General features: G+C 33.0%; 10 protein-coding genes, 2 non-coding genes and 1 pseudogene across 16 annotated transcripts; 6 read left to right on the forward strand and 7 right to left on the reverse strand.

The window, feature by feature from the left end:
• The first annotated feature begins 3,711 nt into the window (after positions 1-3,711).
• Positions 3,712-14,787, forward strand: LOC110660918 (metal tolerance protein 2). The gene is made up of 12 exons (XM_021819380.2): positions 3,712-4,293; positions 4,397-4,466; positions 5,328-5,425; positions 5,567-5,727; positions 6,316-6,431; positions 7,052-7,148; positions 7,595-7,679; positions 12,314-12,376; positions 12,505-12,610; positions 13,357-13,493; positions 14,145-14,236; positions 14,323-14,787. Exons 1-12 carry the CDS (start codon positions 3,940-3,942, stop codon positions 14,444-14,446), a joined length of 1,503 nt encoding a protein of 500 aa, XP_021675072.2. The 5' UTR covers positions 3,712-3,939; the 3' UTR covers positions 14,447-14,787.
• Positions 14,788-16,033: 1,246 nt separating this feature from the next.
• Positions 16,034-16,108, reverse strand: LOC131178245 (small nucleolar RNA Z155). The gene has a single exon (XR_009147379.1). It is a non-coding gene; the product is annotated as a small nucleolar RNA Z155 (small nucleolar RNA).
• Positions 16,109-16,209: 101 nt separating this feature from the next.
• On the reverse strand, positions 16,210-16,301 carry LOC131178241 (small nucleolar RNA R41). Its single transcript, XR_009147374.1, has one exon. It is a non-coding gene; the product is annotated as a small nucleolar RNA R41 (small nucleolar RNA).
• A 2,913-nt stretch (positions 16,302-19,214) lies between these two features.
• LOC110660920 (zinc finger protein GAI-ASSOCIATED FACTOR 1) lies at positions 19,215-22,434 on the reverse strand. Its single transcript, XM_021819382.2, has 3 exons — positions 21,956-22,434; positions 21,057-21,453; positions 19,215-20,526 (listed from the first exon to the last, which is right to left on the reverse strand). Exons 1-3 carry the CDS (start codon positions 22,170-22,172, stop codon positions 19,413-19,415), a joined length of 1,728 nt encoding a protein of 575 aa, XP_021675074.1. The 5' UTR covers positions 22,173-22,434; the 3' UTR covers positions 19,215-19,412.
• Positions 22,435-26,680: 4,246 nt separating this feature from the next.
• On the reverse strand, positions 26,681-34,547 carry LOC110660921 (uncharacterized). Of its 5 annotated transcripts, none has more exons than XM_021819385.2 (4): positions 34,411-34,547; positions 34,198-34,243; positions 31,952-32,779; positions 26,681-28,993 (listed from the first exon to the last, which is right to left on the reverse strand). In XM_021819385.2, the coding sequence occupies exons 2-4, from the start codon at positions 34,201-34,203 to the stop codon at positions 27,227-27,229; spliced, it is 2,601 nt and encodes an 866-aa protein (XP_021675077.2). In that variant the 5' UTR covers positions 34,204-34,243; positions 34,411-34,547; the 3' UTR covers positions 26,681-27,226. The 5 variants fall into 5 exon arrangements, with proteins under 5 accessions (XP_021675077.2, XP_057994805.1, XP_021675076.2 ...); XM_058138822.1 differs by having other exon boundaries at positions 34,198-34,301; XM_021819384.2 differs by having other exon boundaries at positions 34,198-34,304.
• A 9,173-nt stretch (positions 34,548-43,720) lies between these two features.
• On the forward strand, positions 43,721-44,539 carry LOC110660923 (nuclear transcription factor Y subunit B-4). Its single transcript, XM_021819388.2, has one exon. It carries the CDS (start codon positions 43,760-43,762, stop codon positions 44,276-44,278), a length of 519 nt encoding a protein of 172 aa, XP_021675080.2. The 5' UTR covers positions 43,721-43,759; the 3' UTR covers positions 44,279-44,539.
• A 1,898-nt stretch (positions 44,540-46,437) lies between these two features.
• On the reverse strand, positions 46,438-51,588 carry LOC110660922 (potassium transporter 5). Its single transcript, XM_021819387.2, has 8 exons — positions 51,186-51,588; positions 50,842-51,067; positions 49,472-49,720; positions 49,114-49,164; positions 48,309-48,569; positions 48,051-48,218; positions 47,699-47,953; positions 46,438-47,614 (listed from the first exon to the last, which is right to left on the reverse strand). Exons 1-8 carry the CDS (start codon positions 51,348-51,350, stop codon positions 46,674-46,676), a joined length of 2,316 nt encoding a protein of 771 aa, XP_021675079.2. The 5' UTR covers positions 51,351-51,588; the 3' UTR covers positions 46,438-46,673.
• A 16,970-nt stretch (positions 51,589-68,558) lies between these two features.
• Positions 68,559-72,827, reverse strand: LOC110660924 (wee1-like protein kinase). Its single transcript, XM_058138842.1, is given in 10 exon segments — positions 68,559-68,910; positions 68,978-69,331; positions 70,078-70,226; positions 70,327-70,367; positions 70,448-70,557; positions 70,647-70,747; positions 70,869-71,129; positions 71,318-71,384; positions 71,469-71,529; positions 72,170-72,827. Coding segments are annotated over 10 exon segments (1,533 nt in total). The 5' UTR covers positions 72,463-72,827; the 3' UTR covers positions 68,559-68,814.
• A 36,409-nt stretch (positions 72,828-109,236) lies between these two features.
• LOC110660872 (cytochrome P450 71A1-like) lies at positions 109,237-111,037 on the reverse strand. The gene is made up of 2 exons (XM_021819318.2): positions 109,981-111,037; positions 109,237-109,901 (listed from the first exon to the last, which is right to left on the reverse strand). Exons 1-2 carry the CDS (start codon positions 110,902-110,904, stop codon positions 109,293-109,295), a joined length of 1,533 nt encoding a protein of 510 aa, XP_021675010.2. The 5' UTR covers positions 110,905-111,037; the 3' UTR covers positions 109,237-109,292.
• Positions 111,038-113,552: 2,515 nt separating this feature from the next.
• LOC110660925 (autophagy-related protein 18a-like) lies at positions 113,553-117,934 on the forward strand. Its single transcript, XM_058138853.1, has 4 exons — positions 113,553-114,636; positions 116,467-116,674; positions 117,182-117,308; positions 117,580-117,934. The coding sequence occupies exons 1-4, from the start codon at positions 113,761-113,763 to the stop codon at positions 117,668-117,670; spliced, it is 1,302 nt and encodes a 433-aa protein (XP_057994836.1). The 5' UTR covers positions 113,553-113,760; the 3' UTR covers positions 117,671-117,934.
• A 2,244-nt stretch (positions 117,935-120,178) lies between these two features.
• LOC110660873 (glutathione S-transferase F13-like) lies at positions 120,179-121,235 on the forward strand. Its single transcript, XM_021819319.2, has 3 exons — positions 120,179-120,395; positions 120,499-120,547; positions 120,633-121,235. The coding sequence occupies exons 1-3, from the start codon at positions 120,231-120,233 to the stop codon at positions 121,088-121,090; spliced, it is 672 nt and encodes a 223-aa protein (XP_021675011.2). The 5' UTR covers positions 120,179-120,230; the 3' UTR covers positions 121,091-121,235.
• Positions 121,236-121,666: 431 nt separating this feature from the next.
• LOC110660884 (uncharacterized) lies at positions 121,667-124,469 on the forward strand (annotated as a pseudogene).
• Positions 124,470-127,062: 2,593 nt separating this feature from the next.
• Positions 127,063-128,186, forward strand: LOC110660926 (glutathione S-transferase). Its single transcript, XM_021819391.2, has 3 exons — positions 127,063-127,324; positions 127,428-127,476; positions 127,574-128,186. Exons 1-3 carry the CDS (start codon positions 127,172-127,174, stop codon positions 128,014-128,016), a joined length of 645 nt encoding a protein of 214 aa, XP_021675083.2. The 5' UTR covers positions 127,063-127,171; the 3' UTR covers positions 128,017-128,186.
• The last annotated feature ends 12,212 nt before the right edge of the window (positions 128,187-140,398 follow it).

Consider the following 140,398-nt stretch of genomic DNA (forward strand, 5'->3'; position numbering starts at 1 on the left):
TGGACCTTTCAACGTGGAGTTTTTGACCCACCCGACCTGTAAACAAAATATATCATCACTTGGGGAGCTCAGCTCACCCTCCACATACTCAAATCAACATAATGATAAATGGGAGCTCAGCTCCCTCATCCAGTCCATCAAACATGCATATAATAATTTTTTTTACAGGTCCACATAATAATTATATTACAGACCCGAATCATTTAAATATTTCTAACACATGCGGAAAATCTAGGAGTAAATAAAATTACACAAATATTGAATAACAACGTGCGAAGAAGAAAAGCAGGTTAACCACAATAAAATCCTCCTGCTTTGAAAAAATATTGAGCAGAGTGAGCGTTCGACTCAGAGAGTAAAATATCAATTTTAACCATAATCTCTATAACTATCTAAAACTAATGCACCCTGTAGAGTGAAATGCAACATCAATAACATTTTCACATCATAACATCAAAAAGGTAAATTTGGAGCACTCACGCACCCTGTAACATCAATCATAATATATGGGAGCTGATCCCCTATACAGCTCTCTTAAATCCAACCTGGTGCCAGCGAAGAACTCAGCTCGGACTTCCACTTAATAACCAAATCGGGGTCTCAGCGAAGAACTCAAGCCGTGTCTACCCCGAAGGACCGGGTCCCAGCGAAGATCTCAAGCCGTGTCTACCCGTCCTATCCATAGTCCACACCACATCACACGCACGCCAACGCACGCACACTGCTCCAAATTACCACAACAACATCCATGGCACGCTAACAGTTATGAATGCAACATAAATCGTGCCTAGAGTTTAACTACATAAATATATGCATATAAGTGATGCATGGGCATGCTTGAACATATAATAATATCGAAATTACAATTAAAATTAATATTTTACTCACAGACTTGACGATGGTCACCGGTAGTGAGGCGGAAGGAAGAAGGTCATCGGCTCACATGACAATTTTATTAAAATCATTTAATAAATTTGAATCAATAAAAACATATAAAAAGAACTATACGTGCTAAGTATTGCCGAAAATCCAGTGAGTCTCCCTATACCTAGGACCTACCCAATGCAAAGGGCTCAAAACACACTTCTATATTCACAATCCATATATCCACAACTCAATCACATCACACAGCCCTCTCCCGCCCATCAAATCAGTCATCCATCACAATATGTAAAATTTCAATTTAGTCCTTATAATTAATCATTTTTGCAAAAACTGCCCAAACAAGCTCTAAGAATTCTAAAACTTTGCCCCGCGGTCCTTAGCAATATTACTAGGCTATTTCAAAAAGAATCATAATTTTCTGAGCTACCACGAATATTTTATGGATTTTTAATCCTATTTAAGCACTAGAAAATTACGAAAAAGCAAGGTTCGGGTTTACTTTTGCCGATTCCGACTTCGGGGACGCGCTCGGGACGTCTGACAATGGGGGCCTAGCCAAAACCTCGGTGCAATTCGGAGACTTTTCGTGCAGATGCATGCCGGAATTTCGCAGACCCGGTCAATTGTCGAATTTCCGCGAATCGAGGATACCTACACGAAGCCCATAACACGGGGGTTAGTACATAAATTTTTCAGAATTTTCTAAGCTCATTAAATGGTCGGAAAAACACTGCGAAGTTCCGTGGGACCCACCGAAAAACGGTGTCGGAAAAATTTGAAATTTATGTCGCCGCGAAGCTCTCGACGAGTGGAGCGTGCTGGTACCCTTGGTTTTCTCGTGGGATTCACGGTTTTCGAGAAATCTAGCCCAAAAGTCGAAATGGGCTAAAAACTTCCCGAGCAAAAATTGGACAAACCGTTCGATGGATTTCGGCGTTCTTGGTGTCTATGGAAAGCTCTCGCCGAGTAGATGATTTTTGACACAAGACCCGGTCCAATTGGTGGCCGGATCGGCCGGATTTTGGCCGGGAAAGCCGAAACGCCGCGCGCGCGAGGGAGGGAGTTCGCGCGCGTTTCCATTGTTTGGGAGGCGGCTGGTACCGGGAGGGAGGCGGGAGGCGGCCGTCCGGGGTGGCGGGGAGGTGGGCGGCGGCAGAGGCAGGAGGAGAGAGAAAAGAGAGAGAGAAGGAAGAGAGGTCGACGCGCGCGGGGAAGGAAAGAAGAAAAAGGAAAAGGCCGGTTCGATTCGATCGGTCCGATCCGGTCCGGTTCGATTCGGTCGGTCTGATTCAAGATACAAAATTTTGAATTTTTACTCTGCCTCGGGACCGAAAACGAGGTCCATAAATTCCGAAAAAATTTCAGAAAACTCAGAAAAATACGTAGACTCCAAATATATTTTTAGTTTTGCCACGTGGTCTTTAAATTAATTTTTAAAAATCATCAAAGTTTATATTTCCGGAAAATCGAACTTGATTTTTAAAATCCGAAAAATCTCAAAAAAATTTCTAAAATTTAAATAAAATTAAAATACCAAAAATGCTCATAAATTTAAAATTTTTGGGGTGTTACATTATTTGTCTAGTTTCTCTAGGTTGTTGAACGACACCAAATTTTACTTCTAAATCACGTCGATTATTCATTCTTTTGATGTGTCGTTTGGGCATCGGAACATTCTTCCTTTTATGTCCTAAACTAAAAATATGGGATTTCAATTTGGGTATGCATGAACTTCAATGGAATTGGACTCCTCTAATCTGAGCTAGCTTTCGTATCACGGGCATATGGGATTTGATTACTGTCTTCTTTTTATTTTTCCTCCGCTGTATTCAAAGCGTTGTATTTGGAGTTTTGGCAGGTTCGTAGTGGGGTTGCTTTGTGGTCATTCAAAGCTGGGAATTCTTGATGCTGAATATGAGTTTTTTTATAGTAATATGTTTCTAGAGAATTGTGAATAGTCATTCTGGAGTTTATTGGTTACATTCTGTTTTGTATTTAATAACTTATTGTCCTTCTATGATAATGCTAATTTCTATAATATTCTTTAAAAAAAAGTATTTTTTTTAAGGAAATATATAAGAAAAATTATAAATTTTGTGCCTTAATATTTTAAAATAAGTAATAAAATGATATAATATGTTTTTTTTTTAATTTTAAAGTTTTATATTGTTTATGAGATTTAAGATATTTTCTAGAGCAGTTATCTTGGAAATGTTAATAAAATAATATTTAATAAAAATTTAATTTCATAATTTAAATTTATATTAAATATTTATCAACTTTATTTTTTTTATTAAAAAATTCATTTTAACTTAATTAATTCAGTTTTTAAGTAGTACTATATCAATATGATATCTGTTTTTTTTTTTTTTTAATAATCTACTGTCTATGTTTGTCTCAATGGCGGAGTTAAGATATTTGACTTGGGAGACTAAATAGCAACATTAAAGAATCACTAAATTAATATTTATAATAAATTTATTGCTGTATAATGTAACTAAATTTGCTTAAATTAAGATGTTAAAAATTAAAGAAAAATTTTAAATAAAATTATAATAAACAAATGAAGTCAAATAATTTAGTAACTAAAGTAATTCAATCATTATTTTAATAAGATATATTAATGTAAAAATAGTAAAATTTATTATTTTATTAAATTATTGTAATAGAGAGCTAATCTTGAAATTATGAGTGATTATAAATTTATAAAAATTTTGACTAATTATAGTGCTTAATGCGAAATATACTGAAATTGCTTTCACCTTTTAATAATGATCTAAACAACATGCCAAATTAGCCGTCTAGTTTTTCTCTAGGTTATTGAACGACACCGCATCATTTAACCAGTAAATCACGTCGATTATTCACCTTTTGATATGTGGTTTGTATGGGTGTCGGAGCACCCTTGGCCAACATCAAACTGCAAAAGCCATTAAGCCAAGATTGGAGCTCAGCAATTTACCTTGATTCTGCTGGACTCGTCCCCATTTCCAACTTTGAAACCTCAAATAGCTATTTGAAGGGTTCAACAACACAAGAACACAGCTAATAACAATGGGATTCAGATTCCTCTGCAAGTCCCATCTATTCTCCGCACTCTTTTCACGCCGTAAAACTCTCCACTCAACCCTTCTACTTCGATCTCTTGATTCTCACTTGCAGAACCCTTATAATACTTTTCCTGAATTTCCATTTTACAATGTCTCCAGAAGGTGGCATTTCGGCCATTCTCATGGTCACTCCGACAGCCAAAGCCACGGCCACCGAGCCTCCGGCGAGGAGGGTGAGAAAATATTCCGTTTGGGCCTCGCCGCTGATATTGGCTTGGCTGCTGGAAAAGCTTTGACAGGTTATTTATCAGGCAGTACTGCAATTATCGCCGACGCCGCCCATTCAGCCTCTGACGTGGTAATGACGCATAATCAGATTTGATTACTGTTTTCTTTTTATTTTTCCTAATTGTTTTCTTCCTTGATTTGTATTCAAAGCGTTGTATCTGGACTTTTGACAGGTTCTTAGCGGGGTTGCTTTGTGGTCATTCAAAGCTGGGAATGCTCCTAGAGACAAAGAACATCCATATGGTCACTTATAATTTGTACCTACAAGCTACTCCATGCATCTAAACATATGCATATATGCATGTAGCCTGTCTTTCACTGCAACAGCAACATATTTATCTTTTTTTGGGGTAAAATAAGGGTACTTTCTTATTGTTTGGGATGTTGATTTTTTGAAATCTGGTTCTAATATGATTCCCTCTTTGCATGAACCACTTAAGTTTTCAGAAGCTGAGAGTATACTTTAGTTTGTCCATTATAGTTATACAGTGAAGTTTACACGAAATAGAATGCCATCCAGTTTCCATATCCCATTTGTATGCTTAACATGGTGATTATAAGTTTAAGTTTGTCACAATGAATTACGTCTTTCTTATTAATAGCATTGTCCAGTTTGTTGGATTATTTAGCTAGTGTAATTTAAACTGTTATGGACAACATAATTTTCAAATATGGTAAAAGTGTTATTTAATTAGGTTTATCTCAGGTTGGGGCGTCAGAATAGGGATTTTTTTTTAAAAAAATTTTTTTTATAAAGTTTGAGATGCATAGGTTTCAATATCAACATATGCGGTCTTGGGTTCAAAATAGTTTCTATGTTGTCCTGTGTTAATGCACTAAAGATTCTTTTGGTTATTGAACAGAATGGTTGTTACATGGATTCTCAGATTCAGATGCCTTTTCTCTAAATTCATGCAGTTATTTTTATGCATTTCAAATGATAAATAAATATTTCATCTCCCCGTTCTTTCTATGGATAATGGATATGATATTGAGTATTAGTTTTTGTTTTTTTATTGTTAGTAATATGTTTCTAGAAGACTGTTAATAATCATTCCTCTTGTAGATTTTGTAATCCTTTTACTTACCTTTTTCTCTGCTCAGGTCATGGAAAGTTTGAGTCTCTAGGAGCCCTTGGAATTTCCTGCATGCTTTTGGCAACTGCTGGTGGTATTGCATGGCATGCTGTAGATCTTCTTCTTGTATGAATTTTTATCCCTCACATTTCTCCATTTCAATTGATATTATAATTTTTAATTGTGGTTTTCAAATTTGCTTTCCCTTATCTTGATAGTACTACGAGTTAAAGGGATTTTGAAATAATTTTCAATTATTATGTGCAGGGATTGTTGTTTGCATCTCCTGAAGCAGTAAACCATTCATTGACTTATGAACATGTGCATAGTCATAGTCATCGTCATGGTGGACATCATCAGGGAATTGACATGGATCATCCCATCCTTGCACTGAGCATGACCATTGTGTCAATTTCTATAAAAGAAGGGTAATAGTTATTTTGTTGAAGAAATCTTGGCTAATGCTACTGATTTTTGAAGCCTCCCCACCCTTTCTGAAGTTTATTGGTGGCATCTTGATTTATACTTAATAACTTATTGCCTTTCTATGATAATGCTAATTTGTTTATGTAGTTTGTCTTTCATAGATGCCTCTTAAAGTGTAACTTAGGTTAAAGGTTCATGTGAAATACTTAGCCTTGTTAGATAAATCCTTTTTGCTATTTCTTCCTTTTTGGACTTTTATTATTATGGAATGAACCCTAGAAGCCATTAGTCTTTCCGCATGAAATGGATATTTCCATTTTGCCTCTCTTGGCTTCTTTTTTTTTTTTTTTTTTCCCCCTTCACCTTTTCCGATTTCACTGTGTAGAACGATCATCCCTTTAATCTTGCCAACTGGAAAGATTTGGATCTATGAGCCATCCAGATCCTACCATTTCTTTGCAACCTATGCTGAAGGCCACTCCTTGCTGCAGATGACTAATCCAGTTCAGCTAGTTTTAATTAACATTATCTCCTGCTGATGACAATGTTCTTTTTCTTGTGATGTATATTTCATGTCACTTGACTTGCAGGCTTTACTGGATAACAAAACGAGCTGGGGAAAGGCAAGGGAGTGGACTTATGAAAGCGAATGCATGGCATCATCGTGCAGATGCCATTTCATCTGTTGTTGCACTTATTGGGGTTGGTAAGAAGCTTTTTTGCATGCATGAGCATCTCATTTTGTCTAAGTTGAACATGAAGCTAAGTTCACATGAGATCTTGTGATTAATTTTTAAGCTTTTTCTAAGGGTTATAGTTAGATTCAGTAAGCACTGCAAATTAAAGATTATTGTTTGGTGTTCTTTACTGTAAACTGGTAATTAGTTCAATTCCCCCTTCAATTTGATACCATATATTGTATTACTTCTGAAGGAAATCAGATTATTAAATTACTCTGATAATATTTGAATCCATTGATTAGATTCTTAATTTGTGCATGTGTCCATCGTCTGTCGTCAGGTTAAGTTTCCAGGGAGGAGTTCATTCATCAGTATTGATTAGAGTGTGCTCATTATTGAAGAAGATATGGTGTTGAAGTGAAACCAATTTATATTTATATTGCAAATCTTGAGCCAAACAGTGTCACTATGATGATTCATCTCGATTCCTTGTTAAAGCTGCCCATATTCTTTCCAGTTAATATTGATTTTTCAATTTAAGTGTTCTTAAATGATTTGATTTTTCGTTGAAGTGTTCTTAAATGATTTAAGGGTGTTCAATCTTGTGAATGCCATCTTACTATGAATCTGGTTATCATGACTTCAGGGGGCTCCATTCTTGGAGTTAAGTTTCTGGATCCTCTTGCTGGACTTGTTGTCTCTGGCATGATAGTAAAAGCTGGACTGGAAACTGGGTATCACAGGTATTGTGTCATTTCTTCTGTGTATATGTCCCAGTTCTATTTTGCTTCTTATGTGCCTCCAGTCAGACCTTCTTTTGAACCTATAATTATGTTTTCCATGAATATTTTAAATATGAATAACGTTCATATAGATTTGAATATAGCATCAGATTGATCTGTTTTATGTTGAGCCTTATTCATTGCATGTAGATGCTTGGTCTTATTAGCTGTATCTTTTGGGCATTATGTGGCTTAGGCTATGGAATTTTAGTTGCCATTAATTTTTGAAATTGAAGCAGATGATATGACTGCTGCAAGTGGCTGCCAAGAATTCTCTGGTTTTTGTCACTGTTCCATTTTAACTTGATTTAATCGTCTAATTGTTGTTATTGTTTTAATTAACATCAGATGAATAAGTTTCTGTGACATGAATCTCCTTGTTTGACTTCTTGTTATTGGCCAATTAGTGTCTTGGAATTGGTTGATGCTGCAATTCCAGCAGAACATTTGGATCCTATAAAGCAAACAATACTACAAGTTGAAGGTGTTAAGGTTAGTATCAGAACTTTGTCATGCAAATATTTCTTTGCAAAAACTTGTGGTTTAATAACAATTCTTCACCTGTTAACTCTCATTTAATTTCACATATAGGCTTTCCAGTTTGCTGACATAGTTAGATTGTACTGGAAACTCAATTCTAAGAAACAGCTACTGGGTATGGATTTCCCATGAAACATGAAAATGTCCATTCTTGCCTTTTAGGTTGACCAGGTAATGCAGAATGGGGAGATGAAGATCCTAAATTGCTAATACATTTTAGGAATTATATTCCATGTAAAATTGGGAAATTAGTGTTTCATTTATTTAAGAAGTCTATTACTATTATTGTTATATATAAGAATTATTTTATTTAGGAAGTTTAATTAGTTTAGTATTTCTAGTTAGATGTGAATTAGGGTTTCTTAATCCTAATTTGATTAGTATTGTAAGCTCTATAAATAGAGCTAATTTCTATAATTCAGTAGATTTTGACTATAACTCCGCCTAAGTAGTTTGCGCTTAGCCGGTCCCAAGCCCGGATAAAGGAGGAGGGTTGCGGTAGGTGACAACCAGCGTAAAAATTTCGTCACACCCTATGATATGGATTCAAATGATATAAACGTTGGGGCGTCCTCTACTAACGACGCGCTACGTGTAGTGATAAATATGCAAGGGTGTAGGGCGTTCACCAAGCGGCGTGCCATGGGTGTGGTGTTAAGTGAGCAAGGGTTCCCACATCATGGACGGGTGTGGGTAAAGAAGTTAGTCCATAGGACAGATAATAGAACAAATAGTGGAACAGAACACAAGATAGACATAGAAAATAATAGAAGATATCATAGAAGGAGACCAATTAGGAAGGAGCAGGATAGGAGGAGGATCAGGGTTGGTACTTGGAATGTTGGATCACTTACAGGAAAATTAATGGAGCTTGTGGATACCTTGGAAAGGAGAAGGGTGAATATTGCTTGCATTCAGGAGACTAAATGGGTAGGAGAGAAAAGTAAGGAAGTGGGTAATGGTATAAATTGTGGTTGGAAAGGAGAGAAACAAGAACTGAGTGGGTATAATCATAGACAGGACATTGAAATGTGAAAAGAGTAGGAGATAAAATTATACTAGTAAAGCTAGTACTAGAAGGAGAAACAATAAATATAGTTAGTGCTTATGCCCCACAAATAGGACTAGAGAGTAAACAAAGGTTTTGGGAAGATATGGATGATTTAATGCAAAGCATACCGAATGAAGAGAATGTTTTCATTGGTGGAGATTTGAATGGACATGTAGGAAGTGATAGGCAAGGTTATGAGAATGTTCATGGAGGTTTTGGTTTGAAATGAGGAGGGAAAAAGTATCATGGATTTTGCTATGGCATACAACCTAATACTAGCAAATACCTACTTTATAAAAAGAGAGTCACATTTAGTGACTTTCAAAAGTGGGCAACATAGAAGCCAAATCGACTTCCTCTTAACCAGAAGACAAATAGAGCTCTATGCAAGGATTGCAAGGTCATTCGGAGAGGCTTTAACAAGTCAACATAGGTTGGTGGTCTTGGATGTCAAGTTTAGGAACAATTCAAGTAAGGTCAGAAGAAATAGTATAGCTCGAACAAAGTGGTGGGAGTTCAAAGGAGAAAAGCAAGTGAAGTTCAAAAATGAGCTTCTTGAGTCCAAGTATGGAAGCTAGATATGGAGGCCAATGATATGTGGATACAGATGGCATCAAAGATTAGAGAAGTAGCTAGAAAAGTACTTGGGAGTCTAAGGACATGGACCACCCTCAAAAGAGAGATGGTGGTGGAATGAGGAAGTACAAAAGGCGGTGAATAGAAAAAGGGAATGGTATAAGAAAATACCTAAATGTGATAATAATGAGGCATATCAAAAGTACAAGATAGCAAAGAAAGAGGCAAAATTAGCCAAGCAAGAGCATGTGCCTTTGAAAAGTTATATGAGAAACTTGGAACTAAAGAAGGGGAGAAAGATATTTATAGATTAGCAAGGAGTAGAGAAAGGAAATGTCAAGATCTCAATCAAGTTAGGTGCATTAAGGATAAAGAAGGAACAGTGTTGGTGAAAGATGACGACAATAAAGAAAGATGGATAAATTATTATAATGATCTCTTTAAAAATAGTCAAAATGGAAAGAGCGTGAATATAGATTATAGAACAATAGAAAAGAATGTAAATTATACTAGAAGGAGTAGATCTTTAGCAGTAAAGGAAGCACTTAAGAGAATGTAAGTCGGTAAAGCTGTGGACCCGATGAAATACCAATTGAAGTGTGGAAGTATTTGGGAGATATGGGAGTGGCATGGTTAACTAAATTATTTAATAAGATTCTAAACTCAAAGAAAATGGATGAATGGAGGAAGAGTATTTTAGTACCTATTTTTAAAAATAAGGAGACATACTGAGTTGCTCAAACTATAGGGAATTAAACTCATGAGCCATACTATGAAGTTGTGGGAGAGAGTTGTGGAGCATCGACTACGTCATGATACTTCTATCTCTCTCAATCAATTTGGTTTCATGCGTCGTTCAACTATGGAAGCGATCTTTCTCATTAGAAGCTTGATGGAGAAATATAGAGATGGGAAGAAAGATCTACACATGGTTTTTATTGATTTGGAGAAGGCTTATGATAGTGTTCCAAGAGAGGTCTTATGGAATGCGTTAGAACAAAAGAGGGTATCTATTAGGTACATACAAGTATTGAAAGATATGTATGAAGGAGCAACTACTATTGTGGTGGGAGGGGACACAAGAGATTTTCCGATCTCAATTGGATTACACCAAGGATCAGCCATAAGCCCTTACCTTTTACATTAGTTTTAGATGAAAACATATACAATATATTATTCCTTGGTGCATGATGTTTGCGGATGATATTGTTATGATAGATGAGACACGAGAAGTAGTCAATAGGAATCAAGAACTTTGTAGAAGTACTCTAGATTCAAATTGATTTAAGTTAAGTAGAAAGCAGAATACATGCATTGCAAGTTCGGTGAAGGCCAAGCGGTGATAGGGAAGGAGTTAGTCTGAATGGAGTGGCACTGTCCCAAAGTAATCACTTTAAATATCTAGGCTCAGTCCTTCAAGTAGATGGGGGATGTGAGGAGGATGTTAGTCATAGGATTAAAGCCGGATGGTTGAAGTGGAGACGTGCCACGGGAGTTTTATGTGATCGTAAGATTCCCAATAAATTAAAAGGAAAATTTTACTATGCTATATGGTAGTGAGTGTTGGGCCTTTGAAAGAGTCGTATGCATCTAAGATAAGAGTTGCAGAGATGAGAATGTTAAGGTGGATGAGTAGTCATACTAGACTAAATAAAGTCCGTAATGAAAGTATTAGAGAAAAGGTAGGAGTGGTGCCAATTGAAGATAAGTTGAGAGAAGGGAGATTGAGGTGGTTTGGTCATGTGAAGCGTAGACATACGGAGGCTCCAGTTAGACAAGTAGAGCACATTAGGCTAGAGGATAGAAAGAAAAAAAAGGGTAGACCTAAATTGACTTGGAGGAGAGTAGTACAGCATGACTTAGAAGCATTACACATTTCTGAAGATTTAACCCAAAATCGTTCAGAGTAGAAAAAGCGAATCCATATAGCCGACCCCAAATTTTTGGGATAAAGGCTTAGTTGAGTTGAGTTGAGTTGAGTAGATTTTGACTATGATTATTAATTGAGAATGATATAATTTGAGAATTAGTTCTCTTTACAAGAATTGGTCCTTATTTTGTTCTTTATTCTTGTTTGTTCTACATTTTGGAACCGGAACCAGTTCAAACAGGACTGGAACCGGTCAAAACTGGATCGACCAAAACCAGCTTTGAATTGGACAGGAACCAGCCAGTTCGGTTCTAAACCAAACCAGATTTTACTCTTGGGGGCCAGTTCCGGGCCTGAACCGGCTAATTGGTTGATATGGCATTTTTGTTCAACATCCATAGTGAGTAGTTTTGTAGTAGTTCTTGTTCAAAAACATGGAACAGCAAGATATGATCCTAACTGCTAACAAAATAATAGCACAGTTCATTACACATAATTTTTTACTTGGTTATGGAGTCCATTTGAGAAGAGGCAGAGATGCATCCCAGTTTTCACTGGAGGAGTTTGTAGCACAATAACACTTTCTAGCCAGTGTATAAATGGGAATTTATTTCTGTGCCTTTCATCTATGGGTGTGAACATGAAATAATTCATAGCTTTTATCTGGGAATTTTTTCCAGCAAAAGAATTCATAGCACAATACTCTTTCAAGCCTGTATGGTTTTCTCCTCAAGTTTCATTCATGTGTGCAAGAATGCATGTTCACATGAAAGTACCGTCATTAGCCAATCATGGAAAATCAGTTAAAACTTTAATTCAGGTTAGTTGCAGCCTAAATTTCAAAGATGGTTGTAGAGTTTCACAAACGTAATCAATGGCAGATAGAGCAGCCACTCTACCCATTTTATTCCAGAAAAGCTGACAACTTAATGAAAATATTGAACTTTTTTTTTTTAACTTATTCTCATGTTTCTTCCCTTAAATGTATTGCCATTAATAAGGCCAGGTCTATTGGGGAATCATTGAGTGTTTGAGCAGGTCTTTACTACATAGTGTTCTTGCTAAAGAACCTTTTGGAATTGTTCACAGGGATGCCATCGCTTGAGAGGGAGGAGGGCTGGTTCAAATTTACACCTTGATGTACATATTGAGGTTGGTTTTCCTGATTATCAAGTCATTTGATGTTTGTGCAGCATAATTTCACACACGCATTTATGAGAATACTGGTTAGATACATGGTTTCACTTCTGGGTGACTTTTTCATGATTTCTGAATCACAGGTTGATCCTTTTTCTAGTGTTAGTGCTGCCCATGGAATTGGTGAAAAGGTCCGTCAGGAAATTCACAAGTCCTATCCTGAGATAGCTGAAGTTTTCATACACATAGGTATGGCACTTGTTTTCACCATCTTCTAAAATTGACGTAAGAGAAGCTGTAACATAATTAGTTTCCAAGGTTCCTTATTGAAGATCAAATTCATTATATTATATTCACCAATTGCAATGCATGGTTATTCATTATCTTTTGCTTAATCATTCCACTTAATAGACTTCAAGGAGCCGGTGATGGCCAATCAAAAAGATGTAGAAGACTTGATAGGAAAGGACTGAATGAAAATTGTCTAATCTGTAATGAGCAAAGGACCCAATTCCATATATGAATTTAGATGATCTTACATCGACTCTTTCATCTTACCCTGTAATTTCTTGTCTCCAGACTGACCTTGATAGATTGAGGTCAAACTCTAAGGTGGTACGGGCTCGAGATTAATAAAATATTAGTATTTTGTATATTATTTATTATATTGGGCCAGATCTGGCAAAGATTTAGACCTGAATAGTTAGGTTTGGCCAGTATTGCAGCTTAAATTGTCTGCTCAGCCTGGAGTTTGAACAGGCCTACTTCACATAGAAGGCTAACTTATCTTCCATCGGATTTTCAAGTTATGACTAATTCCACTAATTGTAATTCCCTTATCATTTTTATATCTGAATAAGCAAATTCTGGCTTGTCTTGCATTGAATTAACAGCTAGCTATCAATTTTTATCTTATTTGTGTTCATCCCTTCAATTATTACTGACACACCAGTGAGTAAATAGTTGTCTTTTTACTTTTTCCTATATGGATGCAGATCCTTCATTTTTACACTTCTCTCCCAATGTGATGGGCTGGCAAGATAATGTAGAAGGTGCTACGAATAACAGAAATGTTTCTTTGGAAGACAGAGACATTGGATTGATTGTTTCCAACTTATCAAGGTTCCCAGAGGTATTTCCTTTTTTGTTCTCTTCTTTTTACTTGCAAATTTGGCTTAAATTGTGCTCAAGTACGAAACATGTCACGAATGGCTGAATCTATTAGGGGCCAATATGCTATTACATTTTTTTTTTTTTTGGGGGGGGTGGGGGGGTGGGGGTAGAGAAGGAGAGATTTGGGTATGTTTAATTATATATAATATGAAAAAAAGAAATCTAGTTTCATCTCACCGTGATAAAGTTTGAATTTGGCTATAACCTAAACTGCTGGGTTATCCCAAAATGTTGTCTTTTTGGGTATGTTTAATTATATATAATATGAAATTAAGAATTCTAGTTTCATCTCACCGTGATAAAGTTTGAATTTGTCTATAACCTAAACTGCTGGATTATCCCAAAATGTTGTCTTTTGGCAGGAATTTTTGGTATATCAGGTTACTGGTATACTGATGAACAGATTAATAATTAGAGAACTGGGTTCTGCTTGATAATATGCTTCCACTTTATCATGTGGAAACTTACCATGCAATTGCAACAGGCTTGCATTGAAATGTTGAGCTGGATAGTATTAGTATTTAGTAATTACACCTTGAGTTGCGGTTTTCCAATATTATGTTAAGCCTTCTAATGTTTCTTATAAACAAAAGACTTTTCTGAATTTCAGAAAATGGAGGTTGAGCGCATTACACGCCACTTTTTGCAAGGCAAGATATTACTCGAAGTTGAGGTTTCCATGCCCCCTGACATATTGATACGGTATGTAATCCAACCACGGTGAATTTGCTCATGCTATGTTGTGTGTTGTTGTGCAGTGTTTGATATTGTTATGCTTCTCCTACCAGGGATGCGATAGAAGTAGCAGAAGCAGTTAAAAAGGAAATTTTGAGGGCAGCGTCAGATATCATTCAAGTGAGGATTCAGCTAAGATTGGGGCAGCCAATTTCCAAGTTTGCTGTGAAAATGTGAATAATGACTAAGCAATGTTGACGGTAGCTGCAACCCTAGTTCTAATATACTTGTAGCAGCCTATTTCCAAGTTTGCTGTGAAAATGTGAATAATGACTAAGCAATGTTGACGGCAGCTGCAACACTAGTTCTAATATACTTGTAGCAGCCATATATATACATATACACATTATGTATCCATCACTCTCCAACTCTCCCAGGAAGATGGGATGTAGAATAGTGGGTTATTTGCTGTTTTTTGTTTGAAAATTGCTACCCTTCTTGAATGATGCTGCCTTTCTTGTTTTCTTCAAGTTTTGGTATCTTCAATATTATAGATAAAATGAGTTATTTTATTTCAATTTTAATTGTTAAATAATAACAAATGGAATGAATTTGATATTTTTAATTTTTTTAATTTTTTATTAAATAATATACAGCTGAATAATTTTATGCTATGGAGTATATTGTTACTTGCATTTATTACAAAGTAAAATTACTTTGTTATAGAAAATGAGATGGTTTAATGGAATTTTACAAAATTTTTTATAAGTTGGTACTATTTTTTTACAAAATAGTTCATAATAAAAAACATATCAATTTAACAAAAAAGTAAAATTTATGAAAAAAAAAATACATATAAATTTCATTTTTTTATAACATCTTAAATTTAATTAAAATTTTAAATTTTAAATATGAATTATATGAAACGTGAGATTAATTAATACTTTTTAATATTATTAAAAATATTATATATTTTTTTATATGAGAATTTTTTTTCATTAAATTAATATTTTTTTTTGCAATTAATTATTTTATAAAAAAATTTTTTGATTTACAAATTAATTAGGAAGCGTAGTGCATCTTAACTCGGTGTAATTGCCATTCCAAAAAAAAAACTGCAACCCATTATTCTATATCCCATCTATCTGAGAGAGTTGGAGATGGATTCATTATGTATGTACTCTGGCGTTGCAACCATCCTTAACATTGCTTAGTCATTATTCACATTTCACAGCAAACTTGGAAATTGGTTTGCTGTCTGTCCCAATATTAATTGAATGTTCAGATGAATGATATCTGATGCTGCCCTCAAAATTTCCTTTTTTTTTTTTCGGCTGCTTCTGCTTCTTCTATGGCAAACTGGTAGGAAAAGCAGATGCATAAAAATTTCAAAGTCTGTAGTTCTAGATTACATCAACACACAAGTACACTAATTTTGCTGCTAACTTAACATTGCTTGGTCATTACTCACATTAAAACCAATAGAATATACATACAATTCAATAGTAATACTCCCTTTTATGTTCATTTCTGTTGGTAAAACTTATGAATTTATGATATAATGCAATTGGAATAAAATTTTAAATGCAAGAAAAAATTCTAAATTAATAAAATCATTTTAATTTTATTATTAGAAATAATTAAAAAAAAAAGAAAAAAAAAACTTTTTAGTCCTCATTCACCTTATCTTAAATAGATGTAAACGATGTTCAAGGAAGAATCCATTAAACGTAGTAAGATTTTAGCAAATTATCTAAAAAAAATTGAATAATAAACATATTTTATTTCCACATTCAACTTAAAAATAAAAATTTTATAAGAGCCAGATGATCAGATAATTGTAGTCTGATTTTTTTAGTCGACATTATATTTCCGACAAAGTTTATCGTCATATCATTGGCTCTCTTTCAAAAATCTCAACAAGTCAAAGAAAGATAAGTTTTAATTAAAAATATATATACACAGTGTATATATATAAAAATGGAACTAGGAGAAAGAGTTGAGGGCTCAGAAGGATCCATTGGTGATTTTCTAATCACAAGGGAATCGATTCCCTCATAAAATAGGTAGTTCTCAACATCACTGCCTTTATTTCTCATTCCCCATATCCAAAAATAAAAAAACCCTAATTTTCAGAGACGAAGAGGAGAGAAGAGTCGAGACTGAGATGAAACTGATCCGGTGATGTGAGGAGCTTGGATCGTTCATGCTTTAGCATAGCTATCGCTGCTACCAATCATATTTATATAGGCTTGGAATGAAGAGGCCAGGATGTTAGGGTTAGGGTTAGGAGGCGACTTTGTATTTCAAAATTACTAAAACACCCTCTTAACCGCTTGGGCTTCTTGGACTTGATCCAGGTTTATTATGGGCTTTAACAATGAATTATTGTTGGTGGTCCATTCTCAGCTTTTTATTGCCTCCGATTGACAAGGAAGATTACAAAGAAAAGAACCTGAAATCAAATTTTATTCAGTACAAAGGGAAATTAAGGATCAATTTTTAAAAAAAATAATAATAATTTTTAAAATATTATTGATCTCATATAAATTATCATAATAAAAACTTGAAAATTAATGAGAACATCTATGCCTATATTTAGTGTTTGAATAACCCTAAAATAGGTATTGAGGATCCCACTATTTAGGACTTGAAGAATTTTAATTTAATTAGAACGCTAATCTAATTTGGAATACACAGTCATGAAAAATGTTTAAAAGTTCTTATTTTTCATATTTTTTACTAAATTAGGTATCCTAAAATTTTTAGGAATATATTTTGCATCATTCCCTCTTGATTGAAAAGATCTCAACTCCATAGAGTTAACTTGCAAATAAGCATCCAAGAGATAATGATTTAAAGTTTCAAACTTCTCTTGTGTGATCCAAATAGTATCAGAATTAGGACGATCTTGCCACTTAACAAGAAATCTATGAAAACCACCTTGTTAGGAAGTAACAAACTCATTATCAAGCATAATGTCAATAATATCTCTATATTGAGGTAGTGATGGCGACTTTGACACAAGCTGACCTATAGAAATACTAGAAGGCAAAGTAAGAGGCTCAAAGGTGCCTCAATAAGGTGACAAGTCCTCTACATTGAAAATAGGATAAATATTTATATCTTTAAATAAGTCAAGAAAATATGCAAGTTTTTGCAAAATGAAGAAAGGGCAAATGGCTTGAGCATGAAGTTTCTTTAGAGAATTTCTAGAAAATCTTTTAGAGCAAATACGAACCATGACATAATCACCAGCATAAAATTCTTTATTCTTATGATGCATATTAGCAACAATTTTAATTTTCATTACTTAAAGCAATCTTTTGCCTAATCTCGACATGCAAATCATGAACATGTTGAGCAAAAGATTCATCAAGTTGTGAAATATGAATATCTGGTGGAAGAGGAGCAAAGTCGACTGGAGGATGGGAAAGAACAAAATTGATGTAAAACAAAAGGAAAAAAATAAAGAAGAAGAGAAATTAAGTACGAATCCTTGAAAAAGAGAATTGATTTTTAATAATTTTATTAATCTCAACAATAATCATAATCTAAAGCTGTTGAATAATATAAAATTAGCTCTACTTACAACCCTAATCAACTTAGGAATAGAGACCCCTAATCAACTCTAATTAGGAATACTAAATAAAAAAAATTAGGAAATAATATACCTAATAATAATAAAATTCTTAAATAATAAAAACGTTTTAAATTTTCTAATAATTAAAATTCCTAAATAAAATTATAATCATCCTATTTTACATTACCATTTCTTTGTAATAGAAAAAAAAAACCTTATCATAATATAAACAAAAGAAAGGAACCTTAACGGTATTTTCTTTTTAAGATGTTAGGGGTTTAAATGGTCTAAAAAAATTAATCAAAACTTAAGTGACTATTTAACCAATTTTCAAGGGCCTAAAAAGCTTTTTTTACCTTCTTTATTCTTTTAAAACTCACTATATTAGAAGAAAAGTGACATGTTAGTTTTTTTACCAATAAATTGACTATTATAGAAAGGAGTTTTATATGAATTAAATAAAGTTGTAAAAGTTTTATGTTCTAAATTAATTTTCAGATATTATCCTATTATAATACCTTAAATTCAAGTATCATAAGTGAAATTTATCCAATCTATAATATTTTATTTTATATATTATATGAGTGATTTTCAATGGCGAATGTATTTGAGAAAATGAGTTTTAAAATTCCTTTGTGTATATAAATGTTTATAGATGTTGACCCCTCATAAATTTAGTTATTGAACTCTCTAAAATAAGTCCAAATAAAAAAGCACGTTATGTATTCAAAAGTTTATATATTTTTAAAATTTCATTATAGTTTTTTCAATAATAAATTTTATCAAAATAAATGTACATGTAATAAATTGATAAATGACTAATTATTTATATAAAGATTTATGTGTTTGATAGCATTAATAATGATGTAATTTTTTTTTATAATTTTAAAGGCATTCAAATCTAATTATAAAGCATTAATATTATATTTTTAATTTTTATATGATATTTTATTATTTATTTCTTATATATTGATCGCCGAAAATATTTTTTATAGATCTGCCACAGATTCTGTTAAGGTAAAATCACAAATATTATAATTTTAAAGACAATTATAGTACCATTAGCTTGAAGTAAGATTAGAACTATATATTCCATTAGATAATAGAAGGCAAGTTTATCATGGAAGTTTTTGTTATATTCCAATTGGTAAATATAAATTTCTAGTTTCTTCTCCAAACACAAATGCATCTTCAAGAGCATGTTAATTTTGGTTTTGAGGGGGAAAGATGGAATGATTTGAGGGGAAAAAAACCAAGGGAAAAAAAAAAAAAAAAGATAATGAACCCTAAGTATGTTGCAAAGCAAACAGGCTTATTCAAGGATTAGGTAGAGCTGTTTGCCTATATGTCACTAGCCAGGCATATTTAAGGCCATATGGATTCCACCAATATGGGGCCTCTATTCAGCATTGGCTAAGCGGGTACGTAACCTTCCAAGCCCATTATATACCCTTCGTTTATCAAAATGTCAAGGCCGAATCCCACATATGGGCTCCTCCACAAGAGCAGGAAATCTGCCTCTGTTATGAGGTGATAGATATGGATACACAGGACAGGAGACGAATCCAAAAGCTGAACTGAAAAGGCATATAAGGCATATAAAAACACACACACAATGCATCAAACATCCCAAATGGGTTTCTCCATCGCTGATTCCCCAAGTGAGAGCTGTTGCTGAAAGTGATTCATCATTGGCATTCTCTGATGCTGGCTCATTGCTTCCATTTCCAGTCTCTGCTGCTGCTGTTGCTGATGATCATGCAAATTTCCTGTCCTTGAACCTCCAATCCCCATAAAATCACGAGTCATCCTGTCACCACCTTCACCACTACTCCCAGCGAACCTTGATGGTCCACTCGAGGTCCGCTCCATCCCTGATCTTCCATGTATCAAGCTAGAACTACCACTATCTTCTTGTTCCATGTTTTTCATGAACCCCGGGCTTTGTTCGGTGCCCATGAACATAGTACTGAACATTCCCATATCGTTCATGCCTGAACTACCTATAGTAGTTTCAAAAAATTGTGACATTTCTTGTGGGCATTTTTGCAAGGGCTGATTATTATTATTGAATCCTCCAGCGTTGATTCCCACCATGCTTGTTTGTTCAGGTTGTGATGGGAAGTGATCATATAAGGTGGTCCCATGCTGCTGAACCACACCATAAGATGGTGGTCTTATAGAAGAGAACTGGTCAGGACCTGCCATGCTACTTGCAAAGCTCTTCTGCATCATGGGAGAGTTGATACTGTTACTAGCAGTTGCACCCATTTGTGCTGCCTTTTGCAACAAGGCTGTTGCTGACATGTGAGCCGAGCCTGAAATTTGGCACCCATTTTTCCCATCTTGGAGATAATTGTACCCACTTGAACTATTGGAACTGAGCTGTAGGCTAGAAGAAGCAGAAGAAATGCTTCTTGGACTGCCAAAGAGAGTGCCCGAGCTGCTCGAAAACATGCCTCCTCCAGCTGCCATGTTCATGGACTTGAATGGCATAGGCACGAGCTCTTGAGGAAGGGATTTGAGAGAGTTCTTGGGATCAAAGCTGTTGAAATCTGATATCCCAACAGATGTGCTGTTGGCATTGGTGCTGGTTAAGGGCATCGAGGACATGATGTCAGGCATTTGGGTCTGCAAGTTGGATCCCATGTTAGACATTAGTCCTTGGTTAACTTTGTTGTTTTCTTCTGCTAATGCGTCACAAAAAGCTCTGTGGGTGATGAAGCTGTCTCTTCTGCATGATTGGTAAACAGGGGCGTCATAAAAGGATTAGGTGATATTAGGGATAAAAATATTGATAGAAAAGTATAAGATCTGCAATTCAGAGCGAGCAAGCCAGGGCACAGATTAATTTTCTAACTTGAATGTTCAAATTATAAAAGTTATATATGTCAAAAAGAAACGGAAAAGTGTATCAATTTGTCGGCCATTTCATAGCATAAGTTTAAAAATTAAATGTAGAAAGCGACAATAATTACAATTTTCTTTTTCTACAATTTCTTACTGATGCAACCTGTAATGCAGCAATAAATCATCTTTGTACCAGTTTCTGCAGCATGGAGCATTAATGGCTCTCTTGTTCGTACAGGTCGAATAATTTATACAATTTTCGCCACCCAAAAAAAAAAAAAAATAGTTGGCTCCTTGGGAAATAATCTATGTACAGAGTCATCGGTTCAATCTTCAAAACATAGACCTTTTTAATTCCCATGGATTAGACTATATTATATATGTTGAATTTCCATATATACATGAGAAAAATACCTGGAAAAGATGGTTCCACAATCACATTTGTATTCCCTTGTACCACAGGTCTTCTGATGAGCCTTCCAATCAGATTGAACTGCATATTTCTTAGAGCACTTGTCGCATTTCCATTTCTTCTCGCCATGTTTACGGCTAAAATGCTTCTTAATGCCTGTTAGATCTCCTAGTGCACGAGCTGGATTGTGGTGAACGCATGTTGGCTCAGGGCATATGTACACTCGTTTCTTCACTTCTGTAGTAGTTCTTTGCCTGAGCTTCCATGGAAGATTATGGCCTCTCCTATGCAATTGCAGGTTTTGGTCCCTCTGAAACCCTTTGTTGCATATCTCGCAGACAAACCGGTTCGTTGCCATAAGCGTTGTCGGTGATAAAGCAATAACTTCAGCATTAGGATCTGGCATCCGTATATACATACATACATACATCAAATTTAAACAAATATTAGAAAATTTCTTGAAATGGTATTTTTAATTGTAAAAGAAGCGACTGAAACAACAGACTGAAAATTATGATCCTTTCTAGGTAATGTTTTCCATATAAAGTAAAATCATGGCTGTATGGTAGAAGACAGTGGGAAAAAAGAGGAGACTGATAAAAAGTGGAGTCAAGCAAACAGTTCTTGGCAATTATTGTAATCTCAGTCCAATAATTGAAGCTTTCAATTCACATAATTAACAACTATTCCTTCCAAGAAAAAAAAATCAGCTTTTACTTGCACAGAAAGATGAAGCCAACTTAAAAATCCACCTTTCTTTACCCAAGAACCCTTTTTTGTATATCCTCTAAAATTTTATTGCTAATATGCTAAAAGAAATCAATTAAATATCCTTTCTTTGCTTCCAGCTAAGACCAAAACAAGAACCAATCAGTATCAGAAATGGGGTAATTGACTTTACCTGGAGTTCCTGGTAGATTTCTTTTCTTCTTGACCGGCTGTTGTTGCTGCTGCGAGGAAGAGCCATTGCTATTAGTAGCATCAGAATTGGAACCATGGAAATGATTTTGCAGCTGCAGATGTTGTTGCTGCTGCTGCTTTTCTTGAAGCTGCTGGACTTCTTCTTCTCCAGTATTACCTGAAGAGAAGCTCCCTCCATCACCTGTGATATTTGACATTTGAAAGTGAAAATAATGAGATAATTATAGCAAGTTAGTTTGTCTTTCTGTCCTTTTTCAAAACCTTTTGTTTCTTTCCAAGCCTTTTTCTTGTTGTTGGTGCTCTCTCACTAAAAGGGAGAACTTGTTTTTTGGTGAACATGAAATCAGGACTATGCTCTCACTAGAGGAGGACAAAACCCCTGGGAATTCTCCTTCATTTCTGGTAAGGAAATGGCTACCTATTCCTACTACAACACTAACTTTGGAACCTGGTTTCTTTGGCCTTACATACTTATATATAGTGTTCATTAGAGACCATTATTGGTAAATGTCACCAACTGTCAGGTTAATCATGTAATTGCACCTCCATTCTCCATCATCCAACAATATAAAAAATTCTAAATTAAACCAATCATTGTCAGGGATTTAAATCCATAATAGTTAATCTCCTGGATTATAATTGAACTTAATTGGGTTATTAAATATAATGATTTGCATTCTAAAATTAATTAGACTATAAAGAAGAAAATTCATAAATCAATAAAATATCATCACTTGAAAATTGACATTTAATATATATATATATATATATATATATATATATATATATATATATATAATTTTAATAATATATTCTTACCAGCAATCTTTTTCAAAGAAACCTTGGGTGACGAACTACGATCTTTTACCACGTAATATCCTTGGGAAATGAAGGTTCATTTCCAATGTAAACACATAGAATTGGAACTACTTAGACGATATGTTATATTTATTTATTTATTGCATAAAGAAGATTATTTTGTCATCGGATATAGCTCTGATAACTCTTACCTATGCCCAAATCCTTTTGTCTTATTAGAACCAAACGGTCGAAGGGAGCCAAGAAAGTCTGTTTCCATCTTTAAACAAAACATAAATCAATTAATGACATAAAAGAATATTAGGTACCTTTTAATACTAACGTTGATAGCTACAATTCATTATTAATTAAATACTTTTCTTTTCCCACAATTTTTCTACTGTCTTCATAAGAAAATCTACAATTTATCATTAAATAAATATTTTGCTTTTCCCACAATTTTTCTACTGTCTTCACAAGAAAATTTGCCTCTGCAATCTGCATTAATTAATTTTGGGTTACAGACTTACACTCATGCTATATATACATTTACCCTTTTGAATTCTTCATTTTGTTGGTGATTTTGGGATTATTTTCTTTTATAGAAGTAAAATAATATTTTTTTTGGGAAAATATATAACTTATTTTTGTATTGTTTATGTAAAACTGCAAACCAATTGAGAAAGATTTTCTAATATATTTTTAAAAGAAAATAATATTATTAGCTCATTATAGTTTTTATATATTCTTCCTGTAGATGTCTAGGAAGCATTAGGCACAAAAGCAAATATATATTGAGGGGCAAATGAAGTTGCATATGCACTTCCAATTAACTCTTATCATATGTGAATAAAATGGATTGACCAGTGACCAAACGGACAACCCAAAACTCAGGAAAGACAATCTCTAGTTAGATATGGACAATTTTCAAATCCACTTCACAATTATCAAAACCACCACATAACAGGGCTAAAAAAAAAAAAAAAAGAAGAAAAACCTATATATAAAACCCTACTAGCATGCAGTAGCAGCATAAAACAGATTCCACTCCCATCACAGCCAGCACCTTATATCAATATGGTAGACCAAAAATAAAGCCCAAAAATAAAGGCAGTTTAATTTCTTATGCTCTTTTTATTTGCTTTATTTACTTCTCTTTATTTCTCTCTTAGTATGGTGAGATTGAAGTTGATATACAAAGCTAGGTTAGCCAAATATATTACTGTTCAGGTAATTTTTCATTTAAGTAATCTTTAGACAAATAATAATTTAAAAAAAGGAGAGATTTATTACTTATTATAAAAGTTACCGGTGCCTCCATGAGCCCCTCAAGTTCCAGAAACAACAAGGAGACAGGAGCCAGAATATCAAACATAGGCTAAGATCTAAAAGTCTAGTCAAAATGATTGTGGAAGCATTGGATTGCAGGAGATGCTCCTTCTCCATGACAACTATCGATCGGTCTTGACAAATTAATTGCTTAGTTATCGTCGATGAAGCAATTCTCATCGATGTAATCAATGAAAGCCAACATCAACACAACAATGTACAGACACAAAATACTGCCAACTTTTATGGTGTGCAGCCTTTCTTTTACATATATATTTTTTCCCCTTGATTTTAGTTTGTGACAAAACCGAATATAATTAGGCTGGTTAATTAGTTGCAAATACATGATAATTAACGACTAAAGCAGGTCGCTAATTGACATAAGCAAGAACCCTATGGATAAAACCAATAGAAAGGACGGCCTTTTATATATTTTCCCAGTGAAAATGATGTTTAATAAAAGAAAAGCAGACAATAGAAGTTCTATTATTGAAGATATAGACTTTTTTTTTTTAAATAAAAAATAAAAATAAAGGAAACGTTATTTTAAAATTAATTTCAGTGTGCATCCTGTGTGAAACCTTGTCAATTTCATGTCAAATTGTTGTCCAGCATTATCATTTTCAATCATGACATTAGCGATTGCTCGCTCTATTTCTTACTGGTTAAAGAAGTATTGCATTTTCATATGGTTCCTCGGTGTTGGTAAACATCAATTCTATAACCATTAGAGATAGGGTGTTTAGATTTAGATTTATATATTTTTTAATTAATAAATTTTATTAATGACTATTAAGTATATTTATAAAAATTTGAATTTATATTAAGATTATCAATCTATATATATGCGATTAGCCATATACAAGAAAATAGCTCTTCCTCGGCAGCAACGGAGCTAAAATTTTTGGCCAATGGGCTCAAAAAATTTATTTTTTTATATTTATAAAATATATGATAAAAAATATATTTTCTTTTATTTATAAAATATTGAGTAAATATATATATTTTCATAAAACATAATTATTTTAAAATTTTAATTTAATAAACTTTGTACTGAGAATAAATGTATAACATTTAATTATATTATTCATTATAGTCTCGTGAAAAATTGATAAAAAATAGTTATATATTTAGTTTATATATTGTCTTCCATTATATATTAAAAACAGATATTAGTAATTACTGATTAATTAAAATATATAAATAATGTATTCATATTAAATATAATTTTTTTTACTGTAACTCATTATCCACTATAATTAAGCAATTATTAAATGTAATAACCTATTTCAAGCTATTTCTTATATTTTAAGTTAAATTTTTAGTATAGTGTCATATATTAAATTTTATATAGACTAGGAAACAAAAATTTCAACGGGGCATTAAATAAAATTCAATGGGAGGCATCAAGAAAAAAAATATATTTTTATAAAAAAATTAAAAAAACTTCAAAAATTTCAATGGGTAAATTACCCATTAATGAAGCCTTGGATCAGCCCCTGCCCTATGGGCTGTATATATATAAATCTCTAATAATCATATGCTCAGATATTTCTTATAATCTTAATCACTTCCAATGAGATAGAAATTTTTGTTGCTTAAAATTTAAAGCTTTTTCACAGTGCTTGAACCTACGAAGTTATTGTCCAAATATAAAACCACACAAGTCAAAAGCCATCTCCTTTTTCCTTTTCCACTCTATTTTTGCAAGTTTTTGCTTTACTTGTGGCTCACTGGTTTCAAATAAAAAAACAGGCCCACATAATTTTTTTTTAAAAAAACAACTCTTATAAAATCTATAAGATTTTTGGCCCAAATTACAGATTTTTATTTTACTATGGGCTAACACTAATAATATTAAATTAAAGATGATATTGATATCAAATGCTTTTATTAATGCCCTAATAATAGACTCCCATTAATATTTCTATTGAAAGATTAGAAAGTTGATTTAAAATTTTTTAAATATTATTTTGAATAGTATTGAAAAGAGGCAATGATTGTTGTTGCCATTGCCAATCTTGTGCCTGAATATGTGAAGTCTATTCACGCACGCTGCCTCCTTATATTTTATATAGGCTACCCCTTTATATAAGTTGCCCATATAGAAAGCTCTAAACTTTGATGAAAAAATCTGTTAAAGCTTTTTTTTTTTTACCAATTAGACTCTTAAATTGTTATTTTTGAATTCATTGATTTTAATTTAGTTCAAATCAACTCTTTTGGTGTTAAATATTTAAATATAAAATGAATAGGAATGACATGGAAAAAGGAGAAGCATTACATTATAAGAGATGGAAAAAAAAAAGGATTGATATATCAAAATATAATTTATTTCATTATAATTTTATGGTTTTTTTAAAGATTTTAATTTTGGGATTTTGGTATGTTAATGGGGCATGATATTTTGGATGAATTCTGAAGTATATGCTTTTTTTTTTTTTTTTTTTAATTTGGCTTCAACTAGATCTTAACTCTAATCTCACTGCCTTGAAGACAACTCATGTACTAAACTAAAGCTCAACGGTGCTAATATAGTTTTCATTAGGAAATGCAAAGTAATTAAAAAAGTGAAACATTTCAGCAGGTTCTCATCTTTCTTTATTTCCCTTCTCTAGTGTATGGGTTGCCCTAAGAGCAAAGAACAAAGAGCATATATCCATATGTCATAAACCATTATTTCATTTTAAGTTCTACAAATTTCAAAAGAGATATATATATATATATATACACACACACAACGTAATAATACGTATATTCACGTGTACATGATGAGGATCAACGAGCTAGCTCACAATTTTCTGCTTCTCCATCAAGGTTGGGGATGGGATAGATCAAGCAGAACCTCCCTTGCAAAGAAACTGCCATTTACATCAGTTACTTATAGATGTTAAGTAACATTTTTTTGGCAATGTATCCCTCTAAGCTTCATCTGACTTTTGTATCTTCATCAACTAGTGTAATATTTAACTTTCCATCAGCAATATTAATCAATAAGGCATTCCTGCTCTTTTCTAGTATGATTAGGGAAGCATTGGAAAATTTTTGACTAGGGACACAACATAGAGAAGACCTGGATTAGCAAAGTCCTTTCAAAAAAGGTCCTTTCTCCTATCATTAAAACTTATGACTTATTAACCATGTCTGTGTCACCCTGGAAACCATCCAAAAACTCTCCTGTTCTGGAGTCCGTGACCTCATTCATAGAACCTTTCTTCGAAATTGCTTCAAAGCCAATCCTTCCACAAACTCGCCTAGAAGGCCTTGATATCGAGTTACTTTCAGGCATGTCTGCACCTTTTCTCTTTTTCTTTGTGCTGAAAAATCCTAATTCTAAAGCTTCCAATGCCTTCGTGGTCAATGGACGGTTCCTAGTACTCTGCCTCCGGTTACTTGCTAAAGATTGTTGCCATGGATCAGCCCCATTGTCACAGAGTTTAAAAGGCTCAGGTTGCTGGCCTGTACCTGATAGAAGGGATGAACTGTCATTGTTTTGCTCCATGTCTGCCATGATAGGTTCTTCAGCCACAAAATCCGGTGATACATGAGGGATGTTCAAGTCAATCAACTTAGGAGATTGAGGTTTTTCTGGAGATGCTTCCCTAACTAGGCAATTCTCAACAACAATTCCTTCATTGCTCTCATCTGGACTGTCTTTAACCAAAGAACTGGCAGATGATGAAATTTGAGGTGGGCTCACCTGGAAAATCCTGTCCTCACATGCATCAGGCGAGTTGGACATGTAGTGGGTCTCATCTTTATTTAACTTCCTGTCTGCAAACATATTTTTAGTGCTCCAGTTCGACTGTCCACTGTCACAAGCAATAGTACCCTGCTGCCTTGTAATAGGAACCAAATATTTTGAGCAACCAGACTTTACTTTCCGCCTGAATTGATACTTCATAGTCTTCCTTTCCTCCTTTTTATTAATAAGACTTATTTCTATATTTTCATGATTTTCCTCAGCTGCAATACTGGGATCAGGGTTATTACTTGTGCCAATATTTAGAAGATTATTTGTACAATATGTTGAGTCGACACAAATTCTCATCTCAGTCGCATTCTCTGCTGGATTTGAGGTCTGAGTTTCTTCTGCTTCCTCTTGTGAGTCTTCAGAAGTGTCTTCTTCAGTTTCACTAGAAAGACTAGAGAAGGTAGACACACTAATAGTTTCAACAGGTAAACTTATGAGCTCTCTCACCTTAGGTTGTTCTACTCCATGAGCCAAACTGGTATCCACAACAGTAAATTTCTGTACATGCCTATTATAATTTGCAGTCGGAGGCTGGAGGTAAAAATGGCATTGCTTATTTGACACATCATCTTGGTCCTGTTTTAAGGGTGGATCCAATCCACATTCTTCCTTATGTTGGCTGCCTTTGGCTGCTTCAATTTCAAGCTCAAGTAGTCCTGGATCTGATGCAACTTTATTCAAGACATCACTAATGGAATCAAAATAGTGGTTACCTTTCTCAAGTCTTCTCCTTGAAAATTTTTTAACACCAGGAATGAGAAATACCAAAGAATGCTTAGAACCAGAAAAGCCATTATCCTTAGGCTGCTCAGAGTGCCATCCTCTTGCTAAAAGTCTGGGCCAAACAGCTTCCCAGAAGAGATCACTGGATCGGGCTTTACTTAACCTAAAATTTCCTGTCAGAAGCTTGATAATGTCTGCAGATGTAAGAGAGGAGCAGGCCTTGCCGGTTGGTATTTCAGGACGAACCAAAATTGTGTTATTGGACTTTATTGGCTCCATGGCAATGTCAGTGAGATCATGCTTCCCTTTGCCAATGCCTACTGCTTCTATAAGCACATTGATGCCAACTGCACCTTTTAGAGTGAAAATGTATTCTTCAAATGAAATCTTCCCCTCTGTAAATGTCCTAGATACCTGCAGCATAATTATCATTAGTAATGAAGAAAGGTAATAGCTCCTGTGCCAAGATGGTCTTTGAATTCAATAAAAGATTGGAATCAACTGTGTCTTTATTTTAAATAAAAGAAAAGAAGAAGAATAGGAAAGAATAAGAAGCAGCAGCCCAGAATCTTCAAGGCTCTGACACCATGTTATGTTTTTAAAAGAAAGAAAATAGGAAGAAAAAGAGGAAGAAAGGAGGAAAGTTAGAAAGAACGCAAAAGCTACATTTTCATTAACTTCACTCTTACACATTACATAATACATAGTCCATATTTATAATGGAAAGCACAAGATGTATTTCATAAATTAAGAAAGAATTCAAACCACCTTGAATTATTAGATTTTCTAAGAATTAAGGAGAAATCCCATCCCATAAATTAAGGAGGAATCTTATCACTTAAATTAAATTAAGGAAAATCTCATCAATTCTAATACTTATTAAGTTAAAAACTTAAGAGAGAGAGAGAGAGAGAGAAGAAAATGGGAAGGCAATGAGTGGTAAGACAAAGACTCTATAGTGGAGCAAAACTTGCAAATACTTGATCTGAACTATTAAATTCCACAGCTATGGAAAACCAATATCATTAAAAAATGAAAAATTAAATCTCAAGTAAAATTTTGATAGTGGGAAGAACCATCTGCAAGAACAAAGGTCCTTTTGTAGAACAAATTTTCAGCAGTTGATGTCTTGTTCTTGCGACTAGACTAATAAAAGATCTCCCCCCTCTTTTCAATTCCCATTCTTCCCACCTCCCACTCCACCAGCCTAGGTAGGTTATCTTCATTGACACTTGCATGCCTTTCAAATTCTGTTCAGAAAAGCATTGCATGCCTTTCTGCATTGTAGGATGCAATTCAAATCACCGGGAATACTGAATGGAATTTGGCTATATTTATGGAAATTAAGAAAGAATTCAATATTTATAATGGAAAGCACATTACATAATACATAGTCCATATTTATAATGGAAAGCACGAGATGTATTTCATAAATTAAGAAAGAATTCAAACCACCTTGAATTATTAGATTTTCTAAGAATTAAGGAGAAATCCCATCCCATAAATTAAGGAGGAATCTTATCACTTAAATTAAATTAAGGAAAATCTCATCAATTCTAATACTTATCAAGTTAAAAACTTAAGAGAGAGAAAGAGAGAGAGAGAAGAAAATGGGAAGGCAATAAGTGGTAAGACAAAGACTCTATAGTGGAGCAAAACTTGCAAATACTTGATCTGAACTATTAAATTCCACAGCTATGGAAAACCAATATCATTAAAAAATGAAAAATTACATCTCAAGTAAAATTTTGATAGTGGGAAGAACCAGCTGCAAGAACAAAGGTCCTTTTGTAGAACAAATTTCCAGCAGTTGATGTCTTGTTCTAGCGACCAGACTAATAAAAGATCCCCCCCCTTTTCAATTCCCATTCTTCCCACCTCCCACTCCACCAGCCTAGGTAGGTTATCTTCATTGACACTTGCATGCCTTTCAGATTCTGTTCAGAAAGGCATTACATGCCTTTCTGCATTGTAGGATGCAATTCAAATCACCGGGAATACTGAATGGAATTTGGCTATATTTATGGAAATGTTGCAAGCACCTTATCTGTTAGGTTTCCTGAAAATAAAGGAAAAGGAGAGGAATTTTCTAACAATTGGTTAAGTGTCTGTTGGCGATATAAGGTGGGCTGCCATTGCAGGTTTAAACCACTTTTAAATAAGAACCTACAATTTGATGTTCTTATCAAAACTAGCAGGTGAACAACAAGGAGAGGAAACTGCAACACCAAACAGAGCCTAAATATGCCCCATAAAGGACACTCCCACTAGTAACTGTACTGCTTTATAGGTCACATACATCAAAGATCAAGCTATATCTATGATGGACGTTTGGAAACCTATGTATATATATAAACAGCAAAGAGAAGTTAAGGATATAAGTAATAAACAAAGGTTAGGCAAATCAAAGTGGAAAAAATTCTTTTGTTTTTGCAACTTGAACATGGGGAAGAAAAACGAACTGAACAAATAAATGGAAAATGATGACAGAGGAAAAAAAATCCTAAAATAACATAACGGTCCAATAACCATCAAGTAAAATTCTGTTATTATTCCAAAGACAAAATAGAAGGGCCTTAGCTGATAGTTTGGATACAAAAGGGTGAGACTTCAGAGAAAAATTTTAAGATGGTTGACTAACATGCATCATAGGAAGGCAACCAGAAAATTTTCATTTATTGCATCCAAATAATCAAACAAGAAGGGAAGACCAATAAATGGGGGGATTAAATGAGTATCCAACAACAATAAAGTAACTCCACTTTCAAGTACGAACTCAGTGGGTTAAAAAAAAAAGTACGAACTCAATAAAACTCATCACAAGATTAAAAGAAAGCCTACAATAGGAAATGATATACAGCACAATAGGAAATGATATACAGTGTATATTTAGCAGTTATAATAGAGTGAGAAAAAGCAATTACAACATTGTGGCATGATCTTTAAGAAATAAACCTTCTATCATTGAACTACTCCCTCTATTTAATAGCACTATAATTCTATTAAGTGCTATAGCTAAAAATGTAACGTTTCTCATCCTAGTGATAGTTCTATCACAACTAGGTGCCTGTGAATAATGATTGGACATTCAAAACTTAATTGAGACAGATCATCATACATCATAAACAAGGGATTTTTCATCACATGCATAATAACATCAAGAAGAATATCATTCCCAAATAATATTTTCTGAAAATAGTGGTGCCTCTACAACTTCAGATGATAATGGGTCAATCAAAAAATTAACAGGGATGAGATACTAATTAAGATCAATTCTAATAAATTTGAAATGAAATTTAGTTTGTAAGATAATGACATATGGTTTAATGGGTGTTTGCTTATATAATTATAACATTAAGAATAAGAAGATACCTCGAGTAGCACACTCCGGCATTCCTGTGAAACATGGGAAAATAATCGTGATAATAGTTCCTGTTGCCTCCACCCAGTAAATATCTTTTGTCCATGGATGCTTCGTCTACTTCTTAGTCTATGGCACTCTGACCACCTGTGATATCCATCAGACCTGTAAAACTTTCCATAATAGAAAGACAATATATCACCCATCTCTTTACTATCAACAAACTTCTTTACAGCAACAAGATTCTTCCCAAATATGTATAGACCAAGAAGAAAACTATCACATTCAACATCTGTCCATGATTCACGCATTAAGCCAGGCAAAGGATAGAAACCTCTTTCTACCAGATCCATTTTAGTTTCAGATTGCAGCAGGACTGAGTCCACTTCCATCTTATCACTTCCAGCCACCTGTTGAATGTTTGAATGAACTCCTAAGTTTTTCCTAAAGCCAGATAGACTATCCAGTGGTTCAACTTTAACTTCTGGAAATTCATTGTTAGAAGTAATCTGGCTCCCCTCACTGTTTTCAAATTCTACAGTCCCATTAATGTTTTCAACTCCAGCATGTGACCACAAAAGGGGGATGGGTAACCCCAGTAGAAAAGACTTGTGAATATTGACCATGAAATCTGAATTTCTTGATGTATTTATAAACTGTACACGATCATATTCTGCAATTAGAAGAGGAATTTCTGCTTGATATTCATCTCCTATACAAGGAAGCACCTGTGGATCTCCAAAAATATCTCCCATTTCACAAGGAGATGGAGAAAATGGTTGCTCAGCATATTCATCCTGAGTATCTTCCATGTCACTATGCAGACAAACAGAATCAATCTGCCCATAATGTGGGAGAAATTGAACACAGTAATCAGAATATGCAAGAATCTTATATTTTAATCACAATTACAATTCATCAGCCCTTGTCAAGCTAAGATGCAAATAGCAGAAAGAAAAATTAATCTAATGCGTAATTGTACATTTTGTTTGATAGATCTGGAACTCAAAGATTAAAAAATAATCTTCAACAGAAATCTCTTGGCCTTCAGTTTGGAATGAAAAGGTGAGAGTAGTGTATTAATAACCAAGATATCATTTTAAAAGGCTAATCATTATTTATGATGTATACAGCTATCAATTTTAGTTCCTATAATTTTAGACTTCTATCTCCTAGCGTTTAAAGATGCCTTAATTAGAAAATCCATTCACTTAAGACACAAAATAGCTGGATGCTTAAGAATAAAGTACATATATTTTGAGTACATTTTAACCCTGCTTTATGGAAGTGAAAAGAAAGGAACTTTACAAACTCATTGCAATTATAAAATTGCCCCTTAAGGAAACTAGAAAAACGTCCTGCCCAGAGCTAATTACAATGGAACACTGCAGAATGAGAATTGCTGCCCTATAAGCATAAAGAACAATTGAATATTTTGGCAGAACAATAAGGTCATACAACAGTACTGATTTAATTGCAAGTATCAAAATCCAATTATTGCAACCCTAGCCCCAAAAAAATTAAAGTACATTAAATTAAATTAATTGTGAATTAAAAAAAAAAAAAAAAAAAAAAACTACGTACAGAGTCTACTATGCAAGGACCAAATTCCCTAACCATTATGGAAAACCCAAAAGCATGAAACAATTAATATATTCATCACAGAACAGGGGAAAAAAAGAAAGAATAAAAAATATTGAATGAATTCAACTAAGCAACCCCACTAAAATGCCAGTAGGATTTCTAAATGAACGTGCCCATTTGGTATAATTTTGATCTATAAGAACCATTCTTGTATTAAGATCCGAACAACTAATATTCGGTGTAGAACAGATGAAATGCACAAAGTAAACATCATAAGTTATGTAGATAAGCTTTCACATTCAATACTATGATCATACAGCGGGACATTCTTTGAAACATTTAGCACAGGAAGAACCCGACTGAGGTCCATGATCGAGCGCAAAACCAATTAAAAAGCTACCATACAAGTTCATTTACCGATTAAACATAATCAAAGTAAAAATAACACGAAATCAAAGAAACCCAATAGTTAAACGACTCTCAATACCCAAAACCAGGCTATCAGCATTCAAGTGAAACAAATGGACTGGCCATTGTTTAGTGAAAATTCTTATATAACCCCATTATATTCAAGCGCTAGAGAAATTAAGTAGCTGTTTAAGCAGAGAGAGATGTACATTAGTAAGTCATATCTACACAAATAAAGAGAACAAGACGAAAACATATAGCTAACCTCCATCGAAGAACTTGAACGTTAAAACCCACGAAGAAGAGATAACCTAGGCAAATGGGTTTTTGGGTTATGCAACAATTAACCTCGATTGTCAACTTCTTCTTCTTCTTCTTTAAAAATAATAAGAAAAAAGAAAACATGAAAGAAAGAAGACGTGTTTAAGCTGGGGGAAAAATGAAAGAATGAAGGTAAAGAAAAGATTTGTTTAGTTACCTTGAAGGAGAAAGCAGAGATGTCATGGACACGAAGGTTGAAGTGTTGAGGTGAGGCAAGGCAATACAGGAATATAGAGACCAAAAAGAAAATTCTTTCGCCTCTGTTTTTATGTTTCGCCTGAGAGAGAGAGAGAGAGAGAGAGAGAGAGGGGAGATTAACGCTTGCTCGGTTTGATTTCTGAAAGTAAAACCACGTGTTCGTAGGGTGGACTCTATAACTGATCCAAAATTACCGAAAGGTCCTTATTGCTTTTCATTCTCTTTTTCCTTCTCTTTTTCCTATTTTGGAATTTCAACCAGTGTGTGTATATATATTTATTAATTATTTTCAATATCAAATAAACAAATCTTTATTTTATCATTTTTTTTAAAATATTTATCTATTTTTATACTAATCAAATAGAAAGATATAAAAAGAAACATCAGCATTTTGAGGGAAAGAATGAATAAACATTAATTAAACATGTTTGCAAGCTGATAATAATAATTACTTTATATATTATTATGATTTTTAATCGCATTATTAGGTTGATAATTTTAATTAAATTAATTTTAATTATTTAAATATAAATTTAATAAGCTAATTATAAAATATTAGTAAAATTATTTTAATAAATATATAAATATATATATTATTAAATATGAAAATTATTAAATATTTAATAATAAATTCATTATATATATATATATATGTATGTATAAACTTAAATAAAATTTAACTAACATCAACATGTAATATTTTGTAAAATTCTCCATGCATATATTTAATAATATAAATACATTTTTTTTATATAAACTATATATATCTAGAGAGAAACTAAAATAATATTTTACTCTATTAAATAAAAAATATAATAACTAACTTTATAATAATTTTCTTAAAAATATATTATATAATATATATAGATTTAATTTAAAATTTTAATTAATAAATAATTATATATTTTTTACTTAATTTATTAAATAATATAAGAAAAATAAATCCGCAGAAAAGCACGGACTCAGGCATTTTTTTAGAAAAAAAAACAACGGGCTCAGGCTTTTTAGTTGAAATTATGATCTCAGATTATCAAACGCTTGAATTTATTTTTTTTCTTTGTAAATTTTCTATAGAAATTTTTTTTGGAAGGTGAAAAAAGGAAAGCAAAACAAACTCTTCATAGGTTGAAAAAAAAAAATAGAGGAATCGTTCGTTATTCATTGGTCATGCTGACGCACTTTTGGTTTCGGACAGAATCGTGACCTGGCGATTTGATTGGGCAAACATTAATAACCTATATTAGTCGTAGGTAGCGGTGGCCGAGGCCCGCAGAGATTCACGCATAAGATTCAATAGGAGTTGAAATTAGTTTTGTTGTTCCTTTTATTTTGTTTTAATTTTTAATTTAATTTTAAATTTGATTAAATTAATTTAATTTAATCATTTTTTTTTGTTGTTCTAAAAATTGATTTAGCCTGAAATTAAATTGTCTAATTTTAATTAAATTTAATATTAATTTAAATAATAAAATAATATATATTATTTAAATAATAAAATATTTATTAATTTTCAAATATTAATACATGTGAATATGACAAAAACATATTTTTTGTCTTTAAATGATACCTTTTTATAAGTAACTAAAACATTTTTTTTATATTTTAAATGATGCATTTTTTTATAAGAAATTAACATATTTTTATTTAAAAATATAATATTTTAAATAATTATAATATTTAAAAGATTTATCTTTTAAATTAAAATAATATGTCTTTCGATAATATCTATTAGTATCTATAAATATATAGCATGCTTCATGTTTTAAAGTATTTCTAAATGCTATTTTGATATTACTTCTCAAATTTTTCTATTATTTATTTTTTTTGCTGAGTTCTAATAATAGAAAAAATTAAGTAGTGCAAATTTAATGACTTATTAGACATTGTATATCAGGGATAGAATTTCTATTCAACATTTTGCACTTAAAAAAGAAATTACTATCCTAAAGATAATTTTCTGAAAATAACATGCCTATAAAAGTATTCCTTCAATTTATTTCTTTATATTTCTTTTATATTTTTATTTGTTATATTTCTTTTTAATTTTTTGTAACAATATTGTGGGATATTTTGACGAGTGTTAATAGTAGGGATGAGCATTCGGTTCAAACCGAACTAAATCAAATTAAATTATAAAAATTAAATTGCATATTTTAGAAATCGAATCGAATTGAAATGGATGAAAAATTAAATCGAATCGAATCGCTCTATTTTGATTTAATTCTGTTCAAACCGATCGATTTTAATTTTTTATTATTTTTTAATTTAGACTTAATTTTTAAATTATTTGATCTAATTTTTACTTTAATTTAAACCTGATAACCATTAATCAATAAAATTAAATAATTTATATATATAATTAAATATAATTTATAAATTTTTTATAAAAATAAATAAATTTAAAAATTGATTTGATTCAATTTGGATATATAAAATTATTATTTAATTTGATTTGATTTAATTAATTTTTTAAAATTAAATTGAGTAAATTAAATTTTAAAATTAAATTAATTAAATTAAATTAATTAATTAATTTAATTTAATTTTTAATTTAAAATCGAATCCTACTCACCTCGAGTGAGGAATGACAAAGAAATGTCAGATTAAGGATTAGAAGCTCTCATCCTCGCCTCATAGGATTCTGGGATCAACAAAAAGTGCTTTATTTTCAGAGAATCGCAAGTTTGCCCTGGAACTTTTTTTTTTTAATTTAATTTATTATTATATAATATAAATTTATTTATTAAAATAAAATATTTTAATAATATATTTATATTTTATTCTAAAATTATATACAGCACGTATAAATACATAAAATTTTTTATATTATTTATAAATATATTATCTCTTATTATTTGAATTAGTTTTAGAGTTTATATAAATTTAAAATTTTTAGTGTTACTTATATTTAATTTTCATTTATTAATTAAGTTTGTTGTTACAATTTAAATAAATTTTTATAAAAAAGAATTAATTAAAATTAAAAATTCATATTAAAAAATTGTTATAAATAATTAAAAAGTATTTATAATTTTTTTATTTTAATTTGATAAATAATTCTAAAACAATTGAAATTTGATTTATAAATTTATTTTATTTTATGTTTAAATTAGAGTATTTTATTTTATAATTATTTTTATTTTATTTCTGAATTTTGTTTTAAATTATTAATTATAACAGAAAATATAACAACAGATAAAATTAAAGGCTACTTTTTTAAGCTAATTAATAAAAATTATATTTTATTGAGTGAAATAACATTAGTACTTAAAATATCCAATTTAAAAAAAAAGTTAAAATTTCATTATTTTTCTAATAATTTTAAATTAAAATTAAAATTAAAATTTAATTCAAATTTTATTATTTAAATATTCCATATAAATATTTTTATTTCAATTTATAAAGTATGAATGGGGGCAAATGAATTTATAAAAGGATAAAAATATTTTTAATTTTTAAAATAATTGTTGATACTTAAAATAATATATAAGTTTTAATTTGTATACTACTTAACAATATAATATCTTTTTTATGTATGAAAATGTATTTAAAAAATAAATAATCATAATATTTATAAACTATATGATTTTTTTTTTTAAAGAAGCTAAATAATCTTAAATTTATTGAATTGCTACTTCCTAATATAAATTATTTTTTATTAAAGATTCATATTTAAAAGATTAATTAAAATATATTAAAATTAGTATTTGTAATTCTCTAAAAAAATGATCTATAACACAATATTAATCTATAAACTTATAGAAAATAATATTTTCATTAAAAATTTTTATAAATTCGGACTAATAAATATATTCTTAAACATATGTATAAATATTATTGTGACTATTATGATTATAAGGGTAATTTTTATGTTTTTGATTTTCTTAATTTTTAATGAGTAAAATAAATTTTTATCCTTTATTGCTACATAAACGAGAAGGGAGAAAGTAATTAGCATTAAGAAGCAGCTAAGAGCAGCTGAAATCATTGACTTGTGAGATAGAAGAGCAACTGGTCGAGGAGCGTGAGCATAGGAAATTTAGGTTGACAGGCAGAAAAGATCAAAGGAGGATTTAGATTGAAATTAATAACTAGACCATGTTGATGCATGTTAAAAAAAAAAAAAAAATCTTATCTGGGGTGCTCAGATGGGAGAATGGAGTCTGGTTAGCCATTTTGGGTTAAGTGTGAAAATGTAAAAAGGCTTGAATGCAATGTAGCTGATGGTGAAGGGATAGATTATTATTTATTGTCTTGTGACGTGGAATTAGGGATGTATCAACGTCTTGTTTTCTTGGGTCATTCAATGGTATTGAATGCATATTGGAGAAATAAATATCTTTATTCTTTTAGATAAAAATAAATAAATAAATATCTTTTTTTGAAAAAAAAAAACAAATATCTTTATTGAAATGTTAATATTATATTTAAATTTTTTTTAATACTTTGTATTATTTATTTTGAATATATTAATCCAGAAAAAAAATTAAATTCGCAAAAAGGCTCAGAACTCCAAAATAATTTTTATTACTTAAATTGATCAGATCCTTCATTTTTCATATTAACAAAAAAAAATATAAGAGAAAATAGATTGAATTAATTAGAAATTTATTAATAAAATAAATAAAAAGTAAAATTCGACATATTTAGAATAAAAACAAAATGCATTAAAAATGAAAGAGCATCCACCAAACAAGAGGCTGAGTCGCCCCAAGGACCTCTGCTATAGAAAGCCCAAATGCAAAATTAGATGAATCTGAAGCCCAAATATACCAATTGTTTAATCTGAGCCCACAATCCTCCAATTCATTATCTTATTGCCCAAGACTTCCATGAGTTAGTCCAAGAGACATAAATCTTTACGCTCAGAATACTCTCAGATTAATTTATAAGTATTAAAATTAATCTTTTTTTTCTTCGAGAAATATTAATGGTGCACTTTCCTATTTAATTTGACTGCATATATATTCAACTTGAAAGACTCAGGTTGAAGTACCCTACATATAATAATATTTAGAGGAGAAGCATCCAATAAAGAAAGTTAAAGTGGTTGACACATAGGGAATAAACAAACAATACAAAATCTAGTTAATGCTTAGAGAATTAAGCATACTTAAAAAGAAAAGGCCGGTTTAAGGAAAACATAAACAAAGTGATTCTTTTTCCCTTTTGAGTAGACTTTCTAGGATTGGTCCAAAGCCCACTCAAGCTTTAGATCCACAAAATCGTTTGATTATATCAGCTAAAGATGCCCACTACAGGAATAGGAGGGAGGAATCTCAACTAGGGTTGTAACGTGGCCTCTTGAAAAGCAAAATGCCTTGAAACTTTCTTTTTTTTCCAATTAAGGTCCTCTCATGACTTAAATAGCTAGCTTCCTTTCACTTTCAGGGATTAACTTCCTGCACCCACTTGCTAATTCAGCTACTTTAAGTAGAAAAAGGTTTTAAAGTGACCAATAATTAAGGGCTTTACCATTGTTTTTGTTCTGTTTTTCTTCAGCTGTGTGCCGAATGATGGAAGCAACCTCAATTTGTAATTGTTTACTAAACATGGACCACAAATCATGTTCTGTGAACAGTGGATTCACACTGGAAAGTACAGTTATTTGCATAAATTTTAGTTAATATTTAAGCAATGGAATATAGTTCAAGATATGTTAATCAATATAATTAATGACAATGGAATATATTCTTTAATAGCGTAAAAAATTCTCATAATATATGTATAATATAGCATATACCTGATTCTAAATTTCTGAGAGTATAAATGAGTTCAGAATTTTAACTTTTTTTTTCCTTGGTCATCGTCTGATTATTATTTTTTTAGTTATTTTTAATAGCTTAATGAAGACACAATAAATCGAGTAATAATTGATGAACTTCACAACAGAAGTAGTCATCTACCTTGTTCATTATAAAACTGAATAATTTCATAATAATAAGTATATGAGAAGATTTGAATTCGAGATTTTACACTTTTTAAATCTTAAAGATAAAGAAAAATTAAATTAATAAACTATACTTACATACTTCATTTTTCTTGTTGGTCAAATTATACCTTCAAATTTTAAGCTGAAGATAATTGGCAGGTTTAGTCTTCTGTTGAATGTTCAATGTTATGAGATCTAGACTAGCAAGTTACTATCAGTTTTTAATTATTAATCTACCTAACAGAAAATGTTGAAACATTGTTTATGAAATATGTTGTTACTGCGCAGTGCTCTAAACTTTTAACCCCCATTCATACTAACTACTTGTCGTTTACTGCCCATGTTTTATCATTGATAGGTCTTTAGAACTTTAATTTTGCAATGCTTATCAGCTACTATGATTAGGTTTATTTACAGTAATTAACCTATAATATTTGTTTATTCAAATAAAAATTTACTGTTTATGACTTTTAAATTTTTTTTTTCAAAAAGATGAGGCAAATTTCATGATAATTATTTAAATCGAATAGCATCAGTAATTTTTTTAAAAATAAAAATTATTGTATCTCAATGCAATAAAAATAATATTTAAAACATATTTATTTTAAAATAAATTATTTAAAAAAATTAATTAAATTTTTACACAATTATGCCTATACATATTTCTTTAGCTTTCAACTTTACTTTATAGATGATCTAATGAATTAAAAGATGGAATTGAGCATGAGTCATTTTCATAGTACATGTGGAATGCAGGGATATGGATTAACAAAGCATAGTGATCAAGATCATGACCTGTGAATGAATTTGCACCAAATGAATTAATAATAAAAAAAAAAAGAAAAAGTTTGCTTCATCCAAATCAGATGTCGATATCGATTAATCAGTAATCGCTACACGGCATCGTATCCCACCTCTAATTTGAATTTTGGGATGTAATTGTTAGAAGAAAGAATACAAGTAATGAAGGAAAGGATTGTGTATTTGTCTGTGTCTCATTTACAGAGATATTACATCTATTTATACATGAGAATATGAACTAATTTGGACAACAATAATAATTGCTATAATTATGCTACACAAATCTCCTATAATCAAATTATGTTACACAAATCTCCTATAATCATTTGATTCTTTGTAATTATGCTAACACCCTCAAACTCAAGGTGGTAACTTGAGTTTGCTTAAGAGATCCGCGGGAGGATGCGTTTTGGTGAATATATCGGGTTTGACAGAGGAGACAGAATCAAACATATGGTGCCATGAGCAACATGATGGCGTACAAAATGACAATCAATTTCGATGTGTTTGGTACGCTCATGAAATACATCATTATGAGAAATCGTATGGCACTTCTATTATCGCAATGAAGTATTGTGGCGTAAGAATGAGTGACACCCAAATCGATTAATAACCACCGTAACCAAAGTAATTCGGATGTAGCATCGGCAAGAGCACGATATTCAGATTTCGCGAGAACGCAACAACACTTGCTTTTTGCTACGCCAAGAGATAAGAGAATTACAGAAGAAACAATAGGATAATACTAGGGAGGAGGTAGCGGAAAAGTGCAAACCATGAAAAGAGTGCTTTTGATATAACGAAGGATTCAATCAAAAAAATGGTATAATAATAGGTATGAAAGAATGAACAGGTTGTAGAGAGAGAGACCCAAAAAACTAGAAATAAAACGATACCGTGTTAGAAGAAAGAATACAAGTAATGAAGGAAAGGATTGTGTATTTGTCTGTGTCTCATTTACAGAGATATTACATCTATTTATACATGAGAATATGAACTAATTTGGACAACAATAATAATTGCTATAATTATGCTACACAAATCTCCTATAATCATGCTGATTGCTGTAATTATGTTACACAAATCTCCTATAATCATGCTGATTGCTGTAATTATGCTAACAGTAATGATAATAATAAGCTTTTTGATACAATGATGCTGGTTTCCTGGAGGAGATATGGAGATCACCATCATAATCCCATCTTAAATAATAATAATAATAGTGAAAGTAGGTAATCCAACAATATTATATAGGGTTCCTAGCTAATTAAATTATAATTAATCCATTCTTTTTAGGTGTTAATTTTGGTTGTAAGTGCACGTTAAGAAACACACGTGCACCATTCATACACCACGAGTTCAATTCACCCAATTATTTAAACATTGCTTAATTCAAACTAATTGGAAGCATTATAGACTAAACACTGAATCTGGGAGGAGAGGGGACCATTTTTCTCTACAATTGACAAGTTTTAGTCCTTCTCTGTTGTTTAGGTTATGTTGCTCTCATGGACCCCTTAATGCTCATACTTTTTTATTTTAAACGAAAATGAGAAGACCTAACTCATGCCAACTAACGAAACCTGCCGGCCATTGTGATCCCCATCAAACGCTGACCAGGTCCATGCATATCAAGGGATGACAACACATAGAATATTCGTGAAAATTATTCTGTTCGAATTCGAATTTGATTACTATTATGAAAATTTAAATTTATTTTAAATTTGATTAAAATTTATTTTCAATTACTTAAATTAGTCTCAATCTGATTATTATTACCCAGAAAAAACTCGAACTTGTTTAATTTCATATATTTTAATTAATATTTTATATAAAAAATTATTTAGATTAATAATTTATATTTTAAAATTTTAATAATTTTATAAAATATTTAAATTTCATTTTATATAAAATAAAATATATAAAAATTTATAAATATTATTATAAAAATTATGAATTTTATATTTAATTAAGTATTTATATAAAAAAATTCTAGTAACGAATTTTCAATATGTAAAATTTGAACTCAACTCGAACCCATCATAGATATTATTTTTCAAATATGAATCAATTCTAAACCTGATTATATAATATCCAAATCTATCCTAATAGAATTTAATCAAATCAAACACCCGTAAAAACCTAACCCATTACCATCTCTATGCATGTCTCAACATTACATGACCATCTTCCACATACCTTATGATGATTTAGGCGTACAATTTTTTAAATTTAAAAATAAAAAGTTTTTGAGTTTCAAGCTCATGTCAGCCATTACATCATGGCTTTTTTTAAGTAAATCATTTTGCAAGAAAAAAAAATCAATTAAATTTTAATATAATTATATTTATTTCTATTTTTTTTAAATAATTTTTTTAAATTAAAAAAATTAAATTCTTTCATTTTAAACATAAAAATTGATAAAAAAAATAAATTATTAAATTAAATTTTTATAAAATTTTAAATTCTAAATAGAGATATGTGTGTTTAATAATATATAGAGTAAAATTTAGTTACATTTAAAAGAGACGTGTCTGTATTTAACAGGATATCTGTTCTTTCTCTTTATTGAGATATGGTGGATAACATAGGCAATAATTCAGAAAGAACATGCCGCAAGTACAATCTTGCAGGAGCTTGTAGTGGTTCAGGTGAAGATGGCATCATAAAGGAGCAAGATAGATTGCTTCCAATAGCTAATGTGGGGAGGATCATGAAGCAGATTCTGCCTCCGAATGCAAAAATCTCCAAGGAAGCTAAAGAAACTATGCAAGAATGTGTATCAGAGTTCATAAGCTTCGTCACTGGTGAAGCATCTGATAAATGTCACAAAGAGAAGCGCAAGACGGTAAACGGAGACGACATTTGTTGGGCTCTTGCTAGTCTAGGGTTTGATGACTATGCTGAGCCACTCAAGAGGTATTTGCATAAATACAGAGAGCAGGAAGGAGAGAGAGGTAGCCATGGAACAAGCAACAATGAAGAAAAAGACGATTTGTCGAATTATAGAGGTGATCAATCAAGGAAATCTACTGCTTCATTGAATTTTCCAGCGGTTGAAAGAAGTAACACTTCACTTTCCAGGCGATTTTGAACTCATCAGCCTATATATGGTAACACATAATCTATCTCCAGCCTTACATGCATGAAGATATTGATCTTGCAAGTGTGACTAATGTGAAGTGTTTTTGGGAGGGGGTTGAGGAGGGCTAGGGCATTTTATTTGTTTCAAATTGTTGTGGACTTAAAATCTCTCTGGTTTGTTTTTGATTGACTATTATCAGAGTAATGGTTGTGTGTATTATATTATATAGTTTAATCCTATTGCTATATATATGACTGGGAATTATTCATAGCCTTAATTTCACAGCTTTGCTTTGTTTTCCATTTTTTTCTTTAGAAGGATTAACTTGTTCTTGCTTCCCTTAATCATTTTGATTTTGTTTTAATCTGAATTCTAATTGATTTTGGTGGTGTTTATCGTGCTGTATTGAAAACTGTAATTAAGCATATTGAAAAACAAATTCTTGATTTATATTTGTATATGCCTAATTACATGCTCAAAATCACCATAAATTGGATTTTAGTATCGACTATGACTGTGATAATGCATTCACTTGCAAGTGAAAAGACCGAATTTTTAATGACCGCCATTAATTATTCATGATCATATTCTCCTGTCAATTTTTTTCCCGGTTATTACTTCTTGTGATATAATTTGAGTTAATGAAGTTCTAAAAAAAAAAAAACATTTTATTGATTTTACAACTCACAATCCATTTGCATTATAATATTCCTGTTTCAATTATTTTTTCTCGTTACTTTGGCCTTGTTTAGCAATAACTGTTAAAATAGTATTTAGGTCTTATTTAACAATAACTTTTAAAATAATATTTAATAATATAGTGTTCATACTCGTATTTAGAGTTTGAGAAAGTAATTTATGAAAAATTATTCCTCCTAACTTTTAGATGTTGAGAGATCATCTAGACTAAAGTAAACGAGATTATATAATTATTTTTATATTTAACAATTAATTTAATAACTGTTTTTATCGAACATTTTTACTTTAATAACTATATAAATAGCTGATAACTAATAACTAATAACTATTAAAATAACTAACGACTACTAAAATAGTTAATATTGTCGAACAGGCATTTGTGTTTTTTATTTAATTCATTTGCACTAATTATCTGTATTTAAAAATTTTAATCTTGCAACTACTTGAGTTGGAGTGGTTATTGTTGACATAGAATCTAAAAACATTGCTTTTAAAGACTTTTTTTTTTTTTTTTACTTTTTTTAATTTGAATTAATATGTGATAAATATATTTTTTTTAACTTTCTCTTTTATTTTGTCTTGTTCACTCTCTTTCATTCTCGTTTTCTTAAATTATCTTAATTAGGCAAAACCTTTGGTGGGAAACACAACAAATATATTGTGACTAAGTCACAACCTAACATGAGAACAGAGAAAAGGGAGAAGAAAAATAAAAGAAAGGAAAAGAAAGAAAGAAGAAGAAAGATTAAAAGAAAGAAAAAGAAAAAAAGAAGTATAAAGGGGATAAAGAAGAATAAAAGAGGAAAGTCGAGAGGGAGCAAAAGAAGAGAGAGAAAGACAGAGTAGGAAAGGGAATTCTCTTATTTTATTCAATTACTGTAACAATACTATGTATCTCATATTTATGTTCTCTTTATACAATTTCCCTCTCATTTTATGTTAAAACTAATTATTCAACTAATTAGCTTCCCTTTAACTAAGCACAGCTCACTCAACTGGCTCTATAACTCTCTCTTCTAATTAGTCACAGTATAATCCTTCCCTTTGAAATCATTCTTAAATGAATGTGGGATAGGGATATGAATAAAAGAAAGATCTTCTCTGCAAGCATCTTTAATGCCAAGTTTGAATATGCACTTGAATGCTAAGACTGAATTGGCACTAGGCTTTTTCTTGCATTCCAAGCGGAGGGGCATGAAAATGTTGAAATCCTACATTCATTATCTCCAAATTTCTCATTCCACCCACTATCATTATTACCCTCTCCATACATCTATGGGTATCAACAACCCTATCTCTGTTCCATATGTGAATATTTGAAAATTTTTTCATTCCTTACTTTTGCATATTGAAATTAGCTTTCACAAAGGAGAGAGAGAATTACCTCTTAATTATTAGAGCTCTATCATATTGCTTCCTATCTTCTATATATTTATTTGTATTAGTTATATAGCAAAGATATTTAGACATGAAGCAATGGTGACGATATTTATATAGATCCTTGATTGACGTAATTGACTTACACTTGAGCTTGCATATACAATGGTACTACTTGCAGAGAAAAAATGATGCATCAATTAGCAATATTAAGACTAGATAGCAGGAATCCGTTGCTTATCTTCCTGTTTAGCTGTACTTAGCAACTGTCTTTTCATTTCTAAGACTCTCATGTTGATCCATGTCCCACCTTAATTTATTTCATTTCCTAAAGCTCGTAAGTCATACCCACTTTGAGCATGCGCTTCTGAGGAATATCAAACACCTTCTCACTTTGTCTTAAGTTTCTTTTCAAGAAATTGTATGCATAATCTATCAAAATTCTTTTCGCAATATTTGATCCTTTGCCTGCAACCACATCGTTCTCACCGATCAAGTGAACAACTCCAGCACGCCATGCTTTGTCGATCATATCCAACTGGTTATCCACATCCTCTAAATCTTCTTGCATTGTGTTTCTATTTTCATCAACTTGTCCATCATCCAATTCTTGATCATTGACAGTTTCACCTTTACTAAGAATTGCCTGCCTTAAACAGTAATCATCTCTGATGAACTCCGTCAATTTTTCAATCAGCATTCTCTCAAAGGGTTCATTCTCATTGCGAACATCGGTGTATCCATATCGTGCTACACAACGAAAAACGTTGAGCTCCATTGGTTCTACTTTGCGGAAAAGGAATCGTTCTTCCACTGGAACCTTTCCAATCGGAAGTGATTTGATGGAAACAAAAACAAGTACAGAGTGAAGTGCAGGCACATTTGCCACATAATGCTTGAAGATGGGAGGGATACCCTGAACAAGCTCAGAGTAGAACATGGCAAGTCCCGGAAGTCTACTAAAATTGGTCTCAGCAGCAATCTCCTTCAGCTTATCTGGAGAAAACTTGTTTTCGAGCTCATAATAGTACTTTCTTCGGTACACATCATTCCAGACAAACATTACAGTCATCAGAACTGCAGCAAAGGCTAACGGTAAATATCCTCCTTGATCAAATTTGTAGAGGACCGAACTTAAATACACAAGCTCCACCACGCCAATGGTTAGCACATAGGCAATTACAAGGAGAATGTTTGTTTTCCAAATCATGAGCATGATCAATACGAGAAAGGCTGATGTGAGAGTCATTACAAACACCACAGCAATCCCTGTAAACAGCAGTTTGATTCATTAGTTTCGCCATATATTGGAGAAGTAATTGGAATTAAATAAATATGTTGATTGTGGCTTACCATATGCATTGCCAATATTCGTAGTACTTCTGAAACCAAGAGTAACTGCTACACAAGCAATCATAAGAAGGTAATTGATTTCAGGAATGTAGACTTGTCCTTCATATTTGGTCGATGTGTGCACAATTTTCACACGAGGGAAGCATCCGAGTGAGAGCGATTGCTGGATGATAGAAAAGGTCCCAGAAATCATGGCTTGACTTGCAATGATTGAAGCCATCACAGCCACCGCAAACATGGGCCAGTAGAGAGGGTCTGCAACGATTAGAGCAAAACAGTTGATAACTTACAGAAAGATGAGAAAATCATAAATAAAAATGAAGACAAAACAGATCAAGCAATCGACACAAACCTGGTATAGACTTGTAAAAGGTTTCGGAGACAAGATCATTGTGCTTCCTAAGGAAAGCAGCTTGTCCAGTGTATGCACATAGAAGAGCTGGGTAGGTCACAGTGCACATACTTATTTGTATGGATCGAACTGTGAAATGTCCAACATCTGCAAATAGGGCCTCAGTTCCTGCATTTCCCAAGTGAGAATAAATTGTTAAGATAAATAAAATTAATCATGCAAAAGATTCATCAAGAAGAAGAAGAAGAAGGAACAAACCTGTTATGGCAAGGACAATGCCACCAAGGGAAATCCATGCTTTATCTTTGTTCCTCTTGAAATAATCTACTATATACTTGGGGTTTAAAGCTTTGATAACAGCAGGATCATATTTGAAGAAATTGTAAACGCCAATGCCACCAATCATTGCAAACCAAACACAAATTATTGGAGCAAAAGCGTAGCCCACTTTATCAGTTCCGAATCTTTGAACCATGAACAGGCAGATCAAGATCACTACTGATATCCATACAATCATATCTGTATTCATACAGTTAAAAAAGAAACCCCGTTAATCCAATTGCGCTGTGGAATCATTATTTTTTAACTAGTTTTTTTTTTTTTTGCCAAAAACATTTCTACCAATACATTATAATTTTTTAAAAATATTTACTCGATACATTATAATTTTGTTTGAATCCTTCAGGGAAAAAAAATGATAAGAGAGCCTCAATTATTGAGAATATTCTATTCTATCTAATCTAATGTAAGCTCAAAAAAGTGAACGTAGCCATGTTGCAGCGGCTCCATTGACCAAGGGCGAAGAAAGGAGAAAAATGGGGCAAATACATGCCCCTTGAGGAAAAAAAAATTCCAAAATGGGGCAATTTCTCCATAAATCTAATGACATTAATTATTTATTATCTGGGTTTAAAATTTATCAAGATTCCAAATTTCAAACTCCCACTATTTAATTTCACAAGAGAAATAAATTACTACTAGTCAGCAAGGCTTAGATCAAGCCCAACAACCTTAATTAATAAACTGTGTATTGACAATGTATAAAGGATTTTTGTGAACATACTATCAGTCATTTTTGTAGTGGCTTGCTTGATCCCTCCAACAGCTGACATAACTGTAAATTGCGAACAGCAAACAAAATTCGTCAGTCAAAAATGGGCAAATAGAGTGTCGGCATAGAGACAAAATTCATATATTGTCATTTTCCATGTTTCTAGGAATTCCGCCCAGCCACCATTGATGAATATGTAGCAAAAAGGTAGGTGTGGACCATGCTCGCAAAATATCTCAATAGTAAAAAGATTGACATCATTGCTGGAGTCACCACGACGACCAAGACTTTCTTTTTTTTCTTTTGTCATTTTTTTTTTAATTTCTTATGTTATAAAAGTGAATTTAATTAAAACAAAAATAAAATTAACCTGAAATACAAGGAGTCAGAACACCATCTCCGATGACCATAGAAGTACCAAGCATGGTGGCAAAGAGCAGAAAAAATTTGGCAAATTTACTATTCTCCAGCTTAGATTTTAGTTTTGTTGCCCTTTTCATGCTCTTGCTAGGCAATTCCAGCTGAAAATTAGATACTTCGCGATCCTCCGCCTGTTGACTTGGGATTAATCCTACTTTAGCATATCTGCATACCAGCGAGTACAAAGCAAACGTCCCTCCTGGAAAATGTAAACACCCATGTTACATATATTATTTTTAATTTTTGAATTATTGAGATTTATCTGCATTTAATTACCAAATTATCCCTGATGTTATATTTTTTCTTCTATGCGATAGCTTGACTTTGCTATCGATGCACGCTATTGAATTGGATATTTCTTCCGGCCACTTCTTTGTTTAATTGTTTTTTTAAATAAGCTAACCTCCACGGCACCTATCAGCGTAGCATTTTGACATTATTTTAAAATTAAGATTCCATTTATTTTTTAAAAAATAATTTATACATAAAAATATTTTTTATTATTTAATTATAATATTAAATTAATAATATATATTTATATATATAAATATTTTTTATATTTTAATAAAATTATTAAATTATAAAAAAATAAAAAATAAAAAATAAAATTCTCTATTAAAAAGAGTCATTTTTCTTTGGCTTAAAAAATATTTTTTATTCGCTTTTTTTTTTTTTGTTACCTTAAAAGTTAGAAGATGCAGAAGTCTACTTTTTTTTTTTTCAAAAAATTTATCAAAAGAATATAAAAAAATAAGATCTTAATTATAATATAAATAAAGTAAATCATTGGGGTTGCAAAACATGTGACTTTATAATAGCTGGGGATCCCATCTAGAATAGTCAATATCATGATGATTATAAATAATTATGAGATGATGTGAGCAACCTGTCAGCTTCAGAATAGAAAATTTGAAATCATGTGAAGTTGAAATATGCTTTCAAGGCTGGAAGCAAGCCTTCCTCCCCAGTATTTCTTCCCAGTTATTTGTTCGCTATATGATTACTCTAATGACAAATAATTCTCACATCACAGTTTGGACTTTATCACTTCTTGAAATGTCCACCAAGACTTAAAACAGCTTACTAATTAGCTAATCAAATACTCAAATTACGATTATGACAAAACTACGTTCAAAAAAAGTGATATTTGCTGCCTTCAAAATTTGTTTATCTATCAAATTTGGCTGAATTTTAAGAAATCAGGCCAATTAATTATAATTGAAAAAATAATTAGGAAAATTAAATCGAGTAAAAGCAGTTCATTAATTAGAAATTAAGAAAGCGAATACAAATGAAGCAGGTGATAAAGAAGTTGATTACCGTCGCCATTATCGTTGGCACGCAAGACGATTAAGACGTACTTGACGAGAGGGATGAGAGTGATGGTATACAAAATCAAAGCAAGTACTCCCAAGATGTCATCGTTGTGGCCGATACCATCGGTGAAGGTGCTCGAATACACGTACAGCGGTGATGTACCGATATCTCCATACACTATCCCAATGCTTTGGAATGCCAAGTGCAAGATCACCGACCAACTGAAGGCCTTGAGAGAGAGGAAAAGAAAAAATTATATATATTAATTTGGAAGTATATTAGCAATACCTCAACAACGGCGATATTTTAATTAGAAATGATGAATGAAGGTGTAGGTAAAGGCAGACCTTAGAGCCATGGATTTGATGGCCAGGGAACTTGCGGGATTCGATTTCCAGAGAGTCATTCCGGCGCAATTTGTGCCAGGAGAGTTTCTTTCCACTGAGGGGCTTAGAAAATTGATCTGAGCTCTTTTCAATATCTATGCTCTGATCTATATTATTTTCAGACATTTTCTCTCCTAACTCTAGCTTTTCCTTCGGTTAGGAGATGAAGTGATCAAAGGGGAAAGTGTCTTAACTGCGTACGACTCAATCTCTGGTGTGGATTGGCTTCCAATGTATGAGGGCGTGGAGGCCTGGGACCTGGAGCTCCTAGAGAAGAGGATGAAGGCAGATATATATAGAGGAGAAGGGCATAAGTGTGAATATGACAAAAGAGAAAAGCAACTTTATGAAAAATTAGTATGAAGTCCTCACGAGGCCTCCGAGGCATGGGCGTTGATGGGCGGCCCGTCTTAAAAGATCTTCCTGAAGTGAATTTCCTTGCTTTTTCCAATATGGCCTCGTTTTTTTTAATTAAGCATTTTTTTTTTTATATATATTTTGTTAGCAGTAACTTGCGTCTAATACACTCTTATACTGATGAATTATTGTGTTCTAAATATTTCATCATAAAATAAATAAAAATTTGTATACAAAGGAGTACGAAAATTTATTCATTTTTCTTTAGTCTCGTTTCAAATACGGAGTTTGAATTTCTAATAAATAGGGTCAATTTTTTTATAGAAATTTTGTTGCATGTTTTTAAAGAGTATGCTTAGATTCCTGGAGTTTGGTTGATCTCCGAGTTTAATCTAATAGGGATAGGTTAAATTCCTGAAGCACAATCACATTGCAGAGAATTTTTGAGCTTGCAGTATTGTTTTCTAAGTCCTTTTTGTAATTACGCAATTTAGCATTTAATACTCTTAGAAGTTTGGAGGAGTAATAATACACCCTTTATGCACGGTTTTTTGAATCTAATTTTCTATGTGGTTGGGTCTTTTTCCAATGTGGAGGTTATATTCCTGTCAAGGAGGTTTTTCCATGGAAAATTTGCTGCATGTTTTTAAAGAGTGTCTTTGGGTTCTTGGAGTTTGGCTAATTAGGCCAGTCCCACAATTTTTTTTTTTTTTTTAATAACCCTTGTTGATAAAATCTAGAGGTACAGACAGTCACACCTTTGGGTAAAAACTCCAAGGAGAAAAAGAACAAATTCTTACTTTAGCTATAAGAGAGAAGCAGCTTAGTATAATAATAGCTTTAAAAAAAAATTATAAAATCAAAATTCTTTTTAAAATATTTGTAAATCTAATTTAATTTAAAATTCTCATTATAAATCAATAGCAAACTGTTTTCAATAAAATTAGATCTATTCTTTTAATGACATTTTATTTTTATTTTTTTATTTCATTATAAATTTTTTAAAATGTTTATAATTATGAATTTAAAGATAATGTTAAGGAGATAATTACAATTTATTGTAACATTTTTTATTTTAACTTATTAATAAAAAAATATTTATTCCCTTAAAAATTTTGGTATATACTATATTTATAATGCTTAGAATTTGAAGGTTAACGCTCCGCTTGGGATGAAATTTTATAATGTAACGGAGGTGGTTTTTATAAGGTTTAAAAATTATAAATTTATATTTGGAAGAGTTTGTAATTTTTTAAAGTTATATTTTTATAAGTTTTGAAAACTTTCGAAAAAACTTAATTTTTTTAATCTCAAATTAATGAATTAAAAAAAATTTACTTCATTTATTTCATAAAAAACATTTTTTTATAATTTTGTAATGTTTGAGGCATTAAAAAAAGTCAATAAAAAATATTTTTTTAATTAAAATTATTTTTAAAAAAATAACTTAAAAAACTTATTTTTTGAATTTTAATAATTTTTTTAAAATATAAAAATATTTATAAATACATAAGATAAATATATATTATTAATTTAATATTATAATTAAATAATAATAAAAAATTTTATGAAAAATATTTTCTTTAAAAAGTTATTTTTTATATAAATTATTGTTCACCAAATTCACAAAGTCTCAAACTTCAAATATTTTAAGAAATCTCTAATTGTTTAAATAATAAATTTATAAAATTTAAAATGATAAAGAAAAAAAAAATACCTTAAAAATCATATTTTGAAAATTTTTACTTCAATTATCTCCTTTGTGAAATATGACAAAAACCTCACCAGCTCAGCTTGTCGTGCGTTTTTCCAATTTGACGGCCGTCAGGAAATGCTAAAGACATGGCCAGATGTACGTAAGTTCACACACCCACAACTTCCACTGTGTTTGGACGGGGGAAAAGAAAATGAGGAAGGGAAAAAATTAATTTTTTAATTTTATGTTTAAATTAGGAGGAGAAGTTATTTTTTTAAATATTAAAATTATAATATTATTTCTAGATATTCTAAAAAACTTGAAAAATATAAAAATATTTTTCTAATTTTAAATATTTTTTTCCACTTCCCTCATAATTTAGAGAAAAAATAGAGTGAAATTTAACTTTAATTTTTCCTTTAAAAATTTATTTTTTTAATTTTTTTTTTTAACTAAATAAAAATTAGTGAAAAATAAATTTTTTTAAATTTTTCTTTTTTTCTTATTTTCTTTTAATTCAAACACAATATTTAAATTAAATCATCAGGTAATCGGAAATTGAAATTATTATAATAAAATTATTATTTTCTAATCAATAATATAATATTATTTTATGTATATTCAATAGTGAATTTAATAAAATTAAAATATTTTTACTTTCTATCTTTTAATTAATTATTATCTTATTTAACTTTTCTTAATGATAATTATTTTTAAAAAATAATTAATTTATATTATATTTATTAATTTATTACTTTATGTATAATACCCACAAAAAATTACGGCTTCCTTGTCGTAATTACGCAACATCGAAGTGATTTGAGGAGGCAATCGTTGAACTAAAACAGTGTCACGTGTGGGTGTGGAATAGCCGTGTGTTGCTTTGTGCATGACTTTTTTTACGGCGGCTTCACATTAAGGCGCTCCAGCGTCTAGTTCATATCAATGTCTTGTATTTTGGGGCCACGATTGTCATCGTCTTTAGATACCCAATCACGAGAAGAAACGCGTTTTTCAACTAACTGAATTTTCGAAAAAAAAATATATCTGGATTAACGAATAAAAAAAATTCTTGAGTATTCCTACTTTGGAGTTTTATTTCAAGGTGAATTATATTAACTCCGTTTAAAAAAAAACTTTTTTTTATTTATCTGAAATTATGGGTATTTTCTTTTTTAAAATAACAATTTATTTTTTAACTTATTATATTCCTATTTAATATGTGACCAAATGATAAAATTCATTAGTTTCAAAAAAATTAATAATATAAGTTATTTAATTTTTAATAGAGTAGTAGTAATTGAGAATATATTAAAAATAATAAATTAATTAATATTTTAATTATATTAATTATGTTTTTTAATTCGTGTAAAAATAAAAATACGTGTATCTTTACGTGTGGAGAGAGGAATAAAACAAAAAATGTCAAAGCAATCATCTGGACGCTTTGACCTTTAGGGGCAATGGGCAAAGTGTGGCGGAGATATGGAATACGGAAATGAAGAGTTGGCGGTTCAAAATTGGAGCTTTTCTTACCATTATTGAAGCGTGCTGTATGCAATCAATAGTGGTACCAAGCAATGTCTTCAAAAAATCAATTTCGACGGCTCCCGCAGTACGGCAAGCTCAACATAATCTCCTTCAATCTTCTCCAGCTAGGCTTTCTTGGAGGATGCACGTCGAATTCATCCCCATTTAACGGGATACATTAACACTATGTTAAATAAGGGAGGAAATAAAATTTGAGAGAAAAATAATTTTATTTTTATTATTTTATATTTAAATTAGTAAAATAAAATTTGAGAAAAAAATAATTTTTTTTTCTACTTTTACTTTTTCTCCAAAATGGGAAGAAAGTGAAAAGAAAAAAAAAAAAAACTATATCCCTATATTTATTTCTTAATTTAAGGATAAGATTATAATTTTATTATTCATAAAATAATTTCCTCTCTAATATTTTTCTCTCTCTATCCAAATATGAGAGATGATATATATTTTCCTCTCATCATTATTATCTTTTTTATTTTTCTCTCATTATTTTTCTTCCTCTAATTCAAACACAATGTAAGAGACACTAACACTATACATGATTTATTTCAAATTTCATGTTAATTGACCCTTTTATTTATGTAGGATTAATTCTTTTTCTTCTAATCTAGCATGAGAAATTCAAGATGGCATAATTATTATACACCATGATGAAAATATCAATCATAAAATTTTATTTATTGAAAAAGTTATTATAATATTAATTTTTATGCATTGCATTAAAGATCTTATTACTTAAAAAAAATTAATTCAATATCAATTATTCAACAATTGGATTAACTGGAGGGTTGACAATTTTCTCATAACATCACCAGGGAGACTTATTTAGCAACTTGTAAGTACTAGATTAATCCTTACTGATCAGGAATTGTCTAGTATTGATTAGCATCAATCAGTTTGAAAAATTAAATTATCACAGGAAGCAAGATCAATTGCAAGAGAAGGAAAATGTTGAAACTTGTAGTTATGGATTGATGACCTGAAAACTAAAGTCAGATTGATGAGCTGGAGTTATTTATTCTAGAAGATCACGTGTAGATTAGTTAAATAGTTACTCTATAGTTTGTTAGTTTTCCTGCTTCTTATACAAAGCTTATAAATAGAATCTTCAATATTGATTGTTCAATGAGAGGTAGTTGAGTTTTCTGTGTAAATTCCTTTTTTGTTATGGTATCAGAGCAATTCTCTCTCGCTACTCTCTGGTTCTTGTGAATCTTTGCAATTCTCTCACTGATCACTGGTTCTTGTGAATTTTTAGTTTTCTATCTGTTTCTTTTCAATCCTTGCTTGCCACTCATGGCAAGTCTGAATCAATTACCAGATCATTTGTCAAATTCATCTAATCCCTATTTTCTTCATTCAAATGAAAATCCTGCACTTGTGTTGGTTTCTCCAGTTCTTACTGGACCAAACTATCACTCTTAGGCGCGAGCCATGACTATGGCTTTGCAATCAAAGAACAAAGTGAGATTCATTGATGGAACTCTTAAAATGCTGGTCAACCCTGATCCTATGTTTACTGCATGGGAAAGGTGCAATAATATGGTTTTATCTTGGATCACTCATTTATTGTAACAGTCGATAGCTTAGAGTATTCTCTGGATCGACACAGCAGCAGAAGTCTGGAAGGATCTTAAAGATCGATTCTCTCAAGGTGATATTTTTCACATCTCTGATTTACAAGAAGAGATTTATAGTTTTAGGCAAAGAGATCTATTAGTTACGGATTATTTTACTCAGCTGAAGACAATGTGGGATGAATTAGAGAATTTTAGGCGTATTCCTAATTGCACCTGCGCTGGTCAATGTGAATGTAATGCACTCACTACTATTAGAATGTATAGGGAGAATCACTATGTCATTAAATTCTTGAAGGGTTTGAATGAACAATTTAATACAGTCAGATCTCAAATCATGCTGAATGATCCTTTGCCATCAATCAACAGAGTTTTCTCCTTAGTGGTGCAGCAAGAAAGACAGTTAATGCTAGGGAATATTACTGAATCTAAGGCTTTTGTGAATAAGTCTAGTCCAAGCAATCATCAAAGATTTGCATTTGGAAAAGGAGATGATGAGGGTAATAAAAGATATGGTGTTCATAATAGCAATAAAGTTTGTACTTTATGTGGAAGGCTGAGACATACTGAAGCAACTTGTTATAGAAAGCATGGTTTCCCACCTGGATTCAAGTTCATGTCTAGTGCCACCGCTAACAATTTATCTTTTAATCTCATTGAGAAATTTGCTGAAGTTGTCACACTGAATGGTGATCATGAGAACTCAAGTAATGTTTTCACTCAGAACAATATCAACAACTCATAGCCTTAATTCACTAGTCCAATCTTACAAAAGAAAAACATTTCACCAACCAAATAAGTACTAATTCTGTAATTCACTAAGATTCCAAACTAGATTTTAAACCAAATTCTGCATTACAGTATACTTCAAGTAGTTCTTTTGTTCTAGCTTGTTCTTTAAAGTCCTTTCTTTGGCTTCTTGATACAGGAGCTACTGATTATATTAGTTTTTCTCTTTCTTCTTTTATTTCCTATAAGAGAATTAAACCAATTTCTTTTAAACTTCCATATGGTTCTGTTCTTACTTAACATTTTGCTAGTACAGTTCATTTTTCTCCTTTCTTTGTTCTCACAGATGTTCTTTATTTACCTGAATTCAAGTTCAATCTTATTTCTGTCAGTAAGCTTACTAATAACTTATCATGTTATCTAATTTCTATCATGATCAATGCTATATTCAGAGTCTGACATCTTCGAGGAGGATTGGTTTAGCTAAAGCTCAAGGGGGCCTATATGCTATGGTAGGTCCCGCAGTTCCTACATCAACATTACCACCACCTACTATCACACTTTCAACTATCACAGCAACAGATCTTTCTTTTGCCAATGGTCACAATCAGTTCAATCTTTGGCATTTTGGATTAGGACATCTCTCTGCTGCTAGATTGGCCATCATACAAAATAAATTTCCTTGTGTTGATTCTTCATTAAATGAATTTGTATGTGACATATGTCATTTTGCTAAATAGAAGAAATTACCCTTCTATTCCATTGTACCTCAAACCAATGCTATATGTGATATTGTACAGGTTGACATATGGGGCCCATATTTTGTTACTGATATACATGGTCATAGATATTTTCTTACCATTGTAGATGATTTCTCTAGACATACATGGATTTTTCTTTTGAAACACAAATCAAAAACACTATCTCTTATCTAGTCCTTTACTGCTCTTGTTTTCACTCAATTTTCTGTCAAAATAAAAGTTATCAGAAGTGACAATGGCCCATAATTTTCTATGCCTTTCGTTTCATTCATCACAAGGTATCATACATCAAATAACATGTGTTGAAAACCCCCAGCAAAATGCCAAAGTAGAAAGAAAACACCAACATATCCTCAATGTAGCAAGAGCACTCTTGTTTCAAGCTAACTTACCTAAAACCTTTTGGACCTATGCTGTTCTTCATTTTGTTTACCTTACTAATAGAATTCCCACACCATTACTGAAAAACAAATCTCCATATGAAGTATTACACATGTAACACCCCAAATTTTTAATATAATTATTTTATATATAAATATAAATATTTTATTTTATTAAATATTTTGAAAATTTATTTAAAATTTTATGAATTTGTAAAATTGGGTTTCATTTTTCAGAGACAATAAATTTTATCGATTTTTAAAAAATTAATTTAAAGACCATGTGGCAAAACCAAAAATATATTTAGATTATAAAATTTTTTTTGAGTTTTTTGGAATTTTTTCAAAATTTTTGGGCCTTGTTTTGGGTCCTAGGGCAAAATAAAAATTCAATTTCGAGTACTTCAAATTAAACCAATTGAATTGAACCAGACCGAATTGGATCTATTGAATCGGACTAGTCCTCTTTTTTCTTCCCTTCCTTTCTTCCTTGCTCGCGACCCACTTCCATTCCCTCTCCATTTTCTTTCTCCTCTCTCCTCCCCTTGCCGGCCGACCGCCACCCTTCCCTTCCCAGCTCATTGGTGCACCACCAGGCCTCCCTCCCGTCGCCGGTTGACATCCCAACTGGCTGGAAAATCTCGCCAAAGTCCTCTAAATGCGTTGTATGACTTTTCATCTTCCCGGCTAAAATTCGGCCTATCCGGCCACCAACTGGATCGAGTATTATTTTAAACCTCATCTACACCTTGAGAGCTTTCCATAGACACCAAGATCACAAATTTTTGTTAAGCGATTTGTCCAATTTTAGCCCGAAAAGTTTTAGTCCATTTTAATTTTTGGGAAAAATTTCTCCCAAACCGGAAACCCCATAGAGATTCCGAGAGTACTGGTATGCTCCACTTGGAGAGAGCTTCGTGGCAATATAAATTTCAAAATTTTATGTCACCAAAATTTTAGTTGATCCCACAAACTTTAGTGTTTTTTCGAGCCTTAAATGAATTTATTTGATTTTGTAAAAAAATTTTTCTAACCCCTAGTATTGTGGGCTTTACGTAGATACTTTCGTTTCACAGAAATTTGACCGGTGCCCAGATTTGCATTTTCGAGCTGGGCAGATAGGCTCCAAAATCGCATTCCTCCCCACCATTTTCAGATGCCTTGGACTCATTCCAAGTGTCAGAATCAGTATAGGTAAACCCAAACCCTAAGTTTCCTTATTTACTTAGTATCGGGATTAGAATAAAAATCTTTAAAATATCCTTGGGTGCTTAGAAGATCATAATTCCTTTTGCAATAGCCTTATAGCATTGTTAAGGACCGCGAGGCAAAATTTTAGTATTTTTAGAGCTCATTTGAGTGATTTTTATGAAATATCAGTTTTAGGGACTAAAATGTAATTTGCAAGTTTGTGAGTATTGACTATTTGGGAGGGCCCAGGAGGAGCCATGTGTTGTTATTGAGTTGTGGATGTGAGATTATGACCTTTAAAAGTGTTATTTGAATCACTTTGCAGGTTGGGTAGGTAATAGGCATGGGGAAAACTCTGCCGAATTTTCAATAAAACTTAGGCTGTCCTTTGACTCTTCAAAGTTTTGTTTTAAGTAAATATTGATAAATTTGTGATATAATTTTTAGGTAAGCGGGTCAGCCTTCCTTCTCTGCCGTGTCGCGACAGTGACTTTTAGAGTACCGTGAGTAAATATTGATTTTATTTACAATTTTAATATTATTATATATTCAAGGCATGCTCATGCATCATATATAAATATATGTATATAGCTAAATACTAGGCACCCATTATGTTGCATTTTCTTATTTGCAAAAATGAATGTAGATGTCACCTTAGGATAATTTAGAGCTATGTGCGTGTGTCGACGTGCATGTAGTGTAGTGTAATGGATATAGGTAGGATGGGCAAAAAGGTTTGAGCTAGTCTCGCTTGGAGCCTAGTCCTTTTTGTAAAAGTCGGGGTGAGTACAGCTTTGAGTTGATCTCGCTGACCCCCGCATTTAGATTATTAAGTGAAAGTCTGGCTTGAGTTGATCTCGTTGGTAGACATTAGATTAAAAGAACTATATAGGAGATCAGCTCCCATATATATATATATATATATGATATATGGGTGTATGAGTGCTTCAAATTATTTTTTGTACGAGTGTTGTTTGAATTTGGCCAAATATGATGATATGTGATGCATTTCATCCTTAGGAATGCGTTAGTGCTAGATAGTTATAAAAATTATACTTAAAATCAATATCTTACTCTATGAATCGAACGGTCACTCCTGTTCACCCTATTTTTTAAGGCTACAAGATGAATTCTTTTTCAGAATAACCCGTTTTCTTCCTTAAACTACAATTAGTAGTTATTTATTTGTATTATTATTTTTCAAAATTATAATATAGAACTTCGCATGTGTTAGCAGTAGTAACAATCTTGTCAGGTACTATGTAAATTTAAGTTTTGGTATTTTAGTAAATGCAAAATTTTTATGATATTTAAAATGTTTGCAAATGGTGGTATCAGAGTTGAGAAAGGCTTCCCTAACATTAGTTTTTTATGGTTATCTGGTTGGGTTGATCCGAATAAAAATGTAATATTTTATTTTATTTTATTTTATTCACATGTTGGGCCTCAGTTCTTAGCCCTGGTTGTAGATTTGAGAACAGTGAGGCTTACTACGAGTCTCGAGGGTTTTATGCTGGTCCAAGTTCTAGTGCCAGTCTGGTCTTTGGGATCGGGTTGTGACAACACAATTCTATTTCTGATTTGTCCAATTTGAAAGTCTTTGGCTCATTATGCTTTGCTAGCACTTTAACTACTCATAAAACAAAACTAGATCCTAGAGCAAGAAAATGTCTTTTCCTTGGATATAAAAATGGTACTAAAGGTTATATTCTTTTTGATCTTGTCACCAGAGAAATTTTTTGGTCTAGAAATGTCATTTTTTATGAATCTATTTTTCCATATTCTTCCTCATTTCCTATCCAACCTTCTTCATCACTTCCTGTTTCTTTACCACAAGATATCATTGTTCCCACTTCAGATTTTCCTCTTCCACATTCATTTTCACCTTCTTCTACATCATCTTTATCTCTATTGAGATAATCACACAGACATCAAAAACCACCTTCTTATCTGCAGGACTATCACTGTAACATGGCACCTTCAGCTATAGAAACCATTTCTCCAGGTATTCTTTATCCACTTTCTACTTTCTTATCTTATCGTTCCCTTTCCTCAACATATAAACATTTTGTTTTAAGTTCTTCTAGCTTAGTTGAACCTAGGTCATATTCCCAGGCTATTAAATAGGACTGTTGGAAAGAAACTATGATGATTGAAATAAAAGCTTTAGAGTAAAACAAAACTTGGGAACTTGTTGATCTTCCAAATGGTAAGAGACCTATAGGCTGTAAATGGGTCTATAAGATTAAGTTAAAATCAGATGGATCTATAAAGAGATATAAAGCAAGATTGGTAGCTAAGGGATATACCCAAACTGAAGGCATTAATTATTTTTACACATTTTCTCCTATTGCCAAAATGACAATAGTGAGATTTCTTTTAGCCATGGCAGCTGAGAATAATTGGTTTCTTCAGCAGCTGGATGTGAATAATGCCTTTCTACATGGGGACTTAAATGAAGAAGTTTATATGGTTTTACCACTAGGATTTCAATCATCTACACCCAATCAAGTATGTAGGTTGTTGAAGTCTCTATATGGGTTAAAACAAGCTAGCAGACAATGGTTTTCAAAATTATCTACAGCCTTGATGTCAATAGGCTACACTTAATCTAAGTCTGACTATAGCTTATTTGTGAAATCCTCAATTTTTTCTTTTACAGCCTTGCTAGTATATGTGGATGACATCATCCTTGCAGGAAAAAATTTCTCTGAGATTGACCATGTTAAAAAGCCCCTTGATGATTCTTTTAAAATAAAGGATTTGGGCCAATTGAAGTTCTTTCTTGGACTTGAGATTGCAAGGTCTTCTAAAGGTATAGTTCTTAATCAGAGAAAGTACATTTTGGAGATTCTATCAGATGCTGGTTATTTGCTGCTAAGCCTAATTCCACTCCTATGAATTGTTCTTTGAAGCTAAAGAAGGATGCTGGTGCTACTCTTTCTGATCCAGCTTCATATAGAAGGATGATCAGTAGACTGCTTTACTTGACAACAATAAGACCAGATTTGACTTTTGCTATTCAACAGTTAAGTCAATATCTAGCTAACCATCTGATGTTTATCTACAAGCTATCCACAGAGTGTTGAGGTATATTAAAGCTTCTCCAGGCAATGGCTTATTCTTTTCTGCCAATTCCTCAATGCACTTGAAAGGTTTCTCTAATTCATATTGGGCAGGATGTATGGATACTAGGAGATCAGTTACAGGGTTTTGTGTTTTTCTTGGCAATTCCTTGGTTTCTTGAAAATCTAAGAAACAAACTACTGTATCTAGATCTTCCTCTGAGGCTGAATACAGGGCTCTAGCTTCTGCTACATGTGAAATCTAGTGGCTTACATATTTTCTCAATGATATTTTTGTTCCTTTTAAGCATCCTGCTTTTGTTTATTGTGACAATCAGTCTGCATTACACATTGCAGCCAATCCAACTTTCCATGAAAGAACTAAGCACATTGAGTTGGATTGCCATTTGGTTAGAGAAAAGGTTCAGAACGTTCTTGTTAAGCTCCTCCCAATTTCCACTTTAGCTTAAGTAGCAGATATTTTCACTAAGCCACTCTCTCCAGCACCATTTTTAGAGCTTCAACACAAGCTAGGAATGCTAATCATTCATTCTCCAACTTGCGAGGGGGTATCACAGGAAGCAAGATCAATTGCAAGAGAAGAAAAAGGTTGAAACCTGCATTTACGGATTGATGACCTGGAAACTAAAGTCAGATTGATGAGCTGGAGTTATTTATTCTAGAAGATCACGTGTAGATTAGTTAGACAGTTACTCTGTAGTTTGTTAGTTTTCCCGCCACTTGTACAAAGTTTGTATATAGAATCTTCAATCTTGATTGTTCAATGAGAGGTAGTTGGGTTTTCTGTGCAAATTCCTTTCTTGTTATAAACAAACTAAATAAGTTGAAATTTTAGCAAATTAAATTAGGAAAAAAATTAAATCGAACTGAGCTGAACTGAACTGAACAGATAAAAAATTTTAAGCAATCCAAAATGAACCAAACGATTTGATTTAGATCTATATGAGCTTCATTTTTGGATTATTTAGACTAATTTCATACTCGATTTTAGTTGTATTTTCTATTTTTATCTAATTTATGACTAATAATTATTAATTAAATCAAATAAACTATTTGATTATTCTATATATTATTTAAAAAAATCAAATTGAATAAATTAAATTTCTTAACATTAAAAACTAAATTAAATTACTTAAAAAATAAACCAAATATTTAAATTAAATCAATTTAATCAATTTTTCTAATTTGAATCAAATTCTACTTACCTCTATATATATCCTTTCAAGTCATTCTAATAATCAATAGTGGAATTAACACTCTCATGATAAAAGTTATATAAAAAATATGATAAAATTTTGTTATATAACTCATTAATTATGAACCAACTTATCTTAACTCATCAAATAATAAAAAAAATTAGTATTTATTGGGTCAACCATTGGCCTCGAAACTGTAACTGCTGTATGCAATGCTGTCGTATGCATAACGAAATTATGGACCCTAATATGTAAGTTAGAATGACTTTCATCACAAAACGATTTCGAGTATATGAATACAATATGAAAATTAATTATAATAATATAAGATTTTAGTCTTATGTGTCTTAATTCTCTAATCTATTAGATATTTTTTTTTAAGCAGGAGATGAATATAAGATATATTATAATTCTATTAATTATAATCAAAACTTATTAAAATCAAAATATATTATAAATATAAAGTAAAAAATAAATATATTAATAATAATGAGATTTAAATTTGAAATTAAAATAATTAAAAATTTTAATTTTATCAAAATTTGGATTTTTTTTTCTTTCAAATGTAGACAAAGGCACACAAAGCTCAGTGACAGGACACACCCATAAGTAAAACCATAGTAATTTTATTAAGATATGCTAATCAATATAAGTCATACACATACGCCATTCATAATTGATGTGAGATCCTAAAGGACCAACTATTCACATGGAGGACCATGTGTATCTGACTCATGTGTGAGGAGTAACCCATGCATACACTGACTCACCCTCTTAGGAACTTTGAGTTTTTCTCATTTAAAGGCAGAAAGACGCACACACAAGGCTTAGTGTGTTTAAGAGGATATGCTTAATATTAATGTTGAAGCTGATATTACACTGTATTTTTAAAATTTATTAATTAAAAATATTAAAATCAATTTAATTTTATTAAATTTGATACATTTTATTTAATTATAAGAATATTAAAATAATAAAATATTTTTTTAATAATATCTAAATTAAAATAGTGTCTTTTTAAAATTTTTTTATACCCTTAAAACATAATGCCAAATAAAACTTTATGGATTAAATTGTCCAAATTAAAAAATAATTAATAAAATTAATAATTAATTTAGATGGTAAAAATTAATTTTATTAACGAAATTTAAAATTTTAAGAATCAAATTATTTCTAAAATAAATTAAGGATTGATTAATAAGTTTTATTATATCTTAAAGACTTAAATTATAATTCATCATTTTTTTTAAAAGAAGTGTCACTTATATTTGGGATAAATTTTATAAAAATAGTGCAGTACTATGATCTAATTCCTTTTGAATATATATATATATATATATATATATATATATATATATATATATATATATATATGCTTAAAATATGTAGATAGTAATTGAGAAATTGGGACAGGAATAAAAAAAAAAAAAAAAAAAAAAGTCAAAGAAATCATCTAGACGGTTGGACCTTTAGACCAATGGGCAATGTGTGGGGAAGAAATGTAGAATTTTTGGCTCCAATTTGGAGATTTTCTCAACATTATCGAAGCGTGCAGAATGCGCCAGTACAGTACACTGAAATTGAGCAATAAACCCTTCAAATGGTCATATTCGACGGCTACAACAGTACCGAGAGCTCATCATAATGCTAATGAATATACCAGCTGAATTTGCTTCAATCTTTTCCTGTTAGGCTTTCTTGGAGGATGCATGTCAATTTCATTTTCAATTAACCCAAAAAAAAAATCCCATTAACGGACACAAATCCGAGACATAATTTATTTCAAATTTCATATTAATTTGCAAAAGAGATTGAATATGACATAATTATTATACATGATAATGAAAATATCAAATTATAAAATTATACTCACTGAAAAATGTGACTATATTAAATATCTTATTACTATTTCATAAAAAAGAAATCAATTCAATACCCCAATTATTCAGCAATTGAATAAATTGCGTGATTGACAATTTTCTCATAACCACACTAAGGAGACTTATTTGGCAATTAGTTAACTACTAGACTCATCCTTGCTAATCTGGAGTGCTCTAATTAACCTTTTTTTTTACTCTATCAATTTTTAAAAAATAAAATAAATTTTTTTTTTTAGATTTATGAAGAAATTGAAAAAATTTTCAACAATTTGTATAAAATTAAATGATTTAATTCGATTCAATTTGAACTTATTTTAAGATTTATTAGACTTATATGTCAAACTCAATTTTAAATATATTATATATTTTTATGTCTAGTTTGAGATCTAATAATTAAGTAAAAAAATAAATTATTAGATATATTTTTTTAAAAATTAATATAATATGAAAATTAATAGTATAATAATACAAAGTTTTGGTTTTATGAGTGTTAATTATAATTAAAACTAATTAAAGTTAATCAGTAAATATAAAGTAAATAATAAAATATTTAATAATAATGAGATTTAAATTAAATTAAAATATTTAGAAATTTTAATTGTGTGTAATTTTAGCATTAGATAACATCTCATTGGTATATAATATGATATAATAGAGGCCGTCAGCCAGTTTGTAAAAGAATCGATGGAATATTCCGTAATTGGTGTTTTTTTCTGACTTTGTTGTTCAATAACAACCGGCACAACCAAACCAACATTAAATTGATTGGTTGTATTCAATGGGTCAATGCTGCTGCTGCTGCATTAATTATTATTTTTTTCATTTCACTTTTTTTTTAATAAAAATAATTTCATTTAATTCATATATCAGTTTTTTAATAATTATTAGTTATTAAAATTAAAATGTTTAATAAAAATTAAATTAATTATTAAATATAAAAATAATAATATTATATTACCCTTATTAAAAATACTATCTCAATATAAGTGAGTGATAATTTTTTATAAATTATTTTTTAAATTTTTAAAAATTGATATAAATATTATATTATTAAATAATAAAATTAAAAAAAATAATATTATTTTATTAAATTAAATTATTAAATATTATTTTAAAAATTATCGACATGTTTTGTTCAAGGTTTTAATGGGTTGGTGGATTGGTTGTTGTCATTCTTAATTCCTGTCCTACCAAAAAGAAATAGATCAGGTCAAGTGTAAACCGGAGTTTCAGTCGTCAACCATAAATTTACATTCTTAAATTTATTATATATTTTTTTATTAATAAAGAATCATATATAAAAAAAAATTAAAAATTTTGGGGCAACCTTTAGCAGCTATTGAATAGGTTTATAATAATATATTTATTTTTATAAATTAATATTATATAGTTGAATTTATTAATAAATAAAGTTCAAAAACTCTAATATCATTGATAATTACTGAAATGGTATTATTTTGACAGTGTTAATATGTTTAAATATTTTTTATTTACAGACTTTATGTTAGAATATTATTTTACCAAAAACTAAAAAGTATAAAATAAACGCTACTTGAAAATACGCAAACCACAGTATACGTTTTTGTAATTAATAATAAAGAGGTTGCTTTTTGTGCAGGGCTGTTTTATTGGTTGAATTTCAGAAGCTCTCTTGAGCTTGATTTGCATTGTCTGGGATCTTCATCTCCTTAGTGCCGTTGAGCGCTGCCAATATCCCTCTCATGGAGCCATTAAAATGAATGTGGATGCTGGTGGGCTGGCTTCGGATTAGATGGGCTTTCGAGTGGTTGAATAGGGGCAGGTTACGGTCCAAGAGAATGATTGGTAATTGGCGGGGATGGACCCTTGTTGGGTCTAAGGGAGACATTGAGCCCTTTGAAAATTTAAAATCTTTTAAGGGTATAATAGTATTTTAAAAATTACTTTTTATTATTTTTATTAAATCTTTTTAGAGTGCTGAATTACTATGTTATTTTAAAAAATTATTAAAGTGAAATCTAATATAGATATTTTATATTTTTTTTTATCAATTTAATATTTTATATAATAATTTCATTATGATTGTAGGAACCTTTTCCTTTCATAAAATTTCTTAAAAAAATATTTTTTTTTCTTTTATTTAATCTGAATTTTATTCAATTTACTTTTCATTATTATTTTAAAAAATTAAATTCGAAATAAATTACGCTAACATTTTAATTACTCGGTTCATTAATTCATAATATTAAATAATCATTGTATTTTTGAATTAATATCCATTTCGTTTAATTTTTAATAAGTTAATTTTATTTAAAAAATAAAATATTTATTTTTGTCATTAAATTTACAACTACAAAAAATTAATCATTGCAAAATTATCATTACCGGTCAATTAATCAATTCAGTGATTACATATTTTAACTAGGTCTGCTATGTTAAAATTTTGAGTTCGTCACTGGTAATTGGGAAGTAGTGTTGTCGGAGGCTTCAGCATTATCTTATGGGCTCCAACTGGCTCATACTTTGTTTTTTCATGAGGCGGTTGTAGATTCGGATAGTTAGCAGTTAGCACATCAGAGTTACTGGGTGCGGGGGTGTGTCCTCCCACCAACTTGGGTTTGTTGTTACAAGATTTTTCTTTTGGCGATCAGCTGGAATATTGCACGTGCTTATTTGTGAAACGCACAGGAAATTAAGACGTTGCCTTTCCTATAATCAGCATGGGAATTTTGGATTATGTGACTAGCTTTTCCTATAATCGGCTTTCAATGGTTGCTTCCTTCCGTGCAAGGATAAAACAACTCGTGGATTTACACCAATCCACTTTAGCATTAATTCCTTCATAAATCATACATTTTTATGTAGTACTTTGTTCAATAATTTATCATATGCTGTAGAGGATATTCAGAGCTGTCTGATTCACTTCCCATTCCTATATTTTCTTCTATACTAGATAAGAAAAGGAGGGCATTTTCATTAAATTGCATTCCTCCAGTCCATAATACAGATTTTATTGAGGACGACAGCCTTCCTCTTAAATTTACAACACCTGCACCTTGCTGGGGGGAAAATTGGTGTATGTACTGAAGAAGGAACTGTTGTTACAAAAAAAGGCCATTCAGTATGTTGCCAGGGCCTCCTAGCTAGGGCAGCTGATCATTAGTGGTCACATAAAAAAATTCTTGTCCCACAAACCCAACAAAGATTTCACTAGATTCTGAGATTTCTTTGAAGCTTGTCAAATATTGGATTTTCTAGTAATTCTTTAGCGGAAGGCCGCTGAACTGGATCTGGATCTAGCATTACCTGATCAAATTACCAAATCATCAGATTACATAAACCACGAAGTTGAAAAACAAAATATACATAATACCTTGAGTAAGTTCTGAAAATGCAATGAATGGCCAGGAAGAAGTGGCAGTTTTCCCTCCCTAAGGCTGAAAAATTGAGATCCTGATTTGGGCAAAGGTGAGCCTCTAATAAGCTCATAGGTAGCAGCTCCCAAGGAAAAGATATCAACTTTGTCAAGATGATTGTAATTCTCATTCAAGATTTCTTGAGGCATATAACGAGCATCACCCTCTTCAATTGGCAAGCTCTGATTAAGGAGAGTTGCACATCCAAAATCACCAAGTTTATAAACTCCATTCTTCACATAAATATTATCAGGCTTTACATCCAAGTGAGCAATTCCACGTCCATGGATAAAAAGCAATGCCTTTGCAATCTATAAGAAGTCCAATATCAAAAACACCGAATTAGATAAACAATAAATTTTTAGAGTCAACAGTATTTTCAGATTAGTTTGAACAATATAAAAGCTATGTTGCTTTTTTATGTCATGTAAAATATTTCAATGTCAAATGGTTTGTGGAGGGGATTTTAATTTAGATGATGTTAAAAAGTGGAGCTCCATAGTTCAAACAAGCTTACAAGCAGTAGACTAAATGACTAACTGTAAAAGGCAACGCAAGATGGATGAAAACAAAATCATGCATTTCTGCTCCCTCCCCTTTTTCTTTAGTGGAGTTCTTTAAATCCAACAATCACATACATAATAAGAGAAGACATAATTCCATTTCAAATTTAATAAAAAAGAAAATATCCACAATTTTCAATCCCACTTAAAATTAAATTAAAAAAAAATCTGCTCCTACAAGTTATTCAAGATGCCTAAACTTTCAAATGAAAGTTCAACGTCTTGTATGTAAGTCTGAGTACTCAGGCCTTTTCCAAGCACTCTAGATATTACATTAGAAGGGAAGGCAATATGAAAATCATCTTTTGCCATGCAGTATGTCAAAAAAGGAAGAAATTGAAAAAAGAAAATCTCATCCGCAATAAGTTCCTTTCAGATTAGAAGACATTTTCAGAAGAAATGCATTGGTGCTACTATATATGTTCTGTGCATGAGAATTCAATGGTTCATAATAAAGCATTTATATGTTAAAAAATGCTCTGAAAAATGTTGACCTGATGTAAGACTTCCAACACTTTGTCCTCTGTGAATGATTGGGAAGATTTATTGATGGATAAGCTGCAATCACAGAGTTCCATTTGAATGTAGAGTTGCTCGTTATCAAACCAAGAGGAGTAATATCCAACAATGTTTTCATGACATCCTACAGAAACAACAATTGTAAAACCAATTGAGAAAAATGGCTTTGGTGTCAAATATATGAAGCAAAATATGCAAAATTTATATAATAGTTACATACAAACCTAAAGCTGCTAGAGCCTGAACCTCCATCAAAGCTTTCCTCCTGAAAAATGCTAACAGTTCAGTCTAAGCTAGTTGATTGAATAAAAAATGGAAGTATCTAAAACTGCGTATAGAAACTACTTCTCTGCATCTTGATGTAACTGCCTTGTGCTATGTTTCACAGCATACAAGCAACCATCAATTCTCTTCAATACTTTGAAAACACGGCTGAAATTTCCAGTGCCAATTTGCTATAAAGGGAAGCAAAGTCCAATAATTTACACAACCACTAAAAGATGATTCTGAAAGAATTGAGAATTCCTAGATCCAGGACGGATACCTGCATCTCATGAAAATCTGTGTGATAGCGAGAAAGGCCATCCCCACCAACAATTGCGGAGAAAAAACCTGTAGATTGAAGCATTGATTAATTAAACATATCTCCATAACCTTCCAATGGTGCATCAACTTTGCCATTCAAAGAAGAAAGAACAAAATGGAAAGACATTGTAATAGTCTTGCAATCACAACTAGCTTTGACAATTGATGACTATGCCTGCACATTTTGATCTTTGATTGCCATATGGATCTACATCCACTTCCAAGGAATCCATTAGATATGGGTTCTTTATGCAAGGAGGGGGCATAACCCGACAGCGCAAGGCAACAGCAGATTGTGACACATAATTTTGGCATCTTTGAGTTCCAGTTACTGGTGTTATCTCAATCTTCACTTCATCTGTACCAAAAGTATCATTGGCGATCTCCAAATTTTGTTGCTGGTCAGACAAGGTAGGGCTGAGAGGATTGGCTAAGATAACATCTGGGAGCATTTTGGATATTTATTATGAAACAAGAAAAGGTATTATTTTCATGAGAACTCAGCAAAGTTTGCCACATTATGAATAGATGAAATGAATTGAATGCAATTTTGTAATCTGAAAAGCATGAAACCACTAATCTAATCATGACAAGGATTAAAACACAATCTCAAGGGAGCAACTACCTTACCCTGTCTACGTTTTTTGGTTTTAATAGTGTTTAGCTTCTCTGGTGATTCAGGGCATAACATGTTTTCCTGCAACAAGAATGGAAACACTCAATTCTGATACTTCAGCATCTATCAAGCTGTGCATAATGTTCAATCCTTCATTAGCATCACCTTGTTGTGACCAAAGCTGTTCAGTAAATTTTGATCCACTGGTGTTATATAATCTGGAGTGCTGCGCTCATAAAACATAATAGGCAAAGAAAAAAAATGAGATTACAAATTCAAATATCCAAAACACATTACTATCTTAGATTTCACGGTCAATGTACAGGGATTTTATTGGAATAATATGTCAACCCACAAGGACAAAGTGAGGTACTCCTTTTTTTCTCGATAAGCAAACTAATTTTCAATTTCAAGCCTCTGCATGCTTATCAACGATTATATAGCAGTATTAGATTGCCAAAAGATTACCTTTGATTTCAAAAACCAACAGAAGCATCATTAAATAAGTTAGGTTTGTATTTGAGGGCATTAAATAGATCTTAACATAATCTTGACTTTGCAATTGATTTTAAGGATTTTGGAGTCTCAGGATTTAGCATTGCCTTTGTACAACAGTGAACATACATCAAAACATTGAAATTGAAGTGCGAACGTCGGAAATATGCCAAATTGCTCTCTAGTGTCTAAATTCAAGGGTCTAATGAAACTAAGCAATCAATTATATCAGGTTCCTCAAATCAGGAAGCAAACTTAACCAATCCTACAAAATTTCTAATGGAATACAGACTCCCATTATCAAAAACTAGGTTTTTAAACAAAAAACAACACGCGTAATTAAATCTTGTAGAAAATGAAGAATGACTAACCAGAAGAAGTCCTGACTGAGAATGAAATCTTTCTCATCAACATCGACGTCGCCAATGCTGGGGTTTTCCGTTGAAGAATGGAACTGTGGGTCGGACCCTTCAGAATCTAGAAGGTTCTGGAAGCGAGAAGAAGAATTAGACACGGCTGCGGTGGAAGAAGACGATTGCTGGTACTGGAGAGGAATCACAGAGATTTGTCCCATCTGAACCTGCAAGTGCCTTGCTAAAGTGCCCTTCATTTTACTGCTCTCTCTCCTCTTCCTATTGCTTGCCTTTTGGGTTTTCCTCTTCATCAATCACCACCACCACCACCACCACCCAGCAAGCGCCAGACCAGACACACAATCACACCCACTACTTCTCTTCTTTTATTAGATAATTTTTTTTTTTTATAACTCTGTCTTCTTCTCTGTACTGTATACAATTCAAAAATTACGCGGGTGCGCAATCTTCTTTGGCAAGAGTCAGAGGAAACAGGGACTATCGTGAACCCTACTCCAACATTGAATCCTCTCCGTACAATAAATCTCATCGATTTAGCCAATCACTGTCATGCATCCAAATGGCTTATATGATAGGGTAATCTGTATCGCGTATTATGTACGCTTTTCTTCTCCTTCTAGTGCCAGCCTAGTAGTGGCGGACTCGAAAGGCGCGCTTTCTGAGAATATTCTTGGTAGTTGTGCGTAAAATAATTGGGCCGTGGCCTAACAATTGTAAAAAGCACAAAGGCCCAAAAGGACATTAAAAGACAATCGGGCTCTCTTGTACATTTTCGGGTTCGGGCTCCTAGCCGGCCGGCGAGCGCGTGTGCAGTTGCAGGGATGCTCAAAGTGGCGGCTAAATGCGTTTCCGATGAAATTCCTCCTTCCTAACCGAAGTACCTAACGTCTCATTTTATGCTTTCCTTTATGAATACCATGTGCTAATCGTTTATCTGTTTCAGGGGAGTTCGGATTCTGATAAGAGCATTTCTGATAAGTTTAGCTTTATCGGATGAATGACAATCTTATGTTAGGGTTTGTTGATCGGTTTTTGGTTTAGTCATGACATGACAGATGGAGAGGAGTTAAATGGCAAGTCGGGAGACCATTTATTTTCTTCGAATTCGAATAGAGAAAGTAGCAAGTGCTTACCTTTCTATTTCTCTTTTCGATTTTGAAATTTTCATTCTGATCACTGCATTTCCAGTGAAGCTATTTATATATTTGTATCTTCATTGTCTTTTGGTTTTCGTTGAAGTTTGAGTTTGTTCGATAACCATTCGCTGCACGTATTTTGTGCTCTTATTTTGAATTTTTTACTCTAAAACAGAGCTTTTATATTAAGATATTGTATCTATTATAATAAGCGCACAAATTTAATATACACACATGAATCGTACAATTACACAATATTGAAAATAAAATAAGAATAACAGAAGATTTAACGTGGTTCAACTGTAAGGTCTACGTCCACAGATAAGACAAGGGAAAAAGTTCTACTATAATCAAAAGAGTAAGATATAATCAAATAAAACTCTCAAACCTTAATCCTAGTGTGTTTCATGAATATCTCATAACTCTATCATAAAGTGTAGAATATTACAATATTTATATTGGTTCATACCGCGGGGGCATTGACTTGGATCCGAAGCCTACTACTGATCTCACTTTTTATCCTAATCAGATCGCAATGCGAAACTTTCGGATTGGGTCATAATTCGGGTCCATGAAAAAACATATCTAAATTTTAAGCCACAAAAATAACAATTATTCCCCTTAGCTTGAATTTCCTCTATCATCAATAAAATAACAATAAAATACTCTGTCTTACTATATGCCCTCGTAATAACATTTACTGAGCACTACAAACACCAGTCAAGTCTAGGCAATGTCTAAACTTATTGACTGGGACTCCCTTGGTCATCATAATTGCTGGATTATCATGTGTAGAGACTTTCTACACAACTACAGTCCCCTGAGATACAATGTCCCAAATGAAGTAATATTTGACATTAATGTGCTTAATTCGCTCATGGTACATCTGATTTTTTGTGAGATGTATTACACTCTGGTTGTCACAAAACACTGTTGCCTTGTTCTATATCAATCCAAAATCACCCACTAAACCTTGTAACCATAAAACTTCCTTTACTGCCTTTGCTAAGGCCATATATTCAGCCTCTGTGGTAGACAAAGCAACTGTAGCTTGTAATGTTGCCTTCCAACTGATAGCACTTTCAGAAAGAGTAAACAAATAACCTATCAAAGATCTCCTCTTGTCTAAGTCCCCTGCAAAATCTCAATCCACATAGCCAACAACTAAATCACTCATTTTGGCCTTGTCAAATGTCAGACCAACATATATAGTGCCCTTCAAATACCTCAAAATCCATTTCACTGCTTGCCAATGCTCTTTCCCAGGACACGCCATATATCTACTCACAACACTAACTGCATGTAAAATGTCAGGTTGGGTGCATACTATAGCATACATAATGCTACCAACAGCACTCGAATAGGGAACACTGGACATGTGCTTCATCTCCTCATTTGTTTTGGGTAACATGTCTGCAGATAACTTGAAATGGGCAGCAAACGGAACAGTCACCGGCTTAGCATTATTCATGTTGAAACGCTTAAGCACTTTCTCAATATAGGCCTGTTGAGACAAGAAAAGCTTCCCAACACTTCTATACCTGGTAATTTCCATTCACAATATCTTCTTTGCAGCACCCAAATCTTTCATCTCAAACTCATCACTCAACTGCTTTTTCAGAATGTTAATTTGTGACATGTTTTTAGCAGCAATAAGCATGTCATCCACATACAATAGCAAATAAATAAATGAATCATCTGAAAGCTTCTTATGATACATACAACTATCATATGAACTACGATTAAAGCCATTACGAACCATTAATGTATCAAATCTTTTGTACCACTGCCTAGGAAACTGTTTCAGACCATATAAAGATTTCTTAAGCAAGCAAACACGGTTTTCCATACCTGTAATGAGAAATCCCTCAGGCTGGCTCATATAAATTTGCTCCTCTAACTCACCATGCAAAAATGTTGTCTTCACATCTAGTTGCTCAAAGCTCTAGGTCATGAAGAGCAACCATAGTAAGTAAGACTCTAGTAGAACTGTGCTTCACAACTGGAGAAAACACTTTATTAAAGTTAATCCCCTCCCTCTGAGTAAAGCCTTTTGCTACCAACCGTGCCTTATATTGAGATGCTTTAACCCCTGGAGTGCCTTCCTTTTTTTTGAACACCCATTTGCAGCCTACCACTTTTTGTCCCTTAGGTAATGTTACAAGCTCCCAAGTCTGATTCTTGTGAAGAGATTCAATTTCTTCACTTATAGCACCGACCCACTGATTTGCATCTGAACAAGAAATAGCTTCTCTATAATTATTGGGTTCATGCACATCAACTGTCTCAGCAACTGATAAGGCAAAGGCAACTAGATTTGCATATGCATATCTCTGCGGTGGTCTAATCTGTCTTCTCTCTCTACCAGTTGCAATGCTATATGGTTCCTGTTGCTATTGCTCAGGTGCATCCTCTTGTTGATCAGGATCTTGCACCTCATCCTCTGAATCACTGGACTAAACTACTGAAGTATCAATATCAAGCTCCACCTATTCTCTGACACCGTGATCTGATTCTGCTATTGACTTCTCCCTCTGACTATCCAATGAAGTAGACTCATTAAATATCACATCCCTGCTGATAATTAATCCTAGAGACTTTGCATCATTGCACCACAACCTGTAGCATTTCACTCCAGATGCATACCCTAGAAATATGCATTTTCTTGACCTCGGCTCAAGCTTACCATCTCTCACATAAGCATAAGCAGGGCAACCAAATACTCTCAGCTGAGAATAATCAACAGGTGAACTGGACTAGATCTCAAAAGGAGTTTTGCACTCAATAGCTGTAGATGGAGATCTATTAACCAAGAAATAGGCTGTATTAATTGCTTTAGCCCAGGAATCCTTTCTCAATCCTGAATGTGAGAGCATGCTTCGTGCTTTGTCACAAAGCATTCTGTTCATGCGTTCTGCAATACCATTCTGTTGTGGTGTCCTTGTACAAGTGCGATGTCTCACTATACCCTTATTACTGCAGAATTCATTGAACTCACGATTGCAAAATTCCAACCCGTTATTAGTTCTAAGATGCTTGACCTTCTTTTCTGTCTGCTTCTCAATCATCGTCTTCCACTTTACAAAGGTTGAAAATGTCTCATATTTTGTTTTCATAAAATACACCCACATCATCCGAGAGTAATCACCAATCAAAGTCATGAAGTACCTGGCACCGCTCTTGGAAGGGATTCTGTTAGGACCCCATAGATCTAAGTGGATATAATCCACCGTTTCTCTGGTCTTATGTACTATCTTTTTATCGAACTTGACCCTGGTCTGTTTGCCAAACACATAATATTCACAAAAGTGCATAGATTTTATTTTCTGCCCGTCCAACAAATCCCGCTTGCTTAACACAGATAATCCTCTTTCACTCGTATGACCAAGATGCATATGCCACAATTGAGTCTGATTCTGATATTTGCTTCCATATGCTACTGCAGCTTCCCCTGAAACTGTACTGCCCTGAAGAAAATATAATCCTGAAATCAAACTGCTCTTCATGAGTACCATAGAGCCCTTGCACACTTTGAGAACTCCATTCTCTACATGGTATATGAATCTATGAGAGTCAAGTGTCCCAAGAGAAATCGGGTTCCTCTTTAGTCCTGGAACATGCTAGCACTCTATAGTTCTGACAACGCCATCAAACATCCTCAATCTGATGTTATCAATTCCTTCAACAGATAATGCACGATCATTGCCCAGAAACACCTTGCCACTCATCTGTTTGTAAGTGACAAACCAGTTTTTGTGTGGACACATGTTGTAAGTAGCACCAGTATCAAGAATCCAAGAATTTGGTCTATGATCTGAACTCACAGATAAAATTTCTCTAGCACTGTCATCACCATCAGAATCAATAAAATTATCAACCACATTTGCAGAACTTTCTGGTTGCTTTTCCTTTTTATTTTTCAACTTAGGACAGTCTCTCCTGTAGTGACCTTGCTCTTCGCACTCAAAACAGTTGGCCTTTTTCATTCTTGACTTAGATCTAGCCGTAGATTTCTTCCTGCTGGAAGAACCCTCTCTTAAATGTGTTCTTCCCCTGCTCACCAAACCTTCCCCCTCAAATCTTTATCTATTATCTGAAAATTTCTTTTTTAACTCCTTCGATTTTAAAGAATTACTAACATCGTCTAGTGAAATACTGTCTTTCCCATACAACAAAGTATCAACAAAAGTTTCATAAGAGGGTGGTAAAGAACATAACACAATAAGGGCCTGATCCTCACTATTAATCTCAATATCAATATTCTTCATATTCATAATGATTGAATTGAATTTATCCAGATGTTCTTTAATAGACGTACCTTCACTCATTCTCATATTGTAAAGTCTTTTCTTCAGATACAGGCGGTTGGTCAGCGATTTTTGGCATAATATAACTCCTTTAATTTCTTCTATGCCGCATATGCTGAGCTTTCACCAGCAATCTCGCATAGGACATTATCAGTTACGCTCATGAAAATCGCACTCAAGGCTCTCTCCTTTAGATTATCCTTCTCATTGTCACGACCCAAAAATTCTGAATCGTGACCGGCGCATAATTTAAGTATTCTTAAATCACGCAAGCCTTATCAGAGTATCTTGAATAAATATATTGTCACTTACTAATCCTAAAATTAGACAAAATCCAAATAAACAAAATGCTGAATAAACATCATAATTATCCCATAGGTAAACTGCGGAGTCTCTACAGATTTCAATAAAAACTCAAACTGTTCAATAAACTAAATTAACTATTAGCCCGAGAAAATATGAATTCGGGCATACCATGAGAACAAATCAAAGTTGTCCCTCTCCAGAAAATGGACTGAATATTTGGATCACCGCGAGTTCTCTTGATGCAAAGCAGGATAATGACGAGAAAACGTGGTTTGAGCTAGATGCTCGATGAATGATAATTATAGCACACAACGGAATAGGAACAGTGGGCGCTTGATTAATTTCACAATAAATTTCTATTCAATAAAATCATGCTCATGCTGTCAAAATCATTAATAAAATAATTTCGTAAAACATATATATAAAAGAAATTCATTCAATAAAAATTTTATGGTACAGTGCACCAGGGTGATGATACCCCACATCACCAAAGGCCAGATGGTAAGCGGGCTACTAGATATCAGATACCTTCCTCCTCCTTCACATATATCAATGCATATGATACTAATGCAAACCATAAACTGCAATGATGCATGACTCGACAATGCAACCTAATACCGTGATAGTCCACACGGCGGGGCGGATAACGTAAATGACATCTGGGCACAGGTACCAATTCAAAACAGAAAATCAATTTGTACAAATCAATCAAAATCAATAAAAAATTTCAGATAGCAAATAATAACTGATAGTGCAATTTCAATAATGTATTTCAATAGTTTCAGAGAGTCAATAAAATCAAATCAATTTAATAAAATCAAATCAATCTCAAATCAATTCAGTAACACATCGGTAAATTTTATAGTCAAATATCAATCAATATAAATACATTAAAGGCCTGTTCCCGGAATCCTAATGGGTCTAATGCAGAGATAGTTGACAAAAATCAATTATTTAATCAAAATCGAAATAAAATTCAATAATAAAATAAAACTGTAGAAAATCACATATAAAATAATTGTTAAAATATTAATTTAAAATTTCATTTAATAACAAACTTAATGCTAAAAAATTTTGAAAGGGACTAAAACGGTGCCATGTACTATAATTACCACTCACCTGGAACTTCCAAGATAATAGCTAGATTCAATAAAAGAGAGACAATTTCAGCTGACAGAATGAATATTTGAATCTCCTACATACCCAAAATATAAAAGAAAAATATTAAATAATAATAAAATAAAATAATTTTAATATATATATATTGGGTGGATGGATACAAGGTTTATACGAACAGGGATACAAATGTTTATATATATATATATATATATATATATAATCTAAATTCAAAGTTATCGTTTCACAGTAATTATGATCAACCCAATTCAGTACTAATGATAAAAAATAAATAAATAAATAAATAAATAAATAAATTTCTAAGGTAGTTGTAACAAATTAATGAAAGAAAATAAAATCAAATTCACCCATTATTGAATAAAGAATGAGAATTTTTACCTTGAAAACAGAATCGAATGTGATAAATAGAGAAGTAAAAATTTAGGGATTCTCTGTTGAGAGTATTTGATAGAAAAAGGAGGTGACAAACAGGTTTTGAGAGCAAAGTTTAGCAAAAGAGATGATTAGGGTATATATATATATTTCAAGAGTTCTATTAGGTGTAGAATGGGATAAGAGTTATTATTGAACTGGGTTGTTCAGATTGCAGATATATATTTAATTTCAAAAATAATATATATATATATATATATATATATATATATATATATATATCTAAAAATAAATAAGCAGACCATCTAATAAAATATATATATATATATTTTTTATAAATATATTAAATTATTGTTAGCTAATTAAAATAAAATAATAATAAATAATAAATGTATATGGGTTTTCACATACTTCCCCCCTTAAAAAAAATTCGGTCCCCGAATTTGAATAGACAAAATTCTAACCTGAAGAAATAAAAATAAGTGAGGATATTTTGCTCGCATTTCAGATTCTGCCTCCCATGTGGCCTCACTACTTGAGTGATTATGCCACAAGACTTTGACCAAAGCCACTTCCTTAGACCGGAGTTTCCTAATTTGTCGATCTAAAATCTTTACTGGTTGCTCCTCATATGACATATCATCCCTAAATTGCATGGTTTGAGGTTGTAGAACATGAGATGGATCTGGTACATACTTCCTAAGCATAGAAATATGGAAAACTGGATGTACATGTGCAAAACCAGGTGGAAGGGCTAAACGATAAGCAACTGCTCCAATTCTCTCCAAAATTTCAAGTGGATCAACAAAACGAGGGCTAAGCTTCCCTTTCTTCCCAAACCTCATGATTCCTTTCATAGGGGAAACTCTCAGAAATACATGATCACCAATCATAAATTCTACATCTTTACGCTTAGGGTCAGCATAACTTCTCTGTCGACTTTGAGCAGTCAAAAGTCGATCACAAATTAGTCGAACCTTCTCTGAAGTTAATTGTATCAACTCTGGTCTAGTAAGCCTTCTTTCTCCAACTTCATCCCAACAAACCGATGACCTACACTTTCGACCATATAATGCCTCATATGGAGCCATCTCTATACTTGCCTGATAACTGTTATTATAAGCAAACTCCACTAAAGGCAAATGATGATCCCAACAGCCACCAAAATCCATAACGCATGCACGAAGCATGTCCTCTAATGTCTGTATGGTCCTTTCTGACTGTCCATCCATCTGAGGGTGAAAAGCAGTACTAAAGTCTACTTGTGTTCCTAAAGCTTCTTGGAATTTCTTCCAAAATCGAGAAGTAAACTGAGTACCACGATCAGAGACAATGGAAACTGGAACTCCATGAAGACTAACAATCTTGTTTATATACAACTGTGCAAGTTTAGCAAAGTCATATGTAGTCTTCACAGGAAGGAAATGAACAGATTTTGTCAATCTGTCCACTATCACCCAGATTGCATTGTAACCACCTCGTGTACTAGGTAAACCCACAACAAAGTCCATGGCAATATGCTCCCACTTCCACTCGAGAATAGGCAATGGCTGAAGTAACCCAGATGGTCTCTGATGTTCTGCCTTAACCTGCTGACAAGTCAAACATTTAGCAACAAAGTCTGCAACATCCCTCTTCATGCCACCCCACCAATAATGCTCCCTTAAATCACGGTACATCTTAGTTGAACCTGGGTGTACTGTGTAAGCAGAATGGTGTGCCTCCTCCATGATTTCTCTTCTCAACTCATCAACATTGGGGACACAAAGTCTAGTGCCATAACGAAGAACTCCATCATCATTTAACATGAACCCTTGAGCTTGGCCTTGATGAATACTATCTATAATCACACATAGCTGAGAGTCCCTCTTTTGAGCAGCCTTAATTCTATCAATCAAGATAGGCTTAACTCGAAAATGTGCTAAGAATGATCTAGCTATGATTTCAAACTCTTCTCCCTGATCTAGCAACCCATGTAATTCACCAATCAGAGGCCTCATCTTGGTAGATATATGGGCTAAACTACCAGAAGACTCCCTGCTTAGAGCATCAGCCACCACATTAGCTTTTCCAAGGTGATACTGTATGGTGCAATCATAATCCTTCAGCAATTCTACCCATCTCCTTTGCCTAAGATTAAGATCACGTTGGTCAAAGATGTATTTGAGACTTTTGTGGTCAGTGAAGATTTCACAAGTCTCACCATACAGATAGTGCCTCCAGATTTTCAAAGCAAAAATTACTGCAGCCATTTCCAAATCATGAGTTGGATAATTCTGCTCATGCCTTTTTAACTGACAAGAAGCATATGCATTAACTCGTCCATGTTGCATCAAAATACATCCTAAACCAATCCTAGAAGCATCACAATATACTACATAACCCCCTGATCCAGATGGAAGGGCTAACACTGGTGCTGTAGTTAAACGAGTCTTAAGCTCCTGAAAACTTTTTTTTCACAAGCCTCAGACCACTGAAATTTCACATTCTTCTGTGTCAACTTAGTTAAAAGTGCTGCAATACGAGAGAAGTCTTGAACAAACTGTCTATAATACCCTGCTAAACTCAAGAAACTACGAATCTCTGACACAGTTGTGGGTCTAGGCCAATAAAGCACTGCCTCAACTTTCTTCTTATCAACGCACACCCCATCCTTAGATACTGTATGGCCTAGGAAGGCCACACTATCTAACCATAATTCACATTTTGAGAACTTGGCATATAGCTTGTGTTCTCGTAAGGTCTGAAGGACAATTCTCAAATGCTGCTCATGCTCCTCCTTACTCTTTGAGTATACTAGAATGTCATCGATGAACACTATAACGAATTGATCTAAGAAAGGCTTGAAAACTCTATTCGTGAGATCCATAAAAGCGGCCGGAGCATTGGTAAGACCAGAAGACATTACAAGAAATTCATAGTGTCCATACCTAGTCCTAAAGGCCGTCTTGGGTATGTCTTCTTTCTTGACCCTCAATTGATGATACCCAGATCGAAGATTAATCTTGGAAAAATACTTTGCACCTTGAAGTTGGTCAAACAGGTCATCTATACGTGGAAGAGGATACTTATTACGCACAGTTACCTTATTCAATTGCCTATAATCAATGCACATTCTCAAAGACCCATCCTTCTTCCGTACAAATAACACAGGAGCACCCCATGGAGAAACACTAGGGCGAATAAACCCCTTATCTAGTAGGTCCTGTAGTTGCTCCTTCAACTCCTTAAGTTCTGCGGGTGCCATACGATAAGGTGGCATAGATATGGGCTCAGTTCCAGGAACTAAGTCTATACCAAACTCTACCTCTCGCTCCGGGGGTAAACCTGATAAATCTTCTGGAAACACATCAGGAAACTCCTTAACCACTGCAACATTCTCCAAACCTGCACCTTCTACCTGAACATCTCTAACATAAGCTAGATACCCTTTACACCACTTTCGCAATAATCGTCTAGCACTCACTACAGAGATAAGATTACTAGAGGCTATACTGCGATCTCCCTGAAATTGAAATTCTTCCTCCCCAGGAATTTTAAAGAGTACAGCTTTATTATGATAATTCAATGAAACGTGATAAGTAGCTAACCAATCTATGCCTAAAATCACATTAAACTCAAACATATCCAAAGAAACAAGATCTGTAGCTAATTCCCTATCTCCAATGTGAACTATACATCCCCTATACACTATATCAGTGTTTATTGCGTTCCCCTTAGGTGTTGATACAAATAAAGGATACTCTAACAAAGTATGTGGTGTACTAAATATCATGGAAAAGTATGGAGAAACAAAGGAATGGCTGTGCCCTAGTCTTAGCCATAGGCGTCTGTTCAGATGTCTGATTAATAGTTTAAGATGGTACCTCCCTTGTTGGATCAAGGTTTGCACCATTAAGACCCTTGGCCCTAGCTCTCCTCTCACGTTTAATAGACTCAGGCACCTATTCATAAACAAGCATTAAATTTGAAAATGTGAGCCAAATTAAGACAGGTGAGAAGGTACGAAGGACGCGGATATCTAAAGTAATGATAAGCTGAAAAGACGTTAAGAATCCTATGCTTCGCAAGTTCGCGGATATCTAAAGCAATAATAAATTGAAAAGATGTTAAGGATCCTATGCTCCGCAAGTTTACTAGACCTCAACCGAGCTCTGATACCAACTTTGTCACGACCCAAAAATTCTGAATCGTGACCGGCGCATAATTTAAGTATTCTTAAATCACGCAAGCCTTATCAGAGTATCTTGAATAAATATATTGTCACTTACTAATCCTAAAATTAGACAAAATCCAAATAAACAAAATGCTGAATAAACACCATAATTATCTCATAGGTAAACTGCGGAGTCTCTACAGATTTCAATAAAAACTCAAATTGTTCAATAAACTAAATTAACTATTAGCCCGAGAAAATATGAATTCGGGCATACCATGAGAACAAATCAAAGTTGTCCCTCTCCAGAAAATGGACTGAATATTTGGATCAGCTGCAGAGTTCTACTGATCTGAAACAGATAACAGACAGAGAAAACGTGGTTTGAGCTAGATACTCAGTGAATGATAATTATAGCACACAACGGAATAGGAACAGGCAGACGCTTGATTAATTTCACAATAAATTTCTATTCAATAAAATCATGCTCATGCTGTCAAAATCATTAATAAAATAATTTCGTAAAACATATATATAAAAGAAATTCATTCAATAAAAATTTTATGGTACAGTGCACCAGGGTGATGATACCCCACATCACCAAAGGCCAGATGGTAAGCGCGCTACTAGATATCAGATACCTCCCTCCTCCTTCACAGATATCAATGCATATGATACTAATGCAAACCATAAACTGCAATGATGCATGACTCGACAATGCAACCTATACCGTGATAGTCCACACGGCGGGGCCAGATAACAGAAACAGATACTAGGCACAGGTACCAATTCAAAACAGAAAATCAATTTGTACAAATCAATCAAAATCAATAAAAAATTTCAGATAGCAAATAATAATTGATAGTGCAATTTCAATAGTGTATTTCAATAGTTTCAGAGAGTCAATAAAATAAAATCAATCTCAAATCAATTCAATAAAATCAAATCAATCTCAAATCAATTCAGTAATACATCGGTAAATTTTATAGTCAAATATCAATTAATATAAATACATTAAAGGCCTGTTCCCGGAATCCTAATGGGTCTAATGCAGAGATAGTTGACAAAAATCAATTATTTAATCAAAATCGAAATAAAATTCAATAATAAAATAAAACTGTAGAAAATCACATATAAAATAATTGTTAAAATATTAATTTAAAATTTCATTTAATAACAAACTTAATGCTAAGAAATTTTGAAAGGGACTAAAACGGTGCCATGTACTATAATTACCACTCACCTGAAACTTCCAAAATAATAGCTAGATTCAATAAAAGAGAGGCAATTTCAGCTGACAGAATGAATATTTGAATCTCCTACATACCCAAAATATAAAAGAAAAATATTAAATAATAATAAAATAAAATAATTTTAATATATATATATATATTGGGTGGATGGATACAAGGTTTATACGAACAGGGATACAAATGTTTATATATATATATATATATAAGCCTTGGACGGACGTGGGCGAACAAGGGATTCAAGGACATGGACAACAGGGACGCTTCCAATTGCTTCCGAGATATATATATATATATATATATATATATATATATATATATATATATATATATATATATATATAATCTAAATTCAAAGTTATCGTTTCACAGTAATTATGATCAACCCAATTCAGTACTAATGATAAAAAATAAATAAATAAATAAATAAATTTCTAGGGTAGTTGTAACAAATTAATGAAAGAAAATAAAATCAAATTCACCCATTATTGAATAAAGAATGAGAATTTTTACCTTGAAAACATAATCGAATGTGATAAATAGAGAAGTAAAAATTTAGGGATTCTCTGTTGAGAGTATTTGATAGAAAAAGGAGGTGACAAACAGGTTTTGAGAGCAAAGTTTAGCAGAAGAGATGATTAGGGTATATATATATATTTCAAGAGTTCTATTAGGTGTAGAATGGGATAAGAGTTATTATTGAACTGGGTTGTTCAGATTGCAGATATATATTTAATTTCAAAAATAATATATATATATATATATATATATCTAAAAATAAATAAGCAGACCATCTAATAAAATATATATATATTTTTTATAAATATATTAAATTATTGTTAGCTAATTAAAATAAAATAATAATAAATAATAAATGTATATGGGTTTTCACACTTATCCTCTTTCATACCTTCTGAAAAGTTATCCTCGATTGTCTTCCATAGACTTTGTAGGATCAAGGAAGATTTAATTTTAATCTTCCACAAACTAAAACTCGATCCACCATCAAACTTCTCCATTTCATACTTCATTGAAGACAACGCTATCTATAAACCCTAGGTTTTGCACACAAAGCTCTGATACCAGTTTGTTATAACAAGCATGCAAATCTAAGGTACAGACACAAATCGCACAATCACACAGTATTAAAAATAGAATAAAAATAACACAAGATTTAACATGGTTCAACCGTAAGGTCTACGTCCACGGGCAAGACAAGAGAAAAAGTTCCACTATGATGAAAATAGCAAGATACAATCAATCAGAACTCTCAAACCCTAACCTCATTGTGTTTCCCAAATATCTCACAACTCTACCACAAATGGTAGAATATTATAATATTTATACTGGTCCATACCGTGGGGGCATTGGCCCGGGCTCAAAGCCCACCACTGATCTCAATTTTTATCCCAATCGGGTTACAATTCAGGTCGGGTCACAATTCGGGTCTATGAAAAAACATATCTAAATTTCAAGCCACAAAAATAACAGTATCGTATTGTATTGCACTTACCAGTTACAATTAGCTTCATAATTGTTAGAGATCACGTGTTTGTCTGCACTCTTATTCATATTGTACTTTTGTATATTCATAGCAAGGACTGCTTCTTCAATCACGACTGGAGATACTTAGAGGTATCAGGTTAAATTTGGTATTTTTGTGGTCTATTTTTTTTTGTGATTCTATCATGCAGTGTAACACCCCTGCATTCATTAGTTCTATACATTTTACTGTTCCGGTGACCAGTGTCTGTCTAGACAGTCAAGAGACTTAGAACCATAATTAAGTTATCTAGAAAAGCCATAAATAAAAATTAATAGAAATTATATGAAGGTGAAATAAAAATAAAGAAAACAAAGCATAATGGGTTAAATGAGCCAAGGTCACAGCGATGGGTGACCATACCGGGAAGTGACTGCGAGCTCTATTGCTACCCAAATTTCATATGGGATACTGTGACACTCCAGGCCTAGAGATAATTGTGAAGCTATGTCACACCTTACCCCTCTGTAAGGCATAACATGATCCCGTAGTATACCTAATGAATTACCAACTCCGTCTACTGATAACCCATTAAATACACTACAAGGGATTTTAAAAACTTTTCTTACTTCTTTTACAGTGGTGAGCACTATTTACAGGTGTTAAAAACTTTGGTGAACTGAGGTGAAACAACTAACTCATTTGATTTATTTGGAATTTCTGTAAAAATTTTGGCAAGGTGCCATCTGTATTTTGGATAAAACAGTTCTTCAGAAAACCTGTAAAAAAAAGCACTTCAATAATTTTCCAAATCTCAACTCCAATACATTTCTCAACACAACAATTTATCAACACAATTCCATAGGAATTTTTCAAAGTCCGAGATAAGGAAATATAATACAACTTTTACAATCCAAAACACTCATAATTAATTTACAACTTCAAGGTACAATTTAATTTACAACTGCTCAAAACCAGAAAGAAAATATACATACAGTGTCATACATTACAGTACAAAATGCAAAAAGCGGTATACTCGTTATACCCGAAAAATCTCTCGCTGGAGGTATGTGCAGCCTAGTCTGCTGCCCTGTCTGTCTCTCTACCTGCGACAGCAATAAAAAGCTATCGCTGAGACAATGTCTCAGTGGTGCACAACATTAACCAAATACAATTTAAATCACAATTCATAAATCATGTAAATAGTGGATACTTAAACCATAGTCAAATTTAAGACAATAAAGGTCAATAAGAATTTAAACTCCATTTCTCAATATCACAATAATTTTCCATAAGTCAGATCAGGTTTGAATTCAAAAGACAGTATATGTCAATGAGAGTTTAAAATCCATTTCACAATCTCACAATACACATCAGTAAATCACACACAGCTTAATCATGATCCATAATTCAATTCATCCCAAAAGCCGATGGCTAATGAGGTATTCAATTCATCCCAAAAGTCGATGACTAATGAGGAATAACATGGCTAGCTAGCAAAAATATGAGTACTCATTCTATTCGTCCTCAACAGGCACACACCTCAACACTTCAGCCAGAGAGGGAATTCAATTCATCCCACTAGACAAGCTAGAGAGGAATACAATCAATATACATGATAGCTGTGGTTTCAAACCATTTCTAATGCTTTTTAATCAATAAGTATCCATCAATGTCATTCAAACCATTTTTCACTGTTTCAAACTATTCACAATATTTTTCAATCAATAAATATTCCTCAAACACATTTCCACAATTTAAAATAATGATATACAAATAATCAATATTTATTTTTATTGAAAATAATTCAAAAGAAACAGTTGTTGTGCACAAACCTCTGATATTTGTCTCCTGGTCTTGACTCAGTATTTCTTTCCCTTTTGCTGAGTCCTTGTTAACTGAGAAACACAATTTGAAGTGTTTCAGTACCAAATTAAACTGTCTCTATCGATGGGGTTTGGTAAATAATGCACTGAACTCAATTATTCGCTTAATCACCTAATATACCGACCCTCGATGCGTTTTAGGTAAATTAGGTTTTAGTGTCGTTAATATGTCACACTCGATAGGGTTTTAGGTTTGGTATGTTTTACCAAAGTCATTTCCTCGCTTAGTGCATTTTAATGCAAATTCTTTGGATTCGGAACACCTGGTTTGACCTAACGGACGATCTAGTTCCTCGGTTTTGGTCTCGGTCGAAACTACAAACTTGTAGATCTAGGTCTTATTGCACGCGGTGCAAAATTTCAGGTCAATCCGAGTTAAGTAGACCAAGTTATGGTCATTACACTATTGCTGGTCAAGTGGTACCATTTTAGGTCAATTTTAGGTCAAATTGGTCAATTCTGGTTCGGCCAGTTTTTGGACCCGAACTTGTGCAAGTTGTTTGACTTGCTTATGGTCATTTCTGGGTTTTGGTGTCTTCATAATACTTGTAGGTATGGGTCTTAACTATTCTTGGTCAAAATTTCAGGTCAATTGGACCTGGTTTGAGTGAGTTATGGCCTAAACACTCACTGCTGCCCAATTGGTCATTTTTCAGGTCCTAATTGCACCTAATCCGAATTGGTCATTTTTTTAGGTCACCTTGCAAGCAGAATTTTGGCATGGTTTCTCAATGAAAGTTGGCACATTTTGTGCCTAGTTTCACCTCAAATTGGTCTCATACCAATTGAGGTTACACATTCAAGGTTATAGGCTAAAATATACACTGCCCTCAATATGCATTTCACACCCCAACTTCAAACACATACTCACCTTGCAAGGTTTACTTCCATACCCTACCAACTGTTTTGGCACATTACCAAAAACATTTTCTACATTACATTAGCATTATTTTGGGCAGATTCCAATCACCCTCAACACACCAAATATCATTCACAATTACAATTTCTAAATACCATTACAACCACACCTAAACATTACAAACTTTACATACACTTTACAACATTCATTCACATACATATCATCAATCCTTCTAGGTCAATATTCTGCCCACTCTTCCTTCAATATACACCATTTCTCAAGTGTCCACAAGCTGCCACAAATCATTCATAAACATCACATTACCGTACCATATGCTAATTCCCATCAAAGTGCATAATTCACCATATAAACATGCAATAACTCACTAAGTTACTAAATCACCATTATTAACATTCTTTCCCATCAATTATATGCACAAATACCTCATCATAAACGTGACCCATGGCTGTCCAAAATGAAAATAACAATAACCTTTCAAACTCAAAATTTTCCTTCACCAAACTAATACCCATAACATGCACAAAAACTTTAACAAAGGATTTCTCAAAAATGCAAACTTACCTTTATTTGTAACTTGCTAAACCTTCACCAAACTTCCCAAAATTGGTATTAATATCTTCCTTGTGGTGTGTAGACCATTTTTCATGAAAGAACCTAAGTGAATGGAGTTGAAATGGAGAGAGGAAATCAAGCTCAAAGAAAACGTCAATGGAGGTTTTCAAGGGTTCTTCAATTCGGCCATTTGAGAGGATTTGAGGAAGATGGGATTTCAGATGGTTAGTGGACCACTTCAGCCACATTTCATGTTTAATTAATCCTATAGTGGTCCACTAACTAAAATTAAAACATATTATAAGTTAACTTTCAACTAATCCACATTTAACCCATTATTTCCACTATTTATTTTAGGTACCACCAAATTAATTTTTCATTTCATTTTCTAAGTGTAATACTATTTATTTTTAATGGACATTTAGGTCAAAAGACAATTCGGGATGTCAAATGACCATCATGCCCCTGTTCGGTGGCTTTCCGATTTTTCGGTAACAGTATTTTATGCATTTTCGATTTCTCACTTTTCTTTGTACTAATTATTTAATTTTTCTTTAATCTTTCTAATGAGATTTATACTTCAATAACTATTTATGTCCAAAAAAATGTTTTCCAGGGTTCCCCGCAGTCCAGGGTTAGTCAACGGTCCACGCCGTGACTTCCAGTCATGATCACCATCGCTAGGTTTCTGGCTCACTTACTCGGTTACATTTCTTTACTATGATTTTTCCTTTGTTTTTCTTTTCTTGTATTTCATTATTTTATGTCTCCTCACTCATATTGAGGTACGGTTCTAGGCATCCTAGCTGTCCGGACAACACTGGTCACCGGAGCAGCAGAACGCACTACCGAACTTTGGGGTGTTACAAGCTAGGGGAAATGTGAAAACCACAGAAAAGAATTAAGAACAAGCTCAAATAATTGAATTAGGATTCAGGAAACAATCTAGTGTTATTTGAAAAAGGGATCAGACCGATAAGGGGCAATTTGGTCAATTCATCCTCAGAGGTGGCTCTTGGCCTAAATGTCCATTAAAAAGTAGGAAATTAAAATTATAAAAAAATAATTAGAAATGAAGAGGTGTGTGAAAGGAAAGGAAAAAGAAAAGAAAAGAAAATCAATTTTTAATAGAATTATGACTTCATCATGAAGTAAGCATGACATAATAAACATTTATTATTTAAATTTTTGAAAATTTGGGATAATTATGATATAAAATATGACAAAAAAATTAAAAAGTAAAAAATCATCTTCTTTCCTAATTCATTGTCGTCTCTCTCTCCCAAATTCTCTCTCAATCCTCCATTTTCTCCCAAACCTCAAGCTCGAATTCTCATATTCTCTCCATAAATCTTTCCCTAAATTAGTAGGAAACCCTAATTTAAGTCCTTATTTGGAGAGTTGAAGGAAGAAAGACAAGAAAGAGAGAAGAATCTCAAGTTTAGAAGAGCTCCAATTGAGGTAAGTTCTCTCTCTAGTTAAATAAGGTATATATGCATAGAATTAAGGATAATTAATTAGAATTAACTTGAAAAAGATGAAAATCATGCATGAAAAATGGTGTATGAAATTCGACCAGCTCGTGAGGGTGATGGATTTGATGAGTTTAATTAAATTAAACATGATTTGTGATGTATTAAGAGGTGTTGAGCATGGTTAGTAAAGTGAATTTGTGTGAATTGTGCTAATGGGTGAATTAGGGTTCTTGGCTAATTGGAAATGTAACGCCCCTATTTGCATAGCCTGATATATTTTACTATTCTAGTGACCGGTACCGGTCCAGATAATTAAGGGGATTAGAACCACACTTAAGACAACTAGATAAGCCCTGAACACAAATAATTAGTAATTGCCAATTAGTTAAGTATAAATAAGAAAGACAGAACATAAGAAGTTAAACGAGCCGAGAGTCATAGCGATGGGTGACATTCTCGAGAACGACTGCGAGGTCAATTTAAACTCAAATTTTGAACTGTAAAATGTGACACCGCGGTCCTTAGGACTATTGCGAACACAGTGGAAAAGAGAAAATAACGAAAAAGAATTGTTAAGCCTATCAAATAATTAGGTCAGGGATCCAGAAGAAATATTGAATTATCTGCAAACCGGATCGAACTAGCGAGGGGCAATTTGGTCAATTGACCCCTGGAGCTGACTCCTGACCTGACTGTCAAATAAAATCAGAGGAAAAAAATTTTGGAATCGGAAATTAAATTAAAGAACTAATAGAAAAATAAATGTAAGAGAAAAAGAAAAAAAAAAGAGAAAAAGTGTTATTACATCACTTGGATGACATCATGGGTGATGTCAAAATCCAATTTAATTTTTTCACAATCTTTGACCAAGTTAATTAAAGTTAAATACACATAAAATACCTTAAAAAGAAAAGAAAAAACTAATTCTTGTCTTCTCCCATCTAGTGTGCCGCCCCACCTCTCACTAAGCCACCATGGAAGAAACTCCATTGAAGCTTAAGTTCAAGCTTCAAAACTCCTACTAAACCTTACCTTGACCCCAAAATAATCCATTAGAACTTGATAACCTCACTTAAGAAGAGAATTGAGCAAGAAAGAAAGAAGGAAAGAGGAGTGGAATTGAAGATTGAACTTCAAAGTTTAAGGTTTGTGAATTTCAATTGAAAATTTATGTTTAATATTTGTGTTCTTGGTGTAGGTAACTTAGATCTTAACTTAAAATTAAAAGAAAACAATTGTTGGGGGAGTAATATGGAATTTCATCCATCTAGGGTTAGGGTTTGATATGAATGAATTTGATGCATTTGAATGGTTGTTTAAGTTGAATTATGTGTGTAGACAATGGATAGATGTTTAGAATGCATTAGGTTTGAATTTTATGAAAATTAGGGTTTTGGCACCTAGGGTTTGAGAGACAAAATTTGGAGAAATGATCAAATGATGTTAATGACCTTATTTGAGTTGAGAAATGGTCAATTGTGACCATTTTTGGTGTGTATGAAATGTTGGAACCAAGTTCCAATTCGGATTAGTGAAGGTCAATCTGCAAGCAGCTTGACCTAGGTCCCTTTCAGGGACCAAAACTAAAAATTTACCAACTAATTGGTGTAAGGCCAATTGAAAATGAAACTAGACATAAAATGACACATTTTTCATTCAGGAATCATGCCCAGAAAGTGACCATAACTGAGTGAACAATTAAGCCAAATCTGGAATTGGCAAACTGACCTGTACAAAAAATGACCAAATGAACAGTACTAACGTAAATGACTATAACTTAGTATAGGAAAGTCCAAATGACCTGAAATTTTACCGATAGAACTGAGATATAGCCCTACAACTTTCATGAAGAATACAAATCCAAATTTTGACCATAACCTGTTTGAAAAGCCACCTACAGCCAACCTACAAAAACTACCATTATCCAGTGCATGCCCAGAATTATGGGTAAAACCAAATTTGGCCAGCCATATTCAAATGGCTATAACTTAGGCTACAAAACTCCAAATGGAGTGATTCAAAAAGAGAAATAAAGTTAAGACAATAAAGAACAACTTCTATGAACAAAACTTAGCCAAATTTCTACAGCAACATAACCAATGGAACAGTATAAAATAGGACATCAAATCTGGAGAATTGAAATTTGTACTTAGGAGACCTAAAATTTGAAGGAACAACTAAAACCAATAAAATTGATAACCAAAATGTAGTATGTTGGTATAATTGGATTTTCCATACCTTTTCAGCATAAGAAAGTCAATATTTTGACTTGAATAGTATCATGAATAGTAACCCCGACATAAAAATTTTTAAGAACGTAAGTTTAAGCATATTAGAGCTAGAGTTGAGCATATATGAGTTTAATTATTAGATTTATTGTGAGATAAGATACTGAAATACTGTCAATTATGTGTTTCAGCCGAAAAAGACCCGAAAAGTCTAAGGGACTGAGTCAAGGCTTAGAGGCGACTCACGTCAAGTTTGTGCACAATAAATTATATAATTATTTTCTAAGTGAAAATTTGACTGTTATGCTTTATGAAATTGCTGTATTATTTATAAATTGTATTGCCACTTTGTGACTATAAAAATGATTTTTTTAAAATTGTTTGGGATCTTTCCTAAATTAATTGAGTACATTGTTTTGAATTGATTTTGTGTTCACACTTAGCATGACAGTACCACATTATTCCTTCTCCATCTATGGGGTTGAGATTATTTATTTTCCTCCCTCTCTAGCTTACCAGTTGAGGTTGTAGATCGGATGAGTACTCATTAGCTAGCTAGCCACCTCTCTCATTGAATTCGATTAGTGGGGTTGTATATTGCTTTGTCATAGTGTACAACGTGGCATTGATCGGAAATTTTGTGTCATAGCTTAAGTTATATATGAATTGGCAACACTGTGTTTATTAAATTATTTGACCAAAATTATGCTATAAGGAGTTTTGATAATTTGTGAAATGTGATTGTGAAATATTTAAATTGTGATTTATCAATGAATATTTTATGTACTGCATTTCAAATTTTTATTATGCACCACTGAGTATTTTTATACTCAGCGATAGTTTATTTTGCTATCGCAGATAAGGGTAAGGAGAAAGTAGCAGAGTGAGCTGCTATTGAGATAGAGGACTACTTTGACCTTTTTGGTACGGGTATTTATTTATACCCTTATAGTTATTTTGATGTAAATATTGTAATGTCATATATATTAATGTAAAGTTGAGCAGTTGTACAGTAAATTGTAATATAGTATTTTGGATTTTCTCTTTGTAAATAAAGATATGTATTTGTAAATTAAATATTAAATGCAATGTGAATGAATTGATGAGATATTTTGAAATGACAATTTTTGATTGAATTATGGACTTAAATTGCATTATGATGAACTAAGTTATTTTGGTGGTTGGGAGTTGTGAAATATTTTTTTACAAGTTTTTGAAGAACTGTTTTCTTAAAATACAGACGGCACTCTGCCAAAAATTTTTCAAAAATTGCGGACAAATAAAAATGGACAAAAATTTTTACTAGTTTTGAAACTTCAATTAAATGCTTTTAATTCCTTCTAAAATTCTCACCACTTCCAAAAAGTAAGAAAATGATTTTAAAATCCCTTGTAGGGTACTTAATGAGTTATCGGTAGGTGAAGTTCGGTAGTTTATTAGGTATTATACGGGATCATGTTATGCCTTACAGAGGGGTAAGATGTGACATGTTTTAGTGGTATCAGAGCATGGTTTTGCAATAAATTTTGACTATGTGTGTGAATATTTCTTTGATAAGTACAACTGCTCAAGTGTCTTTAATTGATACATATGGCATATTTACATCATGAATATGCTCTAACGGAGGTCAACCTCCTTATATTTGATCTCAGGAAATAGGAAATTTTTAAAAATAGAATGAAAGAGGGAGATCATTCTGTGGAGCAATCTGTCGAGGCTGAGGTCCAAGGGAAGCCCCAGCACTGCAGAACGTGAGTGGGTCAGCCACTCCAGCTCCTACTCCAGTACCGCAGTTTCCTGCTCAATTTGCACAGCAGATGGCTGCGTTTTTCCAACAAATGATGGGAAATGTGCCACCTCAAGTTCAGATGCAAGCACCTGCAGCACAACCACAGCCCCCAGCTCGACAATATGAAAAACTAATGAAATTTAGGGCTACCTAGTTTAAGGGCACTGTGGATCCACTAGAGGTAGAACAGTGGCTAGAACAGATGGAAAGGGTATTCAGAAAACTGCACTGTGCTGAAGAATTAAAATTTGAATATTCAGTATCTCTTCTGCAAGGGGATGTATATGAATGGTGGAAGACCATCCCCCACAGCTTGGTTGAGCCACCTGTATTGACATGGACAGACTTCCTGAGGGAATTCAGGCAGAAATGGATTCTCGATGCTTATGTAGATATGAAATTGCAAGAATTCTTGAGCCTGAAATAAGGGGACAAGACTATAGCAGAATATGAGCGAGACTTTTCAAGGCTAAGTCACTATGCTGGAAGCTTAATCTCCACCCCCAGAGACAGATGTAAGAGGTTTGAGGCTGAGTTGAGGCCTAGCTTAAGAATGCAAGTTGTGGGATTCAGACACCATAATTTTTTTGAGCTTATTTCATAGGCCCTGGAACTAGAAAGGATAGAATCAGAAGGGGCAGTGAAGAAGGGTACACCAGAGAAAGAGAAGACTGAAAAGACTACTGGATAAGCACCTGAAAGTGGTTCAGGGAAGAGAAAACAGTCTGGAGGATCTAGCTCTCGCAGATCTGGTAGAGGCAGATTCTCTAGCCAAAGACCACCCCGGTCTGGTCAGCAGACCCAGCAAGCACCCCGAGGAGCTCTATCAGTACGACAGTGTGAAACTTGTGGTAGAACACATGGTGGAGTTTGTTTTAAGGCCACAGGTGCATGTTTTAACTATGGAGGGAGCAGATATTTCGCTAAGGATTGTACTAGTCAGCGCCGATCTGGATCTTCTGCTACATCTGAGGGATCAGCCCAAGTCTCTACACCTAGAGGGTCACAGCCAGCTGGTAGAGGTAGAGGTAGAGGTAGGGGTCCTGGTAATACTCCTGGAATTCAAAGTATTGTTAACCAGCCAATACCCAGTAGCGCACCAGTTAGAGTGTATACAATGCGTTAGAGGGAGGAGGCTGAAACGTCAGACGTAGTAGCTGGTATTTTCTCCATCCTTAACCAAGATGTATATGTGTTGTTTGATCCTGGCTCCACACATTCATATGTCAGTGCTAGTGTGATATTTTCTACTGCTATTCAGTGTGTACCAATGGACTATGATGTGCTAGTAACTAGGCCAGAAGGTCAGGGTAAATAGACTATATAGGGATTGTCCTCTGGTGATCCAAGGACACACTTTTCTGTCTAATTTGATTAAAATACCCTTCAGAGATTATGACATTATTTTGGGCATGGATTGGTTAGCCAGGCATCATGCCATGATTAATTGTAGACTGAAGACAGTCACTTTTGGTCTCCCTCAGTATGGTGATGTAGTAATACATGGGGAGAGGCAGTTATTGTCGTCAAACATAATTTCAACTGCACTGGCCAGAAAAATGATTAGGAAGGGGTGTGAGGCATACTTGGCACATGTGATAGACACCCAAGTGGGTAGTCCAGCATTGAGGGACTTCCCTACGGTATGTGACTTTTTGGATGTATTTCCTGATGAATTGCCAGGATTACCTCCAGAAAGAGAAGTGCAGTTTGAGATTGATGTTATGCCTGGTGTGAACCCAATCTCCATAACGCCATACATAATGGCACCAACAGAACTAAAAGAATTGAAAGTGCAGTTGCAAGAACTACTTGACAAGGGCTTTATCCGCCCTAGTGTGTCACCTTGGGGAGCACCAGTGTTGTTTGTAAAGAAGAAGGATGGCACTCTCCGGTTATGCATTGACTATCGACAGTTGAATAAGGTGACAATAAAGAACAGATACCCATTGCCCTGCATTAATGACTTGTTTGATCAGTTGAGGGGTGCAGCTGTGTTCTCCAAAATTGACATGAGATCAGGTTATTATCAGTTGAAAGTATAAGAGCAGAATATTTCTAAAACTGTCTTTAGAACCCGCTATGGCCATTATGAGTTCTTGGTCATGCCATTCGGGTTAACTAATGCTCCGGCTGCTTTTATGGATCTGATGAATACTATCTTCAGACCATACCTCGACTAGTTTGCTGTGGTATTCATAAATGATATATTGGTTTATTCAAGGAATGCAGAAGAGCATGATAGACATCTGCGCATTGTACTGCAAACTTTGAGGGAGAAACAACTATACGCCAAATTATCGAAGTGTGAATTTTGACTGAAAGAAATATCTTTCTTGGGGCATGTAGTATCGGTAGAGGGTATCAAGGTGGATCCTAGTAAGATAGAAGCTGGCCTTAATTAGAAGCCACCCAAAAATATCACAGAGATTCGCAGTTTCTGGGCTTAGCTGGATACTACCGTAGATTTGTGAAGGGATTCTCCATGTTGGCATCTCCATTGACCAAGCTGTTTAGGAAAGATGTGAAATTTCAGTGGACGGATAAATGCTAGCAGAGTTTTGATGAATTGAAGAGGTGTTTGACTGAGACTTCAGTCCTGACTTTACTTACGCCGGGTAAAGAATATACAGTTTACAGTGATGCTTCTCACAATGGGTTAGGCTGTGTACTAATGCAAGATCGAAATGTCATTGCTTATGCATCACACCAGCTAAAACCGCATGAGAGGAACTATCCGACACATAACTTGGAGTTTGTAGCTATAGTATTTGCTCTTAAGATCTGGAAACACTATTTGTATAGGGAGAAATGCTACATCTACACAGACCATAAGAGTTTGAAGTATTTGGGCACCTAGAAAGAGTTGAATTTGAGACAGAGGAGATGGTTAGAGTTGATAAAAGACTATGATTGTCTGATAAACTATTAGCCAGGGAAAGCTAATGTGGTGGCTGACACCTTAAGTTGCAAGACTATGACAAGTCTACAGGTTACTCCTTTGTCTATGGTACATGAGTTGAGATCATTACATGCCAGCTTAAAGATTAATGATGAGAGGCAGACAGCAGTTGCATGGCATGTACAGCTAATGTTGACTGATAAGATCCGAATGGTTGCTCAGAATGATCAAAAGTATCAGAGGCTGTTGGAGGAAGTCCGACAGGGCAAGAAACCAGAATTCTCAATTAGAGATGATGGTCTACTGCTACACCAGGGTAGAATGTGTGTTCCTAATGATGTTGATTTGAGGCAGATCATTTTGAAGGAAGTACATGAGTCACCTTTTGCCATGCACCCTGGTGGCACAAAAATGTATAGAGGGCTAAAGGAACATTACTGGTGGATGGGTATGAAAAGAGATGTGGCAGAGTTTGTTTCTAAATGCCTAACTTGTCAGCAAGTGAAGGCAGAGTATCAAGTACCCGCTGGGTTGTTACATCCACTACCAGTACCATAATAGAAATGGGAGAGAATAACAATGGATTTTGTGATAGGACTTCCGAGGACACATAAGAGCCATGATGCAGTTTGGGTCATTATTGACTGACTGACCAAATCTGCTCATTTTCTGCCAGTTTAGATGGACTACAATTTAGAAAGATTGGCCAAGTTGTATACTGATGAGATTGTGAGACTACATGGAGTGCCAATATCCATCGTATCAGACAGAAATCCTAGGTTCACTTCTAGATTTTGGGATAGTCTTCAAAGAGCCCTAGGAACTAGATTGAACTTTAGCACAACATTCCACCCACATACAGATGGCCAGTCTGAGAGGGTAATTCAGATCTTGGAGGACATGCTTCAGGCTTGTGTGATTGAGTTTGAGGGCAGTTGGGACACGCACTTGCCTTTGATTGAGTTTGCTTATAACAACAGCTACCAATGAAGCATTGGGATACCTCCATATGAAGCTCTGTATGGTAGAAAATGTAGAACTCCCATGTGTTGGGATGAAGTAGGTGAAAAAAAGATGATTGGGCTAGAAATTGTTTAGTAAACTGAAGAGAAAATCAGATTAATCAAAGACCGACTCAAGGCTGCATCAGACCGTCAGAAGTCCTATATTGATCTGAAGAGGCGAGATATTGAGTATACAGTGGTTGAGAAAGTATTCCTCAAGATTTTCCCTTGGAAGAAAGTTATGAGATTCGGCAGAAAGGGAAAACTGAGTCCTTGCTTTATTGGGCCATATGAGGTTCTAGAAAGAATGGGTCCTTTGACATATCGGTTGGCACTACCTCCAGAGTTGGAGAAGATACATAATGTCTTCCATGTGTCCATGTTGAGGAGGTATTGATCAGACCCATCTCATATACTACCAGTAGAAGAAATTGAAGTGAACCCAGACCTTACATATGAAGAAGAACCCATAGAGATTCTGGCTTATGAGGTGAAGCAGCTACGGAATAAGCAGATCCCGTTAGTGAAAGTATTGTGAAACCATCATTCGGGCCAGGAGGCTACTTGGGATCGAGAGGAGGACATGAGGAGACAGCAGCCATAGCTGTTCAGAGATTGATACCAGGTAAAATTTCGAGACGAAATTTATTTTAGGGGGGGGGGGGGAGAATTAAAACACCCCTATTTGCATAGCTTGATATATTTCACTATTCCGGTAACCGGTGTCGGTTCGGATAATTAAGGGGATTAGAACCACACTTAAGACAACTAGATAAGTCCTGAATATAAATAATTAGTAATTGCCGATTAGTTAAGTATAAATAAGAAAAACAGAACATAAGAAGTTAAACGATCTGAGAGTCACAGCGATGGGTGACCTTCTCGGGAACGACTGCGAGGTCGATTTAAACTCAAATTTCGAACCGTAAAATGTGACGCCGCGGTCCTTAGAACTATTGCGAATACAGTGGAAAAGAGAAAATCATGAAAAAGAGTTGTTAAGCCTGTCAAATAATTAGGTCAGGGATCCGGAAGAAATATTAAATTATTTGCAAACCGGATCGAACTGGTAAGGGGCAATTTGGTCAATTGACCCCTGGAGCTGACTCCCGACCTGAATGTCAAATAAAATCGGAGAAAAAAAAATTTTGGAATCAGAAATTAAATTAAAGAACTAATAGAAAAATAAATGCAAAAGAAAAAGAAAAAAAGAAGAAGAGAAAAAGTGTTATTACATCACTTGGATGACATCATGGGTGATGTCAAAATCTAATTTAATATTCCCACAATCTTTGACCAAGTTAATTAAAGTTAAATACACATAAAATACCTTAAAAAGAAAAGAAAAAAAACTAATTCTTGTCTTCTCCCATCTAGTGTGCCGCTCCACCTCTCACTAAGTCACCATGGAAGAAACTCCATTGAAGCTTGAGTTCAAGCTTCAAAACTCCTACTAAACCTTACCTTGACCCCAAATTAATCCATTAGAACTTGATAACCTCACTTTAGAAGGGAATTGAGCAAGAAAGAAAGAAGGAAAGAGGAATGGAATTGAAGATTAAACTTTAAAGTTTAAGGTTAGTGAATTTAAATTGAAAATTTATGTTTAATATTTGTGTTATTGGTGTAGGTAACTTAGATCTTAACTTAAAATTAAAAGAAAACAATTGTTGGGGAAGTAATATGGAATTTCATCCATCTAGGGTTAGGATTTGATATGAATGAATTTGATGCATTTGAATGGTTGTTTAAGTTGAATTATGTGTGTAGACAATAGATAGATGTTTAGAATGCATTAGGTTTGAATTTTATGAAAATTAGGGTTTTGGCACCTAGAGTTTGAGAGACAAAATTTGGAGAAATGGTCAAATGATGTTATTGACCTTATTTGAGTTGAAAAATGGTCAATTGTGACCATTTGTGGTGTGTATGAAATGTTGAAACCAAGTTCCAATTCGAATTGGTGAAGGTCAATCTGCAGACAGCTTGACCTAGGTCCCTTTCAGGGACCAAAACTGAAAATTTACCAACCCAATTGGTGTGAGGCCAATTGGAAATTAAACTAGATACCAAATGACATATTTTTCATTTAGGAATCATGCCTAGAAAGTGACCATAACTTAGTGAACAATTAGGCCAAATCCGGAATTGGCAAACTGACCTGTACAAAAATGACCAAATGAACAGTACTAATATAAATGACTATAACTTAGTCTAGGAAGATCCAAATGACCTGACATTTTACCAGTAGAAAGCTGAGATATATCCCTACAACTTTCAAAAAGAAAACAAACCCAAATTTTGACCATAACCTATTTGAAAAACCACCTACAACCAACCTACAAAAACTGCCATTATCTAGTGCATGCCAAGAATTCTGGGTAAAACCAAATCCATATTCAAATGGCTATAACTTAGGCTACAAAACTCCAAATGGAGTGATTCAAAAAGGGCAATAAAGTTAAGACAATAAGGAACAACTTCTATGAATAAAACTTAGCCAAATTTCCACAGCAATATAACCAATGGAAAAGTACAAAATAGGACATCAAATCTGAAAAATTGAAATTTGTACTTAGGGGACCTAAAATTTGAAGGAACAACTAAAACCAACAAAATTGGTAACCAAAACATGGTATGTAGGTATAATTGGATTCCCCATACCTTTCAACATAAGAAAGTCAATATTTTGACTTGAATAGTATCATGAATAGTAACCCCGACATGAAAATTTTCAAGAACATAAGTTAAGCATATTGGAGCTAGAGTTGAGCATATATGAGTTTAATTATTAGATTTATTGTGAGATAAGATACTGAAATACTATCAATTATGTGTTTCAGCTGAAAAGACCCAGAAAGTCTAAGGGACTGAGTCAAGGCTTAGAGGCGACTCACGTCAGGTTTGTGCACAATAAATTATATAATTATTTTCTAAGTGAAAATTTGACTTGTTATGCTTTATGAAATTGCTGTATTATTTATAAATTGTGTTGCCACTTTGTGACTGCAAAAATAATTTTTTAAAAATTGTTTGGGATCTTTCTCAAATTAATTGAGTACATTGTTTTGAATTGATTTTGTGTTCACACTTAGCATGACAGTACTAAATTATTCCTCCTCCATCTATGTGGTTGAGATCGTTTATTTTCCTCCATCTCTGGCTTACCAGTTGAGGTTGTAGATCGGATGAGTACTCATTAGCTAGCTAGCCACCTCCCTCATTGAATTCAATTAGTGGGGTCATAGATTACTTTGTCGTGGTGTACAACGCGGCATTGATTGGAAATTTTTGTCATGGCTTAAGTTGTATATGAACTGGCAACACTGTATTTATTAAATTATTTGACCAAAATTGTGCTATAAGGAGTTTTGATAATTTGTCAAATGTGATTATAAAATATTTAAATTGTGATTCATCAATGAACGTTTTATGTACTGCATTTTAAATTTTTATTGTGCACTACTGAGCATTTTTATACTCAGCGATAGCTTATTTTGCTGTCGCAGATAAGGGCAAAGAGAAAGCAGCAAAGTGAGCTGCTATTGAGATAGAGGACTACTTTGACCTTTTTGGTACGGGTATTTATTTATACCCTTATAGTTATTTTGATGTAAATATTGTAATGTCATATGTATTAATGTAAAGTTGAGTAGTTGTACAGTAAATTGTAATATAGTATTTTGGATTTTCTCTTTGTAAATTAAGATATGTATTTGTAAATTAAATATTAAATGCAATGTGAATGAATTGATGAGATATTTTGAAATGACAAATTTTGATTGAATTGTGGACTTAAATTGCATTATGATGAGCTAAGTTATTTTAGTGGTTGGGAGTTGTGAAAACAAATATTAGAAGTGTTTTTTTGCAGGTTTTTGAAGAACTATTTTCTCAAAATACAGACGGCACTCTGCCAAAATTTTTTCAAAAATTGCGGACAAATAAAAATGGACAAAATTTTTTACTAATTTTGAAACTTCAATTAAATGTTTTTAATTCCGACTAAAATGCTCACCACTTTCAAAAAGTAAGAAAATAGTTTTAAAATCCCTTGTAGGATACTTAATGAGTTATCGATAGGTGAAATTCGGTAGTTTATTAGGTATTCTATGGGATCATGTTATGCCTTACAGAGAGGTAAGGTGTGATAGGAAATTTGGGAGAAATTTAGGGGTTTAGTGAATTGACGCAAATTGACCTAATTGAGGCTTAAACTGGTCAATTGGTGTGAATTGGATTGTGATTGAATGATTGAAACTAAGATTGAATGGTGTATGTGTAAGGGTCAATTCTGGCAGCTTGACCCATGCCCATTCAAATGAGTATAACTGAAATTTTGTTACTCTAATTGGTGTGAGGCCAATTAGAGATGAAAATTAAGACCCAAAGTTACAATTTTCATGCAGAAACCTTACCCTAAAACTGATCACAAGTTAGTGAAAAATTGGGTTGAATCCGGATTAGGTACCCTGCCCTGTACAAAATTGACCTTATGAACAGTACTTGTTCAAATGGTTATAACTTGGTGTAAAAAGGTTCAAATGATCTGATTTTTATATCAATGGAAAGCCTAGACATAGTAGAACAACTTTCATGAAGAATATTAACCCAAATTCTGGCCATAATCTAGTCAAATTGCCAATCAAAATTGGATCACTAAATCTGCCAGAACCTAAAATTTGCCCAGAATTCTGGAATTGACCAATCTGGCCAGCCTTAGAAAAAGTAGCATAACTTGAGCTACAAAACTCCAAATGGAGTGATTCAAAAAGGTAATTAAAGCTAAGACATTAAGGAACAACTTTAGTGAGGGAAAATTGGCCAAATTTCCACTGTAGAAGGCCCAATGGAATAGTAGAACCAAGTGACCCAAAACTGAAATTTTAGAATTTCACTTAGGGAGTTTGGAATTTCAATTGGCAATCAACACCAACACAATTGTAGCAAAAAATATGGCATGTGGGTGCAGTTAAAATTATTATAACTATTTAGTACAAAAAAGTCAACATTTTGACTAATTGGTCAAATCAATAGTAACCATAAACATACCACATATAAAGAATTTAATCCTTAAAGGAAACTTATAAGGAAAATTTAATGTGCATAAATTTAATTGTTGAATCAATTATGGGAAATGAGTTGAATGAATATTAAAACGCTTTAAATTGTGTATTTCAGTATAAAAAGATATTGGAAATGATAGGAAACAAGTGAGTCAAGGCAGAAAGGCGACTCATTAAAGGTTTGTGCACAATAATTTTTTATTTCTCATTTTCTACTTAAAAATTTATTTGAACATGCATTATGAGCAATTTATGTTTATTAAAGCTTTGAAAAATATGGTGTTGCCTATTTTGTAAATAGAAATTTGGAATGAAAATTTATTAGTTGTATGAAATGTTTGAACATTATGATTTTGAATTTAGTATTGGATTAACACTTAGCATGGCAATATCATTATGTTCCTCCTCCATTTATGGGGTTGAAATTAGTTATATTTCTCCCTCTTTGACTTGCCAATTTGATGTTGAGATTGGATGAGTACTTATATAGCTAGTTAGCCACCTCCCTCTTTGATTTCGATTAGTGGGGTTGAGATTGCTTTGCCGTGGTGTACAATACGGTATTGATTGAAAATTTTGTGTCATGACCTAAGTTGTGTATTGATTGACAACACTGTGATTTATAAATTATTTTGATAAAATGGTATTGTAGAAGTTGATATCAATTTCATGAAGTGTGATTGTGAAAGGATTTAAAAATGTGTTTATCGATGTATGCTTTTTATGTTCAACTATTTTAAAATTTTATTGTGCACCATTGAGTGTTTGCTCAGCGATGGCTTTTTATTACTGTGGCAGATAGGAAAATGACAAAACAGCAGAGTGAGCTGCTCTGGTGACAGGAGAGCACCGTTTGAGGATTTTGTAAGGGTATATTATTTATACCCTTTGTAATTTAGTTTAATGTAAATATTTTTGTTCATATGTATCTTTTATACTAGTTAAGCAGTTATACAATATAATTTGTAATAATATTATTTTTGTTTTCTTTTCTGTAAAATTAAGACTTTTGTGTTTATATTGGATACATTAAATAAAATTGATATTTATTTTAAATTGTGTTGAATTGAGAATTGATGGATATTGAAAATGTATTGAGATTGTGTTGAATTGGTGAGTATTGAAGTTGAGATTGAAAAATTAGTATTGGAAGTGCTTTCTTTTTAGGTTTTGAAGAACTTTTTTCTCAAATTATAGTCGGCACTCTGCTGAAATTTTTATAAAATTTACGAAAGATCAAATTTACCAAAATATTTGCTTATGATGTAAACTCCAACTAAAGACTTTTTAATAATGTTTTAACATCACTTTTCATTTTAAAATGAATTGAATTCGTTTAAAATCCCTTATAGTGTATTTAATGAGTTATCGGTAGGCGAAGTTTGGTAATTCATTAGATATACTACGAGATCGTGTTGTGCCTTATAGAGGGGTAAGGTGTAACATGTAATTTATTAATGTTTTGTTTAGTGTTACCCTTATCGTACTGTTGATAAAATTCATTAGTTACATGTCGAATTAGAATTGCAAGTGCTCTCTTTTTCACTAAATTTGAATTCCAGTGCTTTTCCTTCATTATGTATCAGTCATTAGAAAGACTTTTAACAGTTATCTTCCTTCACAGGTATGAATTATAGGAGTTCTGGAAATGAAGCTGGAAATTTAACATGAGTTGTGTGCATTTAGAGTTCAGTTATAGTAACAATTTTCTTACATCAAATATCAATGAATAATGTGAGATGATATTGTTGTGATAAGAACCAAACAAGGTTCTTTGTTGAAGACGAGGTGAAATGACTGACTTCCCCAGTGATGGTTGCTTATTATTTTCCCAGAGGTGGGAATCTAAACATTGTCCTAATGAGGAAATCATCTCTGGTGATGAGATACACACTATTTAGCTAAGTTGTTTTATCTAGTTTTTCAGTATTAAGGCTCTATTTGTTTTAGAGAAAATAACATATGCAATGAAAACACTTTCAAAGAAAATTATTTATTATTTTCTTTTTCCTAAGCACACCAAATGTCAAAAAAATAAAAAATGTTCTAGTGAAAATATTTTCCATTAAACAAATGGAGCCTAATTAGTCCTATTTATTTTACCACTTTATGATGTGTATTTGAACAGGGTGACTATGCACTCACAAATTCCATTACCCTTCCTCCTAGGAAGCTCAATAAAGATAGCAACCTCCATTGTTTTAGAAGTGGAAACAAGATGGGGCATGCACATGGTCCATGATATGTAAGAAGCTGAGGCGTTAAACCATTAGAATGAAAAATCATTGTCTTCCTGTTCTGCCTTCTGCAAAGCAAGCAAATCTTGTAAAGGTAGTTTTCTGAGTTGATAACTGCTTTATTGTTTATATGCCCCTGTTATGTATCATTTGCTACAATGAATTGCGCAAAAGATGAGTTTAGCTTTTCATATAGCATATGAGTAAGACAGATACAAGCAAATCCCAATTACACCTGTATGAGTTGGCTTCGGTTTATTTCACTAGGAAATTTAATAAATGACCCTTTTGAGAAAATAGCCCTAGCGCATAACCCAACCAATACAGCTTGTGTAATATTCAGTTGCGAAGATAGATAACCACAAACTTACTTATACACCAGATATATTATAGGTAGAAATTAAATCTGTTGGTTGTTTGACAATAATAGATTTGGTGAAATTTGGTACTTGAGTTCATTTTCTGGTAGTTTCTTCAACTACGAGTATCTTTGTCGGTTGAAGGTGTTAGAGACAAAGTTGAGCCAAAACTCTCTTTGAATATGAAGTCACATAAAAAGATAATCTCTCATCCTTTCATTTCTAAGGATGAAAATGCTATGTCATCCAAGGCTCATGAAGTACCTAAACAACTGGAACCAATTGAGGATGGTACCATAGAGAATTCAAGTCTTGTGTTTCTTGAAGATTTTCATGGAGAAAATGAAAAGAAAATTGGGCCTCCTCCTAATGTAGTAGCTCTTGGGAACAGGGTCATTGAGCATTCAATGGCTGAGCTTTTGGATGATCTTCAGGATAGGAATGTTCTGCTAAGAGGAAATTCTAAAATGGTTTTCTTTCTCCTATAGCAATAAGTTTTTCCTCAAAAGTTTTGTATACCCAGTTTGATTCAGCATTTACTGCAGTTTAGAAGAACAAGAGGAAAGAGGGCACAGCTCATGGCGAAGAAAAATATATCACCATTGGGAGACAGAATCAGTGATAATGAAAAAAAAACCTGAGCAAGTAAGTACTTGATCAAGTGATAGTAAGATATTACTTGGTTCTAACTTCTTTCTAGTTATCTCCTAATCTTGATTTTCTATTTGTTTCTAATTAGTCTCTCTTGTTTGAAACTAAGCTTGTAACATAGAGAAATTTCAATTTGATAATGCTTATAATTTTTTTATTTAGGCTCTTTTTATTTTGCAAAAAATAATTTATATATAAAAATATTTTTTTCATTATTTAATCATTAAATTAATGGTATACACTTATAAGTGTTTTCATATTTCAATAAGCTTGTCAAATTTCAAAATAAAAATTTCTCTTTTTTATTGACTTATTTTCTGAGTACTTCAAATATTAGAAAATGTAAAATAATATTTTTAAAAAATTTTTAAAATATATATATATATTTACAAAACATATTTAATTAGTTATTTAACTTTTAATGAAACATTAAATTTGATCTTTTACCATAAATTTTCTGATGACAAGGACGCTAATGCTTTGATTCCATGCAATCAGGATGTCCATAAAATTTTGAATTCATATCTTTATTGCATTTTGTAATTAATTACTAGGTTTTGAAATAATCAAAGGATGGGGCTATAACCTTTTGTATCATTGAGACATTTACTTATCAATGGATTATGATTTAATGACTTATTTATTTAATATTAAAGCTTTTAAAATTAATATTTATTTTTTTTAGACTTATTGAAAAAAAAAATCCACAACTTTAAATTGTATGTATTCTTATTGAATATTAATTAGTTGTCACAATTGTAACCAAATGAATTAAATTGAATTTGAGAAAATTAACAATAAATTATAGTATAGTGCTAAAATTTTATTTAATTAATAAAATAGTCCATTGAATTAAACTATATGTTTAAATATTTTTATTTATTATATAAAATATATTTTATATTTATTTTTAGTTGTAATTTTATACTAAAAAATTATCTTTATTGACAAAAATATGTTCCAATATAATAAACAATTATAAAATTACCTAATAATAAAGTAATAACAAAATAATTACATTGTAAAATTTTTTTCGGTTGTCAATTACATAAATTTTTTTTCTAGTTATCAGTTTATTGTCAAGAATATTAATTTATCTAAACTAATGAACAATTAATATGATTTTAAAAAAATTAACTACTATTTTTATTTATAAAATAAAGAACGGTTTTGATGATTGATTGTATGGTATATACTCGGTTCATAATTATTACTTTATATAATTGACAAATAGAAAAAAAAAATCACGAGATAGTTGTTTGCTGCTGATAATTTTTTTCTTTTTTTTTTTTAAATAACTGAACTTACATATTACTCATATCAAAATGGAGAACATTAATCAAGAATGGTGGAGAGAGCTTCACTCATTGGCATCAAACATAAAAACAGTTGTTTTGGCGAACATGTTAAGATTTTAGTATTGTGTTAGCCTTACTTAAAGGGGATTAAAAATTTAGAAAAGAAAGATAGATCAATATGATATCGATCTATTCTGAATTTAATTATCACTAATAAACTAATATTTTATTTTCTAACTTACATCATGGACGGTCTGTCATACTCATATAGGTTGAAGCAGGTCTCATCTTTCAATAATATAATAATAATATTACAGTTTATCAATGGAAATCACATGAAATGATTCCTTTCTCACAAGGTTACACTGTCTTTCCTCTTTTGTTTTATGTTTATTAATTTTCTTTCCTGATTGTCTGTTGGTCGTTTCATATTAGGTAGAAATAAGAGAGGACTCCAATTATTTGTATATTGAAAACTGCAACCTGGAGAAGGCTAAGCTGATGGAAAATTATAAAATGCATTCTATTATATTATATAACCATTGATTATAGTAAGTTTTATGTGAATCCTACCATAACCAATGGTCATAATGAATTTATTATACATACAGCGGAAACAATCAAAGATTCTCCTTCCAGATCCAGACTACGGAGTATGCGGATGTGCGACAACCCAAAGGGGTGTTTTCCTGCGAATAACAAAGGTATATATGTCGCTCATGTCCAGGTCCTCTTCTCTTGTACCATCTGGTAACTCCCAATCAAACCAGTAGAGCAAGTTAGCTAGTGCATATTCCGTTTCTGCATATGCATATGACATCCCAGGGCAAACCCTTCGCCCAGTACCAAACGAAAATAAGAGCTGTTTGTGTTCTCCATTATGATCTTTTGAACTGTTGAGAAATCTCTCTGGAAGAAACTCCTCCGGCCTGTCCCACAATTTGGGGTCCCTCTGAATTGCCCATGTATTGATGAAGACCCTTGTTTTCTTTGGAATATCATAGCCTTGGAGCTTAACACTTGCTGATGTTTGTCGGGGCATCATTGCAGAAGCATGAAACCTCACAGTCTCTTTCATAACACATTTCAAGTATTCCATCTGGTTTATATCATCCTCAGTTATGTTTGATTTGTTTCCAACCACTCTTCTTACCTCTTCTTGGGCTTTCTTCATTATTCTTGGATTTTTCATCAGCTCTGACATCATCCAATCCATGGATGCTGCTGTGGTGTCTGTTCCCCCAATAAACATATCCTGTAAGTAACATCAAACTTTATATTAGCATCTGTACTTAAATGATAGATAGAAACTAAAAGCAGATGGATGTTCATACCATTAGAATTGCTTTAAGGTTGTTCCGAGACAGATCAAGCTCAACCCCTTCCTTTCGGAGATACAGAAGAATATCCACCAAGTACTTCTTATCTTCAGATTTCTCATCATCATTCATTGATGCCTGGCGTTCTTTGATCACTCGATCGAAGAAATCGTTTAATTCTCTAGAAATCTCTGTCAAATTCCCAACCAAGCCAGTTAGATAATCGATCCATCCCAAGTATGGAAACAAATCACTGAAGCAAAAGGATGCTAGAAGGTCCATTGCTCTCCTTGCCATTTCTCCGAAACTCTTATACTTGCCATCTTCGCTTTCATATAGGCAACCAAAAGCTGATTTTGCTAGCACATTATGTGATAGAATCATGAACAGATCACTTATGTTAATTGCAGCTCCATTGACACACAAAAGCCGTATCTTCTCAACCATATTTGCAACTTCTTCTTCCCTTACGAAATGAAACTCTTGCACCCTTCTCTGGCTCAAGAGATGAAGAGCACACAGCTTCCTTGCTCCGCTCCAGTAAGCACAGTAAGGGCCAAATGCCATGTCAAGGCATTCCTTGAACACAATATCTACACTCGTCAAGGAAGGTCTGTCTGCAAAAATAATATCATGATTTTTGGTGATTTCTTGAGCCATCTCTAAAGATGAAACCACAACAGTTGGAACACGGCCTAGTTGCAGGAACATCAAAGGGCCATACTTCTTAGAAAGGTTTCTGAAAGACCTATAGGGGAGTGTACTTATCTGGTGAAGGTTTCCGATTATGGGTAGCTTTGGTGGGGATGGTGGTAGATTGAGTTTGCTACTTCTTTTGTTCTTAAATAGAAGCAGAAAAGGAAAAATGATAAGAAAACAGAAGAGGATTGTTTTTCCTGGCTCTTGATGCCATTCTTGGAGAAAGGTCAGGTGATCCATTTTCTCTTTCAGGCACTGATTTTCTGAGGGGGCAAAGAGTGTTTTTATAATAGAAAAATAAAATCACCCATGGTGCTTTAACAAAACAAATAAATAAAACCAAAATTTCTTGCAATATTTTTATTTTGTTTGTATTCGCAATGAAAGGTGCTAAGTATGAAACAGAATCAACTCATTTGATTTGCAGGTCATATATATATATATCGTCTGCATTCTGTTGAAAGCCCTTATCAAATAATCAAACTAATTAATATGTGAGAGAGGGGTTTTGTCTTCTCTCTAAAAATTCATCATTTTTTCATTTATTATTATTATTATTATTATTATTATTATTATTATTATTATTTCTCTTTTATCTCCTCTTATAAGTGTTTTTGTTGGTGGCGACCATTCCTTTTTTTTTTTTTGTCATTTTAATTTTTTTTAATCATTCTCATATCTATATCTAATTGGAACAGATTTGAAAAATCTTTCATCATATCTATTATTAATCTTTAATAAATAAATCATCATATCTATTTTTGTTAATAATCTTCAGTATATAATTTGTGCTTTTCTCTTTTAATAGAATTATTATGTAATTTTTGTTGGTTAGTTTTTTTTAGAAGATTGCTCCATGAGATATAAATAATTCTTTTGGTGAAAGAATTAAATTTAAAGGTTATCTGATAAAATTTATGAAAAGATAATTAAGTCAAAGAGTAGTTAGTCAATTTATGTGTCATAATAACACTATTAAATATTTTAAAATTTTTATATTTTTTATATTAGTAATTAATTTTATTTATGCATGAAAATATTATATTAATTTATACTTTTTTATTTTATTTTTAGTTAATAAAATATTTTTTTTATAAAAAATTTTTTATAGAGAAAGAGAAAAAAAAAAGAAAAAAAAAGATAAATATCTTTTGAATATTCAGATGGGACGGCGTCTAGATTATTTTCTATTCTATGTGTTGTTGGTGGGGTCCCTTTGCTATTCAAATGCAATTTTGGTTTGTAATTGGTCCAGGATTTTCAACTTATATGATTACTTATAGATTTGGTACCATGGAGATACTCTATTATAATTATGTTAAGTGTTTTCTAACTTTAAATAAATAAAAATAAGCTGATTTTTATATATGAGAACTTTTCATCATCCATTCCCTGTCGAATTCTGTCAAAAAAAAAAAACCACTTAACTTAAAATGTTTAGCCTATAAAACAAGCACAATCTTTTTTTCCTTATACTGAAATTTTTATTAAAAAATAAAATAATAGGGTCAAACTTTAGATATGGGAGATTTTGATATAATATTAAAAAAAATTATATAATCTAAAAATTTAAATATATAAGTGTGACTTGTATGAATAATTTTATATCTTTAATAAATTAAAATTTTAGAATAAGTTGTGGGATAAAAATGAATTTGTATTTATCAATAAGTAAATGAAATTTTAAAGATAAAATGCGTATATCTTACTTATGTATGTATAAGATTCCCTGTCATAATTAGATTTTAAATTAAAATTAAATTAAAATTAATTTAATAAAAATTGATAAAATTCGAATTCTTCAAATGGATTTTAATCAAATTAAAATAAAATGGTTTAATTTTATTTAAATTAAAATTGAATTTTTTAAAAAAAAATTGAAAATATCAATCATTAAATTTGATAAAAATAGAATAGATAAAAAAAATTGAAAATATCAATCATTAAATTTGATAAAAATAGAATAGAGGAAATTTTACTGTCATATGTAAATGTATTCGTTATACATAACAAACGGCATTTTTTTTTTGTACAAAATCTCTTATAATTTTGACAAATGGCATTGTATTTATTTAATAAATAATGTTCTAATATTTTTCTACATTATACTTTTTTCATAGGAAAATCTTTTATAAAAATTTTATGCATTATGTATTTCTTTTCTTCTATCAATCTTTATCTTTTACGTTTTAGTTAATTTTTTAAAAAATATATATTTATCTCTTTTTTTTCTATTTTAAATTTGATATGCAATTATTTTCTATCAATCAAATCCAAACTCTATATAATCAATATAATTAACAAAGCTCATGCAATTCTTAATTTTTTGTTGAATTCTTTGGCTTATAGCCTACCTTTTTATTCAGCCATGTGATTTATAAAATGTTATATATAATAATTTTTAAAATTTATTATTAAATTATTTAATTTTAAAATATAAAAATTAAGTTATAAATTTAATTAAATTTTAAAGATTAAATTGTCTATAAAATAAAATTTTAAAAATTAAATTATTTTCAGATTAAAAATAAAATTAAAGTTATTTTAATTTTTTTTATTAAAATTAATAATAATTTAATTAAAATTTTAACACAAATATTAATTTATAAATTTATTAAAATATTAAGAATTAAATTATTTATAAGACATATATATATATATATATATATATATATATATATATATATATATATATATATATATATATATATATATAATGCCTCTGAAATTTTGACGAGAAGCCCGTGATGTGGTTGGGCCGAAAGTGAATTGAAGAAAAAATACCATAAGGAGTTAGATGGGCCTCCGGCGAAATTTGCGCGAGGACGAAGGGAAAGTCGCACAAACACTACCCTGAATCAACCAACTCTTTTGAATTTTAATACAACCAGGACAATCACGCCTTCGCCCTTTTGCCTCAAGGACTAATCTCTCCCTGTCCTTAATGTTAACCCTCTCAAGAAACTTTCCAACAAACAGGGACAACATCGTATTTTCAATGAAATTTCATCTCCTCCGCTGCTAAGTATACCTATCTCCATCCTTTTCACGATCGCTTCCCGGACTCCTCCAAAATTCCTTTTAGATTCTTGATCAATGGCCACTCTCTCCGCCTACTCTCCTCCATGGCCAAATCCAAACCCTAACGCTACCGTTCTCTCTTTGCAGGAAGCTGCGGAAGGACTCGAATCACAGTCACAATCCCAATCTTACGACTCTCTTTCTTCAATTATGCCTCAAGATCATCTTACAGAACAGCTTTCGCCTGTCAGTCCTAACCCCAATTACCATGCTCCTGCATCTTCATCTCCGGACTCCAACTCGCCTCCCGTGCCAGTTTCTCTACTTCACCTTTCATTCAACCAGGATTTTGGCTGTTTCTCCACGGGTACTGACCACGGGTTTCGCATCTACAACTGCGACCCGTTTCGGGAGATCTTCCGCCGGGATTTCGAGCGCGGTGGCGGTGGGATTGGAGTCGTTGAGATGCTTTTCCGTTGTAATATTTTGGCCCTTGTTGGCGGTGGGTCCAACCCTCAGTATCCTCCTAACAAGGTCATGATCTGGGACGACCATCAGAGCCGATGCATCGGGGAGCTCTCATTTAGGTCTGAGGTTCGATCGGTGAAGCTTAGACGGGATAGAATTATTGTGGTCCTGGAGCAGAAGATTTTTGTGTATAACTTCGCGGATTTGAAGCTATTGCATCAGATTGAGACGATTGCAAATTCCAAAGGGCTCTGTGCAGTGTCGCATGGGGCAGGTACATTGGTGTTGGTTTGTCCAGGGTTGCAGAAGGGCCAGATTAGGGTGGAGCATTACGCGTCGAAACGGACCAAATTTATTATGGCACATGATTCGAGGATTGCCTGTTTTGCTCTCACGCAGGATGGTCAGTTGCTCGCCACTGCCAGCACGAAGGGTACTCTGGTTCGGATTTTCAACACGGCAGATGGTACTCTGCTTCAAGAGGTATGTGCTTTCTTTTTTTTTTTTTTTTAAGTTCTTTCTTCAAATTTGAGTACATGGATTATACTGTTGAACTTCGAGCGAGTGTATTTGCTAGCTGTTTTGAGTAAGAACTATTGCTGGGGCAATGGAATTGCTCATTAATCGAGCGTCTTAGAAGTTAAACAGCTTTGCAGTGTAATGTGCTTTTAAGTTTTAAGTGAACTTGGACTCTGGAGGTGCTTCTAAGATTATAAGTTGGTGCGTTTTGTGGCTTGGTAAGGATTTTTTTCATATATATCATTGACGGTAGAGCTCAATTTTGAGTTTGAATCTTCCAACCACCAATAGAATCTATAGTTTGAACCAGATAAGACAAAATTAATACAAATGCATCTTTTGGAAAATAGATTTAGCATTTTTTTCCAGGAATGATAACCATTTCCACATTGTGGACAGTAAAATGTGGTTGAGCATTTTATTTTAGAGTGAGTTTTACTTCTTTGCACTTCTTCATATGTCTAGAGAGTTCTTTGCACCACTATGGTTCATCCCCTTGAAACTTTTAATTATTTTGGCAATAGCTACGTTAGCAACATCACAAAGCTTTGTAGTATCCGGCAGGTTATTGTGGGAATTTTACTCCAGTTCCTTCTAAGGCCTTCTTGTGGTAATTGTAGGATAAAATATCTAGGGTTGACGTCCATAGATATTGTTTTAGAAATGGTGAGAACTGAGATGAAAGTGGGACTCTGAGATAAAGCTTTGGCATTGCCAAATTTGGTAGAAAACATGAGGATTTAGTCTTCAAATTGAATCATGTGATATTTATGACATTTTCTGTTGAGGATGGTTATGCCAAAGAGGGATTTCTTGTCACATCATGGTAGTTGATTAAATCCAGGAAACATGTATTTTCTTGTTGGACTAGTTACTGGCCACTTTTAACACTTGAAGTGTTTTGTAGTCCCAGTTGTATTGTCAAATACTTACTGAACTGGATTCTCTTGTTAATACTTCTTTTAGTTGAGTTTTACTTCATTTAGTCATCAATTGATTGGTTGACTCTGTGTCTGGTGTCATTCTCTTAAAGCAAGATCCGAGCTAAAATGAGCCTATATTTAGGTAGACAAACTTTTGTGTTGGTTGGTACAATTGTCTCTTTCTCTTTTCCTCTCCCTTTCTCTGTCCTCTTTCATTTTAGTTAAAGTAGAATTGCATATAGTGTTAATTTGAATCCTGGTTTTTCCTCTGAATAACTTATTGACTGTCATGAATTCATGAAATCATATAACATTTTCTTTTTGAGTTTAGAATGTGAGAAAGTTTGTAGTTCCCTTTTGTCTTCATGCTTGATGTATGGGACATGTGAAGGAATTGTTTTATTAGTTCTTCAACATGTGGACCCACAAATGCAGTGTTGGAAGGAGAACAATAGCAAAGGAAAGATTGCTTTACACTCATTGTAAAGTGGCCAGTGGATGCTATTTATTTTGTGAATGCTCTCACTTGGTTACTGCTCAGTAAATATCTGATTTGACATTGCGAAGTGATATTTGAACTCTTTGATTAAACAAATAAATCTTGAGGTTTTGGTCTAATGGTGGGTTTGATGTTTCATATCAACTTAGTGATATTTTCTATCTTTACTTCTTTACTGTGGCTTCCCCCTCTCCTTCCCAAAATGGTCAAGTAGTTTGGTTTTCTACTGTTATTTTCTACACTTGCTGAATACATAAAAAGTGTTTTGTCAAAATTTACCCATCATTTCTCAATCTTAGTTCATTGAGGATGATAATGCTTATGAAATTCCATATCTGTCAAAACTCAAAACTAACTGGTGTTCCACTGCAGGTAAGGAGGGGTGCAGATAGAGCAGAAATTTATAGTTTGGCATTCTCTTCAACTGCTCAGTGGCTGGCAGTTTCAAGTGACAAGGGCACTGTTCATGTTTTTAGCCTTAAGATTAATCCTGGGTCCCCAGGGACTGAGAAGTCACATAATACAACTGATTCTAATGCTGCATCTACATCTTCCACGTCATCTTTATCCTTCTTTAAAGGTAAGATTGCTGTTTCTCCCTGTCATCAAAAAATGTTTGTAAGTAATGATGTTGAGTTCTTTTTTGAATGTACTGTAATATGCATTCCTCAAGCTCCACAATTACAAGAATGCACACTAAGGTTAGCATCTGAAGGCTTAGATATGTACTGGTATCTACACTATATTTGCGGATATGAAGCGAAAACAATCATCTGCAAAATATTAAAAATCTATGTGTATAGTGAAACTGAGTATTTCAAATGCCATCAGTAATTAATGGGTTTATTTCAATTGACAAAATAGATTGTTCTTTAGTTCTGCTTACAGGTAATGTTTTCCCCATCTGGGTGAGGTGGGGATGAATTGCCTTGTTGATATGTATTCAACTCCTGTACTCCATGTTGTAGCAAATAGATGATAAGAAGGAATAATCTATACTATATTTTATGCTGCACAGTGTGCACTAGTAACAACTGGTGGTTGTCTTTGTTTTGCCTCTTGATCTTAGATGGCTTTTCACTTGCAGGTGTTCTGCCGAAGTATTTCAGTTCAGAGTGGTCAGTGGCTCAGTTTCGTTTAGTTGAAGGTTCTCAGTACATTGTTGCTTTTGGTCACCAAAAGAATACAGTGGTAATTCTTGGCTTGGATGGAAGGTAAGGACATGATGGTGTGGGATAGAGAGAAGGAAGAGAGATAGTTCAAACAATAATTGAGAGTTTTCCAATGCATTTAGTATGCAAAATTTTGTTATTTTGTTTGGTCACTGATAAATTAATGAAACTAATTACGTCTCTTTGCAAAAATTGATTATAGTGAATAAGCTCTTCGTTTTTTTGAAAAAAAAAATTCTGCCTATGACAGATTATTTTCTCGGGTAGAGAATTTCTGGAGTGAATGGTTGATTTGAATTGGTTATGATTGCAGCTTCTATAGATGTCAGTTTGACCCAGTGAATGGTGGAGAGATGACTCAACTGGAATATCACAACTTCTTGAAGCCAGAAGCAGCTTTCTGAAAGGACGTTCACATTTCAATTTCTTATGGATATGTCTTGTACTTTTCTTCTCTTTTCTTTTTGGCGTTTACCCCCTAATTAACTTAAATGTAGAAATGGCTGCTTTATGTTGTAAATATGTAAATATGGATTTGTAAAGTATGTTCAGAAAAAAAACCAAGAAAAAAAAAAGAATCATTATCTCTGTTTAATAATTATGTTGGAACATGTAATTACATTTTTATTTTAATATGAGCCAACGTTGTAATTTGCATTCGCTAGAAATTGAGCTAGAATGTGTTGGAGGGATAGTTGTGTACTTTAGCTGTAAGCGTTTCGAGAACTTCCGAGAACAAATTGGCATGTATAAATTTGAGCTTTTGCTGTGGAAAATGTGGAGCAAGTTTAACAAATATTTCTGGGTCTGTAGTTTTTGGGGAAAAGGTATTGAAATAATTTTCAATTCCAAGAGTGTGGTAATGGACTGGACTTGTTTCATTCTCTGAGATTGTTCAAAATTCAAATCATTTAAATTTTGAAACCAAGTGATTATGTGTTTGCTTCAATTGTTAGGAGTGCAGGATATTTTGGTTTATCCTTCACTTCTTTGGGTTGTGTTCATTTATGTTATTTTAAGCCTGCCGTTTCTGCTGACCCTGGCTTGGGATGTCGCCTAATAAGTGCTGTGGATGAAATGAGGATAATGTTGCACGTGAGTCGCCAGGCATATATACATACATAAATGTCCACTCTGAGTTCTGAAACAACTTCTGGCTGTTTACAGATGATATGAAGTTGAACATCTATATTTATGGGGAGATTTGACTCTGATTCGTAGTTAACAGATCATCTTCTTGACTACAAACATAGGCTTAAAATGTGCGCATTTTCCTTGAAATTCTGTGACACATGTGATGCAATTCTCAAGGTCTTACTCTTTCCCGACAACTATAAAATTAATGCGCTGGGAATTGAGGTTTGACTGGATCAAGGTTTTATGTTAGATTCGGACCGGTTTGATAATCGGCCAAAGTAGAGAATTTAAATTTTAAGATTCAAACAAAATCCAAAAGTTCAAATTGATATACCACTATTTAATATTTATTCTGAATATTATTTAATAAATATTACATTTATATTAAGAAATTAATATATTAAATTAATATTACATTATATACTATTTAATAAATATTAATTTTATGTTATATAATTAATATTTTTATGAAATAATATTAATATTTAATTAATTAAAATTATATAAATTAATATTAACTTAATAAATATAATATTTTATAAATTATTAGTTCATATATCAAAAAAGTACCTTTTTAATATCTAATTAATCTGTTCATTACTCTTAATTTTTAATTAATATTATTTAACTTTTAATTTATAATCTTCATTTTTCAAAATTAAATATTAAAAACACTGATAATAAGTTTATATTATACAAAACAAGAGATTTGGAGTTATTTTTTGAAGATAACTATTGCGTCAGGCCGTCAAACAATACAAATTATGGTCTTTATATATTTTTTTGCTGTGTTTGAAGTTGTTACTAATTAATAATTGTCAATATACAAAATAATATAAAATTGATTGAAACCCACTTTTATCTAAGTGATTTGTAACTTGATTGATTGAATCATCAATTATTAGTCTGATTACTAATTATCCTATTGCCTTACCAAATTCTAACCTAATTTTGTAAATATTAAATTTTAAGAATAATACAAACTAATTATAGGGTCACTTTAAGAAAATTTTTAATTGAATTTTATTTAAGTAATTTATTTTAAATTTGTTTATATAAAATTATAATAATATGACATTTTATACTTTAAAATTATATTTCATGAAAATTTTATTTAAAAAAATAAAATAAAATTTTCAATTAAACGGGTCAAAGTCAATGCATATTCTTCAGGAGTGGTGGCAAATATATATATATTTTGACAGTGCTTGGGTTTCATCGCCCATGTGATTTAAACGACAATGGTCAAGGATGCGTCTCAGTGATCGTGTGGCTCACATCATATTCGTATTCCAACATAATCCTTTCTTCATAAAAATCAATCTTTTCAGAACGAAGTTGAAAATTATATATATATATATATATAATAATATATATATATATATATATATATATATATATAATATTAACGGCTATTTTCGTAATCCTATCAAAATTACATTAAAAAAAAACTTAACCTTACGATTTCATTTATTTTGAACAAATAATTTATGTATAAAAAATATTTTTTATTATTTAATTAAATTATTAAATTAATGATGTATATTTATATTATGTATGTATAAATATTTTTTAATAATGAAATTTTATATTTAAATTTTAATTAAAATTAATTATTAAAAATAGCAGAGAGGGATGATGATGTGTTAATTAGATTCTTTATTTTCTCTTGATTGCAATTTGCAACAGAAGCATTAGTTTTTTTTTTTTTTATAATAAAAATGAATATGCAAATAAACAAATTAGGGGGAAAAATTAGCTAGATTATAGTGGGCGAAAGTCTCTCCATTATAAAAAAGGAACATAGGGCTTTCCTCTCTTTCTCGTATGCAAAGAAACACAATAATGGCGCTGAAGCTGCACGGACCAGCCATGTCCACAAGCACCTCTCTTGTGATAACCTGTCTCCATGAGAAAGAAGTAGATTTTGAGCTCGTCCCTGTTGATCTTTTTGCCGGCGAACATAAGCAGCCTCATTTCCTAGCCAAGAATGTATGTAAATATTATTATTACCATATATAGCAGCCAGCTGTAAGTTCTTTTCTACATTCTAAGAACATGTGTACTTAACTACTTTTATGTGATTCTCATGCAGCCCTTTGGTCAGGTTCCGGTTCTTGAAGATGGTGATCTCACTTTATTTGGTGAGCTTAAGCAAATTAATTTCATATCACTGATTTGGGTTGTTTAGCATGATAACATGACTTAAATAATCAATGTTCTTGCCAGAATCAAGAGCAATCTCAACATACGTAGCTGAAAAGTTCAAAGAAACTGGCTATGATCTAACAAGGCAACAAAACCTGCAAGAAGCTGCATTAGTGAAGGTATGGATGGAGGTAGAATCTCAGCAATTCTGCCCTGCAATAGCTCCAATTGTCTACCAATTTTACGTGGATCCTCTTAAAGGTGTTTCGCCTGATCAAGCAATGATTGACGTCAACTTAGAGAAGCTAGGGAAAGTGCTGGACATATACGAAGCTAGGCTGAGTAGCACCAAGTACCTGGCAGGAGATTTCTATAGTTTGGCTGATCTTCACCACATTCCTTACACGCACTATCTCATGAAAACTCCTGCAGCTTCCGTCATTAATGAACGTCCTCATGTGAAGGCTTGGTGGGAGGATATTTCTTCCAGGCCAGCTTCTAAGAAAACAGCAGAAGGTATGACTTTTGGTGAGAAATGAAATTATCTTGAAGACTCGAGCATTAATATTACAACTATTTCAAGAGCTAGCTAGATTTTATAAAATTGTGATCTTAATGTGCTGGAATTATTGGAACAATGTACCAAATAAAATTTTCTCTTCCCAACGGTTAAGTTTTTCAGTACTTACATGGGACATCCTTGATTTATAATTAGATTAATCATATAATAATTAATTTCTCAATTGCTTTCACTTTATATGTGAGAAACTTAAAACTATGGTTTAATTAATAATTGTGTTTACTTAAAAAAAAAAAAAGGTGAGATGCACCTTAAGTCTTCACTTTTTTAATCTTAAAAAAAAAAAAAAGAAAAGAAAAGAAAAGGAAAAAAAAAAAAAAAAAAAAGCGCTTATGTTGTTCAGCAAAAGTGGGCCAAAAGACTTGCGAAGTCCTCTTGGAGCATCTTCAAATCCATAAGAAAGGAAAGCTGAAGCCCAATAATCATTAGGTCACATTGTATATGTATATATAAATGGAAGTATAACATTACATCCAAAATTAAGTATAAATAATCCATTCTCTGGTGAGGTGCTAACTACGAATTAACAAAATAAAATTTACTCCGAAAACTCTATGGCGACATAAACTCAGCTTCCACCTTAAAGGTTCTCGCTTGCCTCTTTGAGCATGATCTTAACTTTGAGTTTGTTCCGATTAGTCTTGAAGCTGGAGAACGCAAGAAAGAATCATTTCCTGCTATCAATGTAAGCCCATCAAACCCAGATTCTCTACTATCAACTTGATGATCTTGTTCATTTTATTTCTTATATACAAAAGTGATGATCAGTAAATTAAAGTACCTAACTTGCAGCCTTTTGGACAAGTTCCGGTCTATCAGGAAGAAGACATCTATCAATTTGGTGAGCAATTTATAAGATTTATGTGCTATTTCCTCATTCTTAAAGCTAGCAAACCAAAATATGGCAAAAATTAACTTGGTTGCAGAATCAAGAGCAATAATAAGATGCATGGCCCATGAATATGGCAAGAAAGGAGAAGAGCTCATCTATTGGGATGCCAGGGAGCAAGCCACAGTAGGACCACCAATTTGAGCCACCTGCACTGAAACTGATCTCCGTGTTGATCATTAAGCCCAAGAATTGATTAGCTCCAGATGAAGAGTTGGTCAGCAAGGCTGAAGCTAAACTGAGGAGAGTTCTTGACGTTTATGAGGCTCGGCTCACAAAATTTAAGTACTTGGCAAGTGACAAGTATACTGTTGTTGATGTGCTTCACCTTCCCAACTTACATGCTCTTATGGGAACTCAGGCTAAGAAACTTATTGATTCGCGTCCCCGTGTGAGTGCTTGGTGCAATGACATCCTTGCTCGGCCTGCATGGGCTAAGGTGCTTGAGATGCAGCTCAAGGGTGCTTAACTAATTAAGCTCTTATATATTTAAGGGTTTTCATAGTAAAGTAATCAAGTTTGATTCAAGTTAATTGGATTAGTATCTTCAGAATGAGTATGTATTAGTTGCTATAACAAATGAACTTAAATTATTAATTACATTCTCTTCTGTTTTTTCTTTCTTTTTTTTTTTGGGTGATTGAGAATTCAAACTCTATTAATTTGAAAACTACTTGGTATCATTGAATAAATTAATTAATTGACATTTTTCTTATTTGATTATACATACATAAATTTCATTTTTATTTGTACATTTGTCAAATTAAATAAAAAAATGCATGTAATAATTTTCATTCTAAAAATTTGAACTAAAATCATATTATAAAATTGGTTGAGTCAATTAAAATTCTTTAATCCAAACATAGTATTATCACTTATTTGGAAATTAAAATTTTATAAGCATTCAGTTCAATTAATTTTTTTTATCAATTATCACATTTAAAATAAAAAAAATTCAATTTTTTTTAATTTAAAAAATTTTATTTTCAAAAGAGAAATAAATAAAAAACTATTACATTAAAATTCAATTGTATTATTTTCTTACAAATTATATATTTTAAAGGAAGCTTATATTAATGTACATTCAATAAAAAGTTAAAAATTTACTATAATTTTAATTCAATAATATTAGAATTATTTTAAAATTAAGCTGTAAGGTTTTATAATAATATATTGTTGCTGTACATACAGGTTATGCTTAGTAAAAATCCCATCAACATTATTATTTTTTTAAATAAATAATTAAAAAAATAAAAATTCAAATTTCACACACATTAATCAATAATATATTTTTAACTATTAAACTAAATTTAAATCCCATCAACCTAGATAAGAAAAATGAAGGCAAATGGTGATAGGGTTAATAAATGTTGTATGAAATCGTACAAACATTTCGTGTGAAGTGAGCTGGCAATGACTTGGAAGGAATAAAGGATGGGAAATGTTGCAATTATAACTTTAGCCTTTCTCCTATCCCATGGATGGGAAAATGAACATGAAATCCTCAAACTATAAATAGCCACTTGCGGCACACACATAAACACGTATTCAGCAAATAGCATCACGGGTGTTAGAAAACTGTATGGGAATTTAAACTCTTCAGCCACAGTAAGAGTCCTGGCTTCAATTTTTGAGCACGATCTTGATGTCGAGTTCATATCCATTGACCTCAAGCCTGGTGATGATCACAAAGAAGACTCATTCCGCTCTTTAAACGTATAACAGTCTAATTTATAACATAATTTTGAAAATTTTCTCTCTCTTTCGTAATTCTTTATTAATAAATGTTTCTATTGACAATTTTTGTTCTACTTCTTTTATTGTTAAAGCCCTTTGGTAAGGTTCCAGTCTTCCAGGAGGAAGACTTAACTCTATTTGGTACAGTATTTGCATACATGATATTAATTTGTTTATATAATTAATTGAAGAAAGCCATATATATATATATATATACGTGCATGCTAGTTATAATTAACGGTTGTTAATTACAGAGTCAAGGGCGATAATTAGTTACATATCACATCAATACCTGAGACCCGGAAAGGAGCAAGTGTTCGAGGAGCCAAAGTTACAAGGAATAGCAGCAACCTGGATTGATGTGGAGGATCACCACTTTGATCCTCCTGCTTCAAAGCTGGCATGGGAGCTCATTCACAAGCCCAAAAATGGCTTGGCAACGGATAATGCAGTTGTGGAAGAAGAGGAAGCGAAGCTGGTTAAAGTTCTTGATGTATATGAAGAGAGACTCAAAGATTGCAAGTACTTGGGTGGCGATAAGTTCACTTCAGCTGATCTCAGTCACCTGCCTCTCTTGCATTGCCTTATGGGTATCCCTGCTATGAAGAAACTGTTTGATGAGAGGCCTCGTGTTAGTGCATGGTGTTCTGCAATTCTTGCTCGACCTGCTTGGGCTAAGGTGGTGGACATGATTCAGAGCAACCAGATTTAGACGCTTGCATAATTTATTTTTCAACTTTTTTTAGAATGCTGCATGCGGAATAAATCAAAATGATGAATTCGGGTATTTATCTCTGTTTACATCTGAGTTATTAAATTCGGCCCCAAATGTGACTTGATATGAAGGACTGAGTTAAAGGGTTAGTAGATTATTAAAAAAATTAATTAAATATATATTAATTAAATATTATGTTTATTAGTATAATTAAATAAGCTTAATTAATTAAATATAAATTTAATTTTTAAATATTAAAATATTAATATTATTGATATTTTAAAAATTTTAAATTGACTAAGTTATTTTTTTTTAATTAATTTTTTATTTATTTAGTAAGAGAATGACCGATTTTATGTTTGAATTACCAAATCATTAAATCAACCTATTAAATAAGTCAGAATTTTATAGTACTGGTTTACATAATAGTTATCCATATAAAAAAATTATTAAGCTACATCAAATTAATTAGAGTGCATAAATCACAAATGCTGAGATAATAGCCAATAAAATAATTTGATCAATACGTTTATAAAAAAAAAAAAAATTCGGAGTTGGTTGAGCCCTCAAAAGTCGGATATGGAAGGCAGGCCCCGCCCCATCCCAGAAAGACAAGCAAAAGTAATGATTCGGTCCAGAATGGAAAGTTGGTCCAAAGGAGTGGGTAGAAAAATGCCTTCAATTCAAAAATCAAAATCACGAGTGGGTCTCATCTGCCTATTTCTGGTGTGCCACTATTTTAATAAAGATACGGATCTCCTTTAAAATAAATAAATATAAAAAAAATGGAAATAAGGTTATAAAAGGCCTAGATGTGGTAACCCACATCCACATGTGGCTATGAATAGACCTGGCCAAGGCCGGTTTTGAATCTGTCAGAAACTCTGATTAAAATTAAATTTAAATATAATTAAAATTAATGTGAATCATATTAAAATTAAATTAAAAATTAATTTTATTCATATATTTTGTTATAATTCTTTTAAAAATTTTACATTCCTTTAATATTGTTATCTATTTACATGCAATTAAAATTGTAATATATAATTATAAACTATACACAACCTAATATTATATTTTATTTATCTAATTTTTTTAATAATTTTTGTTATATATACATTAAATAATTTTATAATTCTCCACTGCAAACGTTTGTTCATATATTTTTGTGTGTACATTTAATTTATAATTATATTTATATATTATAATTAAAAATTATATAATAAATAATTAAATAATATATTATATGATAGACTTGTAATACTATATTATATATTATATATAGCATCCTTAATTCTAAATTATATATATACCTTAAAAGATTATTTACATAAGGACTACATTTAGTTAACAGGTTATGCATTTGCAGGGGGTTTAATTCGTAAAGTGAGGGGCTGTGGATGAGTGGATTTGTCTTTAATTTGGGTATATGTTCCATTATTCAAGCTGAATTGTGGGGTGTAAAAGAAGTAAAATTGGGAGCTAATTTGGATATTTCACATGTGATTGTTGAATGCGACAATGCTGGCGTCGTTTCAATGATTCTGAGTTCGATTGAAGTGGATAGCAACTGTGTCCCTAGTGTATTCTATTCGAGGCGTGCTGGATAGTTTTATTCAAGCGTGGTTCCTATTTTTATAGAGGCCAATTTTTCTGCTGATTGGCTCGTTGCTCATGCTAATTCTTTTCCTCTTGGAACTTATGTTCAATAGTCTCCCCTGATGTTCAATAAAGAATAAAGATTGCTTGTAATCTTTATTTCCAAATATGTACACAAAATTTAGAAATAATTAGAAGATATATTATATTGTATATTAATTACTTATTTTAAAATTTAAATATTAATTATAATCAAATCACAACTTAATTAATTGATATCATAAGTTTAAGAGCTAGCTTTTTTTTTTTTACGTGCTTTTCTATTTAATGTGTTATGATATAAAATGATATCAGCGCAATATAATTAACTTCAGTTCAAAAAATTGTTTAAAAAAAACAAACTTCAGTTCAAAAAATAACAATAATTAACTTTCTTTATTTATTTATTATTATTTTTTTCAATTTGGCTTCTGAAAATTCAGTAATGGAAAGTTTGATGGGATTGTGCGAAACTCTGCCATCTGCTTTGAGAAGCATTGAAATTATTTGGTGCACTGGAAATATATTCTCACTAATAGTTATATAAATATTTTAATTTTATGAAGAATCCAATTTTTTTTTTCTCTGATTGAGAAAGTATGCACAAAGAATATTTTTAGAATTTTCCAGCGAAACAGGCCGTTGAACTTGGGAGTTGCGGAGCTGTTGCATGTTAACCACTAGCATATTCCGACCGGCCAGCTGTCTGCACGCTCAGCTCAACAAAATCGTGCTTCACAATTCAGATGAACTTAAGGCTTTCGGGCTCAATAATTTCCTCGCTTGAAACAAAAATCCAACTGCCCACACTTTACGACTTTTCCGCACGTTAAGAGGAAAGCGAATAGAAAATAACAAAAGAAATTTGCTTTTTTTATTTTTATTTATTTATTTTTTTAACTAGACCTTACCGACCATCTTCTTAAAGAAAACGAAAGGGTTATATTCTCTCTCTATCCATTAAATTCCTGCCCAAGACACGGTTTCCAGACGTATCTAGTTCCCCACTCACAGACTGCTCTTTCCTCTTTGTTTTTCATCAGTATCTCAGCTTAAGGCGTATGATGGCAACCATCAAAGTCCATGGAAGCCCTTTCTCAACAGCTACACAGCGAGTTCTCGTCTCCCTCTATGAGAAAGAGTTGGAGTTTGAGTTTGTTAATGTGAATATGGGAGCAGGCGAGCACAAGAAAGAGCCTTTCATCTCCCTCAATGTAAGTGCTGGAAAAAGATGTTTAATTTCTTTCTTTCAATTTTTTCAAGCATCGATCGTATTAGCCTCTAATGTAACATAAAACTTTTGTCTGGATGATGAAGCCATTTGGTCAAGTTCCGGCTTTGGAAGATGGAGATCTCAAGCTCTTTGGTATGGTTTTTCTTGGTTTCTATGTCTACTTGTGGCCCTATTACTAAGACTATGGTTTAGTGTTTTTTATATGTACTTTGAACCTTTGGGTATGCAGAATCAAGGGCAATTACCCAATACATCACCCACGAGAACCCTGACAAGGGAACCCAGCTTTTGTGCACAGGCAAGCAGATGGCAATAGTATCAGTGTGGATGGAGGTGGAGGCTCAAAAATTTGAACCAGCAGCTTCAAAGCTGAACTGGGAAGTATTTTACAAGCCATTTTTTGGGCTGACCACCGATCCAGCAGCAGTAGAGGAAAACGAAGCTAAATTGGCTAACGTTCTTGATGTCTACGAGTCACGGCTAGCTCAATCCAAGTATTTGGCTGGTGACTCCTTCACCTTGGCAGATCTGCACCATCTACCTAACTTACACTTGCTGTTGGTGACACAGAGCAAAAAATTGATCGATTCACGGCCCCATGTTAGCGCATGGGCAGCTGATATCACTGCAAGACCAGCTTGGGCGAAGGTTCTTGCCATGCAAAAGAGTTGAAAAGGGCGGCTGCTAGTCTAGCTACAGGAGTTTGGTCATTTCTCTTCAATAATTGACCATGCTGTGTCCTGTTTCCTTGTGTGTCTTCTGATGTGTTTTTGGCATCAGTCTTCTATGCGAAGACTAATTTCCTTGTCTCTCCTTTCAAATAAAGTTATGTCCTACTTCTATTTCCTGTGTTGGTTGTGGCACAATGATAATCAAATAGCTTTGATGAATAATCGCGCTTAGATATTTCCAACTGAAGCTAAAAAGCTTCAAAATGCACTCTATCTACCATGCCTTTTTCTAGATGTTGCAAGCATTTGGACATTATAGTTGAAGCTCCTCTCTAAAATTTCGATTAATACTGCTCGCACATTTTGAGGCTATGGAACCCCAAATGGGTATGGCTCTTGTCCTTCAGCAACTTCAGTTTGAAAAGGAAAACACGGAAAAGCAAATTCTCAAGTGGGTTTAGTTCATTATGAGCCATACTTATTACTCACAATAAGGTAGAAGTAGAACCTTCATAATCGATTTGCACCGAGAGATAAGCAGGGCAAAACAGACAACTTACAACAGCCTGATCCAAATTCGTGAGAATGTTATGGATTATACTCAGCAGAACTGCGTTATGATTTTGTGTAATCCCTAGCAAAGTGGCAAAAGTTTCAGTTTCACTCCTAGTTCAATTTAATACGAAAATTAAAATTTGTAAGTAAAATTTCTTAATTTAAATTCAAAAATTAAAAAATTTAATTTTTTTAATTTTAAAAATAGATTAAATTGCACTTTTTCAATAAGTAGATGGTGGGATTGAACCTTAAAGTCTCTGGTAAAATGGTATGAGACACCTGGCCGAAGTTCCTTTCTCATTTTGATTAGTATGTACAGTGTTTTATACCACAAACTGCAGATCATTTCAAGGAGAGAGTCAATTTCAGTTTTAACTGAAAAAATGGATTAAATTAATTTAATTCCTTTTTTTGGTTTATTAGCTTTGTTTTGATTTGTAGCAAAGGAAGCCGAAGCTCAAAACAACACTACACAGAGCAGACCAATTGTTTTTTTTTTTTTTTGGCAGACTAATCATTTGATTAATTTTCATTTTTCAGTTTAATTAATTCAATAAAAAAAAATCAAACTAATCGTTTTTATAGCATTTATAAATATGGGAAATTATTGTATGAATCAAAATATAAAAAGTAATGCTTCTTTAGAAATAAAAAGTTAATATTTTATTGATTTTAGAAAGATGGGATCATTATATTCCGATATAGTGTGTATTTACATTATATGCTATAAATATATATTAGCAAATAACCGTGCTATGCACCGTAGTGTGTATTTAAAAAAAAAGTAAATTTATATCAGATTTAATTAGATAATTAAATCATTATTAATTAAAAAAATAATATTTTTTAATTAAAAAAATTTTAATATTGTTATTTAAAATATTAAAACTCTAAAATATTAGTAATAAATTTTGACCAAATAAATTAATAATTACTCTCAAATCAGTAGTCTTAATTGCCTTAAGTTTTTTTTTAATAGCTACAAAATATTTTTTATTTATAATAATAATAAATTTTATTATTATTATTATTAAATTATTTTAAAATAATGAAAATAAAATAATGTTAAAGTAAAACAAAATTTATTAAATATATAAAAGAGAAATAAAACTTTTAAATATCGATTTTCCTTCAAAGTAAATGTGGGCTTTGATTTTACTGTCATTGACGTTCTTAAATTAAAAATTAGAGAATATTATAATGTGTTGTAATTATATTTAGTAATTATATATTACAACTGTTTAGGAAATAAGAAAAAAATTTAATGTTAGCTTTTCTTCTTGTAAAAAAATAAAAATTAATGAATAAATATTATTTTTAATAATTAGACATATTTAAAAGAAATTTAATCAATAATTGCTCACAAAAATATAAATATCCCCTAATACTTTGTTTCAATTTGGAGCAGATATTTTAAAGAAAATTAAATTTTCAGTTATAATAATAATTAGAGAGTCATAATAATATTCATTGAATTTTGAAATTAAGTGTATTGGGTTAGCAAATGATCAGCAATTAAATACCAAATTTAATTACAATAAATGTATTTAAAAATATTTCATTGAACTGTTTTGATTTTCAACATGTGTCTTGATTTTATTGTCATTGACATTTTCAAATTAAAAAACCTCATAATAAATAAAATTATATTTAGTAATTAATATTTTTTCATTATTTAAATTTAAAAGATCAAATTAATTAAGAATTGTATTTTAAAAAATTAAATTATATAATAATTATATATTACAACTGTTTAAAAAATACAAAAAAAAATTGCTATCATTAAATCTAATTAAAAATTATCACTTGACATAAATGCGATAGATTTAAAATCTTATCTCATTTTCAATTTGTTTAAAAAAATTTTGAATCACCTTTTAATTAGGAAGCCAAAATAGAATATGTATAAAATTAGCATATATATTTATTGAATATAATTAATAAATTAGTCTAATTAACTCTCATTTTTCTTATCTCTAATTAAATTGACATTTCCAAGTATTTATAATAATTAAATAATAATAATAATAGCAACTTTTTATAATATTAAAGTATAATAATTTAATAATTTATTATTTATACATACATAATTAAGTAATTAATAACTTGATTATAATTTAAAAAAATTATACGATTAATTAATAAAAAAATAGAGAGAATTTAATAAAATTACTTGGCATATATATATAGTTTAAAAATTTTTCTAAATAATAATAAAAAAAATATAACATGATCAATATTAACCGAAGTACTAATAGTAATTATTTATTAATCATAATATAAAAAATAATGAAAATTAAATATTAATATAAATTTCTTATTTACCATAATATATTATATATAGCATTCAATACATATATAATTAAAAATATACTTTTATTAAATGCATATTAAAATAAGATAAACAAAAATAAAATAATTAAAAAGTAAATTAAAATTTATTAAATATATTAAAAGGAGAGAGAAGGCAATGTATTTTGTCACAACCCAACCTATGGGCCGGACTGGCACTAGAACCTGGGCTGGACTAAAGGCCCCGAGGCCTATAGTAAGCCTAACTATTCCTCAACCCAACTCTAAGGCCCATTTGGGCTCAATTTCAAGAATTCAATCGGACAGAGTCTGACTATAAAATGGACCATTTAACGGGAAGTTTTTGACTCGCCGGACTTGTAAACACTATATATAATAAACTGGGGAGCTCAGCTCACCCTCCACATAATCAAATGTCATAAAAATAAATGGGAGCTCGGCTCCCTCATCCAATCTAACCATACATGCATTTAATAAGTTTACAAGTCCAACGTGACAATTATATTACAGACCAAATCAAATAAATATTTTTAACACATGCGAAAATTCTAGGAGTTAACAGAATTATACAAACATTAATAGACGACCTGCGAAGAAGAAAAGCAGGTTAACCACAACAATAATCCTCCTGTAGCCTGAAAAAATAAATGAATAAGAGTGAGCGTTCGACTCAGAGAGTAAAATATCAATTTTAACCATAATCTCTATAGCTATCTAAAGCTAATGCACCCTGTAGAGTGAAATGCAACATCGTCATAAATTTCATACAAATCACATCAAAAAGGCAATTTGGAGCACTCACACACCCGAGAGTGTCAAACAATACATATATGAGAGCTGATCCCCTATACAGCCCTTTTAATCCAACCTCTACCAGCGAAGATCTCAAGCCGGACTTTCGCTTAATAAACCAAATACGGGGTCCCAGCGAAGAACTCAAGCCGTATCTACCCTGAAGGACTAGGTCCTAGCGAAGATCTCAAGCCGTGTCTACCTGTCATGTCCATATCCAACACCATACCACACGCAAGTCAAAGTACGCACACTGCTCTAAATTACCATAAACAACATCTATGGCACTTTAACAGTTGTGAATGCAACATAAAATGTGCCTAGAGTTTAACTACACAGATATATACATATAAGTGATGCATGGGCATGCTTGAACATATAATAATATCGAAATTACAATTAAAATTAATATTTTACTCACATACTCAACCGAAGTCACTGTGGCGGTTGGGAGGAGGAGGAAGGCGGTCTCGACTCAGCTGACAAGTTTATTATAATTATTTAATAAATTTATCTCAATACAAACTAAGAAAAGACCAAAGATGTCCTAAGTCGTGCCGAAAATCCGACAGAGTCTCCCTTATACCTAGGACCTACCCAACCTGTAAAAGGGCTTAAAACGCACTTTTATATCCACAACTCAATCACATCACACAGCCCCTCCTGGGCCCATCCAAATAGTCATGAATCACAAAATGTAAAATTACAGTTTAATCCTTATAATTGACTCTTTTTGCAAAAACTACCCAAATAAGCTCTAAAAATTCTAAAATTTTGCTCCGCAGTCCTTAGCAATATTACTAAGCTAATGCAAAAAGAATCATAATTTTCTGAGCTACCATGAATATTTTATAGATTTTTAATCCAATTCAAGCACTAGAAAATTAGGAAAAAGTAAGGTTCGGGCTTACCTATGCCGATTCCGATCTCGGGAACATGCTCGGGACATCTGACAATGGTGGGATAGCCAAAATCTTGATCCAATTCCAAGGCTTTTTCGGTAGCGTATTTGCTTGGCCAGAAATTTATAGACCCGGGCAAACGTTGAATTTCCACGAATTGAAGGTACCTACGCGAAGCCCACAACACGGGGGTTAGCATATAATTTTTACGAAATTTTCTAAGCTCATTTAGTACTCATAAAAATACTATGAAGTTTTGTGGGACTTACCGAAAAACGATGTTGAAAAATTTCGAAATTTATATTGCCGCGAAGCTCTCTATGAGTGGAGCGCTTTGGTACTCTCGGTTTTCTCAGGGGGTTCACGGTTTGCGAGAAATCTAGCCCAAAAATCGAAATGGATTAAGATTTTTCGGACAAAAATTGGGCAAACCGCTAGATGAATTTTGGTATTCTTTGTATCTATGGAATGCTCTCGAGGTGTATATGAGGATTGACACAAGACCCAGCCCAATAGGTGGTCAGATCGGCCAAATTTTGGCCGAAAAACCAAAACAGAGCGCTAGGGCAGGGGGAGCTTTGCGCGTCATTTCTAGCGGCCTGGAGTGTCGGCCGGAGGCAGGGAAGGGCTGGGGTGGCGCGTCGGCGAGGTGGGGAGGCTGGGGTGGCGGCAGCGAGGCATGGGGAGGAGGGAGGAGAGAGAAAACGGGAGAGAGAGGAAGAGGGACGAGAACGCAGGGGGAAGAAAGAAAAAGAAGAAGAAGGCTGGTTCGATCCAGTTCAGTTTGATTCGGCCAGTCCGATTCAGGATACAAAATTTTGAATTTTTACTCTGCCTTGGGTCCGAAAACGAGGCCCAAAAATTTCGAAAAAATTCTAGAAAACCCAGAAAAATTCGTAGAATCCAAATATATTTTTAGTTTTGCCATGTGATCTTTAAATTAATTTTTAAAAATCACCAAAGTTTTAAATTTTTAGAAAATCGAACTTGATTTCTAAAATTCAAAAAATTTCAAATAATTTCCTAAAATTTAAATAAAATAAAATATTAATATTTACTCAAAAAATAATAAATTTAAAAATTTGAGGTGTTACATTTTTCCTCCCTTACAGAAAATTCGTCCTCGAAATTTACACAAGGCAGAATAAAGTACAGAATTACACATTGAATAGATAAGGATACTTGCTACGCATGTCCCGCTCTGACTCCTAGGTACACTCTTCCACTGACTGGATCCTCCACAAAACCTTAACTATAGGGATCTGTTTTGATCTTAGCTGCCTCACTTGGTAGTCCACTATGGCTACAGGTTGTTCTTCAAACATCAGGTTTTCTTTCAGCTCTACTACATCCGGCTGTAGCACATGAGAAGAATCAGGTATGTATTTCCTGAGCATGGAGATGTGAAATATAGGATGAACGTGAGAAAGATTGGGTGGTAACTCCAACCGGTAGGCAACTGCTCCAACTCTATCAGTAATCTCAAAAGGTCCAATATATCGAGGTGCCAACTTGCCCTTCTTTCCAAATCTCATGACTCCCTTCATCGGAGAAACCTTCAGGAATACATAGTAGCCTACTGCAAACTCTACAACCCTCCGTCTGGGGTCTGCATAACTCTTCTGCCTACTGAAAGCTATTTTCAATCATTCTCTGATTAAAGGAACTGTAACGGCCCGGCCCACTAGTGATATTGTCCGCTCTGAGCTAAAGCCCTCACGGTTTTAAAACGCGTCAATAGGGGGGTTAGGAACCTCCATCTTATAAACCTAGCATCTCTCCCGTGTTTTGTCGATGTGGGATTTGCCTAGGGTGTTACAATCCACCCCCCTTATGGGACTCAGCGTCCTCGCTGAGGTTTGCCCCACCATCGTTCAAGGTTGCACGCGGAGCGGCTCTGATACCACAAATATAACGGCCCAACCCACTAGTGATATTGTCCGCTCTAGGCCGAAGCCCTCACGGTTTTAAAACGCGTCAATAGGGGGGTTAGGAACCTCCATCTTATAAACTCAGCATCTCTCCCGTGTTTTGTCGATGTGGGATTTGCCTAGGGTGTTACAGGAACTATCTCTGAAGTGTACTGTACTAGGTCTACATCATGCACTTTCGCTTCTCTCATTTCTGTTCAACACAGAGGAGACCTACACTTTCTTCCATATAGTGCCTCATAGGGTGCATTCCCTATGCTGGAATGATAACTGTTGTTGTAGGCAAATTCTACCAAAGGTAGCTGATCATCCCATTGACCTCCAAAATCCAAAACACTCATGCGAAGCATGTCTTCCAGTGTTTGGATTGTCCTTTCGGACTGTCCGTCTGTCTGAGGGTGGAAAGCTGTACTAAAATTCAATTGTGTGCCAAGTGCCTCCTACAACTTCCTCCAAAACTGAGAAGTGAACTGGGGCCCTCTCTCAGATATTATGGAAGCAGGAACTCCATGTAATCTGACAATTTCTCGAATATAAAGCTGGGCGTACTGTGCAACAGAATATGTAATTTTCACAGGTAAGAAATGAGCTGATTTAGTTAGACGGTCTATAATTACCCATATCAAATCATATCCCCGCGTGGTACGAGGTAACCCAATCACAAAATCCATAGTAATCATTTCCCACTTCCATTCTGGGATAGGAAGCTCTTGCAGCTTCCATGACGGCCTCTGATGTTCAAATTTCACCTTCTGACAAGTCAAGCACTTGGACACAAAGTCTGCTATGTCTCTCTTCATGCCATTCCACCAATAGCCATCTTTCACATCATGGTACATCTTAGTGGAGCCTGGGTGGACATTGTATAGTGTATAGTGTGCCTCTCGCATGATTTCATTTCTGAGATTGTCCACATTGGGCACACATATCCTGAAACCTTGCATAAGAGCACTATCATTGGCAAATCCAAACTCACCACCTTCACCCTGTTGTACTCTTTCTATGATATTCATTAATTGTTGGTCTCTGTTGTAACAGCCCGATCCTTCTCCAGTTAGTATTGTCCGCTTTGGCCCATGGGCCTCACGGATTTGTCCCTTGGGAGGTTTCATTCCCAAAAGCGCGCTGACCAGGTGAGGAAGGCTCCCACATATATGGCCCAAATCTTTTCTTCCCGTTTCCGATGTGGGACACGAAGTTTCCACCCGGTCGTGGCTGGTTGAACAAGCACGTCCCAACCCCATCCCCGGGTCGTGACAAGCCCACGACTTCCGCTGCGTCCTCGCACCACACATCGTACTAGAGGAGTCGGCTCGATACCAAATTGTAACCCGATCCTTCTCCGATTAGTATTGTCCGCTTTGGCCCATGGGCCTCACGGATTTGTCCCTTGGGAGGTTTCATTCCCAAAGCGCTCGACTGGTGAGGAAGGCTCCCACATATATGGCCCAAATCTTTTCTTCCCGTTTCCGGTGTGGGACACGAAGTTTCCACCCCAGTGCGTAGCTGGTTGAACAAGCACGTCCCAACCCCATCCCTGGGTCGTGACTCGCAAGTTTGGTTTCACTGAAAAATGGGCCAATAATACCCCCTCATCTGAAAGATCTAAGATCAGACCTTGATCCATCAACTCATGTACTTCCTGAATCAACGGTCTCTTCTCTTCTGATATGTGAGCCAAGTTGCCAGAAGATTTTCTGCTCAAAGCATCTGCTACTACATTAGCCTTCCCAGGGTGGTATTGGATGGTACAGTCATAGTCCTTCAGAAGCTCCATCCATCTCCTCTGTCTCAAATTTAAATCTCTCTATTGGAAGATATACTTCAAACTCTTGTGGTCGGTATATATCTCACACACTTCACCATACCGGTAGTATCTCCAGATTTTTAGTGCAAAGATTACAGCCACCATTTCCAAATTATGGGTGGGGTAGTTCTGCTCATGCCTCTTTAGCTGCCTTCAAGCATAAGCCACTACCTTTCCATTCTGCATCAAAGCACATCCTAAGCCAACTCTGGAGGCATCACAGTACACGGTATACCCTTCACCACTCATCGGTAATGTTAATACAAGAGCGGTGGTTAGACACTCCTTAAGCTTCTAGAAACTCTCTTCACAATCATCTGTCCAAATGAATGGAACATTCTTTCGAATTAACTTAGTTAGGGGAGCTACTTTCTTGGAAAAATCCTACACAAAACGCCTATAGTAGCCAGCTAGGCCCAAAAAAATTTGCACCTCAGTGATTGTTGTAGGCTTAAGCCAATTAGTTACAGCCTCAATTTTCTTGGGATCCACTTGAATGCCTTCACTAGAAACCACATGTCCCAAGAATAAGATGCTTTCTAGCCAAAATTCACATTTTGAAAATTTGGCATATAGCTGGTGCTCCCTTAAAGTCTGCAACACCATCCTCAAGTGCCACATGTATTCTTCCTCATTCTGAGAGTATACCAAAATGTCATCTATGAATACGATGACAAAACGGTCCAAAAATGGCCTGAACACCTTGTTCATCAAGTCCATGAAGGCTGCTGGTGCATTAGTGAGTCCAAAAGATATCACCAAGAACTCATAATGACCATATCTTGCCCTGAATGCTGTTTTGGATACATCCTCATTCCTGATTCTCAACTGATGGTAGCCTGATCGTAGGTCTATCTTGGAAAAGAATCTAGCCCCTTGGAGCTGATCAAACAGATTATCGATCCAAGGAAGTGGATACTTATTCTTCAGTCACCTTGTTTAACTGTTTATAATCAATATACAACCTCATGGACCCATCTTTCTTTCTCACAAATAGAACAGGAGCACCCCAAGGTGAAGTGCTCGGACGTATGAAACCCTTATCCAAAAGCTCCTGTAGTTGCTCCTTTAGCTCTTTCAATTCTGCTGGTGCCATCCTATAAGGCGGTATTGATATGGGATTTGTACCCGGTACAACATCAATGCAGAACTCTATTTCTCTTTCTGGTGGCAACCCTTGAAGCTCCTCAGGGAAGACATCCATGAATTCTCTAACAACAGGAATATTTTCCATGTTGACACCTTATATAGATGTATCTCTCACTAATGCTAAATACCTTTGACATCCATGCCTCAACATTTTTCTAGCACTAATTGCTGACACCAAATTATATGGAGCCACGCTCCTATCACCATCAAAGCTAAACTCTTCCACACCAGGTATGTTGAAATACACCTTTTTGTTCCTGCAGTCTAATGTGGCATAATGAGTTGCCAACCAATCTATTCCCAAAATTACATCGAAATCCATTACTGGTAGAGGAACCAAGTCCGTTGGGAGGATCTTTCCATCCACTACTACTAGGCTACCCGGAAAAACTATATCTACATCTATGTTGTCACTAAGCGGGGTAGCTACAGACAAAGGGCATTCTAAAGTTGTAGGGTTTCTACCCAATCTCATGGTAAACACTGGGGAGATAAATAAGTGTGTAGCACCCAAATATATCAAAACACGAGTCTCATAGGAACAGACTAGAAGAATACCTACCACAACTGCATTGGAAGCTTGAGCATCCTGGTGGGTCAAGATCAAAACCCGATCTTGACCCCTACCCTGGGTTGCAGAACCCTGATATTGACTTCTACCTCCTGATCTGCCTCCAAATCCATGTCCTCCTTATCCTCGGCCCTGTTGGCCACTGAACTGACTGCCTGCCATGCTAGACGCACCAGGATAAAACTGACGAGGAACATTTGTAACAGAACCTTGTGACCCCATCTGTGGCTCGCTAAACACGGGGCATTCCCTAGCAAAGTGACCTTGTTGGCCACACCTGAAACATACTCCTGAACCCATCATACAAGGTCCTGAATGTCCTCTTCCACACTATGCGCAGGGTGCCAAGGAGGATCCTGAACCAGACCCAGAACTGCTGTATCCCGAACTGTGACCACTGCTAGATCCGTACCCTGGTCTGAATCCTCGAGATTTGTGTCTAAAACCACTCTTCTTATTCCTACTTCTTCCTCTGTAATTACTTTGGCCTCCGCTATCTATAATACCCATGTGGGAAACACTTGAAGAACCCTCTGCTCTATTTTTCTTTGCTCTTCCATTGTCATTTCCTGTGTAATTAATCTCAATCTGTCGGGCTCGATCAACTACCATATCAAAAGACTGATCCGACATCATGGCCATGTTTGCATATCTCCTATCCAGCCCCTTTAGGAACCTTTTCACCTTCATACTTTATGTAGCCACTATTGTAGGGGCATATCTGCTAAGTTCCAGAAATTATGTAGCATATTCATCTACAGACCTACCATTCTGCCTTAAGGCCTCAAAAGCCTAATGCTTTTGATCTCTAAAGCTTTCTAGCACAAACCTGTTGATAAACAGTTCCACAAACTGGGTCCATGAAAAACCTTCCATCCGAGGTAATATGTAGTCATTCATCCATTGTTTAGGCATAGGCCCCATGACATGCTGTACACACTCTATAAGTCTCCTATTAGTCAACTGCAACTCCGTCCCTGCCTGTCTGCAGGAATCCAAAAATCGATAAGCATCATCTGACACATCATAAGTATCCGGCACCAACTTCTTGAAATTAATTATTTGTTTATAAGGTTCCCCTCTTGGTGCTGTGGATTACTGCTGTTGGGGAGGGTGGACCATATACTATGCCATCATATCGATAGTTCTCTGTAAACCAGTTAGAGTAGCTGCCATTGGGTCCATGGGACCCTGTTCCATAAAAGACTGATCCTGAACTGGTGGCAGGTGCTCTTCTACTTGAGCAGCTCTAGGCCTCCTACCCCGCCTCCTCGGGGCAGGCGCCTCATCCTGTGTCGGCATCTCATCAGGCACATCTAGTTCTGGTGTTGTGGCAGCTCTCATGCTTCTACGCATTTTTCTGAAATTCAGTAGCATTAGCCCACAAAATTTCAAAACTGCATGTTATACAGCTCTATAGACTCATATTTACACACAATATATAAAGCAGAAACTAGAAGCAAATATGACAATGCAAGACGAATGTGGACTCTATTTTCCGCATGTGACTCCTATTAGACTCTTCCCAATACTTTAGACAAATATATCCCTATGACTTTGGAGCCTAAGCTCTGATACCACATTTGTCACGACCCACCCTGTAGGCCGAACCGGCACTAGGGCCTGGGCCAGCCTAAAGCCCCCAAGGCTAGTAGTAAGCCTAACTATTCCTCAACCCAACTCTAAGGCTCATTTGGGCTCAATTTTAAAAATTCAACTGGACAGAGTCCGATCATAAAATAGACCATTTAACGGGAAGTTTTTGACTCGCCCGACCTATAAACACCATATATAATAAACTGGGGAGCTCAGCTTACCCTCCACATAATCAAATGTCATAAAAACAAATGGGAGCTCGGCTCCCTCATCCAATCCAACCATACATGCATTTAATAAGTTTACAGGTTCAACGTGACAATTATATTACAGACCCAATTAAATAAATATTTCTAACACATGCGAAAATTTTAGGAGTTAACAGAATCATACAAACATTAATAGACGACCTGCGAAAAAGAAAAGCAGGTTAACCATAATAATAATCCTCCTGTAGCCTGGGAAAATAAATGAACAAGAGTGAGCGTTCGACTCAGAGAGTAAAATATCAATTTTAACCATAATCTCTATAGCTATCTAAAGCTAATGCACCTTATAAAGTGAAATGCAACACCGTCATAAATTTCATACAAATCACATTAAAAAGGCAATTTGGAGCACTCACACACCCGAGAGTGTCAAACAATACATATATAGGAGTTAATCCCCTATACAGCCCTCTTAATCCAACCTCTGCCAGCGAAGATCTCAAGCCGGACTTTCACTTAATAAACCAAATACGGGGTCTCAGTGAAGAACTCAAG

Source organism: Hevea brasiliensis, chromosome 2, assembly GCF_030052815.1.
Source record: "Hevea brasiliensis isolate MT/VB/25A 57/8 chromosome 2, ASM3005281v1, whole genome shotgun sequence".
NCBI lineage: Eukaryota > Viridiplantae > Streptophyta > Magnoliopsida > Malpighiales > Euphorbiaceae > Hevea > Hevea brasiliensis.

Coding starts and splice junctions, on each gene's coding strand:
- LOC110660925 (XM_058138853.1), top strand. CDS start 113,761: ATGGCCACTCTCTCCGCCTACTCTCCTCCATGGCCAAATCCAAACCCT. Junction 114,637..116,466: donor ATGGTACTCTGCTTCAAGAG/GTATGTGCTTTC, acceptor GTTCCACTGCAG/GTAAGGAGGGGTGCAGATAG. Junction 116,675..117,181: donor ATCTTTATCCTTCTTTAAAG/GTAAGATTGCTG, acceptor TTTCACTTGCAG/GTGTTCTGCCGAAGTATTTC.
- LOC110660923 (XM_021819388.2), top strand. CDS start 43,760: ATGGTGGATAACATAGGCAATAATTCAGAAAGAACATGCCGCAAGTAC.
- LOC110660872 (XM_021819318.2), bottom strand. CDS start 110,904: ATGGATCACCTGACCTTTCTCCAAGAATGGCATCAAGAGCCAGGAAAA. Junction 109,902..109,980: donor ACCTTAAAGCAATTCTAATG/GTATGAACATCC, acceptor TGTTACTTACAG/GATATGTTTATTGGGGGAAC.
- LOC110660918 (XM_021819380.2), top strand. CDS start 3,940: ATGGGATTCAGATTCCTCTGCAAGTCCCATCTATTCTCCGCACTCTTT. Junction 5,426..5,566: donor ATGCTGTAGATCTTCTTCTT/GTATGAATTTTT, acceptor TATTATGTGCAG/GGATTGTTGTTTGCATCTCC. Junction 7,149..7,594: donor CTGGAAACTGGGTATCACAG/GTATTGTGTCAT, acceptor TTGGCCAATTAG/TGTCTTGGAATTGGTTGATG.
- LOC110660922 (XM_021819387.2), bottom strand. CDS start 51,350: ATGTCTGAAAATAATATAGATCAGAGCATAGATATTGAAAAGAGCTCA. Junction 51,068..51,185: donor ATCAAATCCATGGCTCTAAG/GTCTGCCTTTAC, acceptor CTCTCTCTCAAG/GCCTTCAGTTGGTCGGTGAT. Junction 48,219..48,308: donor CATTGTCCTTGCCATAACAG/GTTTGTTCCTTC, acceptor TGGGAAATGCAG/GAACTGAGGCCCTATTTGCA.
- LOC110660926 (XM_021819391.2), top strand. CDS start 127,172: ATGATGGCAACCATCAAAGTCCATGGAAGCCCTTTCTCAACAGCTACA. Junction 127,325..127,427: donor AGCCTTTCATCTCCCTCAAT/GTAAGTGCTGGA, acceptor TGGATGATGAAG/CCATTTGGTCAAGTTCCGGC. Junction 127,477..127,573: donor TGGAGATCTCAAGCTCTTTG/GTATGGTTTTTC, acceptor TTGGGTATGCAG/AATCAAGGGCAATTACCCAA.
- LOC110660921 (XM_021819385.2), bottom strand. Junction 28,994..31,951: donor GCCGGAGTGTGCTACTCGAG/GTATCTTCTTAT, acceptor ATTATGCTGCAG/GTATCTAGGACATTTACAGA.
- LOC110660920 (XM_021819382.2), bottom strand. CDS start 22,172: ATGTCAAATATCACAGGTGATGGAGGGAGCTTCTCTTCAGGTAATACT. Junction 21,454..21,955: donor AAATCTACCAGGAACTCCAG/GTAAAGTCAATT, acceptor TACGGATGCCAG/ATCCTAATGCTGAAGTTATT. Junction 20,527..21,056: donor TGTGGAACCATCTTTTCCAG/GTATTTTTCTCA, acceptor CCAATCATGCAG/AAGAGACAGCTTCATCACCC.
- LOC110660873 (XM_021819319.2), top strand. CDS start 120,231: ATGCAAAGAAACACAATAATGGCGCTGAAGCTGCACGGACCAGCCATG. Junction 120,396..120,498: donor CTCATTTCCTAGCCAAGAAT/GTATGTAAATAT, acceptor ATTCTCATGCAG/CCCTTTGGTCAGGTTCCGGT. Junction 120,548..120,632: donor TGGTGATCTCACTTTATTTG/GTGAGCTTAAGC, acceptor TGTTCTTGCCAG/AATCAAGAGCAATCTCAACA.